This window comes from Lampetra fluviatilis, chromosome 25, assembly GCF_964198595.1.
Source record: "Lampetra fluviatilis chromosome 25, kcLamFluv1.1, whole genome shotgun sequence".
NCBI lineage: Eukaryota > Metazoa > Chordata > Hyperoartia > Petromyzontiformes > Petromyzontidae > Lampetra > Lampetra fluviatilis.
In genome coordinates, this window is record NC_136299.1 from 12,944,295 (window position 1) to 13,046,014 (window position 101,720).

Genomic DNA, 101,720 nt, shown 5'->3' on the forward strand with positions numbered 1-101,720 from the left:
CAAGTGTATTATGCTGTGGTGCTCTCATCTTTAAGTTTGAGCTGATCCAATCATTTATCAGCACGGCAGCCCTGACCATTGCCATAATTATTGAAATATTCACGAACGCCAATATACTGCAACTGAGTATATATACGAGAATACAATTGCTGTAGTAACCTGCCTCTTGTCAGACTCGTGATCTTTGAAGATGTAACAAAGGTCTATATGTAACCTGTTTCTCTTGTATTCATAGGGAAATAAATATACGATGCTGGCGTTAGTTAACCCCCACGTCATGTCTATTTACTAGAAATGAACACTCTCCAAACCCCTGCTATTACGTCTCTAAGCTGCCAATTTCTCTGTTGTGACCAAGCATCAGAGAGCCCACACGAAGCAGAGGAGCCATTTATGACCAGAGTCGATGCGGAGACCTCCTTGTAGCTTCGTCACTCCTTGTCCGAATAGCACGATGGGAAGCCGTACTGCTCACATGTTTCTCTGCGTGACACATTCGAAATAAATAAATGCAGTAGGACCATATCGTACTGATATATTTGATCAAATATATTATAGTGACTTGGATGTGAATACAGAATATTAATTACGTGAAAACATTTGAATATACTGCAATAGGGGGTGTGTACTCTATATCACAAACATCCAAATATGAATATAAAAACCAGTACTATACTGTGTTAGAATATATAATCGCAGTATTCTAAATACGATTTGTTTTTATACTTGCAAGTCACTAATCGAGTAAGTTAAATATTATAATTAACTTCAGCCATTAAATACTGTCTATGTATTGCATACAGAATATAGAAATCAAACACTTTAATTATCGATAGACCATATAAGCAGCCCTAAGTCGTAGACTGACGATACTTGGCATTGGAAAACCAGACGACTTAGTCATTGATTTTAGAACACAGGGTAATCTATTCTCAAGCATTTAAATTCCAAACTCATCATGCAATATATACAAAGGATTGGATATAAACATTTAGCCTTGAAATTACTTGTCCATACCACTGCCGACAGAAAGGCCTCCACTAGAAGATGCATTATAGAGCCCCTCTAGAAGGTAATTGCCTGAATCTTTCAGGCTGGCTGGCCCTGTTTGAAGAGATTGGAGTACCCACACTTTAGCCCACCACCAGTGACCGATAGCTTTTTGGGTCGACAGAGGCGGGAGATTGAAACGAACCGACAAGCTCTGTATTGCGAGTAGAGTGTTCTAACTGTTGCACTGTGTCAGAATTCTCTTTGCGATATGTATTACTGGAAAATGAAACAATTGTAATTGCATTGGCTGGCCAAGACAAAACATTTCCTAATATTGGACACAGTGAAATTGTAGCAAGGAAAAATGATGCACAATTGTAAGTGGGATAAAAGCTGCATAACCATAGTTGAAGTTCCACTTTGCTATGCTTTTGTACATGTTTATGTTATTATGTCGATTGAAATGTAAGCACTGAGTCTAGCCTGTGGAAACTGTCTGTGACACTGGAGTGCATCAAACATTAGTTTTTACTTTAGAGACGTAATGATGTATGTTTCTATGAAAATAAAAGCAGAGAGCATTATCACAATACTTATCCATACAAATGTGGGAAGGGAAGTGCACGATAAAAATTTGTGCACTGCACATTTCAGGAAATAGTTATAACCATTTTTTGGTCAGTAAAGCTAAAGTGACTGGACACCTTTGAAGTTAATTTTCCCATTTTATCCACCTGCGAGAAGAGCTCTTGGGTTATTGCTGTTGAGTTTTCATACAACTGAGCAGCTCCATCTCAACCTGCCTAGGCATTAGGTTATCTCTGTGAATTGTTATGCAATGTTATGGATGCATTCGTTACGTTAAAATATCCACGTAACTTATTTCACACCAAATGTATATATATATGCAAAATAAAGCAAATATCACAAATGCACAATACAAATATATATTGTAATCCAGCAGTGCTATTATTATATTTGCATTTTTGACATTTAAAATGTCATGCACGTGTATGGCATTGACAAACTTGATGTTGAACAAAGAGTATTGATGACCAGGCCACCAAGTAACTAATACAATCGTGGCTCTATGTACAATCATTGGTGAAGACTTGAATGAATGTAACTTCATACATGCAAGATAACGGTCCACACGCTGCTGATAAGATGTGTTAGTCTCCAGCTGTTGTCTATTCTAGCCATGACATATCCTGCCCAGTCAATATGTAACTCTAACGTGTCCATGTTCTCCAATCCACGTGCTCCTCTTTCTGTTTCTGAGCTTAATCCAACGCGTGCCCACTCTCCAGGCTTCTTTGTACATTTTATTAGCTTGTGTTCAATTTTGACTTAAAACTTTCGTCACTGCAGGAATTAATATTCTTTGGTTCTTTCGGTAAAGTCACGTAGATAGAAAAATAATATAAAATAAAGTGAATAAACATTTTTTTTGAAAAAGATTAACTTAGCTTTTGTTCAATTGTATTCGTCATTTTCCAAGTTTCTGATGCGTCTTGTACATGTGCCCAATGTTGGTAATTTCTAACATGATGGGGTGGTTTTCTTCACACTTCCATCATATACATAGGAGGCGACAGCTATGAAGAATGCATGATGTAAAACAGCATATCATATCATTACTAATTTTGTTTAGCATTTTTTAACGTTTGTTTAGTATATTGACTCAGCCCCCTCCTCGTCCTTAGTTTTGGTATGCCCCCTTCGCTTTAAACAAGCTCATGCTAGAGGGCTGTGATGACTGCGTATAAAGTGCATCCACCAGTGTTTGGAACCTTTTTAGAAATTGATGGAAACGAACCGCAGTGGGTAAAACTCCCGAAGGATGAGGCAGAGAGGCCCTTTGCCCTGTGTCAAAGCTGAAAGGAGCAGTTCACCATACAAACGACTGCACTCGTTTAACAAATTACACGACAGTTGCTTAATTGAGTCAAGGGTTAAGCTTTGTTTTAGTGAAAACAAAGCACACGCACGCAATCACACAATCATAAAAAAAACGTATGTGATGTGTGTCATGACCAACATCATATATACAAATATTTAAACATCATACAATACCGTAGTCAAGTTATACACATTGCTTCACTTTGGAATAGTTTGATTAACATACGTAGCATCAGTGGAAATTGGTATCTGCATCTGGCCTAAGTCTCCCCTTAGATCAGCTCAGCCTAAATCGAGTGCCTCGACCATTATGCCACTTGTTGAGAGAGAACGATGGATGAGGGACACTGTGTTGGCCAGATCACTCTCCTTGTGTGCAGCCTCAGTAAGTGCGCAATGAGAGAGATTCATCTTGCAGGATGCAGCCTCGAGGAATATGTTTAGATATACAGAATATGATAAAGGGAAAATACAATACAGTAACAGACATTTTTGTGGGATAGAGAATATTGGCCGATATTTCAGTAAAATGTCAGTCAAAATAAAGTAGTTTAGATTCATGTACACATTAACCACTTCTTTTATTTAGCCAGTGATTAATAATTCTGGATTTTTAAATGTTTTATATAAACCATTTGTCAATCCACTACTGCATGAAGGCTTCCCCCACACGGTTTTGGACACGGGAGTTGTTTCACCAAACTTCACCACTCGGGTCTGAGTGCATTGGTAGTGGGTTTGTGGAGGGGCGTTAGTGGGTAGGTTAGCTGGACTTGTTCAGATATTACTCGCAACTCATGTTGGCCATAGTTCGGATATTAACTCAAGTTATCAGGTTCATAACACGGTCTCTAAACCACCGTGCCACCCTTCCAAGACTGATCAAACAGTGCTGAGTTGAATGTCAATGTGGTGTTATCAGAATGTTTCTGTTGAGTAATCATATTGACTTTTCATGAAAATGGAAACGTTATTTCTTGAGGAAATACGTATTTCAATAATACATTTTCTGTTTATTTTAGGTGTTAACATTTTTATTGAGAAGAATGTTCAGTTCACACGTGCGCAGGAGACGTGTCTTACAAACAATAAAAAAAATGCGTAAAAACAAATGTATTAGCATATTACAACGAAATGTATATATCTAAGAATATAAGCAATAATATTACGTATTTGGTTGGCCAACAAAAACACAGAAATAGCGCCATTAACATAAAACCGCATTTCTAACTATTTGCATTTATCACGAAAAGTGAGCACTTCTGTACAAAATGACCGTTAAATACATGTGGAATCTTCATGAAATTCATATTTGTGCACATTAAAAATAAACCAGAACGTAAACGCTGATTCGGCTCTCTTTATTTGTCACGATGTCCGACTACAGCGCAGTGCTGCGCGTCAAATGGCTGGTCGGTAGTAGTATTTATTTATATTTCTTTACATTATTGAGAGGCAGTACTTAATGGTCAGGAAATTATGTTCTGTTTTGGGTCACCATTTTTTTTATGCAAAATTGTTTTCCACGGCCGGCACATTGAAATATGAGTGGATGCTTCGTTTTTTTGCTTGGCTCTTTTGACTTGAATTAGCATATAAATGATGTGTATAATAATCAGGATAATCAAAGAAAATAGGAAAAAAAAGTTTTTTGCCCATTAACCCTTACAATGACAGCTTCTTTGAATTACACAAAATGGAAGCAAGCTTGCTCTAATCTTTCCGACTGCTTTTAGATTTGCAAGCAGATCGCATTATTATTGGACAATACTTTTACATATCAAGTATGAGCACCTGATATGAATAACACTTTTCATGCTTTATTTTTGTACTAAAGGAGTTTATAACATATACACACCCATGCATGCACACACATACAACCTTGTTTTCATCTATGGAAATGAATTTGATTTCATTTAAAGTTATGATTATTACAGGAGATAACAATATTTACTACGAGTGCAGGTTACAGAAACATATGCAGTGATGTGTATATCACACACAGACACACACATATGAGCGTGTGGATGCACACAACCTTGGTTTCATTTTTAAATGCTACAGATGATGAGAGAGTTAATGCACTTAAAGTCCTCCTCATCATGCTGATCTTACGTGGCATTATCATTACAAAGGCTTTTAACCGTTTGCTTAACAGAACAGCCAAACTCTACCATGCTGGGATAGCCCCAGATGGTCCAATGCTACCTCCCCACAACCATCTCAGTTTACCAAAATATGCACAATCAACAACCAGCAAAGTACCAATCATAGAGGGTACCTACGCCACACGCGTTTATGTTTCGTTTCATTCGAGTTCTGAATATTCTGTTATTCATTATTGTATTTGTCTTTGTACGGACCTCTACACATCCGTCTGGAGCCACGTTTGTTCGTTCGCGTCGTATACGCTGCCTGTGATTTGCAGCAACAACGAGGCTTTGCGATGCCCTCCGGGAATATTTGTTAAAGCGTTATGTATACACATGTATATTCCCCTAAAATGAGTTAAGAAATATGTTCTGAAAGATTTTTTTAAATAAAACTTATTGAAATGTTGACCGTTTGAAGTTGTTTTTTAATCATCGGATTTTTAGGCAATATATGAAATGTACTAAAAAGGAAAATATCTCGTAAAGGCGCCGATTGTGTAAAGGGTTAAACAGCCCTTTGTTTTAGCACATTAGAGAGAGAGAGAGACGGGGGAGCCAACCAAGGGCTCATCCTCCGCATCCCCTCTCTCCAGTTCACTAACGGAGAGGGGGAGGGGATAATGAGTGTGTTGTGTGACAGCTGTATCATTAGAGAGCTTTACAAGAACAGGGCCTTTGCTTAAACCCACAGCCTCTCTCCAGCAGTGCCAGATAAACTGGACATCACACATTTAACATATATATGTGTGTGCGTGTGTATGTGTTGGAGATGACTTTCGAGTTTATAATATTTTTGGATTTCCGATTATTAAGTACAATTCTGGATATTTTTTTCAGATGTTCTAATCATTTACATTTTGTAATAACTTAACTTGTCTTCATGAAACAAAAATGACTGTCGCCCAATAGCACGCGTCACCACTTCAGGTAAGAAAAGTGTGACACCGCTTCCTCCGACATTATATTTTCAGATCAATTTGAAAACATAAATCGGATCATCCAAAATTCATATCTAGGTCCTCTTTTGAAATGCTCAGGATAATAAAAAATATTGTAACGCATCTCTATCATATATGTACACACATTACATATGCAGTCTATATCTGATTCAAATTAGGACTGGCGAGAGAAAGACCACCTAGGAGATAGAGGGATGTGATCAGCCGACTTGCAGAGTGGGATGGATCATGGCTTCGTGGGATTGTGAGGGATAGTGATGACTTGGGGAGGTCTCCATCCAGCAATGAATATATCATGGCCGATGTAAATTTAATCGTAGGTTAAATCTCATTGGAAAATGTCCCTATTGCAGTTGGAAAAATAGATATGATCCCTGCTATTAATAGCTTGTCAATCTTTAGTTCATGAGAATACAATATCTGAAAAGAGATATTTTTTTCCATCTCAACTGATTTTAAATAAGATTAATTAAATGAACAGAATGTAATCGCCTTTGTTGGATGATATGACCAGAACTGCAAGCGGTGTCATATTAAGACCAAACTAAATATATGTGGAATGTCATCACCATCTAATTAGACTGTTTTTAACCATTATTGTACGTATATCTTAGTTCCACTGCGATGCATACATATAATTTTAGCGATGGTAGACATTTTTATTTTTATTAATTTGCCACGTATAAGAAGGCAGGGCATTTGGTATGTTCAGTTAATGTACGATTTTATCTGGAACACAGAGATTCAACAGATGGAGGGTACCGGGGGATCTGTTATAACGGGTCTATAACAGTCGCGAAATTCTCGAGAGTGCTAGGGCCCCATGGGCTCGAGTGGCCCCCCAGAGAGGGGTGGACGGCGTTGTTGCTAACTGCTGGCAAACAGGCCCCATGTTATTCTTCACAGCAGGGTCTATGACAAACAGGCCACGGCACTTAAACTGTAAAGCACATTAAAGCAGGGCTGGGATATCCCCTTATTTGAAACAATAATTGATCATCTATTATCGGTTTGATTGCTCATCTATTGCAAGACACGAAATTAGTTGGAGACAAAAAAATGAACTCCCCTCTGTTCCCACACGTGCTGCTGGACGGGAGGTAATGGGCGGGGTTTGATGACGTCACCGACATAATCAGGCGGCCGTTGCATGAGTAATTGATAATAACAAGTTATTGATTACAATATTACTCAATCCATAGATGTCATTGACGAATTGTCCCAGCCATACTTTATAGTAATGCGCTATGACTGAGCAGCGCCAAAAGCAACACACGGGGAATAAGGAGATATGGTTTAAACTTTAGACAAAGGGGATCACCAGCTTGAATTCACAACTGAAACATATTTTGTGCTAAGATATATTCCGCATCAAACATGAAATGTTCATATTTATCTTCACAGCACACACAGTAGTACATCTTGTACACACCATTATTTTCTAATCACCATTGTTGCATTACAAGTTGCACCCATCTGTTGTTATTTAAATATGGATAACTGCAACATGTAAGTGTATATTTCACCTGAAGACGATTGCTTGTGTTGCGATCGAAACGTCGTGATTTTTTTTCTATCTACGTGACTTTACCGAAAGAACCAAAGAGTATGTAAGCAATGAATCGAGAACACATATTTTGAAGTAAGCTTGACAGCATGTCAAACAACATTTACGTACATTATTTATTTAGGCTAATGAAAATGGCAAATCTACACAAATGAAGTAAACACTAACAATACAAATTAGAGAAGAAAACAATGAACAATACAAATTAGAGAAGAAAACAATGAACAATACAAATTAGAGAAACAAACAATGAACAATACAAATTAGAGAAACAAACAATGAACAATACAATCCAACGCATCGCTGGAGAGGAGGTTGTGACTTAGTTTCATGATCTTTGTCATAAAATAAATCGTGGTGGATTGCCATTGGTTAATGCGCTGCTGGATAAAAGTCGTGTACACTTAATGTTGGTCATAGAGGTTGTTAGACCCAACATGACGACGAGGGTCAGTGACGCTGGTCCAGAGATCCCTCGTCACTGACCTTAGCCGTGGCCAGAAACTGCGCTCAGCTCGCAGATTTTCACACGTGGTAGGCTAACCACCGCGCCACCGTGCCACTCCACCTAATGTCAAGGATATTGTTTATCGGAACCTGAAAAAGCTGAATGCATTTGAAAACCATCCAAAATAAATATTCGACCACGTTGACGGAATCGCTGCCACTGTGTCTGTGAAGTCTGTGTAACATGCTTGCACAATGGATTTCTGTAAAATCCACCTTCTCAATTTCACGCAGTTGGGGTCTTGCGATTGAATTGATGTTTCTCTTTCCACGGCCATCTCCTGCAGCGTCCTGTGGATCCCGGCCAGCTCTGTTCGTCTGTCTGGAGGGCCACGCTGTTTCTACGCCAGGCTTCGCTGTGCAAATTGAGTCTTTTCCTCCTGCAACACGAGGCTGCTTTTGTTACAAATTAATACGAATTAATCCACGAAGCACTTTCATCAACCCGCTCTGACCAGCGTGGTGAAGGATCATCAAATACCCTCCATGGCCCGGATGGCGTCGCAGACCAACACACTCGTACCAATGTAGATATCTTGCACACATAACTGTGCATACACATATGTAATTCACATATTCAGTTAAATAGTATCCACCATAAACGACATTGGCGTATCTTGTTAAAGTGTGCACTATGTACTAACATCTCGATATACGAAGTAGGCGCATTCCTGCAGCTTCGTTCCTATATCGAAACTTCGTATATTGAACAGCTCACAACATGAGCACGACACGGATGAGTTCCCAGGCTTCGCAACTTACCATTTCACACTATGAACACTCCATAGCCGCCATGAGGTTGCATTGCCCACCAAACACCGCAGTTGTCTGTGTGTGTATCAGTGTGCGTTGCTGCTGCTGCTGCTCACTGAATGGCCGAGACGAATCTAAACAAGAGACATATCTTATTTAACTTGATTCTTATTTAAAGAGTACTGCAGATGGATAAGTGTATTATTTATGTATTCGTTTCAGTGTATTTATTAGTTTAAAAATATTCCATGAATATAATGGCAATACGTCAAAAGTTTGTTTCACTGGACGTTGATTATTCGCATGTCGAGGTATTACTGTACAGTCGTGTTAGTAACTTGCGAGTTATCCCCATACCACGCGTGTGTGATGTCATTCACTCGCAACACTGAACACACGCACAGAGAGAGAATCGATGATCCAGGCGGTGTCGTTAAGTGTGTGACAGTTTTGCACATATCTCGAGGCGCGTCGATGAATTGTCTTTGACTCGATGAGGGGGTCACAATGTAGACTGCTGCGGAGAGGCGACGACTCCATCGGTGACACGTGGAGAGCGACACGCGTGTCGTCCTCAACGCGCCCCCTGTGTGCTTTGGCGTTTGTGGACTCTGCATTTGCGTCTGTGTCGTGTTCGCTTTGTCGCGTTGACGCGGTCCTTCCTGTGTCGTGTTCGCTTTGTCGCGTTGACGCGGTCCTTCCTGTGTCGTGTTCGCTTTGTCGCGTTGACGCGTCCTTCCTGTGTCGTGTTCGCTTTGTCGCGTTGACGCGTCCTTCCTGTGTCGTGTCTGGGCTGTCCCTGCAGCTCTTTTGCCCAGCTGGAGGTGAGCGAAGAAGTATTTGACAAAAATAAAATACCCAGCGCATGTGTTTTTTTTTCCTTGGTTCCACAGTCAAGGTTGTTCTCTAAGAATACAGCAAAGTGTTGATTATTAATTCCATACGTAGGCTTTCACGGCCAGTATGATTCATAATTGGTTTCTCTTGGGTTAGATCGTGTGGGAATAGTGTCAATTAGAACCGCTCCCTCTCCATCACCAGACACAGCCAAACACATATATTTGTCACTTGGGCAAATGTGCCAATTTAATTCAGGTATTGAAAATGTTCACATATTTAAAGTTGGTAAACAAATACATACGAAGTGTGCTGTGTTTAATGAGTATGTTGTGTTATTATTCTTTTCCAGTTTCCGTTGGCCTTTTTAAAAAACATAATGTCGTCGAGACTTTGTGTTAAATGCGCCCGTTTAGTAGCAACGTGAAAGGACCATCGTCAGTTTACACAAACGCAGGAGCTCTCTTGTTAACCCTAAAGCCTGCAACTTCGCAACACACGAGTTGGAGTTGTGCCTGCCGGCTCGCGATGCACGTGGCGACTGACCCCGTGGACTCCCTTGCGAGCGAGATGTTTCATCTTGAGGACCGTTCCACGTGAAATGTTTTGCTAAACAATAGAAAATGGGGAGGAGTTTGCTCGTAAACAGAATTGGGTTTCAGTCGCCATTCTAAAAGCGTGCACTCGTACGGCACATTGCGCAATTGGACAATTCGCAACTGACATTGGAATCTACGCTACAAGGAATAGACTGGCAACGAATTCACACTCTTTTGGAAAATATTCATGAATCGGTAAAAATGTTGTGAGACGTTATTAAATTAGATGTATTTAAAGTTGAATTTGTTTAACTTGCTGGGAACATTTGGACTGAATATGGCGTTGTCATGCCACTGCTTGTGGACCGGCCTCCTCTCTCGAGAGAGCACTCTATTGATATCCATTCAGATTCCTTGTAATGTCGGTGGATGTACCCACACTTCACCCCACCACAGGCGATCTGCACAACGACTAATTGTGGTTGCGTCCATTTTCGCAGCGAGGTGGACAGAGGCGGAGGCGCTGGGGTGCAAGCCAAGAATCTTGCGCTATTTGCCTCCGGGGATTTAACCAGTGACTCCTGGTTTGCTCGTCCAGTGTGCTGACCATCACTTGCAAATTCATAAATCACTTTTAATATACATTTGGCCACTATAAACTACACTCCACTGTGAATTGAACGTCGGTTTGATACAAAAATAAATGGACTTGAACATTTGTAGAAATGAATGAACATTGGAACACTTTTTCATGAACCTAGTTATAATTGTTCTTTTTCAATCCTCTGAGCAAAATGTAATTTATAAGCATTCATTAAAACAATACATTCAGCAAATTAATCTCAGGAACTTCCCTTAATTTAATTATAAATGTTATAACGTTGTTCAGAAATCTATTTATATGGCTACTATTGTGAGTTTGTAATTGAAACTACTTTACCATCACACAATGCCGGAGAGGCCAGAGATACATGAAATAAGCATTATACTCAGCAATGTTGTTCCCTGACTTTGCAAGTGCTCTTTCGCATTCACCTGCGGCTTTTCGTGGAATTAGGTTTACATGTATACAATACGATGGTTTATAGAATTGAAGTTCATTTAAATATAAATACTGGTTGTATGGCCTTGAATATTTGCTATGAAGGAGACTGCTCAGATTTTTTGGCACACCTAAAAGATACAAAAACACAAGCCTTCATAACAGATGTTTTTTGGATTAGATCACGTAAATATATAAACGTGTCGTTAAAACCCGCCACCACACAGCCAACTAGTAAGGGTTGTCACTAGTACAGCACACCGGTGTGTTGGAGAGCCAAGCCACAACATTTACAATCTGAGTACGACCTTTTGCCAGTAATTACAACTAGCTTCATCAGGTGACAGCCAGATTTGTGAAAAAGTCCAACCTGTTTCGTCCCTTATCTAGAGATAGAGGCATAGTAGATGTGGTGACCACCCTTCTGCGCTCTTGCACAAAGTGGGGGTCGGGGGAGGGGGGGCTGTGTCGGGTGGTGGAGGGTTTTAACGACACTTTTATATATTTAGCGATCTAACCGAAAAAATCCTCTATTATGGATCATATTGGTTGCGAAAGCCTACGTGTTAAACACAAGACTTTGTTCATTTGGGCTTGTAACACGGCCAATGAATTACCCAGCAACGGCCCTGAACTGTGACATGTGCATGGAGGGAGCGATTGCTGCCCTGGGAGTGTAAGGGAGAGCGCACGATCCTCCAGCCTCGTCTCCTTCCGCCTGCTGATGGCTGATGGGGAAAACAGCACGTCTTTTCGGTCAAGTTTTTCCATCACAAAAATGTATCAAATGAATATAAGCAATGACGTATAATGTTGACGTACAACAATTATTTTAAAGGTGGTGGCGGTGGTGATGATGATGATGTCAGTGATGATGTCGACACTGATGGTAAATGAAAAAAATCCTAAATAGAGCAACCTCACATTCTAAAAATTCGTTAATGTCACGTGTTGCATGCCGAGTGTCATTATGAGCGATTGTTCTGTTATTAAATTGAAAGTGCATATCATAATTGAAAATAAATAAATTTAAATCATTTCAAAAGCACAGTTAATGGAGAGATGGGGCATCTGCGCGTGGATTTAACATGGGCTTACAAGCTGAACACCCCAAAGTCTTGCAAAGCAGAGCGACATTAGCACTGTGTACACTTACCATAGGCCTCAGTCATGCAAATCCCGTTACCTCAAATCTGCCTGTGGATCTGAACTTGTTAATCCAGCACACTTAATCATTTATGCAAATCGCCATGGTTTTAACGAGTCAAATTACTTACATGAACATGAGCAGTTGGCCTGACAGTAAATCTGGCTTTTAGAAACCCGCTGGCGGTGGCAGCATGGTCCGAGAGGTCACGCAATTCGCAATCGCGACACGAAATCTGTCAAGGTTCACGCTGACCTTTTAAGAAGCAATGTCACGTGTTTTATCACGCGAGGCTTTGGATATGAAGACGACCTCATTTAGCTTTCCATGATTTACTCCCGATTTGTCCTCATGTATTTGTCCTAATCCGACACAAAATGCTTGTGTTCTTACTATATAATTCAGAGATAGGTGACATTTTCAGATATCTATCCATAAACATTTGCTCTTTAAAATATGGCCAGAAATCACAATTTAGATTTTTTTTTTTTACAGATTAGTTATGCTTACCAATTTAATTATCAAGTGATTAAAATACATAGTTTATTATGCACATTAAACATACAAATTGTGAGGTTATGAATTTACTATTTTCAATGTGCGCGGGTTTTTTCCCCCCAGCTAAAGGTCGGTATGAAAGAAAATAAAGAGGAGAAAGACACCAAAAACCAGAGAAACGAGACAGACCAATGATGAGAAACAAAATAGTACAAATTCAATCATTACAAATGCGATGGCAGAGATGAGACAATGCAGACACGCACATGAAGCCAGTACACATGAGATCACATAAAACAAACAATACACAACATACACTGCAAATCAAGAGACAGCACAGACATTACAGACGAGGCAGCACAAACAAGTGAGCATTTAGATGCAGAGCACAAACAAGACCGGGCAAACAAGATGAAACAAACTATTCTTGAACCAAAACCCAGTACCCTGAGAATGTATCAACTGTCTGGGTGCGTGCGTGACTCACTGTATGCCTACTTGTCTGCATAGAAAAAAACGACATTTTAAATTAGCGTTTTTAAATGTTTTCCTCATAAGTAAATATATAAATGTCTTCATTCTCTCAACGGACACATTTCTTTTTGGTAAGATTAGGTTGGGTTTTCATTGTCAATCCTTTGCCGGATGAGGGCCACAGCGTGTGTGTCGTGGGGTCGCTTGATCATGCCTCAGGCTGGGCAGTGTGCGGCTACTGATGGTCAGAAGCAAGGATGTAGAAGCAGAGACGGACGGCGACGTCTTGGGATTCGCTCCATTGCCCTCTGCTGACCACCACGTAGCACAGCCCTGAAGTTGAATTTGCCATCCTGTCTGTGCATGATAGTCATCTAATGAGGCTCAACGCTGCTATCCAGGCTCAATTCTGCTTAGCTTATAATGAAAAAACGAGATTGAGCGCCTTTAAGATGGTGCGGTCATTTGTACAATGTGAGGTACAGCTACTTATACGTACAAAATGTACTTTACAGTCATCAAGGATGTTGGGAAATCTTACAATTGTTGTAAAGTCGAGAGATATTCTTCATACTCTGGCTTTTCTTTAAAATAAACATCCATAATTGTTTTTGTATTGCCACCAAAATGTATTTCAAGACTGTAGCATGCCACGCTGCTATCCACTAGGATCACACTTGGACTAAGAGATCAAGTATTTCAGTTTGAAGCCTGGTAATAGATATAAAAATATAATAATAATAAAAATACTTGTTCCGTTTAATCTTAAACTGCTTCAAAGCCACAGGATATGCCACATGGTCGGCAATTAAAACACAAGACTGGGATTATTGTCAAGTCTGTGAGATGTAATGCATCACCACAGACATGAGCACAGGCGAAGGAATGGTCAGCTGACCTCGGGTCACGAAACAGGCTGGAAATTCAAAGGGTGCTCATTTTCTAAAGATGGACCAAACAGGGGCAGTACAGAAGAGCTTTCAGCTCAGAATAAAATGTCAAAGGTTTTCAACTCAGTAGCGTATACAGTGCTGTCTGGAGGGCCCATCCCGATTTAAATCGTGTCCGTGTGATTTCTTGCTCAGATTAGTATTTGAGGCAGTTCTAATCTCCCGTTTACTGAACCAACAATGGGCATTCCACATTCCTAGAGTGGGAGCGAGTCCATCCACAGGTCGACCGCTGTTGATTTGCTCCCAAAGCGATACTCATTTCTTTTTACATCAAAAGGATGAAGCTCTGAGTAAACCTTTCCATTGCGAGCCACTCACTCTACCACTGAACCACCCGCTCAGATCACGTGAACAGGAGATATTGCGCCTTCAGACTGGATTTTATCAGGGCAGTGCCTCTCGGCACAATCAAAGCGTTGTGAGTTTTATGAACCCCACCTTGGGTATTCACGCTGCAGGTGAAACGTACAGGTGGTGTCATTGATGACTGTAATGTGGAGGCAATATGGTGTCATGCGCAGGTGCGAGGTTATTCCTCAGACCGGTTCGAATCTTAAGAGATCGTTCGCCGCTTGTTGCCGAGGTGCGTGAGTTAAGCCCACCCTAGTCTTATTCTTTCCTACTTTGATTCTGGCAACAAAGGTCCCACGTGGTGGATGCATGTCCCACGTCACAGCGGATGTTAAAGATCCCGTGGCGTTATTTGAAAGATAGAACACCGCGTGTGCTGGGGTCACGGTCTACATTTTTCGTAGGTGAAAACAATACTCGCAAGTGATTCTAGATTTGAAGTTTTCGTGACTGCAAGGATCCATACTCTTTGGTTCTTTCGGTATTTTATTTTATTTTTACCTCCGTGACTTTACCGAAATAACCAAAGCGTTCCCGCAAGTGACTTCATTGTGTTAAAGCGGCAGTGCAGCGGTGAGTGCGGCGCGCTACGAACCCGGCGACCCAGTGACACATTTTATCTGAATCGGTCCTAGGCCTCGCCTAGGTCGACTCGGCCTCAAATGAGTGCCTCGTGTGGTGTATAAGCATCGCCACTGGGGAGACAAAGGTGGTCGGGCGTGGTGCTCGCTACCCACACCCATGCGTATCGTGTCGCCCTTCGTAGGTGCTTGCTCATAGCACTTGCCCCAAAAGTCTGTTAAGGCTATGTGAGTGGTCCTTGTCTTGCACTCTAAGAATGCCGTAAATTACAAAGTACTAACTTATTATGATTGTTACTAGCATTGCATTATGGCATACAAGCAGAAGGAGCCACATCTCGCATATATTCTTTTAAAAAAATTCAAAGCAGAAAAATCGAGCGTGTCTGCTTTTGAATAAACGCGCAGCTTACGGCTGATGGTAAAGGCAGTAAGACCTCCTATTCCGCATGATGCATGGCGATGATGTTTGACTGCTTTCTAGAATAACCCTTCGGAGAAGGTCTGCCACTAAGCAGCACCGCGCTCACGAAGTGCACGTGGAGCAAGCAGCAGCAGCGCGCGTGTGGAATCATCAAATGGATTTGGACATCACAATTGGAGGCTTGTGGATATCTGATCCGGATTTTTGGCATATCCACCAAAATACCATTCTAACCCGACTTGTACAACTTGATCGGTTTGGGCTTTTGCAGATTTCTTTATTTTTGGGGCTCAAATAGATCCTATGTCTACAACGCGACATTAAAAGGTGTTTTATGCAGATTTGGGAGAACTTCTAAGGCACGGCTGAGGCTTGAGGTAAGTGAGAACATGCACTAATAACATTAAAACGCTCAGAAATGTTTAGTCTAACGGGTTATTATCCTCTTCCACGGGGTGTTTCCGTCTACCGAGAAATTACCTCCGTATGCTTGCTTTAAAATAAGTCATCATAAATGATTACCGCTTTGTGCGTCTGGCCCGCACGGTTGTTAAACACCGAGAATGAAGGACGACACATACGACTTGCAGTGGCCGCGTGTACCACTGCGACTTGCTCCGTCTGTGTGCGCAGGGGGCAGCAAAGAGAAAGGATCTCAAGAAATGTTTCGATGTAAAGCTTCTTTCGTGACTGCAGGGATTCATCTTCTTGGTTCTTTCGGTAGAGTCACGTAGAAGGGAAGTAATAAAATAATAAAAATTAAACATCATAAAATACAATTCTCACGACGTTTCGGCCACAACGCAAGCAGCCATCCTCAGGTGAAGAACATGGCTGTTGGAAAGACAGCGTCTAAATGACGCTGTCTTATTTTTTTTTATTTTATTATTTACCTTCTACGTGACCTTACCGAAAGAACCAAGAAGATTACAAGAAAGTCAAGTGGCCCTGCCTGGAGTCATAAAAAATATATACAGGAGTGCTGCTTCAGCCCAAACTCAAATCCTGATAAACGTATGGAGCTCATCATTCTCAGAACACGACTTTGAAATGTAATTGTAAATGCGTCTATCAACGTAATGATGGCAAGCGACTGCGAGATAATGAAGTTATCTTGCTCGTCCCTCCTATGTTGTAGAAGTCCCGTTCACTCTGTAGCCCCCCCCCCCCCCCCCCATGTCTGTGTGTGAATCAAGTCGACAATAAGTAGAAGAGCGCACATTGTTGTTGCTGTGTGAGCGCTCGGAGATGCCATACTTGGTCCCACAAAATGTCAAAGCAAAGCCATCTATTACAACCAGCTTAATAAAAGCAACAGGGCTTAGCGCATAAACTGATAAGTTCTGCGCTTACTGCGGCAAGTACATTAAGTTAAATGCTTATTGGTATCAACTTGGGTACTTCAGCATTGAAGAACATCTACACTCACTGAAACAACTTGAATAAGCATCTTCAAGTTGTTTCAGTGAGTGTAGATGTTCTTCAATGAACAGCAGTTCATTGTCACATAGCGATTTAAACATCCTCACACTTGAGGCCATTTACCGTGATGACCAGCAACTGATCATTCGTTTTATATTACACAAATGCGTTGTGTAGCTACGGATCATTTGGGTAAAACGTCGAGGGTTTAAGCAGAACTCCGTTCTGTGTCCACATATGAAGCCAGTAGGCTTTATATGAAAGAACTCCGTTTTGTGTCTCCACACATGACGCCCACTGGCTTCACTGGCTTTCAACCTTCTGGGTCTCGTCAGCAGTCAATATTGTTTTGAAAGATCTGTTGCGTTACCAGATGTTATTGGCAATTATGATCGGTTAACATTAGCTTGGGAGAGCAGTGGTCCAGTGGTTAGTACAATTTGCTATGAGCCCAGTTTCCCGAGTTCGATAACTGGCTACAGCTCGTACTTGCACACGAGCTGATTGCGTCACTCCATGTCCTCTGTGGATGCCGAGTGTTAGTGATGGGGGTTTCTGTATTAGTCATGGGCGTTGTTTGTCCATACTTTATTAAGCTGGTCACTGTGGATTGGTGAAGGGGATGGCCCAGAACTAGTTCGTATATCATGAATCAAGCGTGACTGATGTTAGTTGTGGCTGGGAATTTAACCCAGGTCGCCGGGTTCATAGTGCAGTGTGCGAACCATCGCTTAACTCTTAAATGTATGGTATGTATATTTTATTTCTAAATAGTAAATGCACGTCATCTACAGTAAACCTCATGCAACCTTCTACATGAGTGACAGAAAGTTAATGAACTCTAATTATGCCTTTTTTAAACGTCAGTTTTCATCGCAATGCTTTGCGACTTGCTGAGAATGAAGGCACTTAAAAGAACGTCCCTGCAACTGTGACAATGTAGGAGCGGATGCATGCCATAAATTATGACCACTTTGGTTGTTGGTGCCCATTCAAAATCAAAAATAATTTCCAACAATCTTTATCGTACGTATGTATGCGAATATGGAAGCTTTTTAAACTACTCTTGTAAAATAAAGTACAGTGCTGTATCTGTATATGCAAAGACTCAATACGTTATTAAATTCATTTATTTTTAAACATTTACTATTTTATTGTGAGTAAATTTGTATTCTTTGATTGATTACAAGTATATCATGTTTACTGTATTGATCAGGAGTAAAACTCATGTTCGTGTTTAAATTCTATACGAGAAAGATCACTGCAATCACCGATGCTTTAGCAATTGATATATGACTGTGATGGAATGTTACTAGAAACGTGTCATTTATCAAGATAGTCTTCTACCATTGCCCAGCCATTGAGGACACTTTTGAACATATGCAGATGTTTAGTTTATAAATAAGCGGGAATATTTATTTCAAACTTGTGATGCCAATTGCAAAGACGTGACCCCATGACCCATCTCCGTGCCAGGTCCACACGGTAAACACGATCTAATCCCTCGAATAAATAATTAAGGAACCAAACAAACATTTTGACAACTTGTCACCAGGCTGGAGAAGTATAATCTCTTTTTTCTAGAAAGCGATATAGCGATGAGATGTTGATGTAGGGTTATCAGAAGTCACCCTTCCAATGCCGCGACACCGTGGTGAACCTACTGACCACTCGCACTCACTCGGCTGTGATTTTTGCAGGGGACGGGGGGAATTCACAGAAGAGTTAATTGAATGAGTTTTGTTTATGGAATTGTTGTTTGCGTTAAAATATAGAGTTGCATATTTTATATGGGTCACTCTCGCAAATTACATCTGGTAATTGAGCAGAATTTGTCAAACAGGCCTCGCTCTGCTGATGAAACCCAGAATGTCGAGGCCACCGGTCCGGGGTTTGCTTACTTAAACAAATGTTGTTTGATAAATGTTGGTCTGGAAAGCCAACAGGTCGATTGACTAAAACACAGATGATTGTAACCATAATGGTCAATGGCAATACATGAGTTTGTGTTGATTGAATGTTTAAACAATTGTATTATTTATACTGTATAACAAACTTAACTATAGACCCAAAATGACCAATTTCATCATGTCACCTTTTTAAAATCCTGGGCAGCAATCATGAACCACCACAGGTATGCATCCCGCTCCAAAAAAGTCATAACTTCGTGACTTAAAGCTTTCGTGACACGCAGGAGTTCATATTCTTTGGTTCTTTCGGTAAAGTCGCGTAGAACAAACATTTTTGTTTTATCATAAACTTGCCCGAGAAATCGTCCACCGTGGAGATGGAGTGATAAAATTGGCGCACGTGCATGACAAAACATTAAGAGATGGCCTTCATCCTGCAGTGGATTAAACATGAATGATGAGATATACACACGTGACGAATGAGCTTTGCCAAATTTATATCAATTTCAGCATCAAACTCTATGGAAGGCAAATTACTTGGTTTGCTTATGATGGAGATCCGATACATATTTTTAGGATGTTAACATGATACTTAATGCAACCAGACCATGAGGTTTAAAATGCCTGATGAGTGAAACAAACAAAGTTTGCACCTATTATTTTTGGATGCCCAAATAAATAAAAACGTTCACCCCAATTCAAACAGTTTGGCTTGCAGTTTTTTTCTTGTTATAACGATAGACTCAACAATATTTGTGCCTTATATTGAATTAAATGATTTTATTTTTATTTATTTAAAAATTTAATGTTATTCTTTTTATTATTTTATTATTTTTTGTTTTCTATTTACGTGACTTTACTGAAAGAACCACGAATATGAACTTTCTATCCCATCTGGAGCACATTATAATTTACATCCATGGGCCACTCAGTTACGAATACCCAAGTATATGTACGATGATACACGCAACGATACCATTACCCAACTGAAATCGTAATTTTCATAATTACTATTTTTCATCATTCATCATGTCCCCGTTGCATCTATGCATATCGTCCCATCGAATACTATTTGACGTTAACAAACGATTGCGTCTGATTCTAAGTAAAAGTTGTATCCGTTCACTCGTGGTGTACATAATATTTCATGTGCGTGTGATATGGTCACATGGAAACATGCCAATAACAGAGATTATATTTTCTATGCACTCAGTTTTCTCATTCGTTTAATATGAAGGTGCCTCAGGCAGTAAATACTACCATATAAATGCTTTTTAATCATACAAAGTAAGATAAACATGCAAACGCGTACATACCCATACTCAAGTTATTAAAAAAAAAAAACTACAATTTGCACTTCACTTAAAAGCAGTGATAAACATGGATTACGTAAAATTACGCACACCCATTACTACTAATCGTACATGTGAATGATTCTTAATTATCCCAAACATCAGCATGGACGGCACAGAGCATCGCGGACTGTGCATTAGTTCAGGCCCATATGTACACATCTCTCTCTCTCGTAAACACACACAATTATATACAGATGGTTCTGCGTGTGTGTGTAGACATTCAATTTGTTCATGCGTGTTATGGTGTCTGATCATTTATACCTCCACATAACAGCTGTGATTAATTGTGATTGTGGATGTAACTGTGTGAATGTGTGTGTGCAGTAGTACGGTGGGTAGCGCATTGCGCTACGAACTTAGCCCCCCGACGTCATATGCCGCCCATGGCTGACCTCAGTGGCGAACGCTCACTGAACAGGTCCTGGCTCTACCCTAGGTCGACTTAGCCCTAAATGAGCACCTAGTGAGGGGCGGCTCGACATCGTGCTGGTGGCCAGGGGGAGTGCCGACCACACCACACCGCTGTCAATGTACCGTATGGGCTTCATAGGTGCCGACTAACAGTACTTGCCCCAACTGCCTATGCAGGCTACATGGGGGACCTGAGTCTTTGTGCGCTGTGCTGTGATCAGTCACTGCAGTTTCATTACAGGTCAAGCCTTATCGCAAGCAAATTACATCCCAACCTGAGCCTAAAACGAGTAACGTATGTGTTGTAGTGTTGAACTTATGACTCGAATGAGTGTTGAACATGTCTTCATAGGTGCTCGATTGCCCTGTTTTTTTCGCAATAGTCGATGTAATTTAAAAGGGGGTTGTTTTTGCATTTCTAATTGGAGTTCGTGGCATTCACAAACACAAGTGTCCTTCCTTTCCACATTTTATGCTTAAATGACGTCATAACGTCGTGAAAGTGCTCATCGTAGGTAAACTCTCTTGCAAACACAAAGCGTGAAGATCAAGGCTGCAACCACTCATGATTCAATGCAAATCTCATACTTAATAAATGCAAGTGTTTGTCTATTTGCATGTTAATATTATACTCAACATGAGGATTCAATAGAAATAAATAATCCAGCAAACACATTACGCTATGCAGTACTTATGATACTTGTTTTCATATCCATTGGCATATTTATTAGCGCCATCTCCATGATCAGCCCACTGCCGGATGAAGAACTCCCAAATCCATTGGCACCAATCAGCAGATGTATGGATGTTGGACTTCTTTTACACAGTACGTAGCCAACTGTGCTAATCGTAGGGAAGGACAACAAACTAAACACAAAAAAGCAGTTCTAGAGAAATTTATTTTCGATCTCGAGCTGATTGCAACGCTCCGTCTCCGCAGTGCACGAGCTTGCGCACGAGCTTGCGCACGAGTTTAACTCCTCGGTTGCCACGTTGTCGTCATGTCTCCCCATCGCCTACCATCTCCTCCAGCGACGCTTCCCCAGTCCACTTACTTCTCTGTACAATTTGCGCGACTGTATACACCATTAACTTGCGAATGTTCTCTATAAATCAAATGCTTTATTTCAAAGTCACAGAATCCACGCGTATGCATGATTTTGTATTCCTGGTTTAATAAATGTGTGCTCCTTATTTTCATGTTAATTACGGACTCACAAGGACGCAACAGCAGTAAATAATTATCCATCGAACACAATGTACTGTAGATTGTTATCAAATACACTCTTCAACAAAATCTGTTTTTATTGGGTGGACATAACTCCATCACTCCATACCACTGCAGTGCCAAGCTGTCATAGTCACTCATAGTAAATGCAATGTTGGTGATGATTGCTGATGGCAATGGCACTGACATATAATGGCCTTTACATACACACGTACAAGAGATGTATTTATAACCAGTTGAGGGATCATTGAGTCAAACGTTGCTATTGCCATGGAGATCTGGTTTGCATTTTAATCAGTGAAGTGCATTTAGTTGCAATATTTCGAATCCGTACTGACTGTGCATGCCCACATCCAGAAGTTGCCCATTCGATCTCACTTCTTAATTTCCCCCACCGCTGTCCACCCAGTAGCATAAACGTGTACACCCACAGCTAGTGATCGGTAGGTTGCGTGTGATGGGGTGAAGTGCGGGTGCTTCCACCTCTTCCAAGACGTCTGATCAGCATGGAAGAGAGCCCCTGGAGATGGCTTCTCGAGAGCTCCCCCAGCAGTGGCGTGATGAGCCCCCAGCAGTGGCGTGATGAGCCCCCAGCAGTGGCGTGAGCCAGGCTATGCTGCACTGCATTCGGTGGCAACATGTCGAACAAATGCAATTTCTATGAACATAACATCACAAAACACCATGTAAGCCAGTGCTGTACAAGACCAAAGCTAGAATGAATACACGTTAAATATAGTCGTAATTTTATTCACAATATAATTTCATAGAGTGAGAAACACGGTTGGCACTTTTCTTGAGATAGATAAATATGGAATTTAATAACATACTGTTGTAATAACGATGAGTTAATGTGGCACTAATGAATGGATTTAGGGCTCATACCAAATATTTCTAAAACAGGTTTTTAAATATTAAAGGAGTGCAATAATCAAACATTACTTTGCCTTCGTTCACTAAACTGAAGACGAATTGCCATCATGTATATCATCCAAGAGCAGAAATATATTAGGATACATTCTATAAGAATGTATAATAACATCCAGCCCTTTGTCCATCCACTGCTAGATGAAGGCTGTGTCAGTCACGGGAGTCGTTTGACCATACTTCACCACGTTGGTCAGTGCGACTTGGTGAACGCGCACACCCATGGCCAGCTCACATATTCGATCGCCACTGATTCTAGTCGTGGCTGGGAATCAAACGCAAGTCGCCACCATCACATCGCAGCGCATTAACTGCTACACCATATATCTATGTTATAGATTGTCATGACAAAATAACATCATCATCATTCACAGGGTGCCCAGTCTGCCAGCTGACTATAGCTGTGCTTTTGCCCGATTGTTATTACGATGTTTTAAAGCAATGCTTAGCCCCGCCAATTAACAAAATATCGATGAAGGTGTGGATATTAATATTTTTACTGTACAATGCTGCCTGAGTTTGAAATGTCATTTTCATGGTTGGCATCAATAGTACGTGTTGCAGAAATTTCCAAAGTAATCAGCACACCAATCATCCATTCACCCCACCGTTCAAGCAACTGTGCATCAAATCTCTAACATGGCTTCATAACCCTCACCGTTTTTTTCTCTCATGACTCTTTCTGATCTCTTCTTCTCTAACAATCCCTCTTGCTCTCTCTGACACAGGAGATTAGTACCTACTCTTAACATGCTAATAATTAATTAATGTCACGTTCACAGTCCTTTGCAAATGTAACTATACAATTTACTATAAAATGTATTATAAAATGCATCATTTGGAACCGGCCTCTGGTAATACATATATACTGTATGTACACATCACCAGGGCCTCATTTCCCACTCTATATTTTCACTGCCAGGCTGGCTTGGAGAATTACTCAGCATAAGACGCTACCACACTCGAGCACAAGGAACGCCTATCTATAATGATCCTATATTGTACCCTGTATTTCTATCATCCGATTAACAGGGTTATTGTATGAATGGGCTCACCAATGTTGAAGACAAAATAAGTATGGCGTCCTAAAATAATTCCCAAAATAGTTTTCCAGACTGTGCCGGTTTATATTACCCACAGCACACCACAAATGTGCACATATCCAATGTAGGTCCATTCTTAAAACAATATATGAGGCTCTTCAAGGCTTTCTGGTTAATAATCAATAACATCAACTTCGATCATATATTTAAAAACTCCACACTATTTGTCTGGTCTCTTACCAAACATACAGGAATCATTACACAATGACGTCTAGTCATTAAGCACTGGCCATGAGTCTGTGTTGTATTTTTATAATAGCAGGGTCAACCACCGTCCTTCCAAGATCAGTAAAATGAGCTCCACTTAGCAGGATGTCATCCGTGCATTGCAATAGACAGACCGACCTGTCGCTCATCACAGCAATGTGGTATTCCGCCTACAGACTCAAGGCCACCGTCACAGGTGACAACTGCGTCACACTTACCTGCGTGTAGGTTGTTCTATGGAAGAGAATACGTCGGTAATACATTGATAGCTGTAAGCGTACGTGTGCTTGTGTCCCCGCATATGAAGGCTGGCACAGCAGACGATAAGGCGTTGTCACCACCACCACCCCATCGCTGCCATTCTCTCCCAAGTGCCGAATGTTTGCGCCCAGCACCGCGTACTCAAGGTTCCGTTGGCCGAGAGGTGGGGGGCCCGGCTCACACAATCAGCGCTCGTGCGAGACGTGGCCCTTCTCGTTTTCTCGCAAACGCAAAACACGAATTCATCTACTTGGCCAAACATCCAAACATCACAATGAAGGAAACTCGTGAACAATAACATCCACACTCAGCGAGGCTTTCCGGAATGAGCAATCTACTGCTGGTAGAAGACCTCTTCCACAACAATAACATTATTACGCAATTCATGTTTTAATATTCCAATCAATCAGGATTGAGTCGACTGAACCGATATAGATTGGATCTGTGGAAACATGAATCAAACCACATTTAGGTCCAGATCCAAACCATGATTTGGAGTCCAATTACTATAAACCAGTACCATTCGCCCCTAGTGACTACTACGATAAGCATGGTTGGCTACGTACGGTGTGAAAGAAGTTCAGCATACATAAAAAATGTTTCCCCGTAAAAATCTATTAAGCCTAAGATGATTGTGCTTCACTCATTGTTGAAACGACTCCATTGTTTGCGAGATGTTCACACCCTCGCATGCTATGAAGGATGTCGTGGGTTCGATCACGACCCTGACACGTGTATATTTTAAGTTTACAGGTTCTCCCCGTGGTCACGTGGATTTTTCTCCTGGTTCTCCAGTTTTGCCTTCCACATTTAGAAACGTGCGTTACATTATTTGGCTGCGACTAAATATTTCTAAAAATGATGTTAAAGCCAGTGGGCTTGACCTGGTCAAATTAAATAGTAATAGTAAAATAGAAATAAACAGATGCTGCTAAAATGCATCCCAGAAGGCAAAATAAGCGGAGGCATCCGCTTATTTTTTTGGATACACGATGATTTGTGTTTGCCGTATTGAGTGAATTGCTGGATAGACCATCATGACGTAACAATAATTTTGATCAAGATGAACATTTTTATTCTAAATTTTGAAGGCCAAAGGAAACAAAACCATCTCCTTTGCAAAGTACATCTGAACACAACATTAAACCGTTTCAAATCTCAGCATAACAGTGAAAAACAATGATTTCCACAATGACACAGAAACACTCGAACTATTGTGTTAACGCTCGTTACATTGTACGACTCTCGCTAATCATACTGCATTAATAGGAAACATATGTAACATAGTTTCCTTTTATAAGGCAATGCTATTTATTTTACTTGTGCGTGTGTACCAGTGCCAACGCAATCTCCAAATAGATTGTCTATCCTGTCATTGGTGTCATATAGGGATGGGCTATCCAATTATTTAAGTAATTGATTTCTCAATTGATTATCAGATCGGTTACTCAACTAATTGGATTACTGTAAAATAGTGGGGATAAAAATCCCGCACGTCTATTCTCATGTGTGCCGCTGGACGGGAGGTGATGGGTGCGGTTTGGTGACGTCATCAATATTATCATCCGCGTGACTCCGGGCATGGCTGGTAGGGGTTTTTTCTGCCTTGTGCGTGTGAGTGTTGAACTTCTCTCGCACCGTACGTAGCCAACCGTGCTGGTCGGAGGTGCGCGGGAAGGAGAACAAACTAAACACGAAAAGCAGTTCTCGAGAAACGAGTTCTCAATCAAGATGTAAAAGTGCATAGCTCCAATGGCGTCCTAATGTAGGAAGGAAGAGCGTTCCAGACGGACACAGAAGCGCATCTGAAAGCGCGTGACGCAGTGACCGCCTTTGTTCGACGGCTGCAGCCACAAGCCGCCGCTGCCGCGAGGATGATCGGAGTTCGCGTGATGGTGGTTTATGCTCCTTGACGAGATCAGCGAGGAATTGTGGTTCATTTGTGGCGAGCACTTTGTGTGTAATGAGTGCGACCTGATGATGTATTATTTCGGCAAGTGGAAGCCAATGCAGCTGGGCGAGCACTGGATGTGCATGGTCGGATCTTGCAGTACCTGTCACGGCGCGCGATAAAGAATGCTGTACACGCTGCAGTTTCGTAATGTTTTTTGACAGACGTCACTTAGGGTAGTGATTTGCAATAATCGAGCCTTGTCAATAACTATGCTACATGCCACCGTGTTGCATATGTCACGACTCAATAGTGGTTAAATGTGTAGTAGAGCCCTGATATGAGAATTGCTGGACCTGACTACATTTTGCGTTTGGTGATGAAATGACATATCCCGGCCGAGTATGATGCCGAGGCTCTTTAGATTCGAGTAGAAAACTAAACCCTCGAGTCTGTGACCGCCACACTTGACCCTCCCACAAAAGGATGCCTTCCAGATGAAGGACGATGTGGTGTGCAGGCGATGCGTTCCAAAGGCCTGATTTAGCTAATGCAAATCTACCATTGCCCCATTGTTTTTGTTTACACAGTCGCTGAGCGCAGGTCCAAAATCCCCAACACAGAGTGGTCAGCAACAAACAGCGAAATTAAAGTTGTCATAGATAGCGCGGTAGTTCAAACGTTTCTTGAGTTGATTCAGGTTGTCGAAACTTGGTCAAGTCAACGATGGGAGGGAATTCCAAGGTGAGAGCAGTGCAAGGGAAGAAGCCCAACGAGAAGTGTCGTCACGTGCAGCGTGGTGGATGAACACAGCGTGGTGGATGAACACAGCGTGGTGGATGAACACAGCGTGGTGGATGAACACAGCGTGGTGGATGAACACAGCGTGGTGGATGAACACAGCGTGGTGGATGAACACAGCGTGGTGGATGAACACAGCGTGGTGGATGAACACAGCGTGGTGGATGAACACAGCGTGGTAAATGAACACTGCGTGGTGGATGAACACAGCGTGGTGGATGAACACAGCGTGGTGGATGAACACAGCGTGGTAAATGAACACTGCGTGGTGGATGAACACAGCGTGATGAATGAACACAGCGTGGGGGATGAACACAGCGTGGTGGATGAACACAGCGTGGTGGATGAACACAGCGTGGTGGATGAACACAGCGTGGTGGATGAACACAGCGTGGTAAATGAACACTGCGTGGTGGATGAACACAGCGTGATGAATGAACACAGCGTGGGGGATGAACACAGCGTGGTGGATGAACACAGCGTGGTGGATGAACACAGCGTGGTGGATGAACACAGCGTGGTGGAAGAGTCGGTTCTCAACAGGAGTGGAGGAACCAAGTGAACGTTGACCTTGGTCGTAGCTGTCGAAGAGGAGGCGACTGAGCGCTCGTGAGCAGACCAACACAACGACACACCCTTGCTGTACTCAATGTGTGTATATCGCGCACACGTGCCCACCTGCAGCAAAATGCGTGCATCGCACACACGTGCATCCACGCGTACGAATCACACACTCACCTGTAGTCACTACATTAAACCCCACGCAATGCACACACCTGTAATCACGTGTAACAAATGTGTGTATTCCACACACCTGTACTCGCCTGTACTAACATGCATGCAACTGCACACACCTGTACTGACGCCTACTAAATTAATACACTACACACCTGTACTCACGTGTTCTAAATACATACACAACACATACCCTGTACTCCCGTGTAGTCAAACACATGCACTACACGCACGCACACACACACAGACGCACACACACCGACGCACACACACACATGCCCTCCACACACACACATAAACGCACACACACACACACACAGACCCACACACACACCGACGCACACAGACATACGCACACATACACACATAAACGCACACACACACGCACACACACACACACATAAACGCACACACACACGCACGCACACACACACACACATACACACACAGACACAACAACCGCCATTCGCCACTAAGTGGCGGTGACGTCACCACGACGCTTGTGCCAGGCCATGTGCACCTTGAGGCCACGTGAAGTGTCGAACGCCCGCTGGCAGGAGGTCACGGGGCAGACCCAGGTGCCACGGGTCGACTGACCGAGATGACCGAGATGACTGGCTGATGCACCACCTGTGCCCCCTACTGTGCCAACTTGCTGTGCTTTAGCCACCCGGCGCTCCGCTCGTTGTTGTGAGCGTCGCTCCTCCGCCCTCCGTTGTTGTTGGAGGGCGACTGCCTCCAACTGCCCAGTAGCGTCCTTCACGAGCCTCCTCCACTGAGGCCGATCTTGACACCGCTGGTACCAGTCATCGGCAAGTCCACTCAGCTCCACGTCCTCCTGTACCACATCACTCCATCTCTTCTCTAGCCCGTGCCGCGCCCGTTTAGCCCCCTCGATCCGGCCGAACAAAAGCTGTTTAGGCATGCGGTGGCTGGGCATGCGGGCTACATGACCCAGCCAACGCAGCCTTGCCTGCCGGAGGAGCTCACTGATGGGACTTTGCCCAGATCTTTCAAGGACTTGTGAGCTCCTCACACAATCCAGCCTGGTCAAACCCAGGATGGATCGTAGGCAGGCCAGCCTAAATGTTTCCAACCGGCGAAGATGCTCCACTAGGGGGGTCCACGTTTCGCAAGCGTAGAGAAGGGAGGGAATGACCGTGGCCGAGAAGACCTGAAGCTTCGTGCGGAGCGACAGACCAGGTAGCTTCCACACAGCGTTACGCAACCGATGAAAAGATATTGCCGCTCGACTGATTCGGAGTGAGACCTCTGCTGATAAACTGGAGCTGGTCATGAGCACACTGCCCAGGTATGGGAAACTCTCTACTCTCTCCACAACTGCCCCATCACCGATTGGGAGTTGTGGGGGCGGAGTGCCCGATGGTACAAAATACCCAGGCAGGTGCTTAGTTTTGGTGGGGCTGATGGTAAGGCCCCACCTCTTAGTGGCACACTCCAGCCTCAGCAGCAGCGTCTCCAACTCCTCTTCTGAATGAGCAGCTATTACCAAATCATCGGCATACATAACGTGGTTGACCAATAGGGAGCCATCCCTTGATCGCACCCGGGCGTCGATCAGCCTCCCATTATATCTGTACCAAATGGTAATTCCCCCGGTACAGCTATTGAAGGCTTCACGAACTACGCAGTCGAAATAGATGTTAAATAATGTGGGAGCCAGAGGACATCCCTGTCGCACCCCAAGGTGTACAGGGAAAGGCTCCGACTCCCGGCCACGTAGTTTTACCCGGGCCCGCTCACCATCATGAAGGTCCTTAATGATCGTGAGCAGAGGGTCAGGGACTCCGAAAGCACGAAGAACAACCCAGAGCCCAGTCCTACTGATGGTATCATAGGCCTTGACCAGGTCAATAAAGCAGAGATGTAGGTCTTTTTGGAATTCCCTACACCTCTGCTGTAGCAGACGGACAGAAAATATGGCATCTGTGCAGGACCGCCCTTTCCTGAAACCACATTGGGGCTCCGCAAGCCTCTCCTCAGCATGCCTAGCAAGGCGATGTTGAATAATCCTTGCCAGGACCTTACCCGGCACACTGAGGAGTGAGATGCCCCTGTAGTTGTTACAGTCTGTGCGGTCCCCCTTCTTAAAGAGGGGGACCACCAGGGCATCCTTCCAGTCCTGCGGAACCCGTCCAGTGGTCCAGACTGTTGTTATGATGTCATATAGGGCAGTCTGTGCACAAACGCCACCCTCCCTCAGCATTTCGCCTGGGAGATCATCTCTGCCCGGTGCCTTCCCTGGTCTCAGACTCCGGATCGCCCTCAGTACTTCCTCAACAGCCGGTACCTCAGCCAGCCACTCACAGAGGGTGACCTCTTCCAATATTTGAGGCACCGCAGCCTCAGCAGGGTTATCCCCACTTTGTGCCATGATGTTTTCCTGGCTGAGAGATTTTCCCTCCCCCAGGACCTCACAGAAATGCTCAGCAAATCTGCAAACCTGTTCCTGGGGGTCGGAGATTGGATCACCGTTTTTTCCTCTAATGATGGTAATAGGTGTGGCGCTGCAGGTTACTTTTTTGATGGAGTTAAATAGTGATTTGTGATCGCGGGCCACTGAGGCAGACTCCATCTCCTCAGCAACCCGCGACCACCACCCATCCTTACAGCGCCTTACGGCTCTCCGAACCTCCGAGCGAAGGCTGCGGTAAACCTCCTCATTCTCTGACGTGGGATGCTGTAGGCGATGAGAGTGGGCCTGTCGCTTTTTCTCAATTAACCTGAACACCTCCTCCGTCAGCCAGGGTTCCCGGGGAGGTCTGGACCGCGTACCCAAAGCAGCCATTGCAGCTGCATGAGTCACAGTCTTAAACCTCGCCCATTTACCCTCGACATCAGGTGGAGTGGGGGACGATGCCAACCCCAGCTGCAAGCGATGATGAAATTCTCGCTTGCAACTTTCATCAGCTAACTTAGACCAGGCCACTTTTGGTTGGAATGGGATCCTGGGTGTACACCCACCACCGGAGTGGAAGAATGGCAGGCGCATCTTACAGATGACTAGTCGATGGTCAGAGGGCAGATCAGCTCCACGGTAGGTCCTGGTGTCAAGGACATGGGCTCGCATCCGCTGGTCCGTCACTACGTAGTCCAGCAGATGTTCTTGCTTGGACCCGGCATGCATCCATGATGTTGTGTGGATGCGCCGATGCCGGAAGAGCGTGTTGGTAATTACAAGCCCATGGGCTGCACAGAAATCTAGCAGCCTCCTACCGTTGTTATTGAGCTGATCTGGCCCATGCCTTCCAATCACTCCAGACCAGGTGCCAGCATCATGACCAACTCGGGCATTGAAGTCACCCAACAAGATGACTCTGTCCCGAGTGGCCACTTTAGCCAGCACCTGTGACAGTAGGTCATAGAAAGCGTCTGACTCATCGGCTTTGCCTGCATCCCTCCACGGATGTTCGTCTTCGGTGGGGGCGTAAGTAACCACGACCACCACTCCTCGCCTCTGGTTGATGGGAAGGCGAGCCCAAAGTATCCTGGGGCTTACAGCTTCCCACACCTCACCGCCACGCTCCCACGCCCCCTTCATTCTTTTGTTCAGAAGAAGAGCCACACCCTGTTGTTTGGCAGTCTCCTGCCCCGAGTAGAGGACTGTCCACCCCTCATGGTGGCAGGAGCCAGAACCGGTCCACCGGACCTCCTGAATGCCACAGAGATCCAGGCGGTACCGGTCCAGCTCCCGACAGAGGAGTGGCAGCCTCTCCTCCGCAGTGAGCGTTCGAACATTCCACGTGGCCATCCGCAATGGTTTTTCGTTGTTACTGGAGGAGCCCCGAGGGTTAAAATTCAATCTCCTGGCTCCGCCAAATGGGGTTTGGCCAGGAGACGTCATAAAAGCCTGACCCCCCGGGGCCTCCGGCACAAGCTTATTAATTACAGGTTTATGTTTAAATCGTAGTTTAGTGGTGGTTAATTGAAGGTGGAGGGGTTACCAGCCCCTCGCACCCGTCCAGAGCCCCCGTTTAGCCACTGTGGTGGTCACAGACGCCATGAGGGGAGAGGCCAATGGGCATTGGCCCTCCCCCCACAGCACTGCCCACGACAGTGTTGCCCGTCCGGCACCGCGAGGAGGTAGGAGGTTGTTTTGCCGGACTACAGACACACATACACAGACACACACACACACAGACACACACACATACATACACACACAGACACACACACATACACACATACACAGACGCATTATACACAGACGCGTCCACACCTCAGCGCCTGCAGGTGAACCCCGAGGCAGCCCCACCTGCACGCGAGCCTGTGATTGGCTCATCCCGGGGAGCGGGGCGGGGCTGTGGGCGGGGACTGCGGCCTCCGCACGTGGGGAGCGCGCGCCGAGTGCGCACAGCGCGGCCAGCAGCAGCAGCAGGAGCTACCACGTGGGTGCCTCTCCCCTCTCTCTTACACACAACACACAACACCACCACCTGTGAGTGTGTGTGTACCTGTACCTGTGAGTGTGTGTGTGTACCTGTACCTGTGTGCCTCTCCCTCTCTTACACACAACACACAACACCACCACCTGTGAGTGTGTGTACCTGTACCTGTGAGTGTGTGTACCTGTGTGCCTCTCCCTCTCTTACATACAACACCACCTGAGTGTGTACCTGTACCTGTGAGTGTCTGTGCCTCTCTTACACACAACACACAACACCACCTGTGAGTGTGTACCTGTACCTGTGTGCCTCTCCCTCTCTTACACACAACACCACCTGAGTGTGTACCTGTGCGTGTGTGCCTCTCCCTTTCTTACATACAATACCACCTGTGAGTGTGTGTACCTGTACCTGTGCGTGTGTCTGTGCCTCTCTCCCTCTCTTACATACAACACCACCTGTGAGTGTGTACCTGTACCTGTGCGTGTGTGCGTGTCTGTGCGTGTGGGTGAACTACAATCTCCCCCCGCTTCTCTTCACATGCAACATCTGTCTACAACGTGTGTGAGTGACGCACAACCTCTGTCTGTAACGCGTGTGTGTGTCTATATGAGTCAATTAATTATATTATGTTGTTCTGCAGCTTTATCATGTACCATTCTCTGTCTCTCTTACATACAACCTGTATGTCTGTCTACATGACATGCTATATACGTGTGTGTGTGTCTATTTGAGTTCCAGCTACTGCAAGGTGACTCGTTCTGCACTCAGTTCTATCGAGCTCGGTGTGGGTGTGTTTATATAACATGTGTGTATGTTTGTTTCTGTTATGACTTAGTTACGTCTCCCATATAGGTCTGGAATGCACCAGCCATCATTCCATCTCTCTGCCTTGTCTCTCGCAGCCTGTGCGCGTGCTTGTCTCTATACTATACACCCGTCAGAGCGCGTGCGTGTCTTCACGAGTTCGTGACGTATTCTGCAGAGATGTCACACATCATTGGCTGCGTGAAGCGTCTGTCAAATACGGGATTATAAAGTGTCACATTCAGTCCATAAACATGCGACACGGAGTGATACTAATAACAATAACGCAACTATTGATGCACTATTTTAGGTTTTCCATATTCTGTGTTATTGGGTGACTTGTTTTAATTACGATTATTAATGTTACCAAGTGTTGTCAGCATTGCAATTGTAGCTATTGTGTCAGTAAAATCACAGTATGAATGCTCGATATCTTTACACGAATGCCATAATGCAACTTGTGGTCATTGTTACCGTGCTCTCTGTATCTGTTATCAATTCCATCTTCGTCAACACGTTGTATTCTTCGGTGTTGTTATTATTAACGTAATGTACAATTGCCTTGCTAATATTGTAACACTGCACTAGTAGATAATGGCCATGCGTTGCCATTACACTGCAGCGTTGTTAACACTGCAGCAGCATTCGCACCGCTGGTCTTCGCCAGTCCGAGTGCGTGGCGAAGATGGGAGGGCGCCTCGTGTCCCTCTGTCAGTGTGAAATAAGTGCCTTCTGTTCACGCGAGCAGTGTGAAATTGTTACCGGTTGGAGTTGTAGTTAACGCAATTATAAGCAAGTTCAGAAATATATTATAAATAAATAAAACTAGCAAGACGTACAACAGGTTATGTTAACTGTCGATGTTTGTGTGTTTTGTATATTTTGCTAAAGTGCAACACACACAAATGTAAGGCACAACACTTTTGTGAACTGTTATAAATAAAACACAATGTCAAATTGGTAAACACATTATTTTTATGTTTGAGAGCACTTACACTATATATTTAAAATCACGAATAAGCTGCTAAATGCACCTCATCCTGTGTATGCAGTAATCCATCTGTAATGTTAGTACATAGAACATAATATTGGTACATAGAACGCAATGTTGGTACATATAACGCAATGTTGGTACATAGAACGCAATGTTGGTACATAGAACGTAATGTTGATACATAGAACGTAATTTTGGTACATAGAATGTAATGTTGGTACATAGAACGTAATGTTGGTACATAGAACGTAATGTTGGTACATAGAATGTAATGTTGGTTCATAGAACGTAATGTTGGTACATAGAACGTAATTTTGGTACATAGAACGTAATTTTGGTACATATAACGTAATGTTGTGACATAGAATGCAATGTTGGTACGTAGAAGGCACTGCGGCTTGCCAACCCACCGATAGACGAAGGCCTCCTACCCCCCCCCCCCCACGGTGCGTCACTCGTCTGGTTGTTTGACCATTGCGTCGGTGTGGGCTTCAGACTGCGCGAGCCTCGGTCCAGTTAAGATATCACTTGCCACTGATGTCTGCCGTGGCCGGGAATCAAGCTAAGGTCACCAGGTTAATACCGCATGGTGATGTCTTTCTCTCTCATGTGCCACGTCTTCTCCGAAAGACATCATGGCCTTCCATTCATCTCTTTTCATGATATTGCTCAAGAACGTTGCATTGGGTACTCGCTGTTGCATCCAATTGTGAAAATTGCTTATGGGCTAAATCTTCCACACTCTATGCTATATTTAAACATTCGCTAAAAATTAATGCAATAAATGTACAAACCATACAGTGACTGTGTAGAGAGTGTGTAGGCGTCGTGATTGACTATTATTTCAGTGTCGTAAACATGACCTTTTGATGCTTCATTCAAAATGTTCGAGTTGATGATGAGCGGTGTAAGCCCTCTCTTTGCGGGCTTTATCAATACAAGGTACCTGCGCCATTATCTTCCTCTCTGTCATCACACACACATGCGATAAGCTTATGTGCATTCAAATGTAAAGCAATTGAGCCTCACATCTGCTTCAGGAGCACTGTCCCTTTGGGTCAGTATTCTTCATTATTATTGATTTAACGTCATTCTAACGCTTAAATCCCAACAGAGCGGCAAATCCGCGAACGCTACACGGCACGGCCCCTTTGAATGAGTCGACGCGCTTGTCGATGACAGTTGGGGCCCGTGAATGTCTTCGGTTTAACCAAGAACGGTTGGGGTGCCGTGATGCTAACCTCTGTAACCAATACATTGGCCATGCTACTCTTGAAAAACGCATTGGTGAATCTTAAGCAGACTTTCCATGCAGCTTTAGAGAATGAATGTTCGCTTCCCTTGAAAGCAGCGAGCTCTGGAATTCGGGGCTGATCGCTGAAACTCGGAGCTCACCCTTTTGTCAATTCGCTACCAATTCCTCGTTGTCGTTGCTGTTTTCTGCACCTTTTGTCTATTTTGTATGAACGCTCAAAACGGAATGTTTTAGCGATGCTCGTGTGATTTTGAAAAGGACAACCGGTATTTATTACATATAATGAAAAAGGATGAAAATTTATATTAGTTTTAGGTGTTACATTTTCGTGTGATTCGCAGCAAAATTTTTTTTTACGGTAATTCGTTTTGAAAAAAAATAGCATTCGAATATATATATGTATCCTTCGTGCAGATTAATTCATTTACAATTGATTAAAAATAACCATCCTTTAATGTACTGAAACTTTGTGCGTGTGTTATAAAATTATATTATCAAGAAAGGAGGTCAAATTATAATACATCTAACAACCGCAATGATAAAAGTTTAATTCAGAGATTTTAAAAAATTACAATATATCTTGACCACAATCATTTCTTAATGTGACTATATAATTAGATCTGTTGTTGTGCAACAGAAAGAGCATTGTTGATCACTTTGAATGAATGTTGAAATCATCTACAGGCTAAGAAATTCGGCCACCAAAATATAATCGTATACCAAATGTAAATAACGCATTACCGTGATTCTCAACTATAATCACTCTACTGCTGGACAACGGCCTCTCAAAGCTGTAGCCTAGTAAATAATTTGACAATTTTAAATGTGTATAATTAGATGCCGCATTTGAAAATGTAAATGAACAGATATTTTCAAGTGAACAATAAGGCTTGAAAGTGGATGTTCGAGGGTGGGGTTGGAGGGTCAAGAGTTTAAATCCAAGTTAGGGATTGACTCAGCCCATTATTCTTCTGAAATTCTGAAGTCGATAACATGAATAACACTTTGTTCAAAGTCAACAGTGATTGTAATTTCGATGGACTGACCTATGCCATAGGAACATGGAGTGTCCACCACCATCTATATAATAAAAATCAGGTATACAATGACTGAACAGTCTTTAAAACGAACTATGGATATTTTGTGGCTTCATTCATCATATGCACATTTTATATTGGTAATTTTATGAATTTAGTTTGATTAGTAGGAGGATGGAAATGATTTATTACGGGTTGGTGCAGATGAACTGGTACGGAATTAAATTATAAATTGATACACATTTTAAACAGCAATATCGTATGTCAAGAGCATGATGGTCTACAAATCAATTATAATGCCATTTCTGACGGCGTGAATACTAAGTTGATGGTGGTGTCAATATTTTAAATCAAAACGTATTTAGCAGTTTGTGTTGTTGTGCATGTCCCAATAATTTAGCAATTTATCGGCGACGTGTTTATCCTTGTTTCCTTCTTTTTATAAAGAACAAAAAACTTTGAGTCGTACACGAAATCAAACTCATATTAAATGCTAACTGTTTGTGTGTTACGATTTTAATTAAATTATGGAGGCGCTATTTCTAAAGCATGCATGGCCTTGCTGCAGGCATTTAAAACCAACAATATTGAGCTAATATATTTGCAGTAAGTGCCCATTTTCTTGGCTCAGAATGTAAAGGCACACAAAGAGAAACACCGAGCAACGCTTTCATGGAGCGATTAGAAAGTCGCGTCCTCAGTGGCCACGTGTAGCTCCGATAGCCCTCGTGGACAGTCATCAGCACATGACACAGTCATGAATTAGCCGTGGGCTAGCTACCTAGGCCTTCGCGGACAATATCATGACGTGACAGGGACAGTGATTATGATTTTGGAGCTGACGGTGGTGATAACGATGGTGGTTATGATGGGATTGGAGTTAAATGTAACGTGTGAACACGTTCTAATTAACGTAACCCACATAAAACAATGGCCGCCGACTGTTGCTTTCCGTTACCATTCATCGCACAGTGGCGGAGAACGTGAAGCAGACTTGGCGCATTTAAAAGCGTGCGTGCATTCTAGGCGGAGAGGCTATAGAGCATAAGTATGCACATGCCAATTAATAAAATAAAACACTTTAAATGTGATCCGAGCCTTATCAATTATTGTGATATTTTAACAATTGTATACGTAAATGCAGTCAGTACTGATACCACGTTTATACACTTGTCATTATGTACACGTGTGTACATTGCCATCGCCATGTCTAAATATGTGACTCGTGAACGGATATCCATGGTGTGCGTTTGTCTAGCCACAGACGGTGTAGGCGCAGCCCTGCAAGTGCTTGCTTTACGCCACTGCTGGCACTGGCTGGAGCTCTAGAGGCCCGCTCTTCCACATTGGCCAGGCACCTTAGAAGAGATAGCACATATTATACACATGTGTAATATGTATGTTGGTGTGTGTGGTCACAGCCTAGATGCATCGCGTGCTTTCAGAAACGTTTCTGCGGCCATCTGGAACGCTCTTCCGATTGTAGGAAGCCATGCACTTATAAATCTAGATTGAGAAGGGATTTATTTAGAACAGTTTTTTGTGTTTAGGTTATTGTTCTTCACCCGCACCTCCGATTAGCAGGGTTGGCTACGTTTGGTGCGAAAGAAGTTCAACATACATGTATATATGTGCACTCATAAAGGCACATGGACATATGAGCGTACCAGACTATGACTGTGAGTGCTGTTGGTGTGCCTAGTTTCATTGTGATGGCTCGTGTGGGTCAATGCTGAACCGAGCAGAATTATCTCCTCCTTCCTCGGTCTATGCAGTGTGGAGGACTCATTCCATCCACCTCGAGAGGGATTTTTGGAGTGGCTGAGTAGGTACAGCAGCTTAATGTAAATCGTTGTGTGTGTGTGGGTGGGGGGTATTATGTTGAATTGAAACATTTGATTAACTTGTATCTGCGCATCGCCATGATCGTTCTCGGCACTTGTTGCGTGATCACAGTGTGCTGGTTTGGCCAATCTTACTGCGGCTTCATGTTGCGATGATAACGGGACGTGCGATCGCCTCCACAGTTCAGTACTTTTCTTACAATCCTGGCGTGCATTGCCAATGGCATGGAGCAATGGACGTTACAGTTTAAAACCGCACTGGATTATAACGAATCGTGTTGCACGCAGGGAAGAATTAATACACAAACTGTGACATTTCCTATACTAGGTTAAATTTTATTCTGCGTGTGGTGAAGACATCATCGAGGAATAATACTCCACTGATTTCTATGCTTAGGCATCATGGGATGTTGTAATTGAATCGCACCGGTTATGTTGGACAAATTGCATCAGCAGTGTATTAAATATTTTAAGTGCATTGATATTGGTGGGAGACACGTAGAGGCTTTGAAATAAGATGTAGTTGTACCTATAATTTATCCATTTTAGCCAGTTGTCTAAAAATGGGCCATTTAGTATTTTAAATTCGATTCATCTTTATTTTGAAATAAATCAATGATTATTCATCGGCTGCATTTATATCTTAGGCATCAACTCTTCGATGATATAATTTAACATGCAATACATGACATTCTTCCGAACCATTTTTTACAAATATGGTTTATAAATAATTGTATTAAGATGAATGCTTAGTCAAACTACTGACAGTAGTCCAATGTCCGCAGGGTGATGCTCATCTCCATTGGAACCAAGGACAATTTTGGTTTGAGACATCTTTCAATAATCAATACTTTTCAGTCACATTTGTTACAATCTTGTTTGTATTGTTTCTGATGTTTTTCTCCTATTTGTGTTATTTGTTTTATTGCTCCATTTGCCTAAATGTCATATTCGTACATCATTCGCATGGGGCACGAATAATCAAACTGGTACGCGCACGGTTTGACGCGCGCATCGCGAGTGGGAGAATTGATTCCAAATAACAACAACTCAGAGCCACTTTGTCAACCCACCACTGGATGAAGACGTCCCCACACCGAGTTGTCTTAGGGGTGGTTTGGCCATACTTCACCACACTGGTCAGTGTGGTCGGCGTGGTGTTTTGGCGGGGGGAGGGGTACGTAACGGGTTTAGTCTCGTCACTGATGTGAGCCGTGGTGGGGAAATGTGCTGACGCAGCTGGGTTCAAAGCGCAGGGCTCTAACCACCACTGCTCACTCACACTAACGGATCTCCATCTCTCGCGAATCTTTATTTGATAGTGTCAGTGGTCAAACGCAGGTATATTCTAAAACGATCTGTTAAAGAAGCTTGCATGGCGGCACTGTACAGGGCAATAGTTGTGTCATGCAGAGCCCTGACATCAACGTTCTGCTGGACGAAGCCCTCCCCAAACCTTTCGGTCATGGGGGTTGTTCGACCCTACATCGCAATGCTAATTATAGTCACTACCGGTTGGCAAAGGTGGTGGGGACCAGCAGCGGTTCAGATGTCACTCGTCACAGTGGCTGGGAATCAAACCCACGTGGCCAGGCTCACGATGCACACCGCCGTGCCACCGCTCCCTCTCCTGCAAAGGGTATGGCAGAGACATCGATGTTCGAGAAGCGGGGATTCACTTGAACACAGCTGCCTCAGGGCTTGTGGATGTCTCAAGTCAGACTCTCTCGCTTGCTATACCAACACTGCATGGGTAGTGGAATTAAGACAACCAAGCCAGAGCCATGCACATTCGTGATGGATCTTGTTACAATATTAATGGGGAAACAAATGGTGCTCATGCTGCAATTAAATAACAAGACCTTCAAGCACAAATCCAGGATTCGATGGTATTTTTTTAAAGCCGCGATAAGCTGCAATAACTTTAGAGCAATTTAGCAAAATTTTAAACGTGATTTTTTAAAAACATTGTTGCTGCAGAATGTGTCCACTTCAAAATTAAAACGTCAAAAACTCTTAAGTGCATTTATTGTGTTTGCATTTTTAAGTGTTAGAGTGCATCTAAAAAGCTTTCGACTTCCATCAACAACAGCATCTGTTGAGATGTCCAAATGTAAAGACGCGTCGTCACAAATTGGCAAGAAAGTCCACTTTAAAAACGACACAATTTTATCACCAATTTAGCAAACTTCGTTCAATATTGCGGATATTATCGTCATATTTACGTGCTTATACGCATGTTGATTTCGTTTTAACTCTTTTAATAAAGCTCACTCGTGCTTCGTTATGTTATCGTAACACAATTATCTTTAATGGGTGAACATTTTCAATAGCATCTTTCAGCACTTTAATTCTCTCGTTATACGTAATGTATAACCCCAGAACCTAACTGTTTTATTCATATCTTTATATTTTTGTTCATTGTCATAGTTAGGAGGTTCTCGGTAGCGAAATAAAATAAAAGAATAAAGATTGGAAAGAAGACAAGCAACAAGGCATGGTGTATAGCCGTCTCTACACGGGCAATATGCATCTTGTCCATCCGGTCTCTGTGTGTGTGTGTGTCTGTGTGTGTGTGTGTCTGTGTGTGTGTGTGTGTGTGTCTGTGTGTGTGTGTGTGTCTGTGTGTGTGTGTGTCTGTGTGTGTGTGTGTGTCTCTGTGTGTGTGTGTGTGTCTCTGTGTGTGTGTGTCTGTGTGCGTGTGTGTGTGTGTCTGTGTGTGTGTCTGTGTGTGTGTGTCACTGTGTGTGTGTGTGTCTGTGTGTGTGTGTGTCACTGTGTGTGTGTGTCTGTGTGTGTGTGTGTGTGTGTCTGTGTCTGTGTGTCACAACTCTTCACTGGGGAACGGAGTGCCGTGATTATCACGCTGCGCTACGAACCCGGCAACCCGAGTTCGATTTTTGCTCACGGCGAACAACAGTGACGATTATCGGAACCTGTCCTGGGCCTCCCCTAGGTCGATTTAGCCGTAAATGAGTACCTGGTGCGGTGTGTAAACATCACGACTAGGGAGACAAAGGCAGTCAGGCGTGGTGCTGGCTACCCACCCCCTCGTGTGCCACAGTGCCGGTAGCCTTCACAGGTGCTACTCGCTAACAGCACTTGCCCCTACAGTCTGTTCAGGCTACACGGGGATCTTTGTCTCATATTCACAGGCAATGCGCATCTTGTTTGGTGCTTGCTAGCAACCAATTCGTGTGGCGCGCACTTGCCCCGGCAGCCTACGTATGCTATATGGGTTATTTTATCAGTTTGTAGAGTATGCGGGAAAAAACGTCTACAACCTGCTCATAAGACGGTCCTTGTTTGTCTAAAGCAAAATCAACATTGGGCACATCCATTAATGTAAAATACATCATTTATTCTGTTTTTAGATCACAGTGCCCATTGCGATCGAAACAAAGCAGGTGATGACTGCCTTCCCAGGTTGTAATTGTGCCTCTCATCTTGCCAGGTGAGGCTCAACAAGCCTGGGCACTCGCCTTGTATCGAGTCGCTTCCTGCCCATCGTTTTGGGTTGGTTCATTGTAGAGAATCCGTTCATTGGCATGACGACCTACGCCATCCAGTGCAGCTGCACAATACGTCACTGTGCTGTATTTGATCATAAAACTCAATGTTGTCACAATGATAATATGCAGCAAATGTACAATATTTAAAGCATACAATTTTGAAAGGTTATCCGCTTCATGCGTTTCCCCCCCACCAAAATATTTTAGTACAGAGTGATCCATTTACAGACGTCCCACTGATTTATCCTGACCACTTACTCTCGTCGTCATCCCGACATCTTGTTTACTTCCTTCACGTGGCAACTTAAAAAGCCGTCATCGGAAATGGTTTATAAAATTGTGTTCCCTCGAGGTCCCAGAGTGTGAAGTCGAGTCTCGAACCCTTTATGGACTTCATCTCTCCAGCCTCATCTGTGCGGTCACCGTGTGTGATATTACTACGTTGTTTTTAAGACCACGGCGTTGTTGATGAATGTGTTGAGTTGATTAATTGTGCTGGTGCACCTACTGCCAACGTAGCAGCACCAAATATGCTATTCTCGACAGGTGATTGAATCCTGTAAACGCGACGACCCACACATCATCGCATCGCCCAGTGATGGAAGATGCACCGCGGATTGTGACGAGATTGGTGGAAGATGTTCTTTCTCCCAATTGTTGTTGTTGTTGTTGCGTGTGAGGTTATCTCTAAATAGGCTCTCATAATGTACAATGCATATAATATCTAGAGTAGCTACGTCACATTGAATTGTAATGTGTTTTGTTCTGGACTATAACAGCGAATGATGATGCAGTTGCAAGTGGGAATTTTATTTTGATGTATTTTTTACAAGTATTAGATTTCACTAAGTGAATGAAATCATTAAACGCATCAACTGTAAATAACATTTATTCATGATTAAATTATATAAACATCCATAAAATAATACAGCAGACTTACATGTTCATTCAAAACTCCGCAGAGTTTCAAATGTTTGTATTGTGCCCCTGCAAACAGTGCAGCAGTTCTCTCCCGCATTACTACCACGCTCACACACATCACACACATCACACACATCACACGTTGAGACCTTAGTCACAGTGTGCAGCGTTGATCAGTGTCGGTAATGAGAGTGATAATCTAAGTGAAGGTGCAGCCCTGAAACTGCTTGCTCAATGCCACTGCTGGCGGAAGGGTCTCCACAAGACGAAGCGCTAGAGATCCACAATAGGGGGCATTTGGCCTACTCTTTCACGCCGACCAGATTTCTTGGAAGAGGTTGGGAGTACCCATACCCATACTTTACCCTAAATACATGTTTTGAGAAGTGTACGCTAGTACTCTGTAAATTATTATGAGTAGTATATTCTTGGAAAAGGTACAGCAAGTGTTTTTGGGTAAATGACTATACCATAGTGTAAGAAAGAAAGAGATTTGAGAACAGAGAAACTGAATAGATGCATCAGTGTTAGTAAACAATGAGCATGTAATGCATCGATTAATCCATTACATTAAACAACATTTGCTTCATTATGAAAATTATTATTTAAGTAAAGTTGTATTAACAGGTTTAATTACGAGAATGATTCAGGCATCTTTCCACGATTGATGCATTTCATCTACGTGTAAACATCTAATAAATAGGGTGTACGCATTGTTCACTAATATCACCGAGAAGAGAACAGAACATTTAGAGCCTCTCCAATCACGTGATGAGCAAGCAAGGTTTAGGAAAGGTTTCTCTACCACTGACCACATACGATTAGATTCTGGAAAAGATTAATGAATATTAAAAATACGTACATTTCCTGCCTTTATAGACCATAAAAAGCAATTTTACTCAGTGGAAATTGATGCATAGAATACCTGCACGTATTTATCATGGGGGAAAGGGGTTATAAATCACCAACGGATCCCATTACTCAGTTATTATCATTGATGGATTAATTGCGCTCAGGCACAATTTAACAAAAATATATTTAAGCACAAATAACAGCAACAGATAACAATCAAGCCGCAGTGAATATTTGTCAGAGGTGTACACACTATACACAACATAAATTGTGAAAAAAACCCAACAACGTTCAAACGTGCAACACTCAGAATAATTAACGTTTGTGCTCAACAACTTGAAAGGAAAAATAATGTTTACACGTGGAGGCTCGGGAAAATGAACATTTGCATGCATAGGCTGAGAAAAATGCAGAGTTCGTGTTTTCATAGATGGGTGTGAAAATGGACACGAAATATTACCATAAAAATGAGTGGGTGAGCAAAGGGTATATGCCTTTTGAGGTCACAATTTAACAATCAATTGCACTTGCATTTTGAATTTTACAGTGGATAATACACATTTATGATATGCCGTACTGTGCATGTGTGTGGGTGTGGAGCGGTGGTGCAGTGGTTAGTGCACTGCACGATAAACCCAGCAACCCGAGTTCAATTCCTGGCCTCGGGTACCATCCGTGGCGAGTGATGTCTGAACTAATGCCTGATACTGCTTCGCCAAACGAACCCCATGATGGACAGAGCTTGGAGAGGCCTTCATCTAACAGTACATTGGCAAAGGACTGTAAGTGATTGTTCCTTATTGTAGTACATCTATAAAGTAGTACATCTATAAAGTAGTACATCTATAAAGTAGTACATCTATAAAGTAGTACATCTATAAAGTGACCTCATTGAACAAAACATACAAAAGCAGAACTCATTCTGTCTCCACATACTGTATGCATGTAAATATGTTTTAGTCCATCAACTCATTAACTTTCAAGAACACGAATAACAAGATTATCAAATATAATCCAGCAGAAGTGTGGTCACCACATCTACGCCTTTATATAAGGAACACAGCTAGTTGTAATGACTGGCGAGACGTCGTACTCACATTGTAAATGTCGTGGCTTGGCTCTCCAACACACCGATGTGCTGTGCTAGTGACGAATTGCCATGTTCTGTTTAAGTGACAACCCTTACGAATTGGCTGTGTCGGGTGGTGGCGGGATTTAACGACACATTTATATATTTACGCGATCTAACACAAACACCCTCTACTCTGGATGAAATTGGTCGCGCACGCCTACTAGGTGTTAAACTGAATAATATCGTTAGACAGATGCTGCTGGGTTAGCAGACGTTATTGATAAGATCACTCCATCGTATGGGGCCCTGTTCGACACGCACAAAAAATAATTGTAATCAAAATACTTGCAACGTGTACGGCAAAAGTGCGTGCGTTTCCAAGCTAACAAATTGCCTTTACCAACTCATCGTTGACATTGTGAAACCCATATAATTAAATCGGGCACGCGTTTGCCATACGAATCTAATGAGTGTCCACAGTAGTGGCACGCGCAGTTGCACATGCAACGATAATTACGAAGCGGGAACCAGACTGCGGTGGTAATTGCGGACAGCTCTGGGAGACGATGAGACCCATCGCAGTCGGTGCCATTGCACCTCTCCCATCGCCACCCACACGACCCGCAACCCGCGACCCTCGCGCCTTCCCACTGGCGTGGGTCACGCACACGCACCTTGGGGGCATCCTGCGACCCGACTCACGCACCTTGGCCTCGGTTTGCCGGCACTGCAGTAATCCGGAGCACACAAGTCAAAGTGGTATCCTCTTCGATGTGCATTGAGGCGATTCTCATCTCCACTTTACAGTTCTGAGCTCGGAGTGGAAATTCCACATTGCTATGTCAGGGGCGAGTCGATCCATCGGGCAACTGCTGTTGACTCCCCCACACAAAGTGGTGTTTGTTTTATCAGCCCGTGGGGGGTGATCAGTTGTATCGAACCTGGACATTAACTCGCTATCGTTGCCTGTTTTTTTTCTAGAATATTATATTTCTTAACATTGCGTTTAGGAAATAACAAATTCAATCAACTAGGTTATAAATACATGGCTGTTATCCATTCAATTTTTGCGATATTTTTTCCCCCGAGTAAGTGAAGGTGCGGCGATTCAATTGCGTTATCATTTCCATAACTGTTGACTATTTGATCAGTTTTAGTGAAACTGACAACGTGTACATTAGGAAGTAAATAATTGTTCAGAGCGATGTGAATATCAGGAGACATGTATGGAGGCACACTACAAGCGTTGAAGAACTTTGAACTCATCTTTATTCATACTCGAAGTCAAGAAACACAATAATAATGTAAAATACAATTACAGGGTTATGGGAGGCTATCGTGATAACATTAACAATGTGAAACGTAATATCGTATCTTTACGGCACGATATCTCCAGAAATTATATTTCGGACACCCTAATAGCCGTCACGGCCAAACAGCTCCTGAGGCCGTTGCGGAGGGAGCAAGGCTGTATCTTCAGCAGAGCGGTTTGCCTGTGATGCAGTCGTTGCAAGGCTGTTAGGGCTCTTGTGTCTTGCTCTGTGTGACTGTGAGAGGGTGACTGTGAACTGTGGCAGCCGATAAGTAGTGGTTCAATGAGGCGGTTTGAGTGGCGGGCATTAGGAGGCTCGGCGAGTTTCCGCTGCGTTTCACCGATCTGTACCTTCAATGGGCTTGGGAAGACAAGTGTGATAGTAGGACGTACACGTGATCATTATCGATTATAATCGTGTCGATATTCCGGTCAGAGCACTGGTAGGAGACGACGTTGGGAGCTTGGCAGCGTGCGGTAATTCTGGGCTCTCAACTGGAGTGAGTTCATGGTCTCAGTCCCGTGACCAATGACTCTTAAAAAAAAGAAACTCATATAATGTTCCAACTTGTTCCACTGTTCACTTGGCGGAACTCTACCTCTTGAGAATGTATAATATTTGTTAGACGGTCATAGGCTGATCTGTCTAACAGAGCGGATGGTGAAGTGCTGCTGCTGCTAGCTATGTGGACCAGCGGTGACTCGAAGTAGTGGTTTTGTGATATTCACTTACGCTGGCCGCTCCCTAAAGCAAAGGGATTGCGCTGATCCGCGAGAGATCCGACATTATTATTCATCTCGACCGATTACAGGAATACAGTTGGGAGGAAGAGACAAAACACGTATGTAGACATTCGTATTTCCCAGGTTCATTCAATAAAAACATGTTTCTGCTTTTTTTTTCAAATCTGTCTCTTTTGTCTTTGATCCAAAGCAATATCTTTCAAATTGGTCTTAATCGTATGCATTTAGCACAATTATGATGCTTTTAGCACAATTACGTTGCTTGTTAACATAACGTGCTCTTAAACATTGTGGCAGCCTTATCTCTAAGAATGGGTAGCCTGGAGCAAGCTGATCGCATGGAGGTGGTCTCTGATGGCACGGGGATGGGATGACGAAGCTGGCACCACTGTGATCCTGGGTTTGAAGCTGGGTAGAAACCTGTAATTAAACCGGACTTAAGGGTACTGAACTGATGGTCTGAATACACAATGACTGCACAAAACATGGGATGTTTTTGTTGTTTTAAATTTAATTTGCTTTATTTCACCCTTGAAACTTAAAATGTTCGATTTCATTGACATAGGAAAACCACTTGTGTTGTTGTTGGTGTCGCTGTGGGGACCGGGAGATCGATGATCGAGATGTTTAGGTTTGTCGCGTTGACGTCATTCGTGGTGATCTCTCACCGAACAGGGTGGGCAGCGTGACGGCTGCTGCCACCTTCCACTCCTACACAAACACTAATCGCAGGCGATGGAGGAGGCCTCCTGACCGCAGACACGATATGCCGAGGCCAACCTCTCACACAGGGTGATGCACTGCCAGCTGCAGACCTGCGAACCGGGATGATTTTGCGTCTCACGACAATATTATACCGATATTAAATGTAATCATATAATTGGGAGAAAAGAGGGTATAACGAAACATTTCAAAGAGGACAAGTCGATGCATAACCAAACGCTTGCCAGTCAAAGTGAACATGTACTTTTGTGAAAACAATTATGATTCGCAGTGGTGTATTTGTGAGCTGTAAATTTGTTCAAGAGTATTTTGTTTAAGCACGTGAGTAGTCAAGGAGACCAGGATAAGTCTCATTGGCAAGGGTCACCTGGGTCACCAACATGACAAATGGTCAAATATCATGTCAAGATATTTTGTAATTGACTAAAACAACGTCTCAACAATATGCGCACGCTCTCCGTCTTATTGTATAACCTGCAGGTGAGAGCTACAGGCGGAGTGATGGCCCTCTGACCGAGACAATCATGATGTCCGAGCACGTTGTGAGCGGCGGCCACATCAAGCGCCGCCGCGTGGACACGGGCGTCAAGAGGAGCGCCAGCGCGGGCCTCTCCTCCTTCCTCCACTCCAAGACCACGTTCGCCCGTGCGCTGAGCATCGCTCGCAACGTTGCGCAGCCGCCCGTCTGCAACGGGGAGGGCGGCGCCAACCCGCGCCGCCCGCACGCCGATTGCGACGAGGCGCCCTTCCCTGCGGGCGGAAACTTGGGAGCGGAGGAGCCGGCGTTCTTCGTCGAGCAAGCCAAGGAGTTATCGCGCTATGCCGCGGTGTCACAGCGCGAGCGCGCGGCGAGCTCGTTCGGCGGCGGCGGCGGCGCCCGCTCGCACGGGGACGGCCGCCCGACTCTCGAGCACTTTCTGGACGAGCACCTGAAGGCGAAGCGCGCCCGCGTGGAGACCATCGTGCGGGAGATGAGCGCCCTGCCCGCGCCATCCGACAAGGTCGCGTGCGAGCAGGACGCCGCGTGCCAGCCGCAGGGGAGCGTCGGTCACGGCGGCCGCGGAAGCAAGCGGAAGCAGCGGCTCCCGCGGCAGCAGCGGCAGCTGCTGAGGACTGGGAGGCACCACGAACGGAGGCACCTCCGCCACCAGCTGAGGGAGATGCAGTGGCAGCTGCAGGAGCTGCAGGAGAAGTTCGTGAAGATCTTCGAGAGCAGCGACTCGGAGGTCGCCGAGGTCTCGGACGACGGCACTCGGTCTGCGAGCGGCTCGCCCGACGGGCGCGAGGCTCGAGACGTCGCAGATTCCCTGGCGTCGTCCGACGACTCCTCGTCGCCGCCGATCGAAGGTCCGGACGCGGAGCCCAAAACGAATCGGCCCTCGCGCGTTGACGAGGCGAACGAACGCCCGCCCGCCGGCGGGCCCCACAAGGAAGAGACGCAGCTCGCGGAGAAGCTGAAGCAGGAGCTGAGCACCACCATGTCCCGGGTGGTGGACACGGTCGTCAAGATCTTCTCGCCCAAAACGCAAAAGCCGTCGTCGGCGCCCAGCACCCCCGAGATGCGGGAGCCGGTCCCGGCCGTCAGCACGAGGAAAGAGAAGACGACCGCTTCCCAGCAACCGCCGCAGGGGCCGGAGAACGCACCGGCCGTCGGTCCCCTGGAATGCTTCCTGGGGCTGCCCGTCGCAGAACAGCTGGAGGCCCTGCCCCTCGTGGTTCAGAAGCTGCCGCGCGAGCCGCCGCCTCAGAGCAGCGCCCAGCTGCCTCAGCAGAGCTATCACATCCCTCCTCCTCCGACGGGGCTCGAGCCGGTGAGCTTCTGTGGCCAGGGGTACTCCCCGTGCCTCCCGCACCCATTGATGGCCTTCCCCCTGCAGCTCACTCACCACATGAGCCCCAGGGCTAGGGACGGACTGCCCCCGGAGCTGAGGAGCATCGAGCAAGACCTGGCCAGCGTCGGCCGGGCCAAGCCGAGCCGGCACGTGGGGCCTCTTCGCTACCACATGCCCTGCTCGCCGGACATCAGCCGGACCCCATCCAAAGGTCTGCTCTTCCCGCTCGTCAAGTCGGAGGGATACAGCCTGCAGGAATATCAAGATATGTGCCACTACCAGGAAGCGACCATATCCTTTTAGAGCAAGATGCTGCGCTACTGCGCAGGTTCTCACGGTTGCGCTTTCGGGTTGGTACCGCGTACAGTTCGGCACGATGTCCGACGTTTCGCTCCACGTGATGGGGAGCTCCTTTGGGAGCTGCTTTCTTTAATTTAGTTCCTGGAGAAGCTCCCGTATGTGGAATAAAATGACAACTCGACATCATATCGAAGAGCGAATAGCGTGGGGTGTCTGCTGGAGTGTGGTCAGTAGCTAGGAAGTGAGGAATGTGTCGGAGTTGCCGTGTGTATAGTCTTCTGTGTGATTTGGTTTCGTTTCAGAGAAAGGAACGAAAAACAAAGCGATGAATCACAGTTGAGTTATCTATCACCAAATGTCAACATTGTTGTAATGTGACATCGGAAAGCCCGTGCATTTATTTAGAGTCTGCTTAAAAATACGTATTGTAGGTACCAGATACAATATTAACTGAATACATTGTTGTGATAAACATAAACACACACTGCAAGAACAATATATCTTAATGTGTTAATAATTGCATTCAGGATATTACTTTACAATTATGTAAATACTAAAAAAAACATTTGTTTATATGCATAATTTATTTACAAACGTTTATCCAAAATTGTACACGTTACTTTAGAAAATAAACATTTGTGAGATGCAGTCGAGTTTAAATGTGAACTATTGCAAACCGCTGAGATGCGACATCTAATTATAAAGCATATAACATTTACATCTGACATACAACCATATATTTTATTTAAATGATCGAAATTAGGTTGCGATGACAATATAACAGTTGGCAGAAATTGAGGCCAATTGCACACCTTGGGGTGCCAATATAAATACATTTTCTAGATGTTAAATGAAAGTATCGGCAGGAGTCACAGGAGTTACGTTCATTTTAAGCAGCGACAGGAGTTTTTGTAGCGTTAGCAGCAGTGGCCTTATCTTAGCACTGCTCATGGCAGGAGAGTTTTGACAATTAGTACTATTTATTAACTAGATTCGAAGCTTTCATGACTGCAGAAATTACTCTTTGGTTCTTTCGGTAAAGTCACGTAGAAATAAATTAAATAATAGAATACGACGTTTCGATTGCAACACAAGCAACCATCATCAGGTACAAATGAATGAGAAAACAAACAGTAAACTTGGAAATATAATGCAATACAACACAGAGAGTTGGCCAACACCACAGTCAACACCCCACCTGGTTGATTACGTTCTTCCAAAGATTGCTAAATGTGAGTCTCTCTCTGCTTGTGTGTCTGTCTGTGTGTCTTCATGTCTATGTTTCGTCTTTCTCTCAAATTTAGCAATCTTTGGAAGAACGTAATCAACCAGGCAGGGTGTTGACTTATGTTAGCCGACTCTGTGTTGTATTACATTATATTTCTAAGTTTACTAGGTTTTGTTTTCTCTTTCATTTGTACCTGATGATGGTTGCTTGTGTTGCAATCGAAACGTCGTAATCGATTATTATTTTATTTATTTCTACATGACTTTACCGAAATAACCAACGAGTTAGGACTATTTATATTTTTTATATTTCTTAATGTTCAATTCATATTTGTTTGTTGAGTGTTTCATTTTCTTAATTATTGCTATAAATAGGACTTAGTGCTAAACGTGATGATGCGTATAATTAATGTCCAGCGTTGTGAGATGCAATTAGCATGAATGGCGTTATATACAACGTGTTTGTTATCGTTAAACAGGAACTGTAGATATTCTTTGGGTCTTTCAGTAAAGTCACGTAGATAGGTTCAAAGAAAATAACAAAAAACTACGACGTTTCGATCCCAACCCAAGCGGTCGTCATCAGGAAAAGGGGGTTAACCTCTCAAGGCAAACTGCCTGTAAAGGTTTTAAATGGGCGTAGCCCAAGCGTCAGCAGCATGGGCGGGGCAGCCGAAGTGAATGTCAGTGGTGGGCGTAGTGGGCAACGACGGCGCTGGTGGTGGGTTTCCACCAATTTAAGGGCTGCAAGTAATCAGTGCACCTCGCTTTACACACTCGCACTGTTGACGGTGGAGGTTGCTGTAGATATCTGCCCGATGCATAATTGGGTCACCACCACCTGTTGTTCGGCACGATGTCCGATGTTTCGATGTACTTGCTGAGAGATTTTTTTTCTAGAATACTTTGAGGCTTGCATTGTCTTTGTGCTGTTCGCCTTGTGGCTGTCTCTGGTGTCAGCCAATCCGTTTGAAGGACAATGCATACATCATTATTAGAGCACTTTGTTTTACCACAAGCAAATGTGGTTCATGCAGTCTGAGACATCAAGACATCGTTCGACCCCCAAATGGGATTTGAATCCGTCAACTGAATGTGGGCAGTTTAACACATAGGCGTATTATGGATGAATGTGGGCAGCTCACCCTGCCAGGTCAAAACCATCTATATATATAAAATCGCAAATCTGTCTGTCTGTCTGTGTGTGTGTCTGTGTGTCGCCGGACCATACGCAGTTTCATTGGACGGCGGTTGCCCCTGGCAACGGGTAGCGACGCATTCGCTGCGGGGTGGACGCCATTTTTAATTCCCGTTAAAAATATGCGCACGCATTAACACGCGACTCTGAGGTAAATTCATCAAAGTTTCACGTCCTCTTCACTCCCCCCCCCCACCACAATGTGTGCAATTACTATTATAGGGTCGGTAGATAATAAAATTATAGCGATTAGACAGTATTATTGTAGCGCGGGGGGGGAGGGGGGGGTACCGGACCCAGTACCCAGCCTCAGCCGGGTGGGCAATTTAGGCGAGGCCGGAGGCTCTGCACGGTACTAGGCCTCGACACCCACCACGCGACTCTGAGGTAAATTCATCAAAGTTTCACGTCCTCTTCACTCCCCCCCCACCCCAATGTGTGCAATTACTATTATAGGGTCGGTAGATAATAAAATTATAGCGATTAGACAGTATTATTGTAGCGCGGGGGGGGGGGGGGGGGAATGGCACCCATACCCAGCCTCAGCCGGGTGGGCAATTTAGGCGAGGCCGGAGGCTCTGCACGGTACTAGGCCTCGACACCCCACCACACTATAGGCCGTACATATTACTGCACAGCGGCCGAGGAGATCGTGGCTGGGGGGGGGGGGGGTAGCAGCCCATCTGTGTATATATGTAAGGTTATACTGGTAGGAACGAAGTGGACTAGACCACCAATAGATTAATGTGTCCGTCCGTCCGCGTTTGTCCGTCCGTCCGCGTTTGTCCGTCCATCCGTCCGTGTATCAACATCGCCCCCTACTGCAAACACTTGGCATGACCCTGTCCGACAAGATGGCCGCCCGCTCCCCCTGCGATCTGTGAATTAAACAAGATGGCCGTCGCTTCCGGCGCATCACGGCAAAACTTTAAACTTCGCTTCAAAATTACTTTACTGAAACGCAGCACGTTTATTTAAAAAAAAAATATTTTACTGAAACGCAGCACGTTTTTTTTAACACAGAGACAAGAAACATATATTAACACAGAGACGAGATACATTTAATCGCCTTATTTGTGCACGAAAAGCACGGCGCGAGGCCTAGTGCGGCAGGCTTCGCGAGGCCTAGTGCGGCAGGCTTCGCGAGGCCTAGTGCGGCAGGCTTCGCGAAGCCTAGTGCGGCAGGCTTCGCGAGGCCTAGTGCAGAAGGTGGTGGTGGGGTGGTGGTGGGGTGGTGGTGGGGGGTGGTGGTGGGGGGTGGGAGGCCTGGTGGGAGGGGTGGTGTTGAGGGTGGTGTTGGGGGGTCTTTAAATCTCACAGCGTTTCTTGTCAAAACAAACACTTTTAATTAACGTTACACTAGAATACAGTAATTTTTTCTTTAACTCCTCTATACCCGGTCGATATCCCTGTACCGGTACTAAGTATTATTCCTACCAGCCCACCCCGCAGGGTCCTGTTTAAGAAATATATTTTTCACCCGGGCAACGCCGGGTACTTATGCTAGTATAAATATATATGCAGCACACAGAATTTCAGCCATTCCCAATCCACCAATCGATGAATGCCTCTCCACACCATTGTCAGCCATGGGGCTGTTTGACCATACCTCACCACGCCGGTCAGCGCAGTGCGCTCGCCACTCGAAACAATAGGCCTCGTCTGAATTAACTGTGAGGAATTTTTTTAAATATAAATGAAGATATCCAAGCCACTTATTGTAGTTGATCCGATCGTAAGTTCCCACGAAATATCAAATACACTTTAAAATTAACTACAGTATTAATATAACAATTTTTTATACATTCAGTTGTATCATATCACGCACCTTTAGCAAACTGCCGACCTAAAAAAAAGATAAAGTTAACTTATTTTTAATCCTTTCATTTTTAACTTTTATGAATTGTGTTTTTTTAATCCTTTCGTCTCTTTTGACATGTAATTTTAATCAAAATGTAATAATAATGATAATGCATATATCAATTTAACACAAGTACGACTGCTTAATAACCACCGTAATTAATTCACTTTCATATGAGCACTCTAAGATCACAACCTTGAGTGGCTCTTCGTAGACTTCTTCATTCGCGTACCCTCTGTGTGTGAGCCATCCCAGCAGTACAAACGGGGGACCACAGTACAGCCAATTGGCAGTTCGGGGTCTGTACAATGTTTTATGAGTAGACTAAACAATGCTCTCCAGAGGGGGCTCGCTAGAGGCCCTTTCCCCAGCAGTGGCGTGAGCGAAGAATTGCAGGGCTGCACCTTTCCCTGTTATGGCATCGTTATGAGCACGATTCATTGAAACATTCCCCTCCGGATCACAACCTCGAGCAGCTCTTCAAAGACAACACAAATTTATCCCCATAACATCTCGATGACATATTCCCATAACCTCTTTAAGAGGTTACGGAAATGTATTTTAAAAACCCGTTTCATGATCACCGGTGTATTAGAAAAATAAAACATATACGTAGGTATACATTACTTAAGCAGATCACTTGTCAACAGGGCTTTCTGAAGCCTTAAAACTATAATGGTACCACCAATCTTGATTTGAAGCTTTCGTGACTGCAGGAATTCATACTCCTTGGTTCACAAACTTTTTTTTTCACCCCCAACATCCTCCAAACGCTTTACAAAGACAAAACCAAGACGCGTCAGCCGAGGTTCTTCCATCGCGAGCATGTAGGCACACCACGCCCGCGTCTCCTGAGAAGTCAACGCGAGAGGAGCAGCACTTCCATCACGTGACAGGGGGGTGTGTGACGTAGACTCGCAGGTGTCCGATGCTCGCCATGCGCGCCGTTGACATCAACCTTGCCGCTGCGTCACCAGACGACATTCACATCCCATGTAACCGTCTCAACAATCGGCAATCACTTGCTGTAGAGTCGGTGCTCATGTCACCTACAGAGAGCATCCATGTACATTGTAGCAAGTGCACGTGTTTCGTGCTGTGCCTGTATTGAGAGGGCGTGCATCGCAGCTCCTCTCTGGCGCTCTGCCTCCACGCCAGGACCTCGGCTGTCACCATCCTCTCACTCTGACCTCGTCTCTCTGCCCTCTGCGGTCGCCCCCTTCAAGCTCCTCCAGCGGCCAGATCCTCACGGGACCTGTTTTGGCCATTATCGAAATGATGAAAAAAAATTTGCTTTGCCGCTTCTGGCAATTAAAGATAAAACTTCTCAAGCCGAGCTATTCATACTTGATGCTTGCATTGCCTTTCTACTGCTCGCCTTTTGGCGTCCTCTGGTCCGACACCGGTGGTGAGACAATGCCATTCAGAAGGCTCTCTCTGGTGGAGGCCATTCAGTTTGAAAGCCAACGCATATGTTAGCAGTGCAAGTGTGTTAGCAGTGCATGTGTGTTAGCAGTGCATGTGTGTTAGCAGTGCATGTGTGTTAGCAGTGCATGTGTGTTAGCAGTGCATGTGTGTTAGCAGTGCATGTGTGTTCGCAGTGCATGTGTGTTAGCAGTGCATGTGTGTTAGCAGTGCATGTGTGTTAGCAGTGCATGTGTGTTAGCAGTGCATGTGTGTTAGCAGTGCATGTGTGTTAGCAGTGCATGTGTGTTTGCAGTGCATGTGTGTTAGCAGTGCATGTGTGTTAGCAGTGCATGTGTGTTAGCAGTGCATGTGTGTTCGCAGTGCATGTGTGTTCGCAGTGCATGTGTGTTAGCAGTGCATGTGTGTTAGCAGTGCATGTGTGTTAGCAGTGCATGTGTGTTCGCAGTGCATGTGTGTTCGCAGTGCATGTGTGTTAGCAGTGCATGTGTGTTCGCAGTGCATGTGTGTTAGCAGTGCATGTGTGTTAGCAGTGCATGTGTGTTAGCAGTGCATGTGTGTTCGCAGTGCATGTGTGTTCGCAGTGCATGTGTGTTCGCAGTGCATGTGTGTTAGCAGTGCATGTGTGTTAGCAGTGCATGTGTGTTCGCAGTGCATGTGTGTTAGCAGTGCATGTGTGTTTGCATGTTTTGCCACAAGTACGTGTGTTTAATGCAGACTTGACGCCTCGCAATCGGTGTGTGTCTATTTGGTGTTTCAACATCTTTACACCTCTTGTTTACATGCCAGAAACCTATTCCTGATTGTCCACCCCGTGCAGTGCTCTCCCAATCTCCCCGTCTGGTCTTCCACCGAGAACTACCCACATCCACTGAGGCGTGCCCTCCGAGGAAGCGTCCACAACGTGCTCTCTCCTTCTGAACACTTCTTACACTTCAACTCTTGTCGTCGATGCCATTCAGCGACTCGCGATTGGCCTCCTTCTCTGTACAATTCGTTCAGAATCAGAATCTTTATTTCGACTGGAGGTCTCCCATGAGCTTTGAAGTTCTTCTTCACAGATGTCCAGTGATACATGTACTCGCGATATACATATAGCGAGTACATGCATAGCGAGTACATGCATAGCGAGTACATGCATAGCGAGTACATGCATAGCGAGTACATGCATAGCGAGTACATGCATAGCGAGTACATGCATAGCGAGTACATGCATAGCGAGTACATGCATAGCGAGTACAAATAATGCGTGTTAGATACTGCGTACATGCAAAGTGTTTACTTATACAAAGAATACACGTGTAGTGTGTTCATGTATATCGAGTGTAATTGTGTCTGTGCATAATGCGTGCACTGTGTGTGTAGTGTGTGTATGTAGTGTGTGTGTATGTAGTGTGTGTGTGTGCTCTCTGTTCAACCAAAACGAAGTCTTTATGAGGGTGTCTCACGTCAGGCCTCAGCGCTGATGACATCGTCCCGACGCTTCAGGGAGCCTCACAGCTCCATGCCCCCCCCCCGCATCCCCACTGACCCCTCCCCACTGACCCCTCCCCACTGACCCCTCCCCACTGACCCCACCTCCCCACTGACCCCTCCCCACTGACCCCTCCCCACTGACCCCACCTCCCCACTGACCCCTCCCCACTGACCCCCCTCCTCACTGACCCCCCTCCCCTTGCCATGGCCACAAGGACACTGTTGTATTTTGACTGATTGGTTTAACAATATTAATGCTAATGCTCGTGTTAAGTTATGCTATCTGCAGCAAACACCCATTATTATTATTAATATAAGTTCACAACGTGTTAATATTACTTCGTGAAAGGGACACTGCTGAATGTGCGCGGCTCTTCCATGTCGACCCTGTGGCGGCATCACGGCCCATTCTGTGGGGAGCTCCCCTCGAAAATCGAGCCACACTGGACTTGCCACCTGCCCTGATTTTCTTATAATCATCATCATCATCTATTTGAGTTATTTGTCCTGAGAAATCTGTAATTCCTTTCAGAACGTTAAAAGCGCTCAGTTTTTGTCATTTTTCTAATAATATACCACTCACGACGATGCATTTACATGCACACATGGTTATTCCCGTGTCTGCGATTGTGAGATATTCTTTTCACCGTGATGTGTCCCAGTTGTCTTGACCCTCAGACGTGTCAACCGCAATCCACACCACCCACTAAAAGCGAGCTACGCAGGCCGACTGGGGTTGTCTTGGCCCACTGAGTCTGACTTGGGAATCTGGACCAAGCCGACGATCCCTGTCCGTGAACTGGGCTGGCCTGCTTCTAAGTGGCCATGGAAACGTGGCAAAAGATGATTACAGAGCATAAAAGATAATTGTGCCAACTGTAATTGTGAGTGCAAAGAAGTGGGGACTGTCTCCCAACAAAAGATTTGACATCCCCCGTGGATCCATAATCGTACAGCGCTACCTCCAAAGTCGAAACCATTCCGTGGCTCAGCAGTCGATGTGTGTGGTGCGTGGGGAAAGCGAGGCTTGTTTTGTGAGGTATTTGGCGATGTTCGCTACAGCACACTGACCACAGCCCAAATGCTGGGCTTACTGCGGAGTGAACAAATACAATTATACATGGAGATAGTTAACATGGATATAAGTCATACAGCTGGACATGCATTTCAAGATACACGTTGACTCTGATCTATTACAACTTTAAGTGCTGTTTGTTGCGGACGCTTGAACTTTGGGTCTGTGCTCACCAACTGTGTTAATATATATGAATGCGGAATAATAGGTAGAGTTACAACGTAAGGAAAAAGATGAATAGATCGATCTATATATATATTGAGACTGACATGGTGGTGAAAGTTGTAGTTAGTTATAGAGATGATTATATAAGATGAAGAAAATGTATAATGTTACATAGTGAGACAACGCAAGGTTAAACATAGAAAACAGGAGACAGAAAACAGATAATTTTAATTTTGCAATGGAATTACGTTGAATTGGATGTGTTGGCCGTGCTACTGAATCCCACTGAAAATGCATGGTAATTCACCCGGTCATCATTCACAAGTCAACTGACATGTTGTATATGGTAAGCTAATGTTTTGGGCAGTGGGTCTATTTACCGGAAATGATCCTCTAAAAAGGAACGTCCACATGTCATATATATATACACTGCCGATGAGTTTTAGATAAACACTGTTTTTTTATTTTTCAAGACAATTTTTGTGATATATTTTTCTGAATTCTAAGATATTTTAATTAAACGGTAACTTAATGTGTCTTCTTGCTAATAAACATCACGTGATGCCAAGTGACACCACTTTGGGTGGGATAAGTGCGAGGTGATGTCATGGAAGTGATATCATTTCCAATGAAGCAATATTTTCTATTTATTCTGAAACTAAATATCTTCAGATAATCTAAAATGTCATATTTAGGCCAGATTACGAGATTTTTTTTAGATTAATCTGATAATCCAGAACACGTCCCGTCGTATGCAGACGGTTATATAAGTTGGATGCTCGTAATGTTTAATTGCTCGTGTTAGAAATATAAAAAAGACACAAAGCATATTTATTATTGAGATATGTATTCAGATGAAACGAAGGAATTGTGAAGAAGTATCCACGTGGTCTAATGTTATTCAGGCAATAGGCCACAGTCTCGAGGTGACCATGTAAACGTTTCTAAACATCTGAGAAATCCGCGCGATGAAATGTGACTCGGGATAAAAGTAGAATCATTGCAAAATAAAAAAAAAACGTCCCTATGATTTTCGATATTGTCGTCCTTATCAAAGGGGGCCGAAAAACGCCGAGCGGGGCGCTGCATGGAAATGTAACCTCTGGCTCGAGATCGCGCTTTACCTTTTCGAGTCATTCCATGATAGTGCTCATTTACATCTCCGCTTATTGCACATTTCCATTTTTTTAAAAGCAGCTCACTTATTTATTTATTATACAAAAGTATTGACATGCAGACAGGGATTTCTTTGATCCAGACACATAAAAGTGTGCCTTTTTTATAGCGTAGCCCGAGGTATTTAAATAGAGTCAAAGACGGTAAAACTGAAGAATTAAAGGCTTCAAACAATTTGAAATCTTCACAAGTCAGCACCCTTTGAACATGAGGTTTTGTTTTAACCGGGAGCCCTGATCCAGTTTGAAAGGATGGTTTCATGTTGCCTTTCCATTCTGAGGTCAGGTTGTCCTCAGCCACTGTCGGGGTAAAGGCCCCATTGTCAGGGCAAATGTGACTCTTACTCGCTCCGTAGACGGACGGCATCACCTCCCTAAATTGGCTTCCTCGCTGGCAGGCGCTTCACTCTTGCATGTTATAACAGTACTGTCCCGCAATTTATAACGCAATAAAACAGAAGTCCTAAAATGCAATTCCTAGTTTTGTAGTTTAACGTTGCCAGGGGATGCTGCCCCGGTCTAACCGTGGACATGCCATCCAGGGGTCGCCAGATCGATTCGATTTCCTGGCGCGGCAGTTTGAAACATCGAGGCAAGTTTCTTAAATCCGCCCGCTTCCATCCACCAAGGGGTATAAATGGGGACATCGCAGTTGATCGGTTGGCACGTCACGTGTGCAGGGTAAGATTTGTGTACTCCCACCGCTTCCGAGACGTCTCACCAGCATGGAAGAGTAGGCCAAACACCTTCCAGAGTGGCTCTCTAGCGCTCCCTCTCGTGGAAACCCTTCCGCCAGCTGTGGCGTGAGCAAGCAGTTGCAGGGCTGCACCTTTACCTTTAACGTTCTATCAAAATGGTCTACAGGTTAAGAGCCGTGCACATCTCGTTGTGTGTGCGCCCGACAGTGCCAGCGAGCACGTGTGTACGTCTAATTGACTGTGTCAGCTGACAGAGGCAGACCTCAGTCTTGTTCTCGACTGAGATGCATGCCTGAACAGATTAGACTTGTCCCTGTGCGCGTGCGTGCGCGTGCTGATTGACAGCTTCAACTCTGATCGTGAATCAGGCTTAGCATTCCTTCGCGCTTTAGTGCCCCAAGGACGCATTTTTCTGTCTTCCACCCTGCCATTACTTCCTACAGAGAATGGCAGCATGTCCTTGCATTTGTGCACCAATAACAAGGCTATGTTGCCGAGAAAAAAGTAGGGGTTTTTTTATTTAAAGTTCACCATTAGGTTGAAATAGGAATATGTTGGCCATATGATGACAGTGATATGTCTTATGAGAGATGGTGACTTCGTGGGAAAGCTTTAGTGTGAAAAACCCATATACACATTGTTCTTGTTAATTCTGCATCTGTTTACCACATCTCAGTGATAAGATGAACGAATGAAATACGACCGATACACCATTTATAATGTATGGTAGCACGGAGCTATGCTGTATTTAAATACAAAATAGCATTTAAATCTAATCTCTAATACATATTGTACTCTCTAATTGGATGTGGTCATCTGTGCGACACTCTACCTGAGAGAGTTTATATGCATTGATTTGGTTGTTCTCTTGGAATGATGAACAATTTTTCACTCCACTTGCTGGCAGCATCTTCGGTCACACGTCCATTCCCGAAGATGCTCCCAGCACATGGGGCGAAACGTCGGACATGGTCCCGCCGAACATCACGCGGTGCAACCTGAAAACAATGGGAGAGCTACAGAGCAGCATGGAGAGCTTCAACGAAGTCGTGGGATTGCAACCCCCCACCGAGCAAGGGCAGTGTTCACTTCCTTTGGTGGCGCTCAGCCAGTGGTGGAAATCCCCCTTTCCAATGGCATTGGAAGCATCTACCAAAATAATTATCACTTTTGACTTCTCACAAAGCGGTACTGACTATATCGACCCTGAATTGATGATCGGGCTGTGTCAACCCACGACCAATATTTGTACTTCTGCTGCAGGGGGCTGGCGTGGTGTAATGGTTACAGCAGCACACTCGACTTGCCGTCCAGAGGTCGCCGCTTCTATCTCCGGGCGCGGCAGTTCCAACGATGGTGCTCGTGTCTTCACTCTACCCCTCGCCGCGCCCGTGTCCACCCAGCGGTGTGAATGCACGCACCACAGTTAGCCAATCGACAGGTCGCGTGTGTTCGGGTCAAGTGTGGGTCCTCCCACCTCTTTCAAGCCGTCTGGCCGGTGTGGAAGAGTAGGCCAAATACCCTCTCGAGGCAGAGGGGCCCTCTAGCGCTCCCTCTAGTGGAGGCCCTTCCGCCAGCAAGCAAGTACAGGGCTGCACCTAGTCCATTGAACCCTCTGCTTCAGCACCGGTGCAGTGAAACAGTTCACAATTCGTGACTTCGTGAGGTCACTGTGGAAATATGATGAAAGATTACTCTCCTTTTTATTACTGCATGAGAAGAGCGAGAGAGAGAAAACCCCCAAGCCAGTGCGGGTAGAGGAGTGCTCACCTGTGATACACAGCTGATCAAGGGGAGGGTGTGGAGCTGCTTGATAGAGGCACCGTGTCAGGCCCTTTGCTTTGAGTGCTTAAAGCCTGTTCCAGCATGCTGGTATCCCTGAGCCGTCCATCAGCACCGGCTCAATGTTTGGGTTCGGTGTGCGTGTGTGCGCCAGCACACGTGCGCGAGTTCATTGTGCGTGCGTGCCAGATGAAGAGATCTGGATAAGAGGCAGAGACTGTGAATGGCCGTGTATTTACACACACACACTATATTCATGTATACACACACACTATATTCATGTATACACACACACTATATTCATGTATATACACACACTATATTAATGTCTATACCAAAAAAACTATGGGAAATAGACACCCACAGATTACTCATCTTTTCTTCAAATATATATTTAAAACATCTTTTTTGTAAAAAATAAATATCCCAAACCACCCTGTAAAAAGTGTAAACTGTTTGGCATGTTATGGATTCATTTCTCATCGCTCGATATTTTCCAGAAAGCTGATAGGCAGGCTTCCAGTAGGGATTATCGACATAAGGCACTACTACTAGAGTACAAGGTAAACATATCCTGCTAATCCTATATTATAGTGCCCTAAATATCCTATAATCCTATGAATACGTTAATATCATGAGAACATATACCAGGTGAGACGGATGTGGCGTGCCAAATTAATTCCCAGAACAGCATTTGGGACTGTTCCAGCTGAAGTTAAGCACTGGGTTGATTTACGACAAATGTCGTGAAAAAATATTACTCAAATGTATCCTTAAGCAAATACGAAAAAAAATCCTATCCACTGATAGCTGAAGGCTAAAGCCGGATGACATCACGTAGAGTTGTGCTGCATACCGCAATCGATTTCCTTATGATTGTACCTCTCTACCTGTTAATCTCTTGGTAGTGCTGTACGAATGTTATTTATTTATCCAGGAAATCATATCCGAGTCTCAGGACTCAATGGCGTAGCTCGGGTGGCATGCAAGCAACGAAATGGCGACCCTCTTGTCAAATTTGCCCAAATGTCCATAACCCAGAGCCTGGGCTCCTCCGGCTCGTGAGGCCTGGGGCAGTCGCATCGCCCGCACACTCGCCCAGATGCAGCACTCGCAACGCTCGTCTACAGGTGGGTCCTGCCTTGAGATGTTTGGCCAATTGCGTGTTAAAGGTGTGCTTTGCATGTAGAGCAGTACCTGCAGAAAGCCCATTTACGTGAGGGGATTACATTCAAAAGGTCAACAACACAGATGGGTTGACGGACACACTTGACTCACCTTGCAGCCCAGTGAGAGGCATGCACCACCACCCACTCCATCATGCAGCATGGCTAGCGGACAGTCTTCAACGCACATTGTTTGACGACTGCGTCTGCGAACCAAGCTTTTTATCGCCGGTCTGAGAACGACGCAGCATTCTGCAAATGATGAAGCTGCTGCTGCTGCTGCCTGACCCGGCGCAAACGCACACGCCGGGGAAACAAATACGAGCACCCGTGTCAGCGCGTGTTTGTGACTCTTCCTGGCTGCCATTCTGCAACACGCGGAGCGCGTCAGCTCGTGTCCCCCCGGGCGCAGAGTCACTGATCAAGTCCGCTCGCGTTGCTCAACCATCACCGCGATGTCTAAAAAGCCACGTTCGGTATCTAATCCACGCACTGCTCCTCTGGTCTCTTCAAGGCATAGCGAGTGCACAATAACTGTCGCACGAAGTTACACATATCTCCTAACTGTATTTCTGAGCGCATATCCATATTCTAAGCCATTCAATAGAGTTAAACGTTTCAACTGGAATTGACAGTGGCGATGTCCCTGTTTCAATATCGGATTAGCCACGAGGAATATCAGGAACTACACAGGTTGTGGGTTGTCTGGCTAATTCTGATGCACAGAAACCTGCTCCCATTAAATCTCTGCGCATGAAGACTGCATATGGAAGTTCCCAATTTGTACGAAGCGAAATTTAGGCGAATGTTTAAATATTTTATCATTGCGCTTGTTGCACCTATTTGTGATTCTTCATCACCACCGAGGACGGCAGTGGTGGTGCTGATGTATGCGATTTAGACAAGAATATTACAGTCCACGTCTAAAAACAATGAAACACCCTTTATATAGAATTGTCCTCGTGGCATTCACACACGTGGATGTCAATTCTGCCATGGTGGTGGGCAGCACGTGGCCCCTGCGAGGGTGGCCCCTTCCAATCGATATCGGCGCATAAGCTGAGAAGAATGGGGCAAGTTTCTTAAATCTCCCTCACCTCTGTCCCCCCTGGAGTATGATGTGCACACGACAAGTAGTGAATCAGAAGGTCGTTTGTGGTGGGGTAAAGTGTGAGGTCTCCGACCTCTTCCAAGATATCTGCCCAGTGTGGAAGAGGAGGCCAACTGCCTCCTGGAGGTCCCGTCCAGAGCTCTCGCTACCGCAGATCCTTCCACCAGCAGTGGCTCGAGAAAGCCACTTCACGACTGCACCTTTAACTTTTACCATATGGATGCAACCTTTTACAGTTAACCACGGAACACGCATTTGCAACCCATTTATAAAAGCCTCCGTGGTTAAAGATTGCACCATTCACCGTCCCTGCGCTCTCAAACTTGATGATTACCATGTATTGAGGCCAATTTTATGAGAATGGAGCATTCTTCGCCCTTAAAATCTCAAGATTGTTGCATGCAGTTGGCATCTCTTTGGCGCAGCTCTCAGAGGCTTTCACGCCTCCCGAGTCTCGCTGTCTTTAGTGTGAGTGTGCTCGCCGACCCGTGGCAATGCATTAGCGAAATCAGCTCTGTGATGTAACACCTTCTTGAGGAGGGAGTTGCCACTACTAAACATTGCAGATGACAGAAGCCGTTTAACTTAAATAGTTTTCAGTTTTTGCAGCGAGTGTTATAGAGTTATCATATAGACCATTTGTTAATGCGAGAAAACGCATTAACAAAATAATGTCAGTCGCTGGCAATCATTTTTCCGTCAATAAGTGTTTTCAGATGGATGTGCAGTAATAGAATTTATAATTTCCAACGATCTTTGTGAAGTAGAGAAGAGATGACCTGACCGCGTAGGTGTCTGCTGTTGTGCTGTTTGGCTCTCCGATGTCTTTCAAAATCGAAGACATATCAGTGAACTATAACATAAGAAATCCATACTTTTACGATTTAACGCTTCACATACTCGTGGGAATTTTAAGACATTGATAACACGTATTAGCTGACCAAGAAGTATATTCTCGCAAACGACAATTACAGTTCCTTTGACGAACGGTTGGTCAGTTCCGTCAGACATCATTGCAGCTTCATTTACACGAATGCATCAGTGGACTAAACAAATTATCCTCATCAAAATCCATAATTAAAGTATTTTTAATAACCAGAGGGGGCGGGGGTGGTGTACTTGTTAGCACACTGAACTTGCAATCCAGAGTTGGTTGGCTCGATCTCCCGGCACGGCACGTGATTAAAATGGTTCATCTTTCTCAAACCGACCTCCGCCACTGTCCAATCGGCAGCATCAATGTGTTCTCCAAAGTTATTTGATCGGCAGATCGCCTATCATGGGGTAAAGTGTGGGTACTCCAACCACGTGCTTTGTCCAGCAGAGATCCTGTCCCTAGAGCTCTCACGAGTGGGGTGCGGGGGGGGGGGGTCCTTTCTAAAACCAAACGTCCACGACGCTTCTGCGGATTTCCACGGCAGCCAGGTGAGTGCTCAGCGCGGTGCCCTGGCGGGCTGCGTCCGTGGAGGTCTCTTTGAACCCCGGCGAGTCTGAAGGGGCATTGTTCGCAGGCACACACCTGTCGCAGCGTCTCCGGTTTCAGGCGCGCACGGTGAGTGCGTCAGGGGATCTGGGGTCAGGGCAGATGGGCCCTTATTTAACGAGGCTCTGAGGAAAGTGAGAGCACTCAAACGGGCGTCTGTCTTTGATTTGCTTTGTGTCCTCGCCACGTCATAATCCGAACCTTGTGTGGCTCGCGGCTCCATATGTCTTGATGGTGGTGGTCGTTTAATTATATTTTTTCTTTATAATTTATTGAGAATTTTTCGTCTCTCCTGCAAGGACACGTGAGATCCCTTTGGCCCAGGGACAGTCGTAAACACCGCAGAAGCTCAATAGAATTGTCGTCTGTAAAAACAACGGATTGGATTTCAATAGGCTTCAAACGGCATTCAGTAACGTTACATTCTTTTTGTTTGTTTCCTAAATGTTACTATTGTACCGCGTAACAAGCTTACGAAATGCAGTCGGTTTTATTTGCATTTCATACATGTGCATGTGGAACATTTCAGTTGGAAAACAAACGCAAATTCGCGAACAAAGCTGCATATGCAGATATCGTCCATCTGATATTATATTTCAGTGTCTTCACGTTCTCATCAAAACGCGTTAACAACGCGACCGCCTTCCCTTAAGTCGCGTATTTATTCTCTCCATTTATAAACTCGCGAAGCAGTTGGCCATCTGAAATGGCGATTTAATCAAGGAAGCAGGTGCTCGTCAACAATGAGGGATATAACGGGACGCAACGTTGGCAGCACTTAGTAAATACTGTACGTGCATGTCAATGGAGTTGCGAGCATTGAGGTTGCTTCATTCATCTCAGTGGAGTGGCTCAGAAATTAAAAGCAATTATTCAATCAATAAATATAACCTGTAGACAATAGAAAACCACTGTGGCTATAATGGCCAATGTCAACCCTATTAATCATCCACTCCAGCCTGTGCCACCGCTCCTTAGATTTAAAATGCAACAAATATATTGGCGAAATGAAATTACAAGTCTGACAGAATTAATATTTGTCAAAACAGGAAATACATTTCGACTCAAAATGCTACAGTATGTTTTGTTTGTAATTATTTGTATTATTAAACGATGAATACAGCGTTTAATAATATACATGGCACACATGACACTATTGTGTGTTGGCGTATGCACAGAGTACACTCCGCCTCGTATTGTCGCTTTGCTCTGCTCAAATGGAGATTAAAGTATTGTTAACGACATCGTCTCGATTTGTTAGATTTATAAATTATTATAAACGCTGTGATAACAATTATATTATTACTTTATTGTTTTTACCCGGGGTGTCCTTGCAAAAGAGGAAAAGTATTATCGCATGCCTCGGAGGGCCTCGTGTTCCATGGTTAAATAAAGAATACCAAGGCTGCTACTTGGTGCAGGTTTAATTTACAGCCATGCAAACATCTTAGGCGAAATTGCCCTCCTTTTATTTGATTTCGGACCATAATTTGTTCTAGACAACAAACTCTATACGATACCAAATCGCTGTTATGCATCGTGTAATGTGCGTATTGTGCCACATTTACACGTTGTAGGTAATTACGGCACACAATCAAAACCACATTTTCTCTTTAAAGCTCTTGTGTATAGACCTGATGGGAATATCCCGTTCCCTGCGTCTCTTTTTACACTGTAAACTAAAAATATCACGACAATATTAATGCAAAGGCTCAGGGTAATTAAAAGTATATTACATACAAAAGCTATACATTTTAAAACCTTTGAAAAGTTAAGAGAGCTGTTATTGTTGGTTGCTATTTGTCACAAGGCTTGGCCATCTCTTAAGAATGCCCTCGAATATAAAAAAAAATATATAAACATAGCTACATTCTGTCCAACCACATATAGATACAAAATGTGTGTCCATCAGCCTACTGGCTTTATAGGCAACATCAAGCAGCATTCGCTTAAGCAAGGAAACTCTGGACTCGTTTTGACCTTCTGGGTTTCAGCAGCAGAGTCAAGATTGTTAATCAAATGCTGTTGGATTACCAAATGTTATTGGCAAGTGCACTCCGTGTCACAGATGGAACCCAATTCAATGAGTGTGTGTCCTGTTGTCATCGTCTGCTTGTTGAACACATTCGTCAGTAACACTGCCCTAAAGGTAAATAAAATATGTGAATAGATGCCATTGTGGGAAAAGAACCTTCTTCATAGCGGGGGATACAAAAAAATCCCTTCCATTCCCCCCGCCTCTGTAAATGGACCTTGGTCTTTGCCCATACATAACCCAAACCCACCTAAACTCTTCACTAATAACATGAAGGTACCCATTGTCATTGTCTCAGATTTGTGCTGCTAAAGCCGTAAGCCCTAAAGCCCGCGCGGAGAGGCGTTGACCCATTTAACACTGGTTTGGCACACATGGGGTTTAGTGTGGAAAACAACGTGTGGGTCAGGGGAATCCAACGGCATAGAGGGGATCGGCAGCGGGGTACTGTTGCCGTTCGCCTGCCGTTGTTTTTGTCGGCACACGGCTCGCCTGCCGTCGTATCCGCGAGCTCCTCGACGGGGGCCACGCAACACAGTGCGGACCTCATCGCGACATCGTCCACAGGCCGGTCCGCACTTCACCTTCATGAATTGAAAATTCAAGACAAGCCACGTTCGTGCGACTGTGGCCATGCAGCCCAAACTTTGGATCGTGATGGTAAACCACTGTCGGCTTTCGCGACCAATGTCATCCATAATAGTGGTTTTCTTTGGGTTAGATCGCATAAATATATAAACGTGTCGTTAAAACCCGCCACCACACAGCCAACTAGTAAGGGTTGTCACTAGTACAGCACACCGGTGTGTTGGAGAGCCAAGCCACACATTTACAATCTGAGTACGACGTTTCGCCAGTAATTACAACTAGCTTCATCAGTCGCCTGATCAGTCGATTTGATGAATGTCCACGATGTAGAACTTCGACATCGTTGCGGGACACCATGCGGCAACAACCCGGAGACACAACCTCGAGCTTGAATTCCGTGTTGGCGGTGCCACATTTGGAGTTGCTGGGACACATCAGATTCCATCACAAGTTGAATTCAATTCCAGTCTGATCCGATGCCCAAATTCTTGGGCCAATCAGACAGCAACAACATCTGCTCATGATCAATGGATTGAGATTTGAAGTGGAAATCACAGAGCTACATCTGAGATCTCTTGAAATGGCCTCTGTTCTACACAGTAGAGGGCAGCATGTTCCCGCCGGCCCTGCTGCAGAGTATCGTTAACCCTTTCCCAAGATGCATGGTGGGTGTCCCTTTCATCGCTGAATCTCAGAACGCACAAGCGGCTCAGCGTTGATTTTATTCAGAGAGGCGAAGTAGCGCCGCTGTTTTTAAATACATTGTACTCAGCGCAGAGAATCCTAGCGACACGACCACATTCTATGATAGCTGGCACCAAACTTTGCCACCCGCCCTCCCGCATGGCCTTGTGGGAGCCTCGGCACCGATAAAGTTACTTTATTTTCTTTCCGGCTTCACTTTTACACTGACATCATCGGAATAGAATCGGAGGAAAAACTGATGACGGACACGCACGTCATCGGTTGCATGACAGTCAACCCGATATTTTGTTATGCTTATACCTGGAATTTAGCCAAATTTACTGTATATAGCCAACCCCGCTACTACTAATCATAACACTGTTAGAATAAGCAGAATTAGAAGAAACGGAAGAGCAAGGAAATATTTTGCGTTGCATTCATTTCCCCCTCGGCCTCAACCCTATTTTTATTTGAACAAAAACATTGATTTGTTTTAATTCATCTCAGCCAGAGCCTCATCTCCAATTTAAAACTAAGCTGCTCAGCTTTTATTTACATTTTTTGGCAAGGAAGTCTAAAATAGACCTTTGAAACAATAAAGTGTCCCTTTAATCCCATGATCAATTCATTGATTTGACTCTTCACTAATATTCTGACCTTCTGCCTCCTTATTGGACAGTCGATTCACAGCACAAATATCGATCCCAGCAAAGATTCCCTTGGTTTAAAGGGGCAATGTCACATTTTGATCCATAACTATCCAGTAGGGAAGAAGTGGGGTTTGGAGACGGGGATTAACAGGGCTGGGAGCTGGCTAGGGGAAGGATGGACGTGCGCGTATGTACGTGCATGTAGGGCCCTTATTTCAACTCCCGCATGAAAGTGTAATGTATAAAAGTTAGTACGTTTCTTTAATTGAGCAAGGTGATGATAAGAACTTGAGAAAATAGGCGATGGGAGGGAATGCCCCGGCCGGGCAGTGTGAGGAGAGAAGCAGAGAGAGAAGTGTTGTGTGGTCTGCAGTGCTGTGGCTGAACCACAGCGGGTGTACGCAATGTATGTACTGTATGTTGAACTTCTTTCGCACGGCACACAGCAGTCGGTTTGGTAGAATGGGTGCCCAGCGTGGTCACGGAAACAGTAAGCGAAGTAGGAGCGACACGAGGGTGGCACGGAGCGAGTGGCTGCTGCTGCTGCTGTATCATCATCTTCATCGTCTTCATCATCTCTGCAACCCCGCCGACTGCCTTGTGTTGAATGCCACAGGGCGCGGTGAGGGGGGAACGGGCTCTTCCAGATACAACAACAGCAGCTTCCGTCAACAATGTTATTTGTACAGAAGTAACACTTACTCTCGGCCAATATACAGAATTCCACATTCGTATGGCAGGGGCCCAATACATGTCCATCAAGTGACGTGTGCTACCGCTTCTCAGTCGACAACGCTTTGAAGAGATGCACACGAGATTTATATTCGCGACTTGCAAATCAGAAACTGTGATTACTAAAACCCAATATACACTGTCTACTTCAGAGACGCATCCATGTAAATACTCATGCCAGGCTATAAATAGGCATAAACAAAGAAGCGAAACGTCCCTTAACAGACACCTGTCACATCGTTTTGCCATGGTTTCGCATTGTTATGGTAACCTGAAATCCCCAGTTAAACAAAAACCCACCTCTCTCACCCTTACAGCTTGACCAGGGTTCATTGAAACCGGAGGCAGCAGTTGCTCCGATTGTCGTAATCAGCGAATCAGTGTCAGCCTGTCGACACAAGTCTTCCCTTACAGTGAAGTTCGTGATTGTTTCAAGGTCGTGATTGTTTCAAGGTCGTTATTGTTTCAAGTTCTTTGTTGTTTTAGGTTCGTTGTTGTTTCTAGTTCGTTATTGTCTCAACGGCATGGACATGTTTGTGCTCTTTGACCCATTTGAAAAAGGTGATCAGTGTCCAACAACATTTATTTTTTATTTTTGGTGAACTGCTTTTGAATTTAGAATCGTTTTCTTGTGTTCAGTTTGTTATCCTTCCCCCAAACCACCGATGAGCCCGGTTGGTTACGTACGGTTCGAAATAAGTTCAACATTTATACGAACGAAACAGCTTCAGGATTTGTGTTCCACACTTTGCTTGAAAATATATCCCTTACTTGGTCCTCATTAAAACGATATTCTCACAATACGAAGACAGCAGTGTTAACTTCTGATCCATCATCATGAACATCATCTTCATCAGCTATCGTCTATCACTGCTGGATCAAGGCCTCCCCATAATCTTAAGCATGAGCCGTGATCTACCCACTGCTGATCCATACATATCTGGAATCATCTCTTGTGGTCTCGTGATACATCGGCGTTATTTGGCTCACCGTAACAGAATTGGCGTTTCACGCACCCTTTGTTGTGTGTTTGTGCTCGTTATTAACAGATCCGGTGCCTACAATATTTCGAGGCTGAAAGGGGATATGCTTGAGCTGAAAACGCACTAAATTAAAACACAGCAGTGATGTGTATACTAGTATAAACGCTATACATGGCTTGTATACGATAATTAAATTGCCGCAGCTTTGCCCAAAAATAATATATCGCTTTTACTATTTCCACTCATGATCGTGTAATATCAAAGTGCTGCAACACTAATTTTGATATAAAAGCACATTTCAGCTCTTAACAATGTGCATACATATATATAAAACAGCGTGAAATGTAAATAATTTTACATGCAAATAAAGTATTCCTATGCACATGCTGTAATTGGATAGACAATTCAGCATGCCGTAGTATAGAGGCATGCTGGAGAGACATTAAGTATTATCCGACAGTACGCACTGAAAGTGCAATTTCCTTGATGTTTAAACTCCACGTATTGTGTTCAAACATGGTCATAGATGGCTGAAGACCTGCTGTAATATTCCAACAACCACACTGACTGCTTTGCAAACACATCTTATCTATTCTGCTGTCTATATCACTAGTGTGTTTGTTACCCGTCCCGTGTATTATATGTTGAGTCGAAAATTATACGTAACCCTACTTTACCAGCGGATACATACTCTATTGGGATTACCATCGACTTTATCACAACACATCTGCATATCAATAAGCATTACGTCTACGTGACAATTATTCTATCGTGACAAATTAGTCAAGCTGAATCCGTTTTAACTCCTTATTGTGATGGTTTTTGCCAACAAGCATAAACGCATAAAAGAACTGGACTGATATCTACATTCTTCCTCAGTTACCATTTCCATTCACCTGCCAATGACTGCGCATTGCAAGGGACACGTGGCACGGTGGTTAGAACACTGCACTGGGAAGTTCAGTATGTATGTTGAACTTCTTTCGCACCATACGTAGACAAGATGCGAATCGGAGATGCGAGTGAAGGACAATAAACTAAACACAAAAATCTGTTCTAAAGAATTGAGTTTTCAATCTAAATTTAAAACTGCATAGCTCCAATGGCTTAATCTAGATTTGAAGTTTTCGTGACTGCAGGGATCCATGCTCTTTGGTTCTTTCGGTAAAGTCACGTAGATATAAAACTAAATAAATAAAATCACAATGGCTTCTTATAACGGAAGGAAGAGCGTTCCAGACGTCCGCAGAGGCGCATCTGAAACCGCGTGACGCGGTGACCGCCTTTGTTCGATGGCTGCAGCCACAAGCCGCCGCCGCTGCGAGGATGAGCGCAGTTCGCGTGATGATGGTTTATGCTCCTTGACGAGATCAGCGAGGTGTCGTGGTTCATGTTCGCCATGGCTAACATCATTGGCGAGTGATATCTGATGTGATCCTAGTTTACCAACCTGCACTAACCAACGTGGTGAGGTAGAGTCAAACAAATCAAAGTTACTGACATGGGGTGGGGGAGACCTTCATTCAGCCGCAGATTTGACAAAGGGTCGCTATTTCTATGATTAACAATTGTAACTCATCTCTTACCTTTTGCCATGACAGAGGCACACAATGGTATACACTTTTACCAATTATATTACATTGCTATGATGGTTCTTTCTCAGCAGGGAGCATTTTATGATATTACCCCTTCAGAATAAGTAATTTATTCTCTGTAAGTAAATTATGTTTCTGGCTTACCGTTCAACTGCGCGATGGTAGTGAGCGTTCCATAACTAGTAGTGTCTTGGGATGGGACTGTACTTCGATAAAATTTAAATTCAATTTGTAATTATAGTTTAAGATGAAACATGGGTCTTATTATACCTTTCAGTGAGCTTATCTGAGCCATTCACTTTTCCACGTTGATTTCACACGAACGGTGAAGCAGACGAAACAATCTTGTTCAACCAAACCCGTTTTATAAACATGACCGTGTCATCACTCATACTCCTAATTAGCGATTAAAATGTTTTCCTTGAAGTCACTATATTGAATGCGTTTTTTGGTAATTAACATCACATCTTCTTTACCCAAATGTTTAAAATCGTTGCGTGTTTTTGTAACGCTATCGTGGGGAATGTCTCTCTGCTGACGCGCGTGATCGCTCGCGACTCGTCAATGCTGACGTGCATGAATGACCGCGATCGCTTCCGCGCTTGCTCCGAAATCGCTGCCGTTTAACCCTTGACCTTGAGCTCACGGCCAGGAAGGTCTCACGCCGGGTCACCTCAAGAAGGCCAAGCTCATGTTCTACTACTCGCGCTACCCCAGCTCCACCATGCTCAAGATCTACTTCCCCGACGTCAAGGTACCGCTTGATGGGTGGTCGCCCTCACGCCGCCCTTTGCAGAGGTTCACTGCTCGGAATCCAGCAGGCGCCCAGATTACGAGGGTGGACATTGAAGTGTGAATGTGTGCAAATGTACTTGATCTATTGTACGTCTTTATTTTGAAGTAATTTGCTTACTTTTCCTTTCTATGTATGTTGAATTTGTATCACACCATATGTAGCCAACCGTGATAATCAGAGGTGTGGGCTAATCCGGTACTTTGCACTCCTACTGCGTGTTTGTACTGTTTGTTGTTGCAACTTTCAGACCCGCCCGTACTGGACGTAGGTGAAAAAGAGCTTTATAGGTCATCGGATTTCTCCTGCAGTTTCAATAACGATTCTGATCACGATTCTGTCAATGTAAATTGGTGTCTGAATGTGACCTGCACCTCCCTAGGTAAAGAGTGTTTAGTTTAGTGTCAAAGTAAGCGTTGTGGAGGCAAAGGCATGTGGTTGAGAATCCCGTTGTAGACCAGCATGCTTACTTGCTGACGGCCCTTGCCCAGGCAATGGATACAGTCCTAAGATGTGATCTATATGGGTGTATTCATGGAATAGAATACAGTTTGTTGCTGGAATGTATTCTCAAATGAGGAATGTAAACTAAATAAGATGGTATATATTGCCACACAACAAGGGGTTCGGGCTCTGCAGTGCTGCTTACGACAAGAGTGGAAATCTTGACTTAAAGCTTTCGTGACTGCAGGAGTTCACAAGAGTGTAGCTTTGAAACTAACTGTTTAAAAAATATTCACGCGCAATTTATTTCTGAAATATATATATATATTTTACATATACAAGACTTTTGATACAGGACTGTGTACTTTTGTTTAAAATTTGATGTTTTACAATACACAAACCATTAAAAAAAGTGTACAGAAGAAACTGCCAGTAAGTTATTAATATATCTCTATGTTAATGGAAGACAATTTAAAACTATGACATCAAAGAAAACAGACAATTAAAAAGCGACCATCATACACTGACCAAATGTAAAAAAAAATAACGAAGTTTTCAAATGGGTTTTCACATTTTATAGTTTCATCAAAGCCAGCAATGCAGTCATTTTAAACCCTGCAATTTCTGGATTTCCCTCATGAACTCCCTTCCCTTAAAGTTACAATCCTCTGCTAATTATATCAAGCAGTGCTAACATATTAAGATATATGTATCCATGACATTAGCCACTTTAATTTCGCTCAGTGAACTTTACCTGGTCAGTAAAATAATTTAGTGTTGTTTATATTTACACATTTTCTGCGTGTTAAAATAATCCAAAAGCATAATAAGGAAGGCAACGTGTTCGAGAGAACATTAACTGAGGAGATGGAGTCATGAAATCAGTTAATGCGCGAGCCGGACGATAACATCGCCGATCCTGAAAGATGGCTTGGGGAGGCCTACATTCAGCAGTGGATTGAGCATGGTTGATAATGTTTATGATTTTAGCCATGGCATATAATTGGAAACATATTTCAAAATGATATACCTACTAATGCTAAATATGTAATCCTTAAAATGGTTAAACAGCATACATGTTTGACGAACATAATTATTTTTAAAATGTAAAAAAAAAACCTTCAGTCAGGATCCATCACAAGGGTTTGTTTACAAGCACGCATTTGATTTTATCGTGTTTGTATTTTCAATTTACATTAGATTTTTCATTTTAATGAGCATGTGGGAACAAACTCGTGCGTTTCCTTAATGACCCCTTCATCTACAATCCCCATCCGCGGCAATATCCTGCCTACCCCCAACAGCACCAGCATTGCCACACATACTCCTTTATTTTTCATGTATGACCAAAAGCTATTAACCATTTCAACATTCATATTAAAGCCAACAAACATATTGGCCACATCACCAGGATAACAAAAACACAATTTCATTTTTATGTCATTATTTGGCAAGTAAATATCTAATGCTCTAATTTCAATAGTTCTTTGTTGTGCCTATTACTTTGCCTAGTAGGCCGCAGGCTTCAAGCCAATGAGTGGTAGGTAGATCATAATTACAGCAGTTTCTTTGCACACTCATAGTGTTGCCTGTTGTAGAGTTAAATGATGCCAATATGCAAATACTGACATTTCAAAAGACGAAGTAAACATGTGAACTCCTAATGTATTCTTAAGTGATTTGATTACAACTGTCTCTATCTCTGCAGCAATTAAGGGGCCCCTTTTTGTTTTGGAGCGGTAGCCCTTTGAAGAGCGTGACAATTACCGCGCACGTTAACACATCGACGGTTAAGCCGGCAAAGAACGCTCCACGCACCAAAGACCAGAGTGCCCCAAAAGCTGCAACCATACCCCCAGATACAAGTGGGTAGTCATTCACCAGGTCCCATACCTGCCGCAATGGGCAAAGTTGGCCTGTGCGCACTTACAGCTCTCCAATGCGGTTTTGGCATTGTACCGCGTGGCGCCCGGCGTGATGTCGGATGTTTCGCTCTGCATTCTGGGAGCTTCCGAAACTGAATTGAAGCTGCCAGCGCGTGGAGCGAAACGTCGGACGTTGTGCCGAACGACACCGCAGTTCAACCCGAAAACTTGTCAGAAAGCTATACAGTGCAGCACGACCGCAAAACCTACGTAGCAAATGCTGGGGAAGTTAACGTGCACGAAAAACAAAGTTATACAACTTTCTGCTGAATGTTTTAAAATACCCAGTTGTAATAGTATCATAGAGGGCCTTAAATCGAAACAAGTTGCCTTGAATGTTTAAAGCCCCATTGACATAATAATTGTTGCATTGTAAGGGAAGTCATAAGAGAAGTAATAAGGGCACGGAAAACAGAGATCAGTAAAAAACCCCAAACAATTATGCCAAACAAAATAAGAAAGCATAAAAATGAATAACCTTGGTAGGCGCACGGCGTGTGACTTCATGTTGCATTTTGGTATCTCCTGCACTCTGTAGCTGTTCTATTTTGTAGGTGGATTTTATTTCTACATTTCTTACATTTAATAAAAATTATAAAATTTACACTCAAGCACCATTCACAAATTAAAGTCTCAAGGCACCACGAAATGAAGAGACGATAGATAAGAAAGAACCACATGGCAGAAAAAGAGCCAAAAAGGAACTCAAGTCATGAGGAAAAAGTTTTTTCTTCAGACGTGAATTCATGATTCAGAACACTAGGCAAAAGCCGTATCTCCACAGGTTGGGGGGGGGGGGGGGGCGTTCCACAACTGGGGGGGGGGGGGGGCACAACAGTAAACGCCCAACACCCCAAGAACGTAACCGAGGTGGAGGTATACAGAACGTAATAGGGCACAATTGGCATGCAGGAAGTCGTGGGTTCTTTCTCGACCCTGATGCCTGTTGTATATTTAGAGTTTGCGTGTCTCTCTCCCCGTGGTCGCGTAGATCTTTCTCCGAGTCCCCCGGTTTTTCCCTCCACATTTAGAATCAACATCACTCGTTTAGAGTATTTGGCCGCTATCAATCTCCACGTGATGATAAGCCACTTCGTTGACCTATCATTTATGATAGCAAGGTCGTTTCTGAAAAGGAGCTATATAGATCCTTGGGCTTTACCTGGAAAAATAAAAAAGAGTTTAGTTTTATAATTTTGTTTTACTTAGGACTCAGTTTGTAAATTTTAGATTACTTTAAATATCCAATGAACCAAACGCTCTTTCAGAGATTTCTTGTCTAGTTGCAATGGTAAGTGAAATTAATTAGTCTTTTCCAGAATCTGATTTATAAAAATGTATGCGGTCGATGTTTCAGAAACCCTTCCTATATTCTGCTTGCTCACACAATTGGAGAAGCAAATGCATAAATATGAATGGCCAAAACTTCAAGCATCGCAGATTTGCAGATGACAGTCACCATGTGTCATGAGAATGGTCTCCAGGATATGTGAAAATAACTCGGGTTCAAGATATAAATGAGTAAAACTAAAGGCTTGTACAGCAAGGTCCCTTAACAACAAGATACAATTGTTGGAAGGTTGTTGGAAGGTCCAAGTGGAAAATACAACAGGATGTGAAGCTCAAAGGTAGATACGATAGTTTTACATGTAGGCTTTCGCGACCAATATCATCCATAATAGAGGTTTTTTGGGTTAGATCGCGTAAATATATAAAAGTGTCGTTAAAACCCGCCACCACCCGACACAGCCAACTAGTAAGGGTTGACATGTAAACAGAACATGCCAATTCGTCACGAGTACAGCCCACAGGTGTGTTGGAGAGCCAAGCCACAACGAGTACGACGTTTCGCCAGTAATTACAACTCGCTTCATCAGGCGACAGCCAGATTTGTGGAGAAGTCTAACTAGGACTCTACTCACCAATCTTACATTAACATGCACATTTTTACCTGGCAGCCCTTTCATTGGTAGAAACCCCACCACCGTCACGGTCGCTGCCCACCACTGACATTAACATCGACTGCCCCGCCCATGCTGCTGACACTTGGGCTACGTCCATTTCAAACCTTTATAGACAGTTTGCCTTTAGTAGCTAACCCCCTTTTCCTGATGACGACCGCTTGTGTTGCGATCGAAACATCGTAGTTTTTTGGTATTTTCCTTGAACCTATGTACGTGACTTAACCAAAAGACCCAAAGAATATGAATTCCTGCAGTCGCGAAAGCTTTAAGTCAAGAGAGAAGTCTAACTGTTTCGTTTCTTATAAAGAGGCGTAGATGTGGTGACCATTCTTCTGCGCTTTTGGCGGGGGGGGGGGCTGGATTACTGAGTCAATGTACATTATGCATGTACATTATGCGAGCCCTTTGATCTTGTCTTTCTTGTCTATTGTTTGTATTAAAATAGCCCTACCAACGGTAATCCCTATTGAAGTATGCTGCCCTTTGTAGGCATGCATTTTAATCATGTATTATTCGATGATTCGCTTTCACGCAGCACTAAGGCGGTAGCTATCCGAACGGTTAAAATTATTTTTCTTTCAATTTCTATAGATTCTCTAATTAGTCTTGGCCAGTAGTAGCTAGTTTTGCACATAACTTCAACATGATCAAAATCACTTGAGTGTCCTTGTTGGCATGCGTGTTCTGCTACTGCTTTTGTACCAGAAATTAATATCTGGTACAAAACATGTACTACCGAAGCTATCAACAGAAGGTGTGTACAGAATTAACTGCACGTGTGGTAAATGTTATGTTGGGCAAACAGGACGAATGATCAGCACGAGACTAAAAGAACATCAGAGAAATATTAAATTATCCCAAATGCAACTCAGGAGTAGCAGAACACGCGTGCGTTGACTCACTTCCTATAAATTACCCCAGAGAGCTGAGAGACGGCTCCTCAGCACGAGACAAACGAGGAATAAAAACCATGCATGTACCCAGATTCCGGACTGCTTTCATAAGTTATCTTGTCCTCGGAAGTAAGATTTTGTTGTTGTATGAATCCGTATTGCCTTGCTATGACGTACGGATCACGTGGGCATTCGCAAGAAAAATGGAAATTGTGCAAAAACTGAAAAGCACTCAGAGAAGCTTGGAGCGGTTTACGTTAGGAATTGGATGCATGGAAATGAGAGAGTATATGCAACCTGGAGACTTCGCAGTCTCACTGCCGAGAAGAGTAAAGAGAGCTGGGGCAGGGCACGTCGCCTGGCCGGACGATGGCCAATTGCCAAGAATCATGGCGGAGTTGCCACCAAGAGAGCGAACCCCCCGTGATGGGAGCTTCCCCGGAGGAGATGGAGCAACGCTCTCCGTTCGTGTGCGGGCGCTGGGTGGATTGTTACACCGATTCATGGCGAGATGCTAACTCACCAGGCTCCTGTGCGCATACAATTATCTGTACGTGAACTCACGTCGCCATTTCTTGCTCCACCTATGCTTCGTTGATGCTGTCTAGTTTGTAGCATCCTTCATAACTAATGCTGTGCCATTCAGTGTCCTCTCTAATGAACTTATTTGGAAAACATTTACTACACAATGCCACGAACTCTGTGGGAATCACGCTTACAGCAGCAATGTGGTTGTTGTTCACTTGTCAATTATCTTTAATTGAAACAGGAACAAACTTCTGTGATTAGACAGTAAAAGGCTTCCTATTCACAGGCCTGCCTTAACACACTGACTCATTTTGCCATTATTGTCGCGATGTCTGACACATTCTAAGGTACTTGTTGGTTTTTAGCATTGTATTTCCAGAGTAATCAGACTCCCGTTGTCAGTATTTTTTTCCCCAGAACTAAACACTGGACATTCTTAAGTTCTGTATTAAATGACTAATGTACTTTTTTCAAACCTCTCAAATATATGGAAAAATTGCACTATGAGCATGTCGTACTTTCGCACGACTGATGTTTTGATAGGCCTGAACTCTGAAACATTTGCAAAGAGTTAATATTCATATTTGCGGAGCAGTGGCGCAGTGATTAGCAAACTAGGCTCTGAACAAGACAACCTGAGTTCAATCACCAACCACGCCCTCATGGGCGAATGTCTTTGTTGTGATCACGTTGTTGTTGTCGTTTGTGCTTTTTGTTGTGGTGCCATTTCTTCATTTGTTTATTATTTGTTTTGCTTGGGAGTAGCAGAGTTTTCATTTGCTTGGAAGTGGCTGTGTATGGGGTTTAGTTATATATATATTTAATGTACAGCGTTATGGGATGCTATTAGCATGAATGATGCTATATATAATTTACGTATTATTATTATTATGGCAAAGATCAGTGGCGAGTGATATTAGAGCTAGTCCTGGGCCTCCACCCTCACCAACTCTCACTGACCAGCACGGTGAAGTATGGTCAAACAACCCCCGTGACAGAAAGGCTCGGTGAAGCCTTCACCGAGCAAGGTATTGATAAAGGCCTGTACAGTTCAGTGTTATCATTATTATGAATATTGTTGAATATCTGTTATATTTATGCCATATATGGCCCTCTGTTGAATTTCCGGACTGCGAGGGATGCAGACGGCTTCGGGAAGCCTTCATCTAGCAGTGGATAGATAATGGCTGATGATGATTAGACACTGTAGCAACGCTGGTTTTCGAGAACATGAAACATCAAGTTATGGAGGATGAGTGGAGGGGCGGGGACTGATTAACTGATGCATGCGGGCTGATTCACTGATGTGAAGTTAACTTATATTGCAGTGTAATGTATATATTTTGTTTAGCTGGAACAAATTCCCTGCAATTACAGAACCCTTGACTGGTTCACTTTGAAGGCTCACAACAAACCTCGAGACGAGCGGGAAAGGCAGCCACACTGTGAGCCGGCACCAAATCCCCCCCCCCCCCCCCCCCAATCTCTGCAGTGAAGACCATGAGCAGTGAAGATCATGGGCAATGAGCGTTTACATCACTGGCCATGGTCTGTCCACTGCTGGATGAAGGCTCCCTCAAGCCCATCGTCGCCGTGTCTCGTGGCCTCTTGAAGCAACCATCCATGGAGCGCACGGAGCCAAATGCTTCCTCCGTCTCGGGCGAGTTCACCCCTTTGGCTGCGACTCCGTTGTTAGTCTCGACCGCCACCGGCCGTCATCGCTTCGAGGGACACGTCCTGCCCAAGGCGATGTCCTCAACTTGTGCACCTTTTCTAATCCGTCTGCTCCTCTTTTCCTCAACTGCCCGCATGCGCTGACTTGCAAGTGAGCCAATAACATTGAACATTCGTTGATCTCCCATGAAACCGAAGCCACGGTCCACGACTGCATTAGGGAGCCACTGGAGGAGCTATGCACTACAGTATATTGAAAACATATTTCTTTTGAACAGATTTTTGTGTTTCGTTTTATGTCATTTCCCGCACCTCCGACTAGTGTGGTTGGCTACGTACGGTGTTAAAGAAGTTCAACACACGTACGGAGCTAAAGAAGTTCAACACACGTACGGAGCTAAAGAAGTTCAACACACGTATGGTGTTAAAGAAGTTCAACACACGTACCTGCGTAAATACAAAATAACATTCCGGCGGCATTCGGTCGATTGGCGTTGGTCTCCATCAAAATCCTCCCGCTGAATGTCACGCACACATTTTCATTCCCCTGCCCACAAAGGTCCCCGCGAGCATGGCATGATAGTGCCGAGAGCCCCACAATGGAAAACAAACACTTTACAAAGACTGATGTGACCACAAACGGGTTAAAACTTTCAATCAAGCAGCTGTCTGATGGCCACGGGTACTTAATTAGTGTGTCACTGAATGCCTCTCTTTATCCACATCATTACGGCACATTTCAGGCCACACACAAAAAGACCTCCAACTTGCAGCCACGTAATTACGCTCCATTAAGTGATGATGTTAAAGAGAGGTTACTTAGCATGAGGAACGCAAACAGCCTAAATGCATGCTGCTACCCAAGTGAACTTCAGTTGTGAATGTGATCAGCTGGTATTGTCTGCGAAATTGCACGGGGACAGTTCTGAATGGCTTCCAGCTGCTTGTATCGTAACAGGCGATGTCTCTGCTTCTGAAAAATATGAAGTGTCTGTATAAATGTGATGTGGCAGAACGATTTTCCTTTTTAAAATTATTTGTTATTATCTTTCTTTGATGGGGGGTGGCTTTTGGTTGATTATGCTGTGACAAATGCCAAAAGCATTTTTTTTATTGCACCGCACCGCATAGCTTTGCTTCAGTATGCTGCTGCTCGTTGTTGTTTTTTAAAAATGAAATATCAGATAGTTCTCGTAATGATACATCTTGCACATTCAAGTTGCACAAAATATCACTGTCCTGGTCACAAAAGCAAAGTTTGTGGGGAGTAATAGCCATTTTCAGTACTTTGAGGCATGAGCAATTAGAAAATAAAATTTACTCCCCATGAACAAAAAAAAAATTTGTTGCACAGTGTTATTAGTGGAGTGGATTATTAACTTGGCTTTTGTGTCCTGGTCACAAAAGCAAAGTTTGTTGGGGAATAGCAGCAATTTTCTGTACTTTTGAGGCATACGCAATTAGGAAATAACACTTACTACCCAGGAACAAAAAATAGTTTTTTGTTACACAGTGAATTATTATCACGTTTAAAAGATAAGACTGTGGAGAAGCCGCCCGTCAATTGAATATTTAATAACGAGTGTATCCTTAATGAATGCTTCTGTAAGACTAGTTGAAGGGTCCTTTACAGGTCAATTGGCCATCCGAAGAGAATGTTTTTGTATTTATGTTATGTATATTAAGTGTCTTGAGGATGATAGCAAAATTATTATTTGTTTAAATGTCTTTTTACGCAAAAATAAATTCCTAGTCCTAATTCTTAAAGTTATTTGGGAAACAGTGTCATGATTTCACCTTTGTATTAAATAAAACTGTTGAATGAATGCAGAAATGTAGAATTGTAACGTGCCCTAGACAAATTTAAACTATATAACATGCAGAAATCTGAGCTGAAAGCTCGAATTTGCAATAAGATTATATATTTCACAGTGACACAGAAATGCATTTAACATACCCATCAGATATATGGCAGGAATAAAGTGAGCCATTAAGGAAATTACTATTGCAAAGTGTTATTTCTAAATGTTCAACTAAATCACGCACGTAATTTTATAATGCTAACGTCATATGTTAAAACGACATAATTAATTGATACTGTTTTTTACAAGTTAATTTATTTCAATTTCAACTTGTGCATTACAATCTTGGCAAATACAATATATTGCAGTCTGGAGCAACCAGTCGTGTACAGGATTTGTTTTTAAACATACATTGCGTTTAATATGACGCAGGGTTAAAGTCAGGGCGCAGCCTCGCACTTGCTCTCTCGTGCCAATGCTGAGGAAGAGGCCTCCACTGGAGGGGCCCTCAAGAGCCTCTCCAGGTGGTGTCCCCACTCTGCCACACTGGCCAGACATCTTTGAAGAGGTTGGAGTACCCACACTTTACCCCACCACACGCGACCTAATGCTGCTGGGTGGACAGGGGGGGGGGCGGAATTTAAGAAACTTGCACCGCCGTTTCAGCTGCCGCGCCAGGAGATAGAAGCGACGACCTTGGCTCGGCATTGCGGTCTGCCCACCGTGGCACCGGCAGCGTTGGTGTGGTAGAACAAGCGCGCTCGTTCTAAACACACAGCTACCCGCGCTTGCGCTGTTCTTGTCTCCCCGACGTCTCACGTCAGTTCAACCGCTGCATCACGTCCCAGCTCATCAAGTGGTTCAGCAACTTCCGCGAGTTCTACTACATCCAGATGGAGAAGTTCGCACGGACAGCGCTGGCGGACGGGGTGACCAGCGCCGAGGAGCTCACGGTCACACGCGACTCGGAGCTCTTCCGCGCCCTCAACGTGCACTACAACAAGGCCAACGACTTCCAGGTCAGATCCTGCTTTGTTATAAGATAACTACATATATGTACGCTACAGTGTACACACGAGCAAAGCTCTTCCGTCGCAACATACGCGTAATCATTTTGTTTCAGTCCACTGGCCTCTCAGCTTCCCAACATTACCCAGCAGCATTCGTTTAAGCAAACAAACTTGACCGGTTTAGACCTTCTGGGTCTCATCAGTAGAGTAAAACAGTTATGTGTGAGTTCAGTTATTGATTAAATATTGTCTGTGTGATTGACAGACAAAAAGTGTTATCAGTTGCAAAGTTGCAATTTTCAGTACGTATTCTTTCTTTCTTCTGGAAGCAAAGCAAACCAATCAGAACAAACTATTTACAAACCTACGGGGGGAGACTGGAGTCGCGACCATCACCATTCGTGCATCTAAAACCATGACATCATATCACGCCAACCCTACTCTTATATAGAGCAGTATAAACATTGCTATGGCGACAATGTTTTGACGAAGCTGCAAGCTGCCTCGTTCATTTTTACTTTATTGCACCGTCTGCTACTTTTGCTGGCCATGCCATCTTCAGTCCTTGGACGGCAAACATCTGATGGAGCGATTCCCTTTAATGATAAAACGCGCAAGAAGAACCTTGTGCGGCGCTCGGCTGAAAAAGCTGCCGTTGCCCGCTGCGTCACCTCGTGGCTCCCGATGCAGGCGGCAGCCTCTTCAACGAAGACAGAAACAACAGCCCGCTTTTAACACGACTGCAACTGCAAGCAATGCTCCGCGCACTCACATTAGCGCTGTTTACAACTTCAGTGGCAATGAGGCTAAGAGCTGTAAGTAAGATGGCACTGCATTGACATAACAATTTGATTTTAAAAATGAAAGACACTTCTGGCTGAAAACAATTGAAGCAATCTCCATGGAAAGGAAAATCACTACACATTTAATTACAGTAACCATACAAATAATGTGAGCATTAATAATATAATTGAACTGAACTGGTAATCAATGCAAGTCTCAAATGTTCTCTCTCTCTCTCTCATGATAACCCTGACCCTAACTTATAATCAGTGATTTTCCTAATGGACATTTTTTTTATATAGTTGTAGAGATGTCGCTGCTGTTGCTGTGTGATATACTTGATGCATATCTCTTGGAGTATAAGCGTACTCTTAGTAGGTGTGCAATGCAAACCGATTTGAAACGGGCCCGTATTGTGTGCTGCAGAGATACATTTCCATGAAATACTCTCATTACCGCGCTACATTTCAAGCGCTCATTTCAACGTTCCGTGTCATGTTTAAACGTCTCTCCAAACAATTGTTGAAACTCAGGATGTAAATTTATTTCAATGCGGTAGCTCCAAAGGTAGCGTTTGTACTTGCCCTTCTTTAAAGCGCCGATCAACCTGTTCCTGTTCCTGCGATCGTGAACCCGCGGGTTATGGTCTCTGCGAGCGACGAGGCGAGCCAATGCAGAACTCCACATTCCGAAGAGGTTCTCGAAATCTTTCAGTGCGGGCAAACAATTGGGACAATGTATATATATATAATGCTGCAGTGAAAGGGTTAAACATTTACATCCACCAACTACAAAGCTTTACCAGCGTTCCATATTCCCACAAGATGCTTTCGCAAGCTTTGTGCTCTTGCCAGCGTTTGCGCAGCCAGACGCAGTGCTCCATTTACGCAAATTAATTAAGCAATTTATTTATTTGTTAATTAATTATTATCTATAGTCATATCGACAGTTCATAAAACGCACACTGCTAAACTGTTACCACGTCCTGTCCTTAAAGATGGCTAAATAAATAATGGTACTTTTTATTTTTTCAAAGATGCAAATCGTTACTTTGTGTGTGTGTATAATTTTAAATGCGCTGTAATTTCATTGCAACCATGTTGACTAAAATTAAAAGCATTTAGTGGATAGGTGCCACACTTTAGAAACTACAAAGTAGAGCCATGGGCGTTTTCTATTAAATGTGCAATTGGAATACAATGTTTACCAGGCATCCTGGGTTTCTTTTACCTTTCGTGCAAGACAGAGTACAAATATGTGTTTTACTGGCAAGGTCATTGGCTACAGGCTCATGGATACAGAATATCTTATTACAATTATTCACCGACAGTTAACAGTATCATCATTTATCTCAGGTGACCACGTAGTCCAAAGTGTCTTAATGTCACAGGTGACTTAAATTGTGAGTTTTTTTTAAGTCAGTGATCACCATATCACCGTGATCACTGAGGACATATTAATGTTGGAAGAGACCATACAGGGAGGTCACGTGGCCAGCACCACACGTGACCACATTTGTCTCCCTAGTCCTGATGGCATACCGTATCAGATACTATTTTTTGGCTGATCAAACCTAGCGGGGACCAAGGCCAAATTCATTTCTACATTTCCTGCCACTGATACTGTGCATGGCTAGGAATTACATCTTATTCCCCTGGGCTCATACCACAGCGAAAGCAAATACCACAACCACCTCTCCCAACACCGAATTTAAACACACACACGACACAAACACAAAGATACCCCTATACCCTGAACAAACTGTTGGGGTAAGTGCTGTTAGCGAGCACCTATGAAGGCTGGCACGGCACACGAGGGGGTGGGAGGCCAGCACAAAGCCTGGCAGCCTTTGTCTCCCCAGTGGCGATGTTTAGACATCACACCAGGTACTCATTTGAGGCTGAGTTTACCTAAGGGAGGCCCAGAACCGGTTCACACAATCGTTACCGTTGTTGGCCGTGACGGGGAATCAAACTGTGGTGACGGGGTTCGTAGTGCAGCGCACTAACCACTGGGCCAATGCACAACACACACACGCACACACGCACACGCACACACGCACACGCGCACACACGCACACACACACACGCACACGCACACACGCACACGCACACACGCACACGCACACACGCACACACGCACACGCACACACGCACACGCACACACGCACACACACACACACGCACGCACACGCACACACGCACACACACACACACGCACGCACGCACACACGCACACGCACACACGCACACACACACACGCACACACACACACGCACACACGCACACACACACGCACACACGCACACACGCACGCACACACGCACACGCACACACGCACACACACACACACACGCACACACGCACACACACACGCACACACGCACACGCACACACGCACACACACACACACACAATCTGTCATTGTGGGTTATCTCTGAAGTTAGATTGACAACTAAAGAGCACTTTAGAAGGTACATTTTATTATACAAAAATCTTTGAAAAATTGGTTGAATGTCGCTTTCATCCTCTTTATCAAAGGCTTGTTTAATATTCGGCAGGTGGGTGCAGGACATGTTATCGGCGACGTTGGCTTGTTCATAAGCCTGTCCAGGTGTTCGGTTATCAGGAGCTATTGACACATTTTGTTCTATCACAGAGCTCACTTTACACGCCTCTCTCAGATAATCTGGCATCTTTTATCTTCACGTTCTGTTGTTGTTGTTATTGTTATTATCAAGTGCCTGCCTTCCGCAGCCCCATTAACGGTTAACTGGTCTCTTCGTTTGCAATTGTAAATAAAACAACCTCGTGTCGATATTTTCGTTGTCAATCCATGCCGTGTAATCTTATTGCAAATGAGGCCCCGTAAGTATTTGTTACTTAAACCCCTTGGTGAATTCCAAGGCCTGTGAATATGTTTTTGTATGTTCCATCCATGGATCCTCATTGAAATTCACCGATAGAGAAAAGCTACTATTTTAACATTTTTCAATGTCATCAAAATCATTATTATCACAAGCCACGATCTATTAACGATTGGACGAAGGCTTTCCGAAGCCACCGCCATCTCACGACACAACCATCCAATGAGCTCCTGCGAATGAGCCAATGCCATCACTTCGTCTCAGTGTTGGATGACATTTCTGGGCGTGTTCCATCCTTTGGATGCCTGCCACTCCTTCATTAGTCTTGACCACATTTTGCAATGAATCATTAATCAATACATGTAGTGAAAGTTCCAATTCGATGTCAGTTTAACCGGGGGAAATCCAGATTTTTATTCTGCCTGTTTGTTGACTATTTGGTTGAAGTGATTGAAAAAAATGATTTGGAGTATTGAACATCACAACGCAACAATCTACGCTTGGTTATGCTGATACAGGATCCATAATGACTGCTTTGGAACACACAACGTTGCTCGCCAATTCCAGCAAAGGTTGCAAACAGATTTCAACAGTCGGTATCCGCGGTGGCCATTCTCTGAGGCGTGCGGAGGCTGGCACTCCACGGTTATGCTCAACTCCTGGACATCATCCATTCTGGTGACGGGTCCTGCCAAAGCCCACTTACTTGCTTATGTGGCTGTTGAAAATGGATCATGGAATAATACATACACGCACACTACACACATATATACAAAGACAAATGTCGCCCGAATAGCCTGAACAGACTGTTGGGGCAAGTGCTGTTAGCGATCACCTATGAAGGCTGGCACGGCACACGAGGCGTGGGTGGCCAGCACCACGCCCGGCCACCTTTGTCTCCCCAATGGCGATATTTACACACCGCACTGGGTACTCATTTCAGGCTGAGTCGACCTAGGGGAGGCCATGAACGGGAATCGAATTCGTGTTGCGCAACGTGCTAAACGCTACACTCTAACTCCTACCACACACACACACACTGCATGGCTGAGTAGAGTGCGCACTGACACATCGACTACTCCAGCCGCCAAAGCCTAAACATTGCGTCCAGTTTACACTTCAGATTGAAAAGTTCATTACCTCCCAAATGCTTGCATGGAATGTTTGAAATGCCAAGCCCAGCATGAATATTTTTTTCATAATCAAATGGGAACTTTATGATTCAAAGAAACGCAGAGGACGAACAGTGCAGGCATGATCAAAACAATATTCTCGCCTGCAAAAGGCACTACCTTCATTTACAAAAAAGTCAGTTTATTAAACGTATTTAAAATATTTTCACAACTACCTTAATTTCCTTCAAAACAGTCAAAATTCTGAAAACTCACTCTGCAAAGGCAAACCAAATTAATTCCTTGAACTCACAGCAATACGACCCTCAAACACCCCAGCTCACACGTCAATGCATGGCACTTCTTCACCCGTCACGCAAGTTTACACTTCATGCAGAATTGTTTCGTCTTTGTTGATAAGTTGTCCTGTTTTGTAGGAGCAGAGCGAATGCTCATGTCTGCAGGTACATCTCTCTCTCTCTCTCGTACGCCATCCGTCCCACAGGCGTAACCGATGTCTGTATTTTTCCATTGTTTCGACGCCGGCCTGTCTTAAGCTGTCGCATGTGCGGCGTTTTAAGTGCCTCTGTCTTTCATAGATGTGACCCCTTTTATCCGTGCCCTTGATACTATTATATCTTGCACATACATCGTGCAAGTGTTCCGGGTTGTGTGTGTGTGCTTTCATTTGGAGTGGCTGTGCTTTGAAATGCCGTTTCACACTGAGCCGATATCCATACAAAGGGGGAACATCTGAGGATCTCACAATCGTGTGTCCACCTCTGTCACGGCCCTCATGGGCCGTCAGCCGTGAGACTTTTTTAATGGGCTCATTTTATCTCTGCTCACATCAGGGCCACGTGCACTTTTTGTTTTAACTTTCATGCATCGCTCACCCCCCCCCTACCAACCACCTTCATCCTTACATCCGACCCCTCATCCTCCACCAAACACGTACAGACCGACACGCACACAAAGGTTGCTCTGTGAGCACGTGCACGGGTGGTGCCGATCACGGCCACCAACACCAGTGACGAATATTTAACCGGTCCTGGGCCTCCCCCAGGTCGACTCAACCTGAAATGAGTACCTGTTTGCGGTGTGTAAAATCGCCACTGGGAGACAAAGGCGGCCGGGCGCGGTGCTGGCCACCCATTCCTTCGTGTGCCGTGCCGGCCTTCATAGGTGCTCGCTAACAGCACTTGCCCCTACAGTCTGTTAAGGCTATACGGGGGATCTTTGGTGGTGCCAACACCTTCCCCATGCCACCTCGGTCTCTTCTCCAGGCAGGTGGCTCAGCGGCAGAGCGAGCGGCTCGCGATCAGAAGGCTGCGAGCTCGCGCCCTGACTGGGCCGGTTCACTCGGCCCAAGGTTCCCGCAGGGTCCCCAGTATAGGTGCCACCACTTTGTGGGAGGGAGAGGCGACAGTGGTTGTCCTGTGGGTACGTTTGCTCCCCGCCATCAGAGTCTGGAATTGCCGCTCCTGGTGTAGGGCTGTGACAGGCAGTGAGCATCATCTCGATGTTCGTTTGAGCAGCGACTGACAACGACGTTTTGACCGCGGTGTCATCAGCTGTTTCGTCTCATCCACAATGTGCTTCTCTTGCTCTTTCTTTCTTCGCATTACTCAGCTTTAGAATATTTCACCATACTCCCTTTTTTTACACGTTCTTATAACCTTAATTGAGTCAATCTAGATGTGAAGTTTAATTGAGTCCACAAATGTATTCACTCTTGTCTGCGGTATTACAACTTGAAGTTCTGTTTGTTTGCTGGCCACTTGGCGTTTTGCACCTTTTGGCCTGTGCTCATAGACCGTGATAAAAAATAAGAGTGAGTTTTTATGCACAAACACCACCTGGGTACACAGACCAATTCAAAGTAGAAATACCATGTGGCATTAATAAGCATGACCAGGCATCAAAGACTTGATTTCTAGGATTTTAGCACAGAATACAAACCTCGCACACAACAGATCTCTCACTTAACCAGTGTGGTACACGACGATGTGGTGTGGTCAAAACCATACCAGACATTTTTCTCACCATTATTGACATATTCAAGTTAGGTGTGTATCAGGTGCGCTTTTCATGTTGAGCCAACCAATCGAGAAGCCTTTGGCCAGATTAAGATACCAACTTAGAATCGTTCTATGCATGCCCATACATTATATATAAGTGTCTGGGATCATCAACTAGGGTGCTGGCCACTTACACCAACACTCGCATTGCATACAGAAACAAAGCCAACGTTTCTCTGTGCAGCCTACACAGGGTGTTGGGGCAAGTGCTGTTCGCGAGCACCTATGAAGGCCGGCTCCCTACACAAGGGGGTGGTGTGGCCAGCACCACGCCCGGCCGTCTTTGTCGCCAAAGTGCTGATGTTTTTGACACACATTTAATGCTAAGTTGACCTAATAGAGGCCCATCCCCAGTTCACATATTTGCCACTGATGTTGGCCATCAGCAGGAATCCAACTTTGATCGCTGGGTTTGTCGCACGGTGCCCTCACTACTCCACCACGGAGCGCGTAGAGACACACGCACAAATCACGAGAATCACTCATCTACCCCCTCGTCACCCTGATCTCACCCTCAGGATCCAAAGGCAGTGCCCGACACCATCTAACTTGGCTATTTCCAACATCAGACGTCTCTCTGCACTTGTGACAGTCCCTTTGTGTCTCGCCTGCTGTCCAAGGACATCAGAGGAACCGTCCACAGCCACCGGCGCCTCTCCCTCCTCCTCGCTCTCTCCGCAGCGCGAGCCGTCCTCTCCAGGACTTGACCTTCCCCAGAGGCTTTCTCTAATTACAGGACAATTCTGCAACCGGGTCTCAGGCGTGGGAATGCAGCATTCACTTTGTGCTGCCCTACAAGGGACGGCGCTGGCCAGACAGACAGCGCTTGTCGACAGCGCGCCGTTCCGAGCACTTAAACGGCGTGGCCGCTTTCAGGGGGCAATTTTCTTGCGGTCATCTTTCTCCAGCAGAGCGTCAATGAGAAGGGATGAAACGCAAAGGTGGACAGAGATTGTCCGCTGCGAACAATTAGCCCCCTTCAAGATCAAACAATTAATGACAATTTTGTGTTGTTTTATCAAAGAGTTTATTTTTTTGAGGGGGGGGGGTCTTTTGTTTGTCTATCACCATTTCTATCACAATTGTTTTATCGGGATTTATGTCACGAGCTTAAGAAACGTCCGTCCCCAGACTTTGTGAGTCAACAGAGCATCACATCTTGCCGGATAATGGCCCTTGCAAGTCGACACCACAGAGTCGCTTCTGAAGCCACTTTAACAGGCCTCACTTCTGCACGACTACAGATTGTGCTTTTCAGCCGAACTAAAGAGTGCTTGTGGACCTTCAAATACACAGTAAATGGGGTGATTAATTATATTTTATCTTCAGTATAACGTCGCATAGCTGACCATCACTTATACGCCCTTACCATTTAACCGTCATTTGCAATAGATGGTCACAAAGCACAGCAATCCATTCTTAATCTCACGTGCATTTGCTTGCTGCAAAAGAAGTCAAGCATTTCCCTTTGTTTAAATACATTTGTGCTTTCTTTTGTCTAGTAACCTATCTATGCATGCTGGACTAGAACCATGAGTGCGCAGTAACAAATGTGGAGACGTATTCTCTACAGATAATCACGTATTCAATTGATTCACATATCCGCTTATACGTGTCCCCACATTGTTGGTTATGAGTGACGTTGTACCGACACCGGCGATGTTGTTATTTGGGTTCATGTCCCGCTTGTTAATCCCGCAAAGTCTCACCAGGTCTCAAGGAGGGTGTCCTGCCAAATGCTCACAGCAGTGGGCGATGTTGTTGTCGTGTGTAGTCCCAATGAAGTCATTTGCGAGTTTGTTCAGCATTGGAATGTTTGGCCATGACAGTATTTGGAATGTTTGGCCGATTAGCGCAGTTTGGCAATGTACGGGGCAAAATAAGTTCAACAATTCTACACATATGTTTCATATTGGTTTTTTTCGCACTACCATTGCATGACACACCCATTGTGGGCCCACTGAGCCACAATGTCATTTAAAAAAAAAGTCTCATTAAAATATGAACCAATTATGGAAACATTGCATTCCATGATGTAAAACGTATTCTTTGGGTCTTTCGGTAAAGTCACGTAGATAGGTTCAAAGGAAAAGGAAATAACAAAAAACTACGACGTTTCGATCGCAACACAAGCGGTCGTCATCAGGAAAAGGGGGTTAGCTTCCAAAGGTAAACAACTTCTGTGTCTACAATGTCAACAACTTCTACATCTACAATGTAAACAACTTCTACGTCTACAATGTCAACAACTTCTGTGTCTACAATGTCAACAACTTCTACATCTACAATGTCAACAACTTCTACATCTACAATGTCAACAACTTCTACATCTACAATGTCAACAACTTCTACATCTACAATGTCAACAACTTCTACATCTACAATGTCAACAGCTTCTACATCTACAATGTCAACAACTTCTACATCTACAATGTCAACAACTTCTACATCTACAATGTCAACAACTTCTACATCTACAATGTCAACAACTTCTACGTCTACAATGTCAACTGGCATCTTGCCACCGTGGTGACTTTTGTTCCAGCCACCACCAAAATTGAAAGGCTTCATCTAGCAGTGGATTCACAAAGGGCTCTAAGTTATGATTACGACTTTACCGATTGAAAATCCATTGATATGCGTGATGTACATTGCAATGCAGACTGTAATGGGTTAATTGCACAGGGACGGTTATTAATGATACATTTTATTTTTATGGCCAATTTGTCACATTTCAATGTTGAGATATGACATCAGCACACAATGGCAGGCTCTTGCCAGTGATAAATGCTGCGCGTGTAATTTACTGCATATGAAGTACCGTTGATGACTCTTGGACACCGTTGGTGAGGGACACGTATTTATTCCGTACAAGTAGTCACAACTGTGGACATACAATACTAGAGGGGGTATCGGCCCCCTCACCCGGCTAGCTGGGAATACACTGCTAGCTATCTCTGACCTACCTCCTAGTCCTCCACTAACGGGCTAGGGGAGGCTGTCTGGCCCGACACTGGTAAGTCGGGCTACGGTACCCGGAGTCCCAGAGCACTAGCTCTGGTTCTCGGGACCACACCGCTGGCTCGGTCCTGCGCGGCCCTGACAAGGGCGGCGTCCCAGAGGAGTCCAGGGCTCTAGCTAGACGATCTTCGGTCTTCACTGGTTTAGCTTTAACATTCTGCCCCGAGCCCTCTGACACATCCACCCTTTATACTCAACCCCTGCTGAGGGGTGGGGCTCCGGGCTGCCTGGTGCGGACGTCGTTGAGAGCACCCCCCCCGTGCACTCACGTAGCCCCGCCCACTGTGTTTGTTTCCCATAAGCTGCCATGCATAACGGCTCTCTCTCTAACACCCCTACACATACACAGAATATAGTGCGTGCATTAATGTGTGCGCTTCACAACGTGCTTACATCACTGTAAGAAGTGGGAACATTGAAGGGCATTTACTTGTGTTTTTCTGCTTGCCGACAGAGACCCATGCCATCTACTTATTGAGTCCTTTATTAGAGGGCAGGTTTACGGTTCAAGTTTCCTCCACGCTGCCCCATCTCGTGCATTCCCCTTCATTGTCATTCACCTTTCGTTCGCGTCAACGAGCAGCACCCTCATTGTTCTACCTCTTGACCTTGTCCCCAGCATCCATCTGCAATCAAGCCTTCTGCCTGGACATGTGCCAGATCCAGAGCCTTTGCCTTCTTCTGAATTGTTCTAAAGAGGCTTCACTCCTCCGAAACCTGCTGGAGCACTTCCTTGTCACTGGTTCTCTCTGTCCAACTGATTCTCTCCACTTCATTCCGTGCCTATGGTTCAAAACTTTCAAAGCAGCTCACGATCCGAGTGATGGGAGGCCCAACCCAAAAGAGGCTTCAGGTAAATCTACATCCAATGTTGAGTTCGTTAATCGGGTAAAGCTTGACGAGGCCAAAAATGACCGGAAGATTGAGGTCAAAGCAGCTTCAGATCACTTCTGTCGTCCACTTTCGTAAAGGACGGGAGTTTGGAGAAATATGGGCTGGTACCAGCTCACAAATGAACCACAATACGCTGCTGGTCTCAAGGAGCATAAACCAGCATCACGTGAACTCCGCTCATCCTCGCGGCAGCAGCAGCGACTTGTAGCTGCTGCCATTGAACAAAGATGGTCACTGCATCACGCACTTTCAGATGCACTTTCAGATGCACTTTCAGATGCACTTTCAGATGCACTTTCAGATGCACTTTCAGATGCACTATCAGATGCACTTTCAGATGCACTATCAGATGCACTATCAGATGCACTATCAGATGCACTATCAGATGCACTTTCAGATGCACTATCAGATGCACTATCAGATGCACTTTCAGATGCACTATCAGATGCACTTTCAGATGCGCTTTCAGATGCACTATCAGATGCACTTTCAGATGCGCTTTCAGATGCACTTTCAGATGCACTATCAGATGCACTTTCAGATGCGCTTTCAGATGCACTATCAGATGCACTATCAGATGCACTTTCAGATGCACTATCAGATGCACTATCAGATGCACTTTCAGATGCACTTTCAGATGCACTATCAGATGCACTATCAGATGCACTTTCAGATGCACTTTCAGATGCACTATCAGATGCACTTTCAGATGCACTTTCAGATGCACTATCAGATGCACTATCAGATGCACTATCAGATGCACTATCAGATGCACTATCAGATGCACTTTCAGATGCACTATCAGATGCACTATCAGATGCACTTTCAGATGCACTTTCAGATGCACTTTCAGATGCACTATCAGATGCACTTTCAGATGCACTTTCAGATGCACTATCAGATGCACTTTCAGATGCACTATCAGATGCACTATCAGATGCACTATCAGATGCACTATCAGATGCACTTTCAGATGCACTATCAGATGCACTATCAGATGCACTATCAGATGCACTATCAGATGCACTTTCAGATGCACTATCAGATGCACTATCAGATGCACTTTCAGATGCACTATCAGATGCACTATCAGATGCACTTTCAGATGCACTATCAGATGCACTATCAGATGCACTTTCAGATGCACTATCAGATGCACTATCAGATGCACTTTCAGATGCACTATCAGATGCACTATCAGATGCACTTTCAGATGCACTTTCAGATGCACTATCAGATGCACTATCAGATGCACTATCAGATGCACTATCAGATGCACTATCAGATGCACTTTCAGATGCACTATCAGATGCACTATCAGATGCACTATCAGATGCACTTTCAGATGCACTATCAGATGCACTATCAGATGCACTATCAGATGCACTATCAGATGCACTATCAGATGCACTTTCAGATGCACTTTCAGATGCACTTTCAGATGCACTATCAGATGCACTTTCAGATGCACTATCAGATGCACTTTCAGATGCACTATCAGATGCACTATCAGATGCACTATCAGATGCACTATCAGATGCACTTTCAGATGCACTATCAGATGCACTTTCAGATGCACTATCAGATGCACTATCAGATGCACTTTCAGATGCACTATCAGATGCACTATCAGATGCACTATCAGATGCACTATCAGATGCACTTTCAGATGCACTATCAGATGCACTTTCAGATGCACTATCAGATGCACTTTCAGATGCACTTTCAGATGCACTATCAGATGCACTATCAGATGCACTATCAGATGCACTATCAGATGCACTTTCAGATGCACTTTCAGATGCACTTTCAGATGCACTATCAGATGCACTTTCAGATGCACTTTCAGATGCACTATCAGATGCACTATCAGATGCACTATCAGATGCACTTTCAGATGCACTATCAGATGCACTATCAGATGCACTTTCAGATGCACTATCAGATGCACTATCAGATGCACTATCAGATGCGCTTCTGCGGCCGTCTGGAACACTTTTCCTCGTCCTTCCCCTGCGCCTCCGTTTAGCACAGTTGTCTATGTACGGTGTGAAAGAAGTTCAACATACATAATTAATACATAAGTACAGTTCTCCGATGGTTTATTTTGGGATGTACCGCACTTCGTTCGGCATGAAGCCAGGACGCTGAGCGAAGCGTTGGACTCCGTGGCGGACAACACACGGTACAATCCGAAAAGCCATCGGAACGTCGTGCAGCAGAACCCACAACACCCCGCGCGGTAGGAGCGTCATCACAGCGTGGGGGCACGTGGCACTGTAGTGAGAATACAATGTCCTTGAAATATAAATGTGCTGAATTCACATATCAGGTATTGATTCACCCCTTAAATCCCTCCACGGTTAATAGAGACGCGTGCAACATTGGTGGGAAAGGCAGTAGTGGTTGCCTTATGGATAGACTTGCCCCAGTCATAAGAATGTTGAATTCCGACCACTGGACCAAGACTGTAAGCAGGAGGTGAGCGCTGCTGCAGGCTAATTTTAGTGGGAAATAACTTTGACATTTGACGAATGCACAACTGTATATGCACACAATCAAAGCGTTGTTTGTGTTGCACATGCATCTCACTACTTTCCCATTTTTTTTATTTTCCCTCCTATAGATCCATTTCGTTTATTTTGAAGAGACTGTGATACTTAACACGATCGTGGGTGTGACAAGTTGCGAAATAGGAACCCCTTAGGTTAACACTCTGAAACAATTATGGACAACACTCACAAGGGCCCTCTTATAATTTGCTTTGGTCAATGACATCCCTCCAATTAACACCTCAGTGGGGGTTGTTATTAACGCCCAGTGGGGTTCCGGGGATGGATGGCTACAGCTTTAATAAGGCCACACAAAAAACGCTGCGATAGCGGCTAAAGGAACACATTACAATCACCGGGTTAAGGAGGCGTGCCTCGTGGTAGCGAGTGTGCGTTCGTGTATGTGAAGTGAAAAATGTGAGCTGTGTCGTGCGTGCCTTGTTTGACTTGGACATTGAGTAAAATTAAGTCACATTGGCTTCACTGCAAATTAATACATTTGGTTAAAACCGCATAGCAACATCGCCCCCTACTGGCAGACTGTACTCGTCTGTGAAACATGTCGTCTCCTCATAGCAACGCATGAATGCCACGTACAAAATGTACTATGTTCGCAGTATCTACGTGTTATTTAATAGCAGCTCAGACCATGCATGACGGAATTTGTAATATAATTTTCACAGTATATTCTTTAAAACGCCCAAATACAATTTTTCATCGCTTCTTCAATAATACCCCATGCAAAATCACTTGTCAGGGATTTAAATAAGTGGCTTTAAGTCGAGCGGAGGGCCCTTCCAGCAGCAACGTCTCGCACATGTTGAGCTCCCGTTTCTGCCTCCTGTGGAGCAGGTCCCAGGACGCTTCTTGGAGGTGGCGGAGCTGACGCTGCGCGAGTTCTTCTGCGCCGTCGCGGCTGCCAAGGACGTCGACCCCTCGTGGAAGAAGGCCATCTACAAGGTCATCTGCAAGCTGGACAGCGAGGTGCCCGAGTCCTTCCGCTCTCCCAGCTGCCTGTGGGAGATCACGCACCTCTAGACGTCACCGCGCTCCTTCTCCGCCCATCCTGGGGGACCTTGTTCCATAACCCGGCTGAAGAGTCACAAGCATTTCTCATCGGTGGCTTTCGACGATCTTCCTTTGAAAGCCATGGCGAGCGCATCCTTGAAGCGTCGCGACCGCGTCACTACCGAGTCGTGAAGCTAATTTGTGCCTTGTGTCCGGGCGGAAAAATAAGAGGCCCAGTAAGTCCCCGCGCTTAAACGCCGCAACAAATCCACATCACATCCCTCGGGTGTCTTTGCACCTCTCCCCTGCCAGACTGTTGGTAATTCTGTGTTCCCGTGCAAGCATCTCGCTTTCATGATCCTAACATCGGCTCCATGCGAGGACCGCTGTCCATGAATATACTGCACATCGACGAACAGGTCACGCTTGAAGCCGGTGCATGCCACGACAATGTCACTACGAACTACTTCTTTATATCGGAGTCACGACATTTATTGTCCGTAAACACTGTCAATACATTTTCTTTGCTGCAGTGAGTGCTCTTTGTGTTTTTTGTTTTAACGATCCACGCAAGTCATAGTCGGCGACAATTTGAACTATTGCAAAGTTCGTGCTCGATGTTATAAAAGGCTTAAAATATAATGTTCACTAAATGTGCTCAATATAAGTTTTACATTAATTAAACAAGTCATCGTTTGACTCAATTGTAAGACTGTACAGTCATCCTGGATTTCTCCAGAATAAATAAAGATGTTGATCTACTTCTGGTTGCTTGGCCTTATGGGCTATTGGGGCACGACCATTTCGTCTTTCCGCAAACTTCATATCAATTGATACCGAGTAAATACATGACATGTACTCCTTTATCCACGAAAGTGTCACCAAGTTACCTTTTTTAGAAGGAAAGAAAATACGTCTCATTAATTTGGTAAACATGAACTATATATATATTTTTTTAATTTGGTGAATTATGTACATTAATATCCATCATTTCATAATTAGCATGTGACTGTTACGGGTTTAGTAAAGTCATGAGAATGTTCCTCACTGGGTTGATGTTTACCGTCTGTATGTGCATTGTAGTAGCTAGTGCACCAGTAATTTAAACATTATATATCACTGTGCAACTCGTTTATTAAAGCTATGGTTTGATTTCTGCATGTATGGTAGTTATAGCACAACTTTCCACCCATATCTCTCGTTAAATCACACGTTTGTACTTGGACTTAAACATTTGCCCGCACACTCCCTGAGTGCAGATGCAATGGAACTTCACTTCCCATGCACCCCCACGACTTTAAAAATAATCTGGCCATGGAACAAAGTGTGACCCAATTTAAAGAAATTAATAGAGAGGGGGGAGGGGGCACGACAGCCAATGATACACAAACTCTAAACTCGCTGAACGCAAAGCAGAACGGAGCAACGTCACGCAGACTGCTCGATATATCGCCCACTGTGTTGCAGAGTTTGCAAATTGTCCACCCCGACCAATAAACATATTTTACTTCACTCTCGGGATTTAGAGAGGGGGGGGGGGTATTTGGGTTGGATATAGGGAGATGGGGGATAGGGGGCATATGAGGGGGGGGGGGTCAGCCCCCCACATCTCACCCCAACATTACAGGACTGCACTAGCGACAGAGCATGGTGCATGAAGACGCACGTCTGATTATAACTGAGAAAGAAAATAGCAAAACAATACTCTCTGTACGTGGTGAATGTGACAACTAAATATACAAACACAGAATTATGTCATTACTCACGCAAATATCTCCATAGAAGTGAATGCTCAAACTGACGACAAAAACAATTCAGGTAAAAATGTGATCGACCGTTTTTGTGAATGCTTACGCGTTCAACTGGATTCAGCAGAGCATGGCAATGCCGTTTAATTGAACCTTCGGAAAGCTGCTGGGCCACGTGTTCAAAATGAGCAGGGCCACGGTTTCTCTCGCTGCCTCTGGTGAAGCTGAAGCACTTTCCCTGGCGTGCAGTGCGAACATTTGTCATTCCTGCTCTGGGTACTGGGTGATGCCACACCTAAAACATTGCCTTTAAATGTCTTTATGTTATTTAAAATATATATATGTATTGTTGAAAAAATAAAATACAAATGACTAATTTAAGTCATTTGCTTAATCTGTTGACCATTTCAAATTTGATTTTTAAAATACTTGGAACGTGGGGCGTGAAATTTGCCCGCCCCAATTAGATGTACGTTTTAGCATTCACCAGCCGACTCTGAACCACAATGAAGTGAAAGGGCGATAACAAGAGCCTGGGATGGTCCTCAACCTGCCCACCCCAACCCACGTGGCCACCACCCAACCAAACGTTGATGACTCAGCAGTCGCTCCAGGTGAAATACATTTCTCTATAACCAAGCTCATCCAATTCACGTGGAATTGGCGAATGATGCTGTTATGAATTGATCACGACTTAAATTTCGATTTAAAGTTTTTGTGACTGCAGGGATTCATCTTCTTGGTTCTTTCGGTAAAGTCTTTACCGAAAGAACCAAGAAGATAATCACGACTTGTTCAACAATGCCCTGTGCACCGGCTTTCTAAGCGCGTTTAATATACACACCCATGTCCAACCTGTATGCTTTTATTGAAAATGGTTCATGATGTGTGTGTGTGTGCTAATATTGTATATTTTACATACACCACTAGATATATGATAGTGTACATTACTGCAGTGTTTGTGGTCGGGAGACTGGATTCAGAGGAGGTACAGCGGCAATCTAAATATTGTTGAAGAACAGTGGGGACAGTGCCGCCAGTGGGACACGGGGCCCCAGTCTTGAAGCTGTCCTTGTGTCGTCGCTCCACGTATTGATGTGGGTCCCTCGTGCAGGGTGATCCAACTGTCCTGTGACCACGCAATTAATTGACCCCGAACTTGCTTTTTTTTATTTGAAAAAGAGGCGAGTTTTAGAAAATCAAATGGGGGTCACAAGACATCTGGACCACCGTCTGCATGGACAGCTACCAAGAGTGTATCGAGCAATCCATCGACCCAGTCCCACATGCTCCATGGGTTTGTCTTGCTATCACATCATGATATGAAATACAAATGATCTGTGGCTAAGTCCTACTTCTGTCGGTGCAATATTCATTAAATTGTCTAAAATAAGAATCAATATTTTATGCCGCACAAAACACAATTTTACACTGAAATGTTGGAAAAGTAACTTATCGTTTTTCCTGTTAAAATTGATCGCAAACATAAAAAAAAGTTGTGATTATAAAATTGGTAGAATCTTGTGCAATTTTTTTTGTGGTTATGGAAATGTTTGTATGTCTGTATGTATGTTGAACTTCTGTATGTATGTCTGTATGTATGCCGAACTTCTTTCGCACCGTACGTAGCCAACTGCGCTAATTCGAGGTGCAGAGGAAGGACAGCAAACTAAACACAAAAAGAAGTTCTCAAGAAATGTTTTCAATTTAGATTTAAAAGTGCATAGCTCCCTCCAGTGGCTTCCAAATAAAAATATTACATAGGCTGACGAAAACCTTTATGAATTGAATAATATAAAGGTGGAGTATTTGCTGCTGGCAAGTAAAATTATTTGCTAATGTTAATCCATTGATTTAAACGATCAGCATATTTAGTTCTCCGATGTGAGGTTTTTACTTGGCTGAAGATGCTCCCAGCACGTGGAGCGAAATGTCAGACATCGCCCCAAACAACGCTCGGTACCACCTGCA

The 101,720-nt window shown here is 44.3% G+C and overlaps 1 protein-coding gene across 1 annotated transcript; it reads left to right on the forward strand.

Moving 5' to 3' along the window:
* The first annotated feature begins 32,311 nt into the window (after positions 1 to 32,311).
* LOC144941837 (prospero homeobox protein 1-like) lies at positions 32,312 to 101,256 on the forward strand. The gene is made up of 5 exons (XM_078868321.1): positions 32,312 to 32,340; positions 47,891 to 49,532; positions 73,297 to 73,405; positions 83,499 to 83,693; positions 97,846 to 101,256. The coding sequence occupies exons 2-5, from the start codon at positions 47,935 to 47,937 to the stop codon at positions 98,029 to 98,031; spliced, it is 2,088 nt and encodes a 695-aa protein (XP_078724447.1). The 5' UTR covers positions 32,312 to 32,340; positions 47,891 to 47,934; the 3' UTR covers positions 98,032 to 101,256.
* The last annotated feature ends 464 nt before the right edge of the window (positions 101,257 to 101,720 follow it).

Excerpts from the sequence above, each read along its gene's own strand:
- LOC144941837 (XM_078868321.1), top strand. The coding sequence starts at position 47,935 with ATGATGTCCGAGCACGTTGTGAGCGGCGGCCACATCAAGCGCCGCCGC. Across the intron at positions 73,406-83,498 it reads TCTACTTCCCCGACGTCAAG|TTCAACCGCTGCATCACGTC; the intron begins GTACCGCTTGAT and ends GTCTCACGTCAG. Across the intron at positions 83,694-97,845 it reads ACAAGGCCAACGACTTCCAG|GTCCCAGGACGCTTCTTGGA; the intron begins GTCAGATCCTGC and ends CCTGTGGAGCAG.